General features: G+C 39.4%; 6 protein-coding genes and 3 long non-coding RNA genes across 9 annotated transcripts; 6 read left to right on the top strand and 3 right to left on the bottom strand.

Moving 5' to 3' along the window:
* Positions 1–27,541: 27,541 nt before the first annotated feature.
* Positions 27,542–30,807, top strand: LOC311271371 (uncharacterized protein; the record flags this gene model as incomplete). The annotated part of the gene is made up of 5 exons (XM_084377008.1): positions 27,542–27,605; positions 29,642–29,694; positions 29,904–30,263; positions 30,451–30,512; positions 30,745–30,807. Exons 2-5 carry the CDS (start codon positions 29,649–29,651, stop codon positions 30,805–30,807), a joined length of 531 nt encoding a protein of 176 aa, XP_084233134.1. The 5' UTR covers positions 27,542–27,605; positions 29,642–29,648.
* A 10,376-nt stretch (positions 30,808–41,183) lies between these two features.
* On the bottom strand, positions 41,184–54,863 carry LOC311271370 (NLR family CARD domain-containing protein 3-like; the record flags this gene model as incomplete). Its single annotated transcript, XM_084377007.1, has 8 exons — positions 41,184–41,770; positions 42,360–42,533; positions 42,980–43,153; positions 45,069–45,242; positions 46,916–47,089; positions 48,118–49,960; positions 52,958–53,193; positions 54,796–54,863. 8 exons carry the CDS (start codon positions 54,861–54,863, stop codon positions 41,749–41,751), a joined length of 2,865 nt encoding a protein of 954 aa, XP_084233133.1. The 3' UTR covers positions 41,184–41,748.
* A 21,305-nt stretch (positions 54,864–76,168) lies between these two features.
* LOC311271369 (Fc receptor-like protein 5) lies at positions 76,169–95,942 on the top strand (the record flags this gene model as incomplete). Its single annotated transcript, XM_084377006.1, has 15 exons — positions 76,169–76,457; positions 87,158–87,226; positions 88,274–88,540; positions 88,683–88,961; positions 89,116–89,424; positions 89,949–90,218; positions 90,665–90,907; positions 90,994–91,107; positions 91,230–91,245; positions 91,339–91,412; positions 91,532–91,582; positions 91,751–91,766; positions 91,859–91,932; positions 93,135–93,185; positions 94,649–95,942. The coding sequence occupies 15 exons, from the start codon at positions 76,169–76,171 to the stop codon at positions 94,654–94,656; spliced, it is 2,130 nt and encodes a 709-aa protein (XP_084233132.1). The 3' UTR covers positions 94,657–95,942.
* Positions 95,943–97,075: 1,133 nt separating this feature from the next.
* On the bottom strand, positions 97,076–98,555 carry LOC311271179 (uncharacterized protein). Its single transcript, XM_084376716.1, has 3 exons — positions 98,485–98,555; positions 97,916–98,275; positions 97,076–97,710 (listed from the first exon to the last, which is right to left on the bottom strand). The coding sequence occupies exons 1-3, from the start codon at positions 98,543–98,545 to the stop codon at positions 97,478–97,480; spliced, it is 654 nt and encodes a 217-aa protein (XP_084232842.1). The 5' UTR covers positions 98,546–98,555; the 3' UTR covers positions 97,076–97,477.
* A 7,997-nt stretch (positions 98,556–106,552) lies between these two features.
* On the bottom strand, positions 106,553–108,824 carry LOC311271421 (uncharacterized protein). The gene is made up of 3 exons (XM_084377064.1): positions 108,773–108,824; positions 107,197–107,249; positions 106,553–106,985 (listed from the first exon to the last, which is right to left on the bottom strand). Exons 2-3 carry the CDS (start codon positions 107,240–107,242, stop codon positions 106,609–106,611), a joined length of 423 nt encoding a protein of 140 aa, XP_084233190.1. The 5' UTR covers positions 107,243–107,249; positions 108,773–108,824; the 3' UTR covers positions 106,553–106,608.
* A 618-nt stretch (positions 108,825–109,442) lies between these two features.
* LOC311271581 lies at positions 109,443–110,761 on the top strand. Its single transcript, XR_014624438.1, has 3 exons — positions 109,443–109,856; positions 109,969–110,033; positions 110,142–110,761. It is a non-coding gene; the product is annotated as an uncharacterized lncRNA (long non-coding RNA).
* Positions 110,762–113,256: 2,495 nt separating this feature from the next.
* Positions 113,257–116,621, top strand: LOC311271368 (uncharacterized protein; the record flags this gene model as incomplete). Its single annotated transcript, XM_084377005.1, has 5 exons — positions 113,257–113,530; positions 114,158–114,210; positions 114,865–115,203; positions 115,300–115,368; positions 116,389–116,621. The coding sequence occupies exons 2-5, from the start codon at positions 114,165–114,167 to the stop codon at positions 116,619–116,621; spliced, it is 687 nt and encodes a 228-aa protein (XP_084233131.1). The 5' UTR covers positions 113,257–113,530; positions 114,158–114,164.
* A 21,189-nt stretch (positions 116,622–137,810) lies between these two features.
* On the top strand, positions 137,811–139,669 carry LOC311271591. Its single transcript, XR_014624442.1, has 3 exons — positions 137,811–138,136; positions 139,245–139,337; positions 139,424–139,669. It is a non-coding gene; the product is annotated as an uncharacterized lncRNA (long non-coding RNA).
* A 1,541-nt stretch (positions 139,670–141,210) lies between these two features.
* Positions 141,211–143,759, top strand: LOC311271592. The gene is made up of 3 exons (XR_014624443.1): positions 141,211–141,317; positions 142,648–142,793; positions 143,190–143,759. It is a non-coding gene; the product is annotated as an uncharacterized lncRNA (long non-coding RNA).
* The last annotated feature ends 420 nt before the right edge of the window (positions 143,760–144,179 follow it).

Below are 144,179 nucleotides of genomic sequence, written 5' to 3'. Positions count from 1 at the left end.
GATATGACATTGGAAATAAAACGTGTTTTCTTAAAATAAAGTTGATATTACACGGGGATTTTGGACTCGACAGAAGCACATACTATCGTTACACAGTCTGCCTTGGATGGTTACAACGTTATGGCTAATAATCAGATCTTTCTTCAGAATATCGATTAAACTACATTTGCACTTCCGGGATCTATGAAACAACACCTACAGCGTGACGTCTTTGAAGCTGACAATGCGTGTGTTCGCCACGAAACAGATCCTAATTGACTTTCAGTGAAGGCTGTTTGCGTGGTGATCACACAGAATTCTTATGCGTGCCAGGAGCACGCAATGCGTTATTAAGAGGTCGTGCTTATTTCACGCATTTCTGTGAGATCAGGTTGGTCTGAAGAAATTAACACTGAAGTAGTCAGACGAGTTTGAATAGCTCAGATATGCCACAACATGTATAGATACTTTGACACCACTGATTACATCTCTACAAGGGCTTGTTAACAAAAGCCACACCTGCTCTGTCAACTTCAATGCTTTGCCTCACTTCCTATTTAAACACATGTCATCAGTCAAATTATGCAGTACAATGGAGGGAGAGCTATTGCAACACAGTGGTTGTCTATTTTTTCAGAATCTACTTTGACTGACAGATGACTGCAAAAGCTCCTCTCTGTAAGTAATCATGTTTGTTGAAGTCAGATGGATCAGTCAGCTGTTTGAGGGACATTCTACCAGAAACATCATTTCCACTTGTATAAATCTTGTGTGATAAGATTTTATTGATGAAACTAAACAGAGTCAGTGTTGATATTTACCTCCACCTTCATCTACACAGTTAAACACATTCATTCATCAATATGTAGTCAAACAGTCAGCTGTGAGCTCCTGATGTCCTGTGTGACAGTGATGTGAATGTGGACTGGGATGAGTCGTCGTTGCTCTATAACTGACTCTGTTTTGTCTCTACTGAACTTTACTAACAGCCGCTGGATTTCAACATGTTTGTCTTTTATTCTGCTGCACATTTAGTAAAGTTCAATCTTCAACAAACTTGTTTTGACTTTGTATGTTTCAGCTTTCTTCTTCTTCAGGACGTTTCAACTGGACTCATTCACTTTTTACTATAAAATCATGTCATCAAATATGATGCATTGTTACTGACATCTGACAACAACATGAGCTTGTTTGTGTTTATTTGCAGTTGTTGTCTCTTGACTTTATATGGAGACACTGTTTATATGTGTTTCTAATGTATCAGTGTTACAACATTGACAACATGTCACCATGTTCCAGATACACAACTTTCATCTGTCTGTAGCAGCAGCACTAGTTCTGCAGTGTTTTCATGTGGCAGCTACATGTTGTTGTTTGCTACGGAAGCCCTAAAGGGCCATGCATTCATACATTATATTTTCTCCGTTTTCCCGTGATAACGAGTTAATTTCATTTGTTTTCTCGAGATCTCGAGTTATTATCTCGAAAAAACAACTGCCGTTTTCCCGAGATAACGGGATAATTTTCTCGAGATCTTGAGAAAACAAAACAATAGTGTAGACCAACATGTCTACCTATGTGGTATTTACATACCCCCCTCAGAATCCCCCGACTACAATGAAGATGTTTTTTCCATTCTAGAGGGGAAATAAACCAATTTAAAACTTTGGGAAATGTGCTAGTCTGTGGGGACCTGAACGCTAGAACTGGAGAGAAAGCTGACACTATAAACATCCAGGGAGATCAGCACTTAGGCCTACCTGGAGAAACCTGCTTTCCTCTCCCCGAACTCCCCCCAAGACACAATTTTGATAAAATTAAAACACAAGTGGTACCCAGCTTTTACAGCTCTGCCGCGCGCTGGGTCTGTATATAGTCAATGGTAGGTTACGAGGAGATTCTCTGGGCCGTTACACATTTAGTTCAGCTCTTGGCAGTAGTACGGTAGACTATGCCATAACAGATCTGGACCCAATGTCTCTCAGAGCTTTCAGTCAACCGACTCACACCCCTCTCGGGCCACAGCGAGATCACGGTCTATCTGAAGAGGGCACACGCTAACTGTGAGGCCTCTAAACCCAGTGAACTGTACAACACCACACATTCATACAGATGGAAATCAGACAGCATGGAGAGCTACCAAAAGGAGTTTGAATGCCAAAATCCAATATTCAATCGATTTCCTTTTTTCGGAAATATTTCCCCACAATTATGATGGTGTGGACAAAATCAATGCAATTTTTAATAAATTGGCAACGTTATCAAACTTGAAATCCTCTAATCAAAAACCAAAACAAATACACAATAACAAATGGTTTGACAATGATTGCAAAAATATAAGGAAAACTTTAAGAAAGTTATCAAACGAAAAACATAGAGACCCAAATAACCAAAATATACGCCTTCACTACTATGACACCTTAAAACAATACAAACGCACACTAAGAGCAAAGAAAGACCAACACACCAGAATCCAGCTCTCTGAAATAGAAGAATCTTTAGAGTTCTTGCAGAAGTGGAACACAACAAGATCAATTGGAAATACAAAATGGCAGCATTTGGATGAATGATTTTACTGAATTATACAGCAATATTACAAAGAACAGTGACCAAAACAAAACACACACCAAGTGGAAAACCCTAGAATTAGTAATTACAGTAAAGACAACCAAAACCCTCTAGATGCTTCAATAACAGAGCAAGAACTGACGGAAAGCATCCGATCCCTGAAAGCTAAAAAGGCCTGTGGAATCGACAGCATCTTAAATGAAATTATCAAATATTGTGACTATAAATTCAAATTGGCTATACTCAAACTCTTTAATATAATTCTAGCAGTTGACACTTTTCCTGACATATGGAATAAAGGTTTAATAACACCACTTTATAAAAATGGAGACAAATATGACCCTAATAATTACTGTGGAATCTGTGTAAATAGTAACCTGGGAAAAACCTTTTGCAACATTATGAATAGAAGACTTATCAGTTTTATCAATGACCAAAATCTTTTGAATAAATGCCAAATTGGATTCTTACCACATTTTCGCACAACAGACCACATCTATACCCTCCAAACCCTGACTGAGCAAGAATTATACAAGAAGAAAGGAAAGGCCTATGCATGTTTTGTTGATTTCACAAAGGCCTTTGATTCCATCTGGCACGAGGGCCTTTTCTATAGACTCAACAGTGGCATTGGGGGGAAAACATATGATGTAATTAAATCTATGTACACAAATAGTAAATGCGCAGTTAAAATAGGAGACAAACAAACAGCCTTCTTTTCCCAAGGTCGTGGGGTGAGGCAGGGATGCAATCTTAGTCCAATCCTCTTCATTTTATACATTAATGAATTTGCATGTCAATTAGATCAATCCACAGCACCTGGCCTCAACCTGAATGACACATAAATTAAGGGTCTCCTGTATGCAGATGACTTGGTGTTACTGTCACCAACAAAAGGTCTACAGCAGCACCTCAACCTCCTGCATAAATTCTGTCAGACCTGGGCCCTGACAGTTAACCCAAAGAAAACCAAAATTATGATCTTCCAGAAGCAGTCCAGAAGTCAGGAAAACACACACAATTTCTATTTGGACACCACTAAATTACAGCATACAAAAAACTACACATACCTTGGCCCCCAACATAAGCTCCACAGGAAGCTTCAACTTTGCTGTGAAAGATCTGAGAGACAAAGCAAGGAGAGCTTTCTATGCAATTAGAAGAAATATTAAACTTGATGTTCCAATTAAAATCTGGTGAAAAATTTTCCAATTTGTATTAGAACCCATAATTCTCTATGGCAGTGAAATTTAGGGACCACAATTAAATCATGAATTTGACAAATGGGAAAAAACAATAATAGAATCTTTCCACACAGAGTTCTGTAAGAACATCATGCATGTCCAGAGAAAGACACCAAACAATGCATGTAGAGCAGAACTCGGCCAATACCCCCTCATATTGAAAATACAAAAAAGAGCAATTACATTTACAATCACCTAAAAACTAGTGACCCCCAGACATACCATCACAAAGCCCTAACCTGCCAAGAGCTGAAGCCAGAGAAGAGTCCCCTCAGCCAGCTGGTCCAGAGGCTCTGTCCAGACAACCTAACATGGTCTGGACAGCCTCAGGACCACAACACCAAGCCAATCAGACCAAACCAAATTATCAACCGACAAAAAGAAATCTATATCACATACTGGAAGGAAACAACTAAAACACAGAGTAAATTAAAATGTTATCTGACCCTAAAAAGAAACTTCACATTAGCAAATTATCTGAGCACAGTAAAAGATCCTAAATGAAGAAAAGCCTTGACTATGTTCAGACTCAGTGAACACAGCCTCGCTATAGAGAAGGATGGCCATAGACAGAGCTGGCTGCCAGAGGAGGAGAGACTCTGCTCCCACTGTGACAGACAAGAGGTAGAGTCACCTTATGCCCCAAATACCAGGCTCTGAGAAATCAACATGTTCCCAAAAACAGACACAGAGAAACAAACATACTTACTTGGAGAAATGCCCAAAAGTGAGAACATTGCAGCGAAATACATCACCTCATGTCACAACCTGAGGACAGCCAGTGGAACCTGAGAAACTTAATTGTTTCTTTCTTAATTAGTTATTTACTGTATATATCATATATATACCACCAACATCAACACACACACACACACACACACCACCAACATCAACACACACACACACACACGAACCACGAACATCAACACACACACACACACACATACACTTTCCTTTCTTCTTTTTATTTATTTATTTATTTATTATTCATTATTTATTTATTTATTTATTTATTTATTTATTATTCATTTATTTATTTGTATTATTATTTATTATTATTTATTATTAATTATCTATGCATTCTTTTTCTGTAATCCTTTGCTTTGGCAATATTGTGTAACACATTCATGCCAATAAAGCCTGTTGAATTGAATTTAATTTAATTGAGAGAGAGAGAGAGAGAGAGAGAGAGAGAGAGAGAGAGAGAGAGCGAGAGAGAGCGTCCTGTGAGCTCAAATCTTTAGATTATGAAGCACAAGAATGAGATCAAGTCATATTTAGGCAGAAATAACCTTTCAATAACTGTATTTGTCCTTCAATCAGTTTTTGGCAGGTGAAAACAGACTATTTTCTGATGTAATGGTCCTTTAAAAGAATTCCAAGCTGTTCTGTGAGCTCAAATCACCCATCACATGTCAAATCTAGATTATGAAGCTCATGAAAGGCCCAAATAGGTAAGAATGTGTTGTAGACAGTGTTTCACAAAGTGTTTACAGTTTCTCTCGTCTTTAATGGAATCTGGTGTCTTTTTCCACAGACAACAAGAAGCAGCTTATATTAATTACTGTTAACCGTCATTTTAAAATTTGACATGTTTACCAGAAAATGTCATTTTCTAAATTAAATTTGGTGTAAATGATGAAACCAGTTGAAACAAAAAAGTGAGTTAAACAGCTGCTGGGAGGTAAAAACAAATAAAACTCTTCAGACAGGCTTTGACAGCAATGCGACAAACTGACACTTTTTACAAGGAAACAAACATCTTAATGTTTTGTAATTAATGCGGAATTCACAAGAAAGCATCAATGATGTAGAATAAGTCGCAACAAAAACACATACATTCATGACAACAGATTTAACTTTCTCACGGGAGCTTTTTCAGTTTTTATTCTATAAAACACACCGGCAGGCTGGTGTGATGTCACAAGCTCATGATTTTCTCTGGGAGTAAAACACTCGTCACACAGATCACTGCAGTCTGTCCTCTCATCATGATTTCATCTGCAAATGACTGAAGACTCTCGAACTGACATGTGCAAGTGTTCATTTAAGTTGGACTTGTCATCTGACTATATGAGGGACATTCTAGCAGAAACTTCATTTCCAGTTTTCTAAAAATCTGTTTGTTCTTGACATGTTAAACTATAAATGACACATTAAACTGTCAGCTGTAATAAAAGTGTATTTCAGAATGTTTTTCTAATGAAGATCTTTGATAGAAATATCCTCTCGTGGATAACATGTCTCTGATTGTATGATTAAACTGATTTTGTCATTCCTGTGAGAAATAAAAGCAACTTTTCTGTCAGCTGGTAAACACAGAATAGCTGCCAGGGACTCATACAGTGGTGTTGTTTATGTGATACAAAAGATCCTGAATTTCCATATAACCACTTAAAAGTGTCCAATGATACGTAACAACAGTTTTCTGACAGAACTTAAAAAATATATATATATGTTTCATTTTTTTATTGGGTGCTGCTGTAAAATTCTGGTTAAACTTTACTGAAGTCCATGTTAAACTTCAAGAGAGTCGATGCTCGTGTCTGCAGTCAGTCTTTGTATGTGGAAGGAACATTAGAAAACCTTCACGTCAAACAGTGAGAGTACATCACAAGCAGAGGAAAACACAGACTGTCAATAAACACAGTTCTTTGTGTCCTTCACACCTCAAACACAGATTCTGTACAGAGATGGTTCATGTGAGGAGTGTCCAGGGTCAAACACACTTCTTCTGACAGCTAACAGGAGTGTTTGATATGTCTCAAAGTAATGACCTGAACCAAAAACTGCAGGAAGAGAAGACAAAATATCTGAAGAGTTTCAGCAGCTGTACTTCAACATTTACACCAGATGTATTAAAGAATAAAACATATTGATGATAAACATGTCACATTTTACAAATATAGTTAACAGTAACTAATATAATCTGCTTCTTGTTGTCCGTGGAGAAAGTCACCAGACTCCTTTAAAAAGACGAGAGAAACTGTAAACACTTTGTGAAACACTGTCTACAACACATTCTTAACTATTTGGGCCTTCTAGTAAATTAAACCAGTGTAAGAATAATAGTTCAAATAAAATCATGTAGTTAAATTTAAACATAAAGAAAAGTTCGGATCAAACTTCTTTCCATCAGGAGAAAAGTGGAGTGTTTCCCATCATGCACTGTGTTCTGTGGAGAGAAGAGAAACATCTGCAGCTGTCTTTATGATTTAACTCTGATGATTCAAACACATATCGATATATACGAGAGAAAAGTGGGAAGGAAGCAACATAAACCAACTGTAGTTTCACTCTGAACCTGCGCAGGAAACTTTGAACCAGAACACAGTCAGATAGTCAGCCCATTAAAAGAGTGAAGTCTGGTTAGTCAGCTGCATGTCCTGTCCTGTGTACAAGTCAAATAAAGCAAAGTGAAACCAAGGAAAGCTATGGTATGACAGAAAGACAACCAAGTGATGATGTTATCAATTTGTCCATGCTGTGAGTCATTTTATGATCTCTTCTGAAGATGTGTTAGTGATCTCCAGCTGCATAGTCTTGAGAGATAACATACAAATAAGTGGAGTCACGTCCCTTTCTTGGCAACAGTCATTGGACTGTTGTCTGCTTCTAGTGATCCATGAAATTGCAAAAGATGTTACTGGGCCAAAGTTCATAAGGATTTTTACATTTTATTGCGCAGGCTTCCAGATTCACTTTTAGAGATGGGATTTATGGCTCTTTGAGGGGAGCCGGATCTTGGTGAGCCGATCCTTTCAAAGAGCCGTTCAAAAAACTGGCTCATTTGATTGATTTTTATATTAATTAAGTTTTAATTAATTAACTAATTAAGACTGCTGCAGCCTACGTTTTTGCCTACGCATTCTTTGCCCTATAATAAATGTATTCAAAAGCGTACAAATGTTATTATCATTATTATTTTTTTAAGTGGGAAAAGAGATTTAATGAATATTAAAGTTGCAAAGTAGCCTACAAAAGCTGGCATTAGTTTAGACAAAAAAAAACCTGACACACCGCGGTGAGGGGTGTCTTGTCTTGGGTTTTTTGTCTCGTGAACTTCCTGGTTTTTTTTGAAAAGTAACTCTCCTCTCATTTCAGGTCACTTGCCCTTCCTCATGTGCCACCTGTCTAACGTCACCCCTGATTCCTAATTGTTTCCACCTGTGCTCCCTCACCTGATGTGTCTTATAGTCTGCGTCTCCCTTTGTTCTGTGCCAGAGTGTCTTGTGTTTGTCCAGCACCCCAGCCCTGATCCACAGCCCTGTTCATAGCCACGCATCAAGTTTGTATTTCTTGCTTCCTCTTTAATGAGTGATTTTTTTGTTTGTAATTGTTTTTTCTGAGATTAAAGTTAAAGTTTTATAGCCATTTGTTCGCCTCCGATGGAGTGCCTCCTTTTGTTTCATTAAGTGTTTTCATAAGTCAGTCGTGAGTGTAGTTCTGTTTATAGCCTTTTCCTCCGGTTGCAGTGATTTTCTGTTCATAGTTTTTTATAGCCATTTGCGCCAGAGTAGTTTAGTTGTCAGCCTTTTTCTTTGCCTCCGCAGGAGTGATTTTCTGTTTTATTATCCATTTTCTTTGAGGTCATTTTTCCTCGATTCTGTTTCTGTTCCATTTGTTGTTACTTAGCCTACAGAGTAGATATCCTGTCTCATAGCCAATTTGTTTAATCACTTTATTAAAGTTCAAGTGAAGAAAACCAATTCTTGAATAAAGCCTGCTCCAATTGCTCTTAAATCTGCTTCTGAGTCCTCCTTCCCTGTCCAGGCCTGACAAAAACTTTATTTTCCACTAATCTTAGGGATTGAGATGGATAATTTTCTTTGACTCTGCCACAAGAAGAAACACTGAAGATATTAACAGACAAGAATTCATGAGCCAAATAATAAATAGATAACGTCAGCGCTTGTGTGTGAGTAAGAGCATAATATGTAGATTTATTTGAAAAGGGGGGCCTATGGTAGATTATTATGAATGTTAAAGTAGTAAATAACAAAAGTAAAAGAATGAGATGACAATAACTTTATTACTCCTTAATGGGGAATTCATTTGTGAATCTCTTCATTCTGCAGATTACTGAGGAGAGAGCAGTGCTGCTCCCTTGCTTTCTCTCTTGACATCAGCAGGGTCGTCAGCAGCATTGGCACAACCCGGGCTCTGGGAAGCTGTGGGCCTACAACACTCTCCTGGAGCTCAGTTACTGGCCCTCTCTCCTACCTGCAACACCTCTCGGTCTTTGTTTCGCATTCTGATTCCTTTATTCCACCCTACAACACCACACACACTCCTGTTTTTGGTCTGTCAAATGTGTTTGTAGTGAAGAGGGAGATCTTATCACATTAATTTGGAATCTGGTACTTTATGTACGTATGTTTTTTTTTTTAATGAATTAATGTCATGTGAATGGCTCTGTGAAATGTAGAAACTGAATATGTTCTACAAAAACAAAATATATAATAAATAGAAAAAAATACAAAACATTTCAAGGCTTCTCACACAATGTATTGTGTTATTTATCTTATAGCCGGCTGAGAAATGCCTCAGAGGAGAGGGCTATTTCCAGTTTGTCCTTGAAAGCTTGGAGCTTCACTGTTGCCTCCTCTGGTAAGTGCCCAACCAAGGCTTCCTCCATCATTTTCAATTCACTGTCAAAAAAATAACAACCATTAAAGGTTTTAATTACATGTTGCATTACACATTGAAATATGTCTATCATCAATTCTTTACATATTAATCTTACCATGGTTCATATTTTGGCCCCCTTTTGAACCTGGCTACAGCCTCTGGCACTGTCAGGTTACGTTTTTCAGCCAGGGTGTGAACTGTCACCTAGATAGGATGGTTGACATTGTATTAGGTCACTTCTTTATACTTAATATTTAGTAAGCTAGTAGAGTGGCTGTTTATGGCCTGTTCATCTGTTCAGGGTAATGTGCATTTATTCATTAAGAAACAGTAACTTTTGTGATTGTAGGAAGTACGTGTTTGAATGTAAATTTGAACAATAACTTTAATCAAACTAATGGTACAACACAAATGCTTGTGGACAAGCTCTCAATTACTGATATGGCCCGGTCACCGTCGACCTGGTAATAATAATCAAATTATGCTATTACTCATTTTAAACTGCTGCACTAGACCACACTGAGAATAATGTTTTTGAATGAGCTGGTTAATATTATAGCAGAGTCACAATTTCTAAGTTACATTTCATCACATTGCTGGCTAGTGGCTACTTTACAACACCCACTAGCTTAGATTCATCTACTTGGGTCAACCTTTTAGGATCATTTACAATAAAACGTATGTATACGATGTATGTCACTTATCAAACAGGCAAATAACCCTCTGAAACTTTGCTAACGTTGCCACATTTTGCTGAGTTTAAACAGCAACGGGCCGGCCTTGTTCTGTTTCTCCACTTACATTTAATACTATGGATAAATATAGCACTGACTACAACTATGTTATATTATATTATATTATATTATATTATATACATTTATTTATCAAATAAATTACGCTGACACGTCTGCATACGGTCGGCCAGTCTTCTTTTACTTTTGGTTCACTTCCTGTTTTGTTTTAGGTTTTGGCGGGTCTCAATTTACATCTCGTGTAGTTCAACGTGATTTTCCCGTGTGTAGGGGGCGTGTCGTGTAGTGACGTCACTACACGATAATAATCGAGATGGGTCTGTCTGCGGCCTGCAAGAGAGAGGCGTGTCGAGTAGGGGGCGTGTCGTGTAGTGACGTCACTACACGACACGCCCCCTACTCGCCACGCCTCTCTCTTGCAGGCCGCAGACAGACCCATCTCGATTATTCAGCCTTTCTGGGTGTAGAGGTGTGACGACAAAATGTCAGTGATGTAAACATGTAACAGTGATACATATTGTGTACTTGCACTTGTTGTGCAGCACTTTGGAAAAGCTTGTGTTTGTTAAAATCGTGCTATATAAATAAAGCGGATTGGATTGGATACATTAGAAACACATATAAACAGTGTCTTCATATAAGGAAATGAGAAAACAATTGCAAATAAACAAACAACCTTGAATTTGGCATCATGTGTCTCATAGTTGAACATGTCCTCTACAGACTCAATGTTTAGGTTCAAGATCAAAATGTTTTTGATTTACAAGATGTTTAAAAGTAGATGAAGCTCTATCTGGTATAAAGTCCCTCATACAGCTGACTGATCCCAGTGAGCATTTCACACATCGCTCATCACAACTGGTTCAAAGGTGATAGAAGAGACTTCTTGTACTCAGACTGCAACATGATGATTCACTCTTATTGTCACATTATAGATGATGAAAGTTGTTTTTAACATGAAGAGAAATAAAATAAACCTCAGTGACAGGACACGAACCATCAGTGTTATAACTGATGAACTCAAACATTCAGTTTCTGGAAACCTGTCCTGGAGGCCTTTTGTTAGCAGTAAACTGCCTGTATATTTCCACATTATTAAAATAATTGATGCTTTTTAAACGGTTGAAAAGACAAAAGATCTTAAACTTTAAGTTAATCAACATTGAAATCTTGGTTTGTTTTCACTGGGTTAAATTAAATAAATACATTCAGTTATTTGTGGACGAAGAAATGAGAACAAGTCTTTGTTGGGTGGTATCAAAAATGGGGAACTCAACCAAACGGACTGTCTGTGGTTGTGAGGAGGAAGTAACATGTTTTAACTTGTCAGTGCTGAAAGCTGCACTCATGTACAGATCACACATACACAGACACGATCGTTGACTTGTTTACATCCACTTTAATTAAGTTCAACCAGAATTTGACTGCTGTAACAGATACAAATATTAAATACATATATATAGAGGATGATGTTTATATCAAAGATATTCATTAGAAAAACATTCTCAAATAAACTAATGTGTCTGGTCTGACAGTTTACGAGTGAAACACGTCTTTTATTCCAGCTGAGATGGTTTAATGTGTCATTTATAGTTTAACATGTCTCTATATGAATCAATGTTTAGAGTCAAGAATAATAATAATATCTTTATACAAAATGTTTTTTTTAGAAAAGGAAACTAAGTTTCTGGTAGAATTTGATTTAACAGCTGACAAGTCCAACTTAAATGAACACTTACACATGTCAGGTCCAGAGTCTTCAGTCATTAACAGAAGAAATTATAATGATAGGACAGACTGCAGTGATCTGTGTGACGAGTGTTTGAAGGGAGAAACAGACCAGGAGCTAGAGTGTGTTTAAAGTAGGCCCGCCCCTGTTGGACACTTCACGAGACCTGATAGGCTTCATGTACAAGAGTAACATCAGATCATTTGTTGGTCTGCATGTCAGTTTTAGAAAGAGGTTGTCTGATCTGTATTTTCCAACCAGGCCGGTCTGGACACTCGTGCATTTCGAGTGACTCCCGTTGGTTTCTACAGTTTTTATCACTATGATGTTACTTTATGTTCACTTTAAATCATGCACTGTGTTCTGTGGAGAGAATAGAAACATCTGCAGCTGTCTTCATGATTTAATTCTGATGCTTCAAACACATAAATATATAAGCGAGAGAAAAGTGGGAAGTAAACAACGTAACAGTCAGGTAGTCAAACTAATGTCAATCTGTGTGTTACGAGTATGGCCCCAGTGATTACTGAACTTCAGTGAGACTGACAGATACCAGCATCAATTATCAGTTGTTGATATTGAAGTTTGGTGAAGATCTTGAAAACATTACCTACAAGTTATAAAACCAACAGGACCGATTCCATCTTCATATCACATAAACGTTGTTCTCTCACATTCAAAATGCCCACATGGATGAGTGTTATCTATGATCTCATCACCAACAGACTTCAGGGAACCTTTGAGCTTGTTATGCTATAACACCTGTTGGTACAAGAGCAGCTGTTATCTTTGAGGGCGGGGAATTTCACAATAGCTTCACGCTTTACATGGGCTACTCATGGCTGATAACTATCCCAGTCAGGGAAAACATGTGGTCTCACTTCGCAAACAGACTGGTCTGACGACCTGACTGTGTTCTGGTTTAGAGTGAAACTACAGGTTAAGTCGTTTCCTCTCCAGCTTCCTCTCATCTTATATATATCGATATGTCTGAATCATCAGAGTTAAATCATAAAGACAGCTGCAGATGTTTCTCTTCTCTCCACAGAACACAGTGCATGATGGGAAACACTCCGCTTTTCTCCTGATGGAAAAAAGTTTGATCTGAACTTTTCTTTATGTTTAAATGTAACTTCATGACTTTATTTGATGTATTCAATGATTACCATGTTAAGTTACCATTACAGCATTAGCGGAAATAACCAGAGGCCCAAATAGTTATGAATGTGTTGTAGACAGTGTTTCACAGAGTTTATACCAGGGGTATTCAACTAAAATTCAAATAGGTCAAGTTAGAGAAAATGTCCTCAAGCAAAGGTCCAGAACATCATAATGTCTAACTTGTGTTATGATTTAGTGTGATATATATATTGAAGCAGCCTGGTAGTTGTATCAACGTCTGCATGTAACCAACAACTGACTGTCAAATCAAAGAAAGAACAATTTCGACAATATTTATTGTCACTTCACATTTAATTATACAGATATATAATACTGTAGATGTGTATTATTTTCTTCTCTCTTTAAAGAAGAGAAGGGCTGCATTTAAAAATAAAATAGTGAAAATAAATAAAATAGCTATTTAAAAATTGTGCATCTTAAAATAAAGTACTTCATTTTTTAAAGAATAAAATATAAAAAGAGGAGTTTTACAACAGATAGATCTCAGTACATCTTAACAATTGAACAGTTTTACAGTTTCTCTTTCTCTTATATCTTCCTGTTGTTCAGTGAGTTAATTGAGCTCTAGCTTGTCCTGCCAGGATTTTGAATCTGGGCTGGAGTGGTGTCAGGGCCATTCTCATACACATGTGCAGGTGCTCATTGGTGAGCCTGGAACAATATTTAGTTTTAATTATGTTCATTGTGGGGAAAGCTGCCTCGCAGCTGTATGTGGAGCCAAACATGGTCAAGATGTACAGGGCTATTTCCTCAGACCTGGGAAAGCTGTCTCAGAGACCATTTGGAGCCAGAAAGTGGCGGGGCCAGTTCTTCCAAACTGCTCTTTCAGGGCCACATCTGCTTGGAGATCAATGAGTTGCATCTGGAGAGGCCCAGCATTTGCCCACTTGAAGTGCTGTGTGACTTCCTTTGAGAACCCACTGACATCTGTGAGGAGAAATGGGTTCTGAATGAACATGGTGAGCTGCTGTCCGAAGCTGTGAGTACTGAAAGTGAATAAAGTTTGATTTATTAAATTTCACGTCGACTTGACGAAGTGTGCAATAAGTTTGAATAGCTTTAGTCAAGTATAATAAGCTTGTGACAGTGTGTTGCAGCTGCGTTAGCCTGTTTGTTTAGCTAACTGTTTAATATCACCATGTGGACATTTCAGGCAAAACTCTCTTATTTATCCTGTAGACATATTGTGTCAATATCACAACCAACAGGTGGGATCAATCATACAGGTGGTTGTGGTCACTTATAATGAACCCCAGCTGTGTATACTGACAGTGAATGTGACAGGATATACACTGAAGAGGCCGTTTTCACAAGACGTCCTTGTGCCAAGTATTAAAAAGTCACATTTGATTATTGTCCTCGTCTTTCTTTAAGGTCTAACTGTGATTTTAGCTCAATCATTTGTTTAATGTTTGTGCTGTGAATCCAAACCGAGCCCAACTGTGTGTCTTATTTTAACTGTTGACTTAATGAATACTATAATTAATTTGTATAATTAGCTAATTCTGTTAATGATACAAATGGCAAGTCTAGGCAACCAGGGACAAAGTATTATTTGGATGGAATAAACCTTTAAAATTATACATAATGAGTCACAAAGTATTATTTGGATGGATGAACCTTCCTGCCTCTAACATAAAGTATTACAGTGTGGTTTAATAAAGCTCAGCCTCCTCTACTGCAGGAACGTAGTATTGTCTGCTGGGATGGAGGAGGAGACTGAGCGGGCTCGGGGCGCCCTCTGCTGGTCAAAGTTCTCCAGGACCAGGTAGGAGCAGGGTCACACAGATGGAGGTGAACTTTAAACTCTGAACAAACCATCCATGAAGTGAGAGATCATTGATGGAAAGCAGATTAAAGACAGTGAGAGTTGTTCTGCTTGAGACAGGCTGAAACACTACAACTGTCTCAGTAATAAAACAGAGCTGTGCAGTGGGTTAGTGGAGCTGTCTGTGAGGAATTACATAGAAAATGTCACTAACAAAGTATTCTGTGCTATTTTAATAATTAGCTGACAAAAGATGTGAATAACTGATATTTATTAGCTACAAATGATCCACAAAGTTCATTCATTTAAAATAATCACATTATATTCAGCCTAGTTGTTGGTTTGTTGGACATCTTACAGCTGAACTGTCAGGGGTCTGTTTATGAGGAAGTCCAATATTCAGTTCAGAGTGTTAATTAGTCATAAACAAAGTTAAATTAGATAAACTGAGAGTTTACGTTTTCATTCTTCTTGACTTCAGACTTCATTATATTTCATTATTTGGCAGTTTGTCCTGAAGATATTTTGAAGTGAACTGGGTGCATCTTTATGATTTTATCTTCTCTTCCTGCAGTTTTTGGTTCAGGTCATTATTTTGAGATTATTGCGATCAAACACTCCTGTCAGCTGTCAGAAGAGGTGTGTTTGACCCTGGACACTCCTCACATGAACCATCTCTGTACAGAATCTGTGTGTTTGAGGTCTGAAGGACAGAAAGAAGCGATGCTGCCTGCCGACCTGCTGGACTTCATTAGAGATCAAGTACAACAACAACTGAGAAATGATTATCTTCATAAGAAATGCAGCTGTCCTTCTGGATCAGACACATTCACCAACTTCATTATTACACATGATTAAAACATTCAGATGTCAAATGTAAAATGAGTTAGAAAAAGTTGGACAGTAAAAATGTTTATTTTAGCATCATATGAAAGTCACATTTCATGTTTAAACACAAAGTTAGTTAGAACAATCAAAACAACGTCTCATATGTAAATAGATTTATTTACAGTACGTACACATTATAAACAGAACTTTAGGAGACGGTGTCCATCAGAAGGCACAGAGTGAAAACTCTCCATACAGTGATTTACTGAACCAGCTGTGACATTTAGAGATCTGACTGGAGGATGTTGAATGGACAAACACAAATCAAACAGCAGCACTTTATTTCAGTTTAAACTGCAGCATTACAACAAGAAAAGGTAAAAGTTTCACGATATAACATGACAAAACACATATAACACAAAGTGCATAGAGGGATCATGTATAACAATATCAAAGAAAAATATCTCTTTACAGATTTCTAATGTTTTCAGTGGTTCAGTTCATTTAATGTTTTAACGCGTGTGAGATCATATCCGCTGTGTTTCAGCCTCTGTTCACCGGTTAACAGTCAGTGGTAGAATGGATTGGAAGGTTTTAATGATCACTTTAAATCACTTCAGGGTTCAGCTCCCAGCTGCTGAGTCTCTGCTCCCTTCAGGAGCTCAGTCAGGACTCTGCTGGCTGTTTGACTTCATGTTTTTTTCATGAAAGACTTTCATTTATTGTAGCACAATTACTGCCAACATGTTTTACCTCTAAGTATTTATTGTTATCGTTCGCAGGTTTTATTACTTTCTGTATGTTAATGACTTGGTTTTTTTTCCTCCATCAATATGTTTTTATATTGGTTTTAAAAAACACTGTATATTATTATTATTATTAGTAGTAGTAGTAGTAGTAGTAGTAGTAGTAGTAGTAGTAGTAGTAGTAGTATCCTTGTCTGGACTCCAGCAGGATGTAATGATCTCTGTTCTGATGCGTCATGTACACTGATAGGAAGTTGTAGTAGCTCACAGGAAGTTTATTCTTCTCCATTACATGAAAAAAAATAATTAAAAAAAACTGTTGTTACGTGTCTCTTCTGTTCTGACATCCTGTAAACTGTCAAACTGTTCTGACTGTCTTTCCAGATTTGATCTTCAGCTGTAACTCTCACACATTGAGCTTTAACCTTTCCTTGCTGTGGCTTAAAGTAAAGATGTGTTGTGGTCAGCAGAGGGCGCTCTTTCACCAGTATAGAAATCCTCACCTGGCTGCAGGTGACAGCTGTGATCATATAGACTAGGGCCAGATTTGACTATGACAATGTCCCCTAGAGCCATGAACCATAAAAGTTACATATAACACAAATGTTTTCTGTTTTTTTTTTTGTTTTTTTTGTTGTTTTTTACATTAAAATGTAATGAAATGAAGGCCATTCAGGTGTGACAATCCTAAAAGCAATTCTGCCTTTCTTTCATATCTCAAGACTCCAATAACAAAGAACAAACTGTCTGGAAATCCAAAAACTTCCATGAAGCGGATCAATATCACTACATCAGGCTCATTTTAAACATGACATATTCTGTTAACATTTAAGTTCATAACATGACACTTGTTCCGTCTTTCACACAAGATCATTCAACAAGTAAGCCTTTGTGTCACATCTATAGGTAGATAATACCAACAGTTACAGACACATCTTCAAATGATAAATACAATAATCATAGGGGGAAGAGAAGGGCAACATGTCCTTTTCGATAGCTGCAGAACCCTGAAAAGTGTTTCTTGAACTCCATTGTAAGAGATGCGATGGCTGCAGCACACTTCTTTGTTTGCACACTGATATTGTCCTGTGGAAAACTGTCCATGACCTCACGCAAAGCTGGAAAATGTGCGGTCCGTTACAGGTGCCTTTGGAAAAGTTGCATCTTGGTTCCAAAGGCCTTTATGTGCATGTAGCTGGCTCACCACTGCGTCTTGGCCTTGGAGGCTCACGTGCAGCGCATTCAGATGCTTTGTTGTGTCAACCAGAAAAGACAAATCTGCCAGTCATACAGTTTCTGCCAGTTCTTGCATTGGTTGTCCCTTTTGAGTCAAAATCAGTAAGTGATCCATACTAACAGTATAACTACAGTAACTATCAGATGACTCTGTCCCCTGTCCTCCAGTTGTCTCTTACTATCTGATGATATATCTTCAGAGCAAGTGTTACGAGCAAGGAAATATTATTCTCGGGACAAATGTTCTCCACCATTAGCACAACAAAGTCTTTAATACACTCACCCTCCATTAAAGGTTTGCTATGTTTAGTGATGGACAGACACTTTGTAGCTTTGGAGATGTTTTCATTGGACTCACCTGCCGCCAGAAGAACCGGTGTTGTGAGTCCGAGGCAGCGATGAGTTGATTGACCTTTTCAGCACGGTGTTAGCTTGTTGTATGAATTAGCATGTTTTGTTTGTTTGTGTCTCTTTACATTGAATTCCTTAAATAAGGCAACAGTCTCTTGACACAAGTGTTTCTGTTTTCAGTCCATCTCTGCTGGAAGGGGCGGCCTCGTTATCAACTTTCCTCTTTTCACTTCCAGTCCTCCTGGCAGAAATTAGGGTCAAGGGTCACAGCATGGTTCACACTGATAAACAGAGTCACAGAGTGGTGCTGCCACCATGTGGTGAAGACAGGAACTGCATTTTGAACCTGTAAGCTTGATCCATTCTGTTACAAAGTGCTGGCAGGTCATAAATAATAACATTTAAGACATAGACACTTTGGACACCTACCATCAGGTTGTTGAAATGTGACTGAAGGTCACAAAGACGTTCACGTTGTGATTTATCTGGGAGATTTGATTTAAATGTGACTTTTGACTCAGTTTGTCTCACATTACTTGAGTATTTCAGTACATCAGTGTCACACATGAAGATGTCTGACCTGATTAATTCACAAATCCTGAATAAAAGTCTAGATTTTTCAGCTCTAACTTGTTTATTGAACCTTTGAATGGTTTGTTGAATGTAAAGGCTGTTTTAGGTCATTCTTTAAGTCCTTATCTTCAGTGTTGTTCTTATATTGATCTCTATACTACAAAATCTGTGTCGTGCTGAGTTTGCTGCTGTCATGGGCAGATCTAGGTAGAAAGGAAAGCCTTGCCACCCCTGCTGCCACCCCAGTTCGCAGCAACGAATTCAAAGAAAAGTTATGGCCAATTTGACATTTACGAGCGCGACTCTCCAATGTCTGACTGCAGTGAATGTAGCGCGAGATAACGCCAGAGCGGCAAGAGACAGCTTTGTTTGGAAAACTGAGTGGCGCGAAGCGAGGGGTATATACGTAGATATACGTCTGCCACAGAAACACATAGACGCCTCATTGAGCGGGTTGGTCCGCTGCTGCGATACGTCGCCGTCATATTGGAGGAGGCAGCTCCGCCCCGTGAACTAATACAAGTCAATGGAGTGAACTTTATAAAGCTCCTTCTACAAAGTGCTGTAAGTTAATGTCTCTCATCTACACATTCACACACATACGAATATATTTGAGAAACAGACAGGAACCAAAAATAAGTCTGTAACGTTCTCTGATGATTATAAACATTAACTAATATGTTTAATAAACAGGTAGGCAAACCTGCGCTGCTGCTGACCGCTGCTGCTTTGCTGCTCTGGTTCCTTTTTGGTGTATTTTGTTTGGCTTCCAATTTTCACTCTTTAGTCAGTTATTTGTTGTTTTACGTCGTCCTAAGAATCTAAACCATGTTTATTTTGTACTGTATTTTGTCAATATTAATTTGGTTGGTTGGATTTCGTTATTGTCTTTATTGAGGTCTTTGTGTTGTGTTCTTTTTCTTCCAGACTTGTGTTAATTTTCTTTGTTTATTTGACTGGTGCTGTGGTCCCAGGCAGCAGTTCACTCCTCTGGTGGTGGGTTTCTTCACACTCCTGATTGGTTTGCTGTGTCACGGGTGATTTTGTTTGGTTGTGGACCCCCGTCCCTCGTTTTGATCCCTGCTGCCGTGGTAAGCCCAGTCCTGTCTTTACTCTTGTTTGGTTTCCCTTAATTGTGTTATTGCTTTTGGTTTAACTTTGTTTGGTTATTTAATAAATCATTTTTGCACTGAAAACGTTCACTGCCCCAGTGAAATCTTTTATCGAACCTGTGTCCTGCGTGCTACTATCAAGTGAAAGACCATATAGTAAAACAGTAACATCTTACTTTAATAATTTCCTGGGGGTGAAATTCCCCTGGGTGGCGTTGTCATGGCAACTTATTGAACCACTCTGCCACACGACGTATGTATTTTTATAATGTTTTTATGAGTGTTTACAGCTGCCAATGTATGCAACTCTGTTACTGTGATGATACATGACGGTTAAATGCTGAATATGTGTCTATGATAACCAGATCCTGTAAATGTGACATCTGTCTACCATACTGTCAACTTAAATATGGACAACTAACTGCATAATATATGAATCAGAATCAGAAATACTTTATTAATCCCGACGGGAAATTGCTTGCGTTACAGCTGCTCCCATTCAAAGTCAAGAATATGCAGAAAAAAAGTAGTAGTAATGATAATAATAATAATAATAATAATAATAATAATAATAATAAACTATATATATGGTGCATATTTATAAAAGTAGCCTACTGCAACTTTACTTTTTTTTTTACCATGAAATGTTATTTTATACAATATCATATTTTGTAATGTTCTGTCATGGAGTTTATCACTTCACTGCTAAAAGAAAAGAAAGCAGGCTCACTGCCAGTTGCAGTTTCTTATCTTGATTTGCGGACTTCCTTAATTGTTTGTCTTCATGATTGTTATTATCAGTACTTAGATTATCAAAAATCACTGTATTTATAAAAACGACATTGGTGCTTTTTATTCCCACAGACATCACATTTACATGTCAGGATCTGGTTATCATAGACACAGATTCAGTATTTAACCATCATGTATCATCACAGTAACAGAGTTACACACATTGGCAGCTGTAAGCACTCATAAAAACTCACTTCATTGAGACTGTGTCTGCCCCCCGACCACCTAAATTAATTAAATTAATCAAATCAAAAGTCCACAGAAGAGGAGTTGTGCATGAAAATCTAATAAAAATTAACAGCAACTCTGCAATCTCAAAACAAGACAAGAGAATTAAATGCGGACTCCTAAATATCAGATCCCTGTCATCGAAAGCTGTACTAGTAAATGACTTAATTTCAGATTGTAATATTGATTTATTCTGTCTTACTGAAACTTGGCTGCATCCTGAAGAATATGTCAGCCTGAATGAATCCACTCCACCCAGTCACATTAATACTCACATTCCTCGAGGCTCCGGCCGAGGAGGTGGTGTTGCAGCTATTTATGACTTAAGTCTGTCAATCATTCCTAAACCTAAATTAAATTATAACTCATTTGAAAGCCTTGTTCTGAGTCTTTCACATCCAACGTGGAAAACTTTACAGCCAGTTCTATTTGTTGTAGTGTATCGAGCACCTGGTCCTTACTCAGAATTTTTATCTGAATTCTCTGAGTTTTTATCAAGTCTAGTCCTCAAATCAGATAAAGTAATTATTGTAGGTGATTTTAATATTCATGTGGATGTCGTTAATGATAGCCTTAGTACTGCATTTATCTCATTATTAGAATCTATTGGCTTCTCTCAGTGTGTACATAAACCAACTCACTGTTTTGACCACACCCTTGACCTTGTTCTAGCTTATGGTATCGAGATTGAAAATCTAACAGTTTCTCCACAGAATCCTCTTTTATCAGACCATCACTTAATAACTTTTGAAGTTCTATTACTGGACTACACACCATTAGGCAAAAACTCCTTCACTAGATGTCTATCTGATAGTGCTGTAGCTAAATTTAAGGAAATTATACCGCTGGCACTAAACTCAATGCCATGTCTCAATATAATAGAGGACTCCTCCACTAACCTCAGTTCCTCACAAATCGATCATCTTGTTGATAGCACTGCAGGCTCATTGCGAACAACACTGGACTCTATTGCCCCCCTGAAAAGGAAACCTATAAAGCACAGGAGGTTAGCACCCTGGTATAACTCGGATACCCGCAAATTGAAGCAAACATCACGGAAATTTGAAAGGAAATGGCGTTCCACCAACTTGGAAGAATCCCGCTTAGCCTGGAAAGATAGCCTTAAAACATATAGGAAGGCCCTCCGCAATGCCAGAGCAAGCTATTACTCGTCATTAATAGAGGAAAACAAAAACAACACCAGGTTTCTTTTCAGCACTGTAGCCAGGCTGACAGAAAGTCACAGCTCTACTGAACCATGTATTCCTACAACGCTCAGTGGTAATGACTTCATGAGCTTCTTCAATGATAAAATTTTAACTATTAGAGACAAAATCCATCATCGCTTGCCCTCAACTGGCACTATTGTATCTTTAAACACAGGAACCTCAGAAACAGTTCTAAATTCTGACTTATATTTAGACTGCTTCTCTCCCATTGACCTCCACCAACTAACTTCGATGGTTTCTTCATCTAGACCAACAACTTGTCTCCTAGACCCCATCCCAACTAGGCTGCTGAAAGAAACTTTACCTTTAATTAGCACATCTTTACTAGAAATGATCAACCTGTCTCTATTAACAGGATACATACCACAATCCTTTAAACTAGCTGTAATTAGACCGCTCCTTAAAAAGCCTAATCTTGATCCAGAAACTTTAGCCAACTATAGACCTATATCCAACCTCCCTTTCCTCTCCAAGATCCTTGAGAAAGCAGTCGCCAACCAGCTATGTGACTTTCTTCATAAAAATAGTTTATATGAGGATTTTCAATCAGGTTTTAGAGCACATCATAGCACAGAGACGGCACTGGTGAAAGTTACAAATGACCTCCTAATCGCTTCTGACAAAGGACTTGTCTCTGTCCTGGTCTTACTAGATCTTAGTGCTGCATTTGATACCATTGATCATCACATTCTACTACAGAGACTGGAACACTTAATTGGCATTAAAGGACCCGCATTAAACTGGTTTAAGTCCTATTTATCGGATCGATTTCAGTTTGTACATGTTAATGATGAGTCATCCCTGTATACCAAGGTTAGTCATGGTGTTCCTCAAGGCTCCGTGCTTGGACCCATACTATTCACCTTATATATGCTCCCTCTAGGAAATATAATTCGGAAACACTCCATAAACTTTCATTGTTATGCAGATGATACACAGTTATACCTATCAATAAAGCCAAATGAAACTAATCAGCTTACTAAACTCCATGCATGTCTCAAGGACATCAAGACCTGGATGACCTGCAATTTTCTGCTGTTAAACTCAGATAAAACCGAAGTTATAGTACTTGGTCCTAAACACCTTAGAGATGCATTATCTAATGATATAGCGAGTTTGGATGGCACTAACTTGGCCTCCAGCACCACCGTCAGGAATCTGGGAGTTATCTTTGATCAAGATATGTCCTTCAACTCCCACATAAAACAAATTTCAAGGTCTGCATTTTTTCATCTACGTAACATTGCAAAAATCAGGCCCATCCTGTCTCAAAAAGACGCAGAAAAGCTAGTCCATGCATTTGTTACTTCCAGACTGGACTATTGTAATTCTCTATTATCAGGCTGCCCTAACAAGTCTCTAAAGAGTCTCCAGCTGGTCCAGAATGCTGCAGCACGTGTACTGACAGGAACTAAGAAAAGAGATCATATTACTCCTGTACTGGCCTCTCTGCACTGGCTCCCTGTAAAATCAAGAATAGAGTTTAAAATCCTTCTCCTCACTTACAAAGCTGTTAATGGTCAGGCACCATCATATCTCCAGGAGCTCATATTACCCTATCACCCAACTAGAGCATTACGCTCCCAGAACGCAGGATTACTTGTAGTTCCTAAAGTCTCCAAAAGTAGAATGGGAGCCAGAGCCTTCAGTTATCAAGCTCCTCTTCTGTGGAACCATCTTCCTGTTTTGGTCCGGGAGGCGGACACCCTCTCTACCTTTAAGAGTAGACTTAAGACCTTCCTCTTCGATAGAGCTTATAGTTAGGGCTGGTCCAGGACAGGCCCAGGCCTGTCCTGGACCAGCTCTTAGTTATGCTGCTATAGGCCTAGTCCGGGGGACAATGACACACTGAGCTTCTCTCTCCTCCCCTCTCCTCTCCTCTCCATCTGTATACATTATGCCTGTATACATGCCCCATCTCTGCATGTCACTGACTTGCTTCTTCCCCGGAGTCCTTGTGCTTTCTAGTCCTACAGGCTCCCTTGGATCCTGGCCGCGCCCGGGTCGTGGATCGTGGATGCGCCCACTGCTATGGCCCTGCCTGATCGTGGATGCGCCCACTGCTATGGCCCTGCCTGATCGTGGATGCGCCTACTGCTATGGCCCTGCCTGATCGTGGATGCACCTACTGCCATGACCCTGCCTGACACCCACCACTACTGTCGCTAATATTAGTCACATCTCTGTTACATACGTTCCACTACTATTATCGTACTGCATTGCTACATACCATCCTTGCCATTGATCATTACTACTGTTATCACTAGTAATCACATTTCCATGTGCATTTCATCATTATTGCTGTAATACATCTTTGTGTACTTTCACTCCTGTCAACCATCGCTTATAATTGAATACATTGTGATCTCGTTGATCTGCTCTGTACATGCGACATCTATTGCACGTCTGTCCGTCCTGGGAGAGGGATCCCTCCTCTGTGGCTCTCCCTGAGGTTTCTTCCGCATTTTTTCCCTGTTAAAAGGGCCTTTTTTGGGGCAAGTTTTTCCTCACTCGAATCGAGGGTCGAAGGACAGAGGGTGTCGTCTCTGTACAGATTGTAAAGCCCTCTGAGGCAAACTGTGATTTGTGAATTTGGGCTATACAAATAAAATTTGATTTGATTTGATTTGATAAAAACATTATAAAAATACATACGTCGGTTTGCCTACCTGTTTATTAAACATATGAGGAGTAGTTAATGTTTATAATCATCAGTATGTTACAGACTTGTTTTTGGTTCCTGTCTGTTTCTCAAATAGATTCGTATGTGTGTGAATGTGTAAATGAGAGACATTAACTCACAGCACTTTGTAGGAGCTTTTTAAAGTTCACTCCATTGACGTCTATGTATATATGTCTTTGGTCTGCCATATGTTGCCACCCCTCAAAAATTTCTGTCCCCCTCTCGCCACCCCATAAACATTTTTCTAGATCTGCCCCTGTGTTTGAGAAAACGGGCCCTGTTTTCAAAATGGTGCTTAAGCAATCGAAAAAAACTGTAACATGTCTCTATATGAATCAATGTTTAGAGTCAAGAATAACATCTTTATACAAAATGTTTTTGGAAAAGGAAACTAAGTTTCTGGTAGAATATAACTCCTCAGCTGACAAATACAACTTAAATGAACACTTACACATGTCAGGTCCAGAGTCTTCAGTCAGTAACAGATGAAGACAGGATGAGAGGACAGACTGCAGTGATCTGTGTGACGAGTGTTTGAAGGTGCTGGAGTGTTTTAAAGGAAGCCCGCCCCTGTTGAATCCTCCCTGAGACCTGATAGACTTCATGTACGAGAGTAACATCAGATTATTTGTTGGTCTGCATGTCAGTTTTAGAAAGAGGTTGTCTGATCTGTATTTTCCAACCACAAAGGTCTGGACATTCGTGTATTTCCTATATACGAGTATCGTATATATTTTCCTGGATTTACATTATGTTCACTTTAAATCATGCACTGTGTTCTGTGGAGAGAAGAGAAACATCTGCAGCTGTCTTTATGATTTAATTCTGATGCTTCAAACACATATCGATATATATACGAGAGAAAAGTGGGAAGGAAACAACTTAACAGTCAGGTAGTCAAACTAATGTCAATCTGTGTGTTATGAGATGTGTTACATGATGACTTTAAAGGAAACATATGCTGAATATCCCCCCCAGTGATTACTGAACTTCAGTGAGACTGACAGATCCCAGCATCAATTATCAGTTGGTGATATTGTTGTTTGGTGATGATGTGAGGACCACGAAAAAATCCCCGGGTGGCGGCCTACAAGTTTGTACATGTTTGATATCTATGATCTCATAAACAACAGAATTCAGTCAACCGCTGAGCTTATAACACCTGTCAGTACAAGAGCAGATGTTATCTTTTTCATCTTATCTTACCTGGCATTGCACAAAGGTGTAGTGAATATTTCGGCTGGGGAAAATCAAGTATCAACTATTGGCGCAAAAATGGGATTTTTCATTATACAACGTAAACAATGCAGATGAATTATACTTCACGCATGGACCAATTGAATACGTCAAATAAAATCATGTAGTTACATTTAAACATGAAGAAAAGTTCAGATCAAACTTCTTTCCATCAGGAGAAAAGTGGAGTGTTTCCCATCATGCACTGTGTTCTGTGGAAAGAAGAGAAACATCTGCAGCTGTCTTTATGATTTAATTTTGATGATTCAAACACATATCGATATATACGAGAGAAAAGTGGGAAGGAAACAACTTAACAGTCAGGTAGTCAAACTAATGTCAGTCTGTGTGTTATGAGATGTGTTACATGATGACTTTAAAGGAAACATATGCTGAATATCCCCCCCAGTGATTACTGAACTTCAGTGAGACTGACAGATCCCAGCATCAATTATCAGTTGGTGATATTGTTGTTTGGTGATGATGTGAGGACCACGAAAAAATCCCCGGGTGGCGGCCTACAAGTTTGTACATGTTTGATATCTATGATCTCATAAACAACAGAATTCAGTCAACCGCTGAGCTTATAGCACCTGTCAGTACAAGAGCAGATGTTATCTTTTTCATCTTATCTTACCTGGAATTGCATGAAGAAAAGTTCAGATCAAACTTCTTTTCATCAGGAGAAAAGTGGAGTGTTTCCCATCATGCACTGTGTTCTGTGGAGAGAAGAGAAACATCTGCAGCTGTCTTTATGATTTAATTTTGATGATTCAAACACATATCGATATGTACGAGAGAAAAGTGGAGAGGAAACGACTTAAACTGTAGTTTCACTCTGAACCAGAACATAGTCAGGAAGAAGTTTGCAAAGTGAGACTATGCTGTGCATGTGTTTTCCCTAACTGAGATATTCATCATAGTTTTATGCAAACATGAATAGCCTATCCTGTGTGAAGCATGAAGCCAGTGTGGAGTTCCCCTGCCCCCAAAAGCTCAACGGTTGCCTGAAGTTGGTGATGAGATCATAGATAACACTCGTCGATGCGGGCATTTTGAATGTGAGAGAGCAAAGTTTATGTGATATGAAGATGGAAATGGTGCTGTTGGTTTTATAACTTGTAGGTAATGTTTTCAAGATCTTCACCAAACATCAATTTCAACAACTGATAAGTGATACTGGTATCTGTCAGTCTCACTGAAGTTCAGTAATCACTGGGGGGATACTCAGCATTTGTTTCCTTTAAAGTTATCATGTCACACATCTCATAACACACAGATTGACATTAGTTTGACTACCTGACTGTTAAGTTGTTTCCTTCCCACTTTTCTCTCGTATATATCAATATGTGTTTGAGTCATCAGAATTAAATCATAAAGACAGCTGCAGATGTTTCTCTTCTCTCCACAGAACACAGTGCATGAGTTAAAGTGAACATAAGGTAACATCATAGTGATAAAAACTGTAGAAATACACCTGGAAATGCACGAGTGTCCAGACCTGTGTGATTGGAGAATACAGATCAGACAACCTCTTTCTGAAACTGACATGCAGACCAACAAATAATCTGATGTTACTCTCGTACATGAAGCCTATCAGGTCTCAGGAAGTGTCCAACAGGGGCGGGCCTACTTTAAACACACTCCAGCACCTTCAAACACTCCCACAGATCACTGCAGTCTGTCCTCTCATCATGATTTCATCTGTTAATGACTGAAGACTCTGGACCTGACATGTGTAAGTGTTCATTTAAGTTGTATTTGTCAGCTGTTAAATCAAATTCTACCAGAAACTTAGTTTCCTTTTCTAAAAACATTTTGTATAAAGATGTTATTCTTGACTCTAAACATTGATTCATATAGAGACATTTGGTTGAGTCCCCCATTTTTGATACCACACAACAAAGACTTGTTACACAAATGACCGAAGACTCACAAACTCATATGTATTTATTTAATTAACCCAGTGAAAACAAACCTGGATTTCAACGTTGATTAACTGAAAGTTTAAAGTGTAACTAAACCCCTAGGTTTTGGCTGAGGTGCATCTGGGCTTCAAATTCGAAAGATGCCTTGATTGTGGGCGGGGCTCCAGGAGCAGTTAAGACACGTTCAGTCACTCTGTGCAGCCTCCACCAGAGCCCCTCCCACAGCACTACACTCACACATGCAAAAACACACACAGAGGGGCGGGCGAACAGTGGTGAGTCATGATATAAGCTGCCTCCAAAACTCATCGGCCTCCATCTCAGCCAATAGCAAAATTAGATTGTAATAGCCGGGTTTCAACCCACAGAGGGCAGTCACTCTTACATTTTTACAACAAAATACACCAAATTGAAATACTTTGACTAAAATGTCAAGAGTTGGACCAGAACACATCAACAACACTACTTCATACCCAAATACATTTGTTTTCAGCAGAAAAAAGTTGTTTGGGGGTTTAGTTACACTTTAAGATCTTTTGTATTTTCAACCATTTAAAAAGCATCAATTATTTTAATAATGTGTAAATATACAGGCAGTTTACTGCTAACAAAAAACCTCCAGGACAGGTTTCCAGAAACTGAAATGTTTGAGTTCATCAGTTATAACACCAATGGTTGATGTTTATTTTATTTTCTCTTCACGTTAAAAACAATTTTCATCATCTATAATGTGACAATAAGAGTGAATCATCATGTTGCAGTCTGAGTACAAGAAGTCTCTTCTTTCACTTTTGAACCAGTTGTGATGAGTGACGTGTGAAATGCTCACTGGGATCAGTCAGCTGTATGAGGGACTTTATACCAGAAACAGCTTCATTTCTATAGAACACAATAGAAGCACAATAAAAAGATGAAGTACACAATATGTATTACTGTTATATGTTTACATCACTGACATTATGTCGTCACACCTCTACACCCAGAAAGGCTGAATAATCCACTTCCTTGTTTTGTCGCACAGTTTACTAAACTGAGGCAACAGATTACTAAACTGAGGGAACAGATTACTAAACTGAGGGAACAGATTGCTAAACTGTGCGCACAGTTTACACAGATTGCTAAACTGTGCCCTCAGTTTAGTAAACTGAGGGAACAGCTGCTAAACTGTGCACACAGTTTGGCAATCTGTGCCCTCAGTTTAGTAAACTGTGCGCACAGTTTGGCAATCTGTTCCCTCAGTTTAGTAATCTGTTCCCTCAGTTTAGTAAACTGTGCGCACAGTTTAGCAATCTGTTCCCTCAGTTTAGTAATCTGTTCCCTCAGTTTAGTAAACTGTGCGCAGTTTGGCAATCTGTTCCCTCAGTTTAGTAAACTGTGCGCACAGTTTAGCAATCTGTGCCCTCAGTTTAGTAAACTGTGCGCACAGTTTAGCAATCTGTTCCCTCAGTTTAGTAATCTGTTCCCTCAGTTTAGTAAACTGTGCGCACAGTTTAGTAATCTGTTCCCTCAGTTTAGTACATGACTTTTTTTTCTTCTCGACTGACACCAGGGGGGCTCCGTAGTTACACCAAACAGTTGCTGATGTGTTTTTACTGAGTCACCATCAAAGCTGTTGGACTGAACTCTTCATCGTCACAGTTGAACCACTGGTGCCATCTTGTGTCAGAAGTACAATACAGCAGCTTAACGTTAGCATCAAGACTGTCCAGTCAGGAAGTCCTTGTGTGTAATGAGCAGGATAATAAAGACAAAGGAGTATTGTAAAGACTAAAGACAGACTGTAGATGTTTGTTTGTGAGGACTGAACTGTGATCACATGACTCTTCACCTCTGTCTCCTCTCACAGGGAGAAGATGATCTGCAGGATCCTGCTGCTCATCAGCCTCAACTGTGTCTGTGGTTAGTTTCCAGCTTCACTTTATTACACTGTGATTCAGTGAATCAGTTAAAGTAGCCACATGTGAGCAAACAGTTGATGTTGATGAGCCTCTGCAGCTCTGAGACGTCACTAAACTGTCCACAGAAACATGTAGATGGAGTTTAAAGGCTGCCATGTTAAAGTTGTCAGTGTGTCTGCTCCTCACTTTCCCTCTCTGTCTCCTCAACAGGAACATTTGTAGTGAATGTGACACAGACCTCCTATCAGGCAGAGGAGAACCACAATATCACACTGGAATGGATGTTCCCAACCACAACTGACACTTCCCCCAACTCCCTTTTTATCCACTGTGAGATGATAACTGATCACAAAGTCTCAGTCCTGTTTCATCTACATGAAGGTGTTGAGGTCCCAGAGTCTCGGGATCAACAGTTTGTAGGACGAGTCCAGTGGGACAAAGACGTCCTCAGAGACGGACGATTCAGACTTCATGTGTCCAGACTCAGGACTGAGGACTCAGGCCGGTACCTGTGTGATGTGAGGACAAACTATGGTGTGGACTTTGGTGAATGTCAGCTCAACGTCTCTGGTAAGTTGGTTGAGTAGAAGTCAGTAGAACTTTATTAACAGGTTCAATTCAGCAGCTTTTTTGGATCAATAAGAACCTGAAGAAAAGTATTGAGGACGACCACAATCCACAATCCTTCACTTCATTCTCACAGTATCTGAGAAATATGTCACAACTTCAGCTGTTCTGTTGTTTGGTCTCTTTACAGTAGCGAGGGATTGGCCTCAACCTGAGAGACCCAACACAGACACACCTGAGAGACCGAACAGGGTCAGTTGGGGAAGGATCACCCTCTACTGTCTTCTGGGACTAACAGCAGCAGTGGTAGTTGTGTTGTTTGTTCGTTACCATTTATTTATTCACTGTCAATCTGATGAGTCCAGTGGAGGATTTAGGATCAGGAATCAGGATCAGGATCTGGTTCTTTGAGACAATCAGGGAACCAGGGAGGAGAGGGGAGAGTTCCAGGATGTGATTTGTGCTAATCAAGCTCTGTTTTAAGGCTGCTCCTGGCAAATGTCCCGTTGCAGGAAAAGGAAATGGACAAATGGCTCAGGCTGGTTAAACAATGTTAAATCAGGGACTATTGTGTTCCCACAGAGACCTGTCTCCACCACAACATCCTGGATCAGGTTGTTGCACTGAACAGGTGGACAGAGTGTGATGGAGAGTTGTGTTGGTTGTTTGTTACATTTTATTTATTGACTGTCTGTCTGATGAGTCCAGTGGAGGAATTAGGAAAAGTTCCAGCTCAGCAGGATCAGAGGAAACAGTTTAATCAACAACTTAATGAGACGGTTTAGAGTCAGAGGGAACAACTGATGAACAACAATAATGGAGTTGATGGAGGAAACGTTGTTCTTCACCTTTATGTTGTCCATTATTTTGACAGAACGTCTCATCAAACTCTGTCACTTATTAGACAGATCTGAAATCTGCTCTGTGTCACTTGAAATAATGCTGAGAAATATGTCGACCTCGTACACCATGTGTATGTTACAACTGTATATACAGTACTGTGCAAAAGTTTTAGGCAGGTGTGAAAAAATGCTGTAAACTAAGAATGCTTTTAAAAATATAAATAATTGTTTATTTTTATCAATTCACAAAATGCAAAGTGTGCGAACAAAAGAAAAATCTAAATCAGATCAATATTTGGTGTTACTACCTTTGCCTTCAAACCAGCATCAATTCTTCTAGGTACACTTGCACAAAGTCAGGGATTTCGTAGGATTATAGTCAGGTGTATGATCAACCAATTATACCAAACAGGTGCTAATGATCATCAATTTCTCATGTAGGTTGAAACACAGTCATTAACTGAAACAAACAGCTGTGGAGGACGCTTAAAACTGGGTGAGGAACAGTTACAGTTTTTCTCAATTGCTAAAATACAATTTCTGAAACCTTTGTTCCATTTTCTGAAAACATTAAACACAAAACCTCAGCTTCAAGCACTATTTACAAAACCTCTGACTCCCTGGCAAAATGAAACTTTCGCCTCAAAACAGATTTACCTGTGCTCAAAACCAAACACTGCTCTCAAATCATAAACAAAGCGATCAAAATGATATACACTATCAAGCAGTCAGTAAACAATACACCAAAAAATAGAAAACACGTTGTTCAAAACATATAGTTCTCAGGGAGAAGTACATTTTTAATCTCAAAACAAATTTCATATTTTTCCGTCATTGTCTTTTGATGAATGAAAACATGTTCTATCATAGTAGCTCAAAATTCATCAGAAATTATACTCTGCTTTGCTCTTTGCAATTTTTTTTGTTCTTCCTCCTTCTTGTATCCTTATTTTTACAGTACTGTACCCTGCACCTCACAAACGTGTCCTTTGTTTCTGTGATACTCTTATTCTTGTTCTTTGTTGATATGAACCTGCAACCAGTCAACATCTATTGAGCAGTCGGTACTGTAAACACATGGAAAGCACAATGTTCAGGGCCAGACAATTTGTTTCTTCCATCCATTCTTACTTTCTCCGTCCCGCCTTCAACAACCTGTTTGCTCTCTGAACTGGCTTATATTGGTTGTGTCACATGATTTGAAACAAGTGAAATCAATTTTGAGTGGTTGTGTTGAATCAATGACATGTGTTCTCTATTTGTATTTGATTGTTGACACTTGTGTTTACCAGTATGGGTGACATGTGCATTAGAGTGCAGAATGTGTTTAGAGTTCTGCTGAAAAGTCTAAGTGAGATCTGCAAATTGTGTTTTACCATGTGAAATGGTTTAAGGTATTGACAACAGACTTGGCTAAATGAGTTCAGGCAACTGCAAACTTTGTTCAGCCAATGGGTTTTAGTGTTTTAGCAATTGAGAAAAACTGTAATGAGGGATGAGATGAGGATGAGGAACCTGCTGCTGCTGAAACTGAGCTGGATACAACAAGCCAAACATCACCACGGCGGGTGCTCTCTCTAAGACCACAACCAGACCTACACAACCTGCGGTCTGTCCATTCGCCCACCTGCTTCGTTGTCCAACCAGCCGGCAGGTCACCGGTGCTAGCAGCAGTAGCAGCTACAGTAACGTTACCTCAGCACCTGCTACGTCTTCGGAGCACTCGGCCTCAACTTCAGTTGTTCTTCTGGGGAGTCACTGGGTGGGAGAGGACCCTCTGTTCTGGTAGCGAGTGGGCCCACTGTGCTAGCTGCACCGGCATCGTCTTTCGGTGCCTCTTCATCTCTGAGTGCCGCCTTTTTGGATGTGAGCCCAAAGTGTGAGAGTGATACACTCTGGTATTGGCTTTCGCTTGCTAGCCATGTTTAGTATGACTTCTCAACGTCACATCGTTCTTCTGTTTGGTGCACATGGCTAATTTGCATACGTGCGCAGGACCGGCTGCTCCGCTTGGCAACAAATACAACATATGTGTGAATAAATGTTTTGGATTCTGAATACTGGACATGGTGAGCCTAAACACATTTTAGTGACCATTAGTGACAATAAAATATTAAATATTATATATAAATATGTAATATTATTTTTTTTTGTCAAAATTTGAGACCCCCTTCAAATATTGCTTTTGAGGCTTTCAGGGGGTCTCATGGGTTAATCAGGGGGTTGAGCCCCCCTGATTAACCACACTGAGTATCAGCCCACTTTTTCCATATGTTGTAGTTTGAATGCCACCACTATTCAACGGAGTCAAGTGTGACAGCAAAGCATATTTTCCTTGTTATTTATCACATTGTAGCAATGTGTGGGGAAAAAAACTGCACTGCTATGAACTGTTAGGGGACTTCTAGGCATTCTGTAGTATGCAGACCACTAGTGTCTGGGTTCTTACTAATAAGTTAAAAGACTAATAAGAAACTTCCATACCGAGCCATCTTGTTGCTTCTGATAGTACAACCCTTGAGGACCTTGAGAAGTCAAATGCACCTTTGCTTGTGTAAGTTTAACACTAATAAAATACACACAAACAGACACGGACTCAGAGTTTGTCTTTCTTTGCAAAGGGGAAGTACAGGTGTCAGCACTGTGAGTCTGATCAGCAGTCTTCCAACGAGCTCTCCCCCGTGCATAACTTTTTATTCACAGACAACTGGGCATGATCGTATATCATTGGTGTAACACAGAGCACAGAGAACAACTTGTTGAGTAACTTGTTGCTAGGTGAAAGTGGCAGATATGTAAATGTCCTGTGGTCAAGCTCTCCACAGATTTCAGCATAACAGAATTGCACAAGATTTAGCTAATCAAAAACTGATAATATATTTATTCACACATAATTCCAACATTTCCCTCCTGTTTATCAGTTTTGAACATGCTGTTTCATCAGAGACTTACTTGTCATGTATCATGCTTTAAGTAAGACCGTCATTATGCTTGTTCAGAGTGATACTTTCTTACTCCCACATGTCACACAGCAGTGCAATCATCCTCATACTCACATCCATTCGTCTCAGCTAGATTAAGTAGCTCATATTGGGCCTCACGTCCTTGTGCTAGTAGCTGCATCTGTACAAAACTTCTAGCAATAATCTTCTCAAACATGGAACGCAGGCAGGGAATAACACATGAAGCAAATAGACAGAACAATACCAGGAGCACCAAAACAGGAGCCAGTGCTTTAAACAGTATTTGCCACCAATTCCCAGAGAAAAATCCTGAGAACCAGTCCATACAAGGGGTCGCTCCTGGGGTATTGTTCAACACATATCGCTGGAGGTCGGTCAGATTTTGCAAAGCTCGGTGAATGTCTCCTCCATCACTGAGTCCATCAGGGATGTAAGTGCAGCATGTCTCTCCCACGATTGCACACACTCCTCCCTGTGAGGCTGTCAATAGGTCCAGCACGATCCGATGTTGCATCACCATGTCACGTATGCTCCTTTGTTCCTTGGCCAGTGAGCGGCCCAGGCTTAGAGTGGTGTTGATGTGTCTCAGCAGGGCATATCTGTTGATTTCAACGTGGTCACGTACGTATCCTAGTCCCACCATTGGGACCAGGCTCTGGCCGAATTTGGCTCCTCCTGACCAGATGCGATATGCCCGGGGGACATCCTTAAGACCGAGGTTCATACTGCGCCTGCTGCGGTGACGGTGATGAGGGTGACTGGTGATGTTTCCAGGAAGATAGAGCACGTGGTCTGATAATGATACGAGTGCGCATGTGCCTCCCCATCCTCGTGGTAGAGACGGATAGGCTCTGTGTCCGCAGAGCCAGTACCAATCAGCTAACACTCATGTACCATTTGGTGTAGGGACCACGCGGGAACAAAAGGTGACGTTCTGGTATTCAGGTGTGGGTATTGACTGTCTCCAGCTCATGTCAGACTTACATTGTTTCAGTCTTTCGGTTCCGTTAGCAGCACAGTTGGCTTTGGTGAGACAGCCCATGCATGCAATTGGATTCAGTGGCGGACAAAAAGAGTATGTGTGGTTACACAGATGGACTGGAAGAGTCCCCACTTTCACAGTTCCATTTCCTTGCACACACTTGTTCAGCTGTCGTGGTTGGAGTCTGTTTAGATAAACTAACCCTGGCAAGGGTTCGCTTATCTGTGGCCATGCTAGTAAGTCTGTGCTCCCCGAGCAGTTTTCAGGTCCTCTGACGGGGGAGTCACTCCAGGTGATGTTCAGCAGTGGATACTGGCATGTGTGTGCAGACATAGCAGTTCGTCCTGTTGTTTAGGTGAGCGGTGGTGTTCATGAAGCTCCACCATTCATTGGTGGCAAATCCATGTGGGTAGTAGGTGTGGCGTGCGTGCTCACCTGACAGCTCCCGTCGTCCGACTGGAGGCTTTTCTTTTTCTTTTCGCAGGAGCCACCACACCAAGAATCCTAATAAGAGTAGTGCAAGAAACATCACACTACACCATAACTCTCTGCACCACATGCGGCATCGTCGTCCTCTCCCTCTCCCTCTCTGTCCACGTCGGCGGCGTCGGGTTGGATCCTCTGGATTGTCCATCTCCATGTTCTGCATCGTACACTCTGGTGACTCCTATTAGAGTAGGGATCAGTTGGTTTCTTCACTGGGTTTGAGACACTCGTGTTTCTATACAACAGAGCCCCTTTGTAGCCCAGACTTCCCCACTACTCCGGTGAGTCAGGGAACGGCTGCAGTTTACAATGGCTGAGGTGGATCCACGTAGTTCTCTCTGCAATCTTGACTGCCGTTGGCGTGGTCAATAACACTTGATATGGTCCGTCCCAGCGTGGACTGGACCAGCACTTCCTCTTTATGACTTTCACGAACACCCAGTCGCCTGGTTTCACCTTCTGGGCATTCTGTGAGAGAGGAAGAGAATCAGAAGGCAGTAAATTTGCATTTGATACTTGTTGCTCTTCAAACAGTTTCCTCATGTGTTCAGCTAACGTTGTTTCTTCGTCAGCTTTCTGTATGTCTGGAGAGAAGGATGGCAGTTTAAAGGCTCTGCCATTCACTATTTCAAATGGTGTTAATCCTTTCTCTGTAGGTGTTATTCGCATGTACAGCTTAACTAAGTCCAGGCATTCTGGCCAGGGACGCTTAGTTTCTTCCATACACTTTCTCAGTCTTGACTTGACTGTACCGTTCGTTCTTTCCACTAGGCCTGCGCTTTGTGGGTGATAAGCACAGTGATTTTTCAGATGTATTTGTAGGTGTTTAGCCATCTGTTGCACTATTTTGTTCACGAAATGGGGACCATTGTCACTGTATAGTGTTTCTGGGATGCCATGTTGTGGCACTATGCTTTTGCATAGAGCTTTTGCTACTGTTAGCGCATCTGCATGTTTGGATGGGAATATTTCTACCCATCTGGAAAACGCATCCACTATCACTAAACAGTACTTGTAAGGCCCACTCTGATTTAGTTCGATGAAATCCATGTGCAGGGTTTGGAACGGGTATTTTGGTGCGGGAAATTGTCCTCGCTTTGGTCTTAGATTGCCCTGTGGGTTGTGTTTTATGCATATCACACATGATCTGCAGAAATTTTTTGAGAAGGTGTTAAAGCCATAAGTAGTAAAGTGTTGATGTACTAGGTCTATCATCCCTCCTGTTGAGACATGGCAAGGCCCATGGCTCAATATTGCTGCAGCTTTAAATAAGCAGGTTTCCATTTTTCCCCCGTGTTGCTGTAACAGTACAGATGTCATAAACCCCTGTCTACAGTCCACTGTTTGAGTGAACGGCTTCTCGTAGTCAGGAAGAGAAAGCACTGTAGCTGACATTAACTCCTTTTTTAATTTTTCGAAGGAGTGTGTGGCTTCCTCAGTCCATTTTACTTTATCTGACATTGACATTGGTTCGGTATAGATGAGGTTCAATAGTGGCTGTGTTTTCTCAGCATATGAAGCTATCCATGCTCGGCAGTAGTTACACAGTCCCAGAAAGGTCATCATTTGTTTTTTGTTTTGTGGTTTTGGGACGTCTGCTATCGCATGTTTTCGTGCTTCCTGTATCTCGCGTCCTTGAGCGCTGAGAGTGTAGCCTAAATATTGAACTCGTTCTTTCACCCACTGCAACTTTTGCTTTTTCACTTTGTTTCCAGTTTTTGAGAGATGTTGCAGCAGGGCGAGAGAGTCTGCAGTGCAGCTGTCTTTGCACGGTGAGGCTACAAGAATGTCATCCACATGCACAATTATTTGGCTTCCTTTTGGTGGATTAAAGGTAGACAAACAGTTATTTATTGCTTGCGTGAATACTGTGGGGCTGTCACAATATCCTTGGGGCAACTTAGTATATGTGTATGACTTTCCTGCATATGTGAAGGCGAACCAGAATTGTGAGTCAGGATGCACAGGTACAGGCCCGTGCAGAGACCTTTGGAGGGGCAGGTGCTCAAGAAAAAAAAAAGGCATAAAAACTATATATATATATATATATATAGCAGGGATCATAGTGATGATGAGAAAAGAAAACACATTAACTAAAGGTATTACCTATGCTGGGATTTGAACCCATACTAGAAGATGAACCTGCCTACTGAGAGAGCTGCTCTACCAGGTGAGCTATACATCAATCATATCATTATGACGTGTCTACCATCTTTAAGAGTTGTCGGCGGTAAAACAGCTGGCCCTAATCAACTTTTATCTTGATCGCGTCAGCAGGACTGCGTCTTCACGCAGCGGTCGCAGTCACCTCGGTCGTTGTGGCATTTGCCCACATCCCCCTATGGCCAGACCGTCACTACTCCTGTTTCATAGCGTAAATGCAATATTGTTGCTGTAACGTGCGATCTGTCGGACTTTGGGCCGAGCCCGTCTCTTGCTGCGGCGGGGGCTGGCAGGGGCACGTCTTGGTGGATGATGTTACCAAGGGGAGCCAGGTCATTTCATTTAGGCTACATAAATTATTATTATTATTATCATTTGTTAAATGTTATTCCTTAAGGGCTACTGACAGGCCTTCACACAAACACACGCACACACGCAAAAAAAATTAAAAAAAAATAGCACTGACAAAAGGGCACTTTGGGCATCAAGGAGCAAAGGGGCAGGTGCTTCAGCACCCTCCGCCCCCTCCCCTCCCCTCTGCACGTGCCTGCACAGGTATAGAGAAAAATGCATTACTCATGGTCGATGACAGTATAAAATTTGTTTCTTGGGTGCAGAGTGTTTAACAGAGTGTGCGGATCCGGCACTAGAGGAGCGCGAGATTGCACAGCTTCGTTTATTTGTCTGAGATCCTGCACCATTCCCCAATTAGTACCGTCTGCCTTTTTCACTGGGAAGATGGGTGTGTTACAGGGTGAGTCGGGACACTCTCTTATCACGCCAGCATCCAGTAAATCTGGTTCTTACCTCACTGGGGGTTTTATTTTGTCTGCTGGTCTTAGTGATTTTGCTTCAGGCAGTTCTCTTGGGACCAGTGAAGGATATATTGGTGGGGTTGATTTTGATGTTTTTGGCCTGGTTATAGGGGGGGTTACTGCTTCTCCCCCCGCCGCCCCTTGTACATCGTCAGCATCGGGAGGTTGATCAGGCCTCCATCTACCTTTAATTACTCCTTCATTATCTTTCTTTCGTACAAACATTGCTTTTGCGTCTTCTTTTCTCTTTTGTTTATTTTTTGTACTATTTGCTTGTCTTTTGTACGCCTGTTCTAGCCATTTCTTGGCATTTGTCAACTCTTCCTCCTTCCTATGTTTTTTTTTTTTTTTTTTTTACTGCAACACTTGCCTCTAATTTACCTACAAGCTCTTTTAATTCCTCTACTTTGAGTCTTCCTGTTACGCTATACTTTTTTCTCCATTTAGGTAAGTATTTTACACTGTGTGGATGTAGTTCCATCATGAACTTTTCATCGCCTTTTATTCCTGAGTTTTCTATCGCTCCGTGAGTACTACAACAGTTTCCCATTTTTATGTTACTGTATCTTTCACTTTTATAGTTTAACTAGAACTCATGGTCTACTTCAACAGTCCACTGATGTATGTTGTTACCGTAGGGTATCAGTCAGTGCTGCTGCTTCAACTCACGAGTTTTACCTGTGCACTTCTAGTATAAACTTTTACCGTGGTCCTTCAGCGCCACTATTCTGCTTAGGGTTATTTCAGCATAACCATGCTCACTTTATACTCACGGTCTATCTGCAGTCCGGTCTGGTGTAGTCTGTCCGGATCCCGTCAATCCAGCACTATACAGTGGGAGGGGAAGTCTATATCACCGGCCGGGCGGAGAATTCGCTCCCCCGGGCTTTCCTTCAGGTCACCTGATGTGATCCTGGCCGTCGACGGGCTTCGGTGTGTCGTCCTCCTTCTGACAGAACTGGGTATGTTGGGATCCGGGTCACGGCACCAAAGAATGTTAGGTTTAACACTAATAAAATACACACAAAAAGACACGGACTCAGAGTTTGTCTTTCTTTGCAAAGGGGAAGTACAGGTGTCAGCACTGTGAGTCTGATCAGCAGTCTTCCAACAAGCTCTCCCCCGTGCATAACTTTTATTCACAGACAACTGGGCGTGATCGTATATCATTGGTGTAACACAGAGCACAGAGAACAACTTGTTGAGTAACTTGTTGCTAGGTGAAAGTGGCAGATATGTAAATGTCCTGTGGTCAAGCTCTCCACAGATTTCAGCATAACAGAATAGCATAAGATTTAGCATAAGATTTAGCTAATCAAAAACTGATACTATATTTATTCACACATAATTCCAACAGTAAGTGATTGCTGGGAGTACTACAACACTCAGAAATCGGTTAACATAAAGGATTTTAAGGGAAAATGCAGAAGAGAGGAAGTGATTATTTCAAGGCTAAGACTCGGACACACAGGATTAAAATCAAGTCTTCATTTAATGGCAAAGTGTGTGTTGGATAAGTTTGATGTTTGTAAGGTTTCTGAAAATGTTGAACATGAAATGTTATGAAATGTAGCAAATATGATGTATAGCGTAATGAATTACGTAGTAGGATATTTGAAGTAGGGCGGAGATGGAGTTTGGAAGGGATTTTAGGGATGTGTGACAAAATGAGGAAATGTTACAAGGCTGTCATTATTTTTCTAAAAGATACATATTTAAATTGTAAGATATAATAACATGTTTGTGTATACATATGTAGTGTAGTGTTGTAGTGGCAATCTAATCTTTTATGCAGAGAAAAAATATTTACAGAAAACCAGCTGTGTTGAATGACTGAACTGAAACCAACGTGTAAATATGAAAGAAAAACGAAAAGACTAACGTTATGATATAACAGAAAGCATCTCGGACGAACACACACACAAACGGACGGTTGAAAAAACTGTGTGGCCTCCGTGATCCTAATTCCCCTCCACCTGTTCACCAGTGACTCCCCTAAATAGACTACGTTACCACCGTGATTCCCTGTCTATGCCCCCTGGTGCGCAGGTGGACGAGCAACACTGCTATTTACATGACTCACCAAAAACATACACAACATAACATATTCACACAAAATTGGCTACAACATATGTGAATGACAACAATTATTAGACATCTGATTATAAACACAATCCAGTAATAGCAGAGCTCTTATATTTTTCTTAATCACTGTTCACTAGGTATAGGTATCTCTCCATAGAGTGATCCGATGTGCTGAGCGCATCACTAGAACTGCATCGCCCTGCCTTCAGGACATTTACACCAGGCGGTGCAGGTCCAGAGCGACCAGGATCATGACGGACATTCACCACCCCAACCATGAACTGTTTGTGAAGCTGCCTTCTGGCAAGCGCCTACGCAGTGTCATGGCCAGGACTGAGCCTCAGGAGGAGCTTCTTCCATCAGGCCATTCAGACAATAAACTCTTATAAACCAACATAACACACACTCAGCACATACCATATATCACACACATGCATACACACCCTGCTACTTTGCACACGGTTCTTTCTGTAAATACTTTTTGTCTTTTTGTTTATAACAATATGTATGTGTGTATATATACATATATATATATATATATATATATATATATATATATATATTATCTTTTCTATTTAAATTGCACAGTTAACGGAGTGGTTGCAATTTCATTTTTACTGCTGCTGTACTTGTACAATTGCATGTGACAAATAAATCTTTGAATCTTGAATAATGTCCTGTTACTTGCCGATGGTGTATGGCAGGTGTGTAGGGATCTCGACTCTGTTGACACTGCAGAGTCACTTTGTGTTCAGGGTATCTGAGTGAATCAAAAACAGAAAACCTGAATCCAGACTCTGGTCCAGGTCCAGGTTCTAGGTGGAGGAGGGGTCTGAGTGTGGAGCAGAAGGAGTGGAAGAGTCAGTGTGTCTGCAGAGACTGTGTAGAAGGACAAAGCAGCAGCAGAGCAGTCCAGATACACTGATGATACTCTGTCACATCCAGAGGAACACAGGGATGATGCTGGACCGGACAGTGGAGCTGATCTGAGAGCAGTTCACACTGACAGTCATCTCCACATGTTGTGATTGGTCTGTCAGTCACTGCTGCCCAGTCAGAGCCTCTCCACCCACCAGCTGATGGTGCTGCTTCAACCTCTCTGGATCATCAGGACACAGCTGATCCTCTCAACACCTCCACCTTTCTCATCACTCACTCTGACAGAGATCGCAAGCTGATGAGAGAAGCAGAGAGACAGCAGAAGTGATAAATGAGTGTTTACAGAGACTCCATCAGCTGTCAGTCAGTGATATAAAGACCAGCAGGACTTCAGTCCTGTTCAGACCACAAGTGGAGCGGCTGTGTAGCGTAGCCAGCTTCCTTTCAGCTCTCATGTTAACGTGTTGGAGTGAAGCTCATAGACCTGCGAGCTGTGACAAAGATGGACTGATCAGTTCTTTAGTGTTGAAATGAGAGAACAAAGATTTGATGCTACAACAGTTTGATGGATGAGGACCGCTGTCTCTACACATCCTGTGATGCTGTCAGCTGTGATCCAGCTTTACTTCCTGAAGACATGAACACAACAACAACAGTCGTCTTCACTTCAACTCCAACACACGATCACAACAAGCTTCTGGCTCATCTGATTGGCTGACTGTTCCTCCTCTATCTCTTTCTGTCCAATCCTAAAGCCTGTCACAGTTCTCCTCTCACAGCTTCACTGAGGAAAGCAGGAAATGCTGGATCTTTACTTTGATACTGACTGTGTTTATAACAATACTGCTGAAACCAGCATGGACTGACTCCAACTCTCTACTGACCTCAGAGTCTCCAGTCTACAGCGTGGACTCTCCACAAGTTCAGACAGCAGCTTCACGTCTGAATCCTGCAGGTCGTTTCCTCTCAGGTCCAGCTCTCTCAGATGGGAGGGGTTGGACTTCAGAGCTGAGGCCAGAGAAGCACAGCTGATCTCTGACAAACTGCACTTCTCCAATCTGAATAAAGAATAAATGATGTAACTTCACAATTTAAATATTCAGTCAGTATAAACGTCACAAAGCTTCATTAAAATGTTGTAAAAAGACAATTTGTTATTGTCTGATAGTTAAAATAGAGATTATTTAACTTTTCATTGTAGTATGTATTTTTCTCATCACTTTAAAAACACATTTTAAAAAACACGATTTGGAATCTAAGATGAAAATCAATAGTTGAGGATGTTCAGAGTGAATTATTCATGTTGTCATATGAAGGTTTTAAATGTGCAGCTCAACATTGCTCTGCCACAGTCAATGGACTAAACCACAGAAGAAGAAAACAGATGTTAGCATAAAGATACTCAGTGGGGATCAGTATAATATCAGCTTGATGTCTGCAGTTTAGTGTCAACACAACTTTCATATCATTAATCTGAGCACAAAAGTAAAAAATGGTGTCTGACCTCAGAGTCTCCAGTAGACAGTTCGGACTCTCCAGTCCAGCAGAGAGAAGCTTCGCTCCTGAATCCTGCAGCTTGTTGTGACTCAGGTCCAGCTCTCTCAGATGGGAGGGGTTGGACTTCAGAGCTGAGGCCAGAGAAGCACAGCTGATCTCTGACAAACTGCAGTTCCACAATCTGAATGAAGAATAAATGATGTAACTTTAAAAGACAAGTGAAACAGAGCTCTCATTAATATTAATGACAACGTGCTGCTGCATCAATAAAGACGTAGTGATGTCACCTCTTAAACTCTGCCAGCTCCACCAGAGGCTCCATCTATACAAACTCATGTTGTGCAGCCAAATAAAACCCACAGAAACTGATTTAACATTTGATTCTACTATTTAAAGCTCCTGTTATTAAGATAGTTGAATTTTGAGTCTCGTTCCCAACTCTTCAAATACTGACGCTCTGGGATTGTAGGTCGGGTCGGCCGCCATCCCAAAGTGTCAGTATTTGACGGGTTGGGAATGAGATTCAAAAATCAACTATCTCACCAACAGGAGCTTTAAGATAAAAGTCATCCTGAGTTGAAGTTTTTCAGTCAGTACAGACTAAATCATCATCATAAAGGTTTGGAACAAACACATTTGTTGTTGTCTGACAGAGAAGAAAACACAACGTTTCTATTTTGATTTTCAGAAGCAAGAAGGAAAAGTGCAAATCAATGATAGAGAGGTTGATAGAGAATAAAACAGTGTTGAATTTTTGATGTTATATTAGATATGATTTAATATGAAGCAGAACAAGATGCTCAGTGTGAATCAGGACAGAATCTATGTGGTCAAATCCCCTTCAGAGCTGATGACATGAAAAGTAAGATTTAAACAGTTTGGAATAATGTTTTCAAAGTATTAACCACGGTTTAAAATAAGTATTAAAATGGATTTAAACATGTGAGAACAACATGTGTGAAATAATTGCGTCACACTTATAATTCATCAGCAGTGTAATATTTTCATTGTTATTAAAGTTTGTCTTCAGAGTTTCACACATTCAACACGTGCAGTGTGCTGAATCAGAGATGACATTACACTCGTGTCTTTTGTCCAACGTGACTTAAACATCATCCAACCTCCTTTTTTCAAAGATTCAACACTTTATTTTCAGAGATTTAAATCTCTGCGGAGATCTATTTTCACAACCTGCCCCACCCCGCCCCGCCGCTATTAAATACATGTTAAATATGTCATTGAATAAGGCTTTTATTTGGTATGACAAATGTGTTTGAAAACAGCCCTTCGTGTGGCACTTGAAACTGGCAACAACAAATTAAAATATTAATAAAAATAAACATAATCCTTAATGACCCACCACACCCGCCCCGCCCCGCCTCGCCCCGCCAATAAAGTGAACATTTCTTGACCCGACCCAGCCCAACACGCGGGTCGGCCTGTGCATCACTAGGGGCCACACCTTTCTGATGTAAGATTAGAGGGTCTGTGTCCAACAATTTCTGTAACTTTACAAAACTGACAAACAAACATTAACACCTTCCTCACTCTGTGATTAGAGGCTGAGTGGAGGTGAGCTAGAGCCCAGGTTTGAACTTCTCTCTCAGCTCTTTTTTCATTTGTGACACAACTATTTCTGTCACTTTGAAATATGAATTGAGTGAAACACTACGAATGTCTTCCAGGAGAGAACATGTGAGAAGTTACCTCCATATTTAAACCATTGTTGAGCCTCCAGCAGCTCTTCGCTCCACCTTTGGCTGTCTGAAACAGCTATGAACACTTTTAGCTTCACTGATGCACACTGATCCATGCTAAAAGGTGGAGTTAACACACTGCAGACCACTGATTGGTCAGTCGGAACAGCCAGAGTCGTCTCGTCCTCCACGCTCTGAAGTAACATTTCACTTTCTACCTTTTCAGCAGTCTTCTGTCTCGCTGCCTGCAGCCTTTCTCAAGTAAAGCTAGTTTCCTTGTTGTGATAAACAACCACACGTGTGTGCTGTGTGTAGAGAATGTGTGGTCGAGCAAAGGGAGAGAGCAAAAAAATGCAAATTAATTAAATTTTATAGATACACAGAAACACATGAACTGACCCCAGAGTCTCCAGTCGACAGTTTGGACTCTCCAGTCCAGCAGAGAGAAGCTTCACTCCTGAATCCTGCAGCTGGTTTCCACCCAGGTCCAGCTCTCTCAGATGGGAGGGGTTGGACTTCAGAGCTGAGGCCAGAGAAGCACAGCTGATCTCTGACAAACTGCAGTTCCACAATCTGAAAAAAGAATAAATGATGTAACTTTAAAAGACAATGTTCCTGCTTGAAATCATTCAGTGTTTGATAATCTGTTCAGAGCTGAAGAAGGTTCAGAATGTAGACGTTTAGAAAATGAAACTCCAAACACCTGAACCCAACAGGATGCAGGTTCAACACTGTCAAATACACAAAGTGAAACAGAGCTCTCATTAATATTAATGACAACGTGCTGCTGCATCAATAAAGACGTAGTGATGTCACCTCTTAAACTCTGCCAGCTCCACCAGAGGCTCCATCTATACAAACTCATGTTGTGCAGCCAAATAAAACCCACAGAAACTGATTTAACATTTGATTCTACTATTTAAAGCTCCTGTTATTAAGATAGTTGAATTTTGAGTCTCGTTCCCAACTCTTCAAATACTGACGCTCTGGGATTGTAGGTCGGGTCGGCCGCCATCCCAAAGTGTCAGTATTTGACGGGTTGGGAACGAGATTCAAAAATCAACTATCTCACCAACAGGAGCTTTAAGATAAAAGTCATCCTGAGTTGAGTTTTTCAGTCAGTACAGACGTCACATATCATCATAAAGGTTTGGAACAAACACATTTGTTGTTGTCTGACAGAGAAGAAAACACAACGTTTCTATTTTGATTTTCAGAAGCAAGAAGGAAAAGTGCAAATCAATGATAGAGAGGTTGATAGAGAAAAAAACAGTGTTGAATTTTTGATGTTATATTAGATATGATTTAATATGAAGCAGAACAAGATGCTCAGTGTGAATCAGGACAGAATCTATGTGGTCAAATCCCCTTCAGAGCTGATGACATGAAAAGTAAGATTTAAACAGTTTGGAATAATGTTTTCAAAGTATTAACCACGGTTTAAAATAAATATTAAAATGGATTTAAACATGTGAGAACAACAATATGTGTGAAATAATTGTGTCACACTTATAATTCATCAGCAGTGTAATATTTTCATTGTTATTAAAGTTTGTCTTCAGAGTTTCACACATTCAACATGTGCAGTGTGCTGAATCAGAGTTTAGATCACCTTTCTGATGTAAGATTAGAGGGTATGTGTCCAACAATTTCTGTAACTTAACAAAACTGACAAACAAACATAACACCTTCCTCACTCTGTGATTAGAGGCTGAGTGGAGGTGAGCTAGAGCCCAGGTTTGAACTTCTCTCTCAGCTCTTTTTTCATTTGTGACACAACTATTTCTGTCACTTTGAAATATGAACTGAGTGAAACACTACGAATGTCTTCCAGGAGAGAACATGTGAGAAGTTACCTCCATATTTAAACCATTGTTGAGCCTCCAGCAGCTCTTCGCTCCACCTTTGGCTGTCTGAAACAACTATGAACACTTTTAGCTTCACTGATGCACACTGATCCATGCTAAAAGGTGGAGTTAACACACTGCAGACCACTGATTGGTCAGTCGGAACAGCCAGAGTCGTCTCGTCCTCCACGCTCTGAAGTAACATTTCACTTTCTACCTTTTCAGCAGTCTTCTGTCTCGCTGCCTGCAGCCTTTCTCAAGTAAAGCTAGTTTCCTTGTTGTGATAAACAACCACACGTGTGTGCTGTGTGTAGAGAATGTGTGGTCGAGCAAAAGGGAGAGAGCAAAAAAATGCAAATTAATTAAATTTTATAGACACACAGAAACACATGAACTGACCCCAGAGTCTCCAGTTGACAGTTTGGACTCTCCAGTCCAGCAGAGAGAAGCTTCACTCCTGAATCCTGCAGCTGGTTGTCACTCAGGTCCAGCTCTCTCAGATGGGAGGGGTTGGACTTCAGAGCTGAGGCCACAACTTCGCAGTGACTCTCTGAGAGTCCACTGTCATTAAATCTGTGATGACAGATAATAGAACATTAAAAACAATAAACTGTGACACTTTAATGACAAAACAGATACATACATTTTGCATCACAAAGCACAGGTGGTCAGTTGGTCAGCCTGAGTTGGTCAGTCATTGATCACAAGGTTTGTACTTTGAAACTTGAGCTCCTTCTGTCCACGAGGCCCCAGACTTTCCCTGCCTGAGGAGATCAGAGGGGCTGAATCGGTGCCCCATTTTATATCACCCCCCAAAACACACTTGAATAAAGCTGCTTTTAACCCCTGATGTGGATGTTTTTATCTTGATGTTTGATTTTGGTTTGTTTTATTCAATCTGTTGTCTTTATATTTATATTTGTAATTGTCGGGGTAAAACTTGCTTTTTCTTGTGACTCTTTCATTGTTTTGCTGTTTGGTGTGTGTACAGCACTTTGTAACTGCTTTTAAAAGTGTTATTCAAGAAAATAAATAAATAAATGAACCTCCCCGAGTGTCCTTGAGCAACATGAACCGCAAACTGATGTTTAGGACAAAAGTGTCCAAATGACTGTAATGTTAACGTGTCAGATTTGAGTTGATTTATATTCATTAAGCTTTATGTAAATTCACTGTAGGTTGTAACTGCACTCGTATGTGTTTACCTCAGTTATGTGTTTGTGTGGATTTTGTTCTTTGATGCATTTTTTTCTGTCACTCCGTCTGCTTTTCACCTCCCATTAAATCAATTCAACGGCTTCTACTGCATCAATAGTATAATTAGTGCTAAAGATTGAGTTATTATCATTCGATGGGTAATCATTTGTCTCAAGTGGAGTTCACCTGGCTGAAGTAAATGTTTTGGAAAGTAGACGACTACATGTCATTTCATCTCTGAGCTTGGTGATGATAATTGATTCAATAAGCAGGTTTCATACCTGGTCAGGAAAACATGTATCGTGTTGAGGTTTTATATAATGCATGTGTGTAAAGTGTTTGTCTTTAATACTGAAGGCTTCAGCTTTACCGTGATTTTTAATGTTAACCACATCTGGACTTACCGAGCCTTTCTACAGTTCCTCACAGCTGGAATCAGTCTCTGTTTTCCCTGTTGTGATGTGTTGTAGTTCTGTGTGTCCAACTCATCCAGAACCTCCTCTGACATCTGCAGCATGTAGGCCAGAGCTGAGCAGTGGATCTCAGAGAGTTCCTTCTCTGATCCGTTCTCTGACTTCAGGAACTCTTGGATCTCCTGATGGACTGAGTGGTCGTTCATCTCCGTCAGACAGTGGAAGATGTTGATGCTTCTGTCAGGAGAGATCTTATCACTGTTCATCTCCTTCAGGTTGTTGATGGCTCTCTGGATGATTTCTGGACTGTTGTCTGTCTGACCCAGCAGGCCTGCTAAGAGTCTCTGGTTGGACGTCAGAGAGAGGCCATGAAGGAAGCGAACAAACAGGTCCAGGTGGCCATTTCTACTTTTGAGGGATTTCTGCATGGCGCTCCTCAGGAAGTCATCCAGGGAAGAGTCACTGTTTTTATACCTCCGACCACTCAGGAAGTTCTCTTCCTCCTCATCCTGATCATCCTCCTCCTGTCCTCCCAGGAAGTCCTCCTCTGTGTTCCTGTTGGTGTAACAGTGGAACTTGTAGACTGCAGCCAGAAACTCCTGAACGCTCAGATGAACAAAGCAGTAGACCGTTTTCTGGAAGATCACACTCTCTCTTCTGAAGATCTCTGTACAAACTCCTGAGTACACCAAGGCCTCTGTGACATTAAGACCACACCGCTCCAGGTCTTCTTGGTAGAACATGATATTTCCTTCCTCCAGATGTTCAAACGCCAGCCTCCCCAGCTTCAGAAGAACTTCCCTGTCAGCCTCCATCAGCTCCTGTGGACTCGTCTCATGTCCCTCATCGTACTTCTGCTTCTTCCTCTTTGTCTGAACCAGCAGGAAGTGTGAGTACATGTCAGTCAGGGTCTTGGGCAGCTCTCCTCTCTGGTCTGTAGTCAACATGTGGTCCAGAACAGTAGCAGTGATCCAGCAGAAGACTGGGATCAGACACATGATGTGGAGGCTCCTGGAGGTCTCGATGTGTGAGATGACTCTGCTGGACAGATCTTTATCACTGAACCTCCTCCTGAAGTATTCCTCCTTCTGGACGTCTGTGAAGCCTCGTACTTCTATTACCCTGTCAACAAGTGAAGGAGGGATCTGATTGGCTGCTGCAGGTCGGGAAGTTATCCAGATGAGGGCCGAGGGAAGCAGCTTCCCCTCGATGAGGTTTGTCAGCAGCACGCTAACTGATGACTTCTGTGTGACATCAGACACGACCTCTTTGTTCTTGAAATCCAGTGAAAGTCTGCTTTCATCCAGGCCGTCAAAGATGAACAGAAGTTTACAGACAGCGAGCTCTTCTGCTGTCACCTTCTGTAATGTTGGATGGAAAACATGGAGCAGCCTGAGAAGACTGTACTGCTGATCTCTGATCAGGTTCAGCTCCCTGAACGAAAGCAGAACCAGCAGACTGACATCTTGGTTTTTGGAGCCCTCTGCCCAGTCCAGAGTGAACTTCTGCACCGAGAAGGTTTTTCCAACGCCAGCGACGCCGTTCGTCAGAACGACTCTGATGCGTCTCTGTTGGTCAGGTGAGGCTTTAAAGAGGTCGCAGCACTTGATTGGAGTTTCACTGAAGGTCTTCTTCTTGGAAACTGTCTCAAGCTGGCTCACCTCATGTTGGGTAATAACCTCTTCACTCTGTCCCTCTGTGATGTAGAGCTCAGTGTAGATCTTGTTAAGGAGGGTTCCACTTCCTGTTTCATCACCACCTTCAGTCACACGTTCACATCTCCTCCTCAGACTGATCTTATGTTCATGGGAAACCTCCTGCAGACCAACATTCACTGAAAAAAGAGAAAAAAGTGGGAGACAAAAAATACAATTTGACAATCAGCAGTCAGTCAATGGTCTTTTCATTACAAATTAAAAAAACATCAGTATAAGAATATGTTAGTTGTTTTCTTTTTCTTTCTTTCCACCTAACGTAGTGGAGAGGTTTGTGTGTCCCTGTGATCCTCGGAGCTCTGTTGTCGGGGGCATTAGCCCCTGGCGGGGTCTCATAAAGCTAAATAGCCCCAGAGGAGGGGCCAGACTGAGAGTGATTCAAAGAACCTCCAGTTAGGTCCGGAAATATTTGGACAGTGACACAATTTTCATAATTTTGGCCCTGTATGCTACCACAATGGATTTGAAATGAAATAATCAAAATAAAATTGCAGTGCAGAATTTCAGCTTTAATTTGAGGGTATTTACATCAAAATTGGAGGAAGGGTTTAGGATTTGCAAACATTTTCATACATAGTCCCCTCATTTCAAGGGACCTAAAGTAATTGGACAAATTAATATAGTCATAAATAAAACGTTCATTCTTAATATTTTGTTAAGAAGTCCTTTGCAGGCGGTGACTGCCTTAAATCTGGAACCCATGGATATCACCAAACGCTGGGTTTCCTCCTTTGTGATGCTTTGCCAGGCCTTGACTGCAGCTGTCTTCAGTTGTTGTTTTTTTGCAGGTCTTTCTGCCTTAAGTTTTGTCTTAAGCAAGTGGAATGCATGCTCGATCGGATTGAGATCAGGTAACTGACTCGGTCATTGTAGAATATTCCACTCATTTGCCTTGAAAAACTCCTGGGTTGCTTTCGCAATCCAATCAAGTGCCGTCCAATCAACTTTGCTGAATTTGGCTGAATGTGAGCAGACAGAACGTTCCTATAGACTTCAGAATTCATGCGGCTGCTTCCGTCTTCTGTAATATCATCAATAAACACTAGTGACCCAGTGCCATTGGGAGCCATGCATGCCCATGCCATTACACTGCCTCCACCATGTTTTACAGATGATGTGGTGTGCTTCAGATCATGAGCTGTTCCAAGCCTTCTCCATACTTTTCTCTTCTCATCATTCTGGTTCAGGTTGATCTTAGTTTCATCCATCCAAAGAACGCTGTTCCAGAACTGGGCTGGCTTTTTTAGATGTGTTCTGGCAAACCCTAATCTGACCTTTCTATTCTTGAGGCTTATGAATGGTTTGCACCTTGTGGTGAACCCTCTGTATTTGCTCTCGTGAAGTCTTCTCTTTATGGTAGACTTGGATAATGATACGCCTACTTCCTGGAGAGTCTTCTTCACTTCACTGGATGTTGTGAAGGGGTTCTTCTTTACCATGGAAAGGATCCTGCGTTCATCAACCGCTGTTGTCTTCCGTGGTTGTCCGGGCCTTTTTGTATTGCCGAGCTCAAAAGTGCGTTCCTTTTTAGTCAGAATGTACCAAACTGTTGATTTGGCCACCCCTAATGTTTCTGCTATCTCTCTGATGGATTTTTTCTTTTTTCGCAGCCTAAGGATGGCCTGTTTCACTTGCATTGAGAGCTCCTTAGACTGCATGTTGTGGATTTGCAGCAACAGCTTCCAAATGAAAATGCCACACCTGAAATCAACTCCAGACCTTTTACCTGCTTAATTGATGATGAAATAACGAGGGAATCGCCCACGACTGCTCATGAAACAGCTTTTGACTCAATTGTCCAATTACTTTAGGTAAATACCCTCAAATTAAAGCTGAAAGTCTGCACTTCAATTTCATCTCGATTATTTCATTTCAAATCCATTGTGGTAGCGTACAGGGCCAAAATTATGAAAATTGTGTCACTGTCTAAATATTTCCGGACCTAACTGTATATGAATCAGCCTCAAAGGTGCAGCAGCACCTGAACCAGGAAAGGGAAATCAGGGCACCTTTCTGGAACTAAACCTGGGAGTGGAGATCGCTGGTGAATATCTGGTGGATGGTCTTTGACTACATGGAGACGCCACCCTGCGGGCTGACTACCAGCAGGGACAGGCATTGGGGTCAGGTGTGTGCCAGTTTCATGCAAAAGACGGAAGGTGAACTGATCCCTGGCATCCCAGACTGGTCCTCAGGACAGGGAATGTCACATCTCTACCAACTAGATTTAGTTGGGCTCACCTCTATGCACAGCACTGTTTCTTGAACTGAATTCCTTTGTTTGAGGGACAACATCTCAGGTTGGCCCCTGTAAATGACCACCACCTGCACCTCAGCCCGTCCACTACATTCTGCTGCTGCTAACTGCTTGTTATTCCCTCACTACAAGGTGGGACCAGCTACTGCTCAACTAGATCCAGACTGTTTGATGTCCTGGATCCACAATAGTGACACAAACTCCCCAGTGACATCAGAACAGAAGAAACTCGACACAACTTCAGACTGAAAACTCTCCTGTTCGAACTGAAAACTCTCCTGTTCAAACGGCAACTTGGCCCATAAAAACAATCTCTCTCTCGATCTCTTATTGCTTCTAATTGTAGTTCTTGAAACATTTTAGCATAATTGATGAATTTGATCTACTCATGTTGTATACACATGGTTCAATCAGTTATTTTCAGTCACTTTGGATGAAAAGGTCAGCTAAATGAACGTATTGCAATGAAGCAGGTTACATTTTTTGGAGATTCAAGCAGCTGTTTAATGTGCTGAAACTGAGTAGCTAATTAGCTATCTGCTGAAGCCTGAAAATAGATGTTAGCAGTGCACTTTTCCTCACTGGATGTTTGTTTGGTCGCTTGTTCAACAAGTGGATCTGCAGGACGAGGTGTGTGTTTGTAAGTTAGAGGAGGAGGAGATGTTAGCAGGAAAGCTAATGTGGACTGTTGTTTAAAGTGCTGTTTTGTCTCAAGCTGCTGTCTGACACTTCTCCATCTCCATCTATGCATGCAGAGAACAAACAGCTTTCTGATTGGTTAATGTGTGCATAACACATGTATTAAAACAACAAGTTGTATGTTCAGACATGAAGACATCAGACAGATATATAGTCTTACTTTGTACAGTGCTGGTCAGACTGGCTGTCTGCAGTCCAGCTCTTGTTCTGGATCTTTTCCCACACTGGGGACAGGAGGAGTGTCCTGGTGAAGCAGACTGGAACCAGTATGATGTGATGCACTGTCTGCAGAACCAGTGTCCACAGGTGGTAGAGACTGGATCCTTCTGGACGCCCTGACAGGAAACACAGCAGGACGGCTGCTCCGCCACAGAAACATGCCTCCTCTTCTTCTCTCTGTGAAGACATTTCTTTAGAACTAATACCATTTGTTGATTGTTTCTAAAAACATCAAGATTTGGTCGAGACTGTTGAGAAGCTCAGATCAGCTGACAGAGGACAGTAAAACTGTCTTTACTTTCTGACTGAATTCAGCATTCAGTCTGGAATAAAAATGGCTACTTGTGTTATTTCAACTCTTCTGTTTAGTCAGTTTGAACCTGGAGTTAAAAGTGTTCTCAATAACTGTGGTAGACCACTATGACACGACTTTTTAACTATGACACTTTTTAACTATTACACAACTTTTTAACTATGAGATGACTTTTTAACTATAAAATCATTTTTAACTATGAAATGAAGGCATACATGTATTTCAAAACTTCCCCAAAGAAAAACAAACCAACAAACCAAGAAAAGAAAAAAGCACCAGCAGGGCTGGACCCAAATAGTCAACTATTCTGATATTGGTTCGTTTGGTAGGATTTGGTTTTCAATTTTGTGATTCATTTTTGTTGTGTTCTTCATAAATATAGACTATCAATAAAGTCGATCCACAAACTAGCTTATCAATATGCACAACAGGTGCACACCGATGAGGTTTCCCATACGTTCATGTATTTGTGGTAGACCGACACCCTCTCACTCACGTACACATGACGTAGTGTTTCCCACACATTTACTTCGGCGGGCCAACTAGGTATATTAACGGCCACTAAAGTATATCTGATGACCCATTTTAGCATTTTGTAAGTGTGAGAGAACAACAGCATTCGTAACGGTTTAACAAGTGGACAATCTCCTCTCGCTCTATCCCTCCTGTACCTCTACCTGCTCTGCACAGAAAAGAGAGAGAGACGTTCTCCAGAAATACCGTCAGCAGTTTGTGGCTATTAAATCCAGATTAAGATCATCTCAGTTTGAAACAGTATCTGCAGGAATAGTTCTTTGTTACGACCCATCCAGGGGTGACTGGGACGCAACATGAATAAGCCCCATTCTCCCCAAAACCCAAGCAGCCACCAGGATTAAAGAAGTTGAATAAAGAATTTATTATTCCAACAGAACTGTGAGTTAATGAATTATCTCAGGATGGACTCAGGCCAACATAACAAACAAAAAGAAATCTACCTCCGGAAATCAGCTGACCTGTCGGGAAACAAAACAGAACTCAAAGACAAAAGCTAACCTCCCTGACTGGCCAAACACAGGAGAAAACAAATCAACAGAAATGGCAGTCCACCCCTACAAACGCAAAAGTACAAAGATGCCCTGGTGTGGCTGGTTGGATCTATGAGGAGCGTGTGGACTTCGTCTCTCTCTGCCTCTCTCTCTCTGCCTCTCTCCGACGCCATCTCGGTCTTTTATAGCCTCGGCCAGATCCGGCAACCAATTAGCGCTCAGAGGAGGAGGAGTCCAGTCAGTAGGCGCTGCATTCAGGGAGGACAGAAGAGCACACACACACACGCACCTGTATACGTCACAACATTACGACAGTAGTCGTAACATCTTTAACAGAACATTTTGTCTTCATGCTCAAAGCACATGTCTCTGAGTTTTCTTCATCTCTCCAAAATGGTCAAGCAACCGAAATTCCACTACAAGTATCAGTTGTCTTACTTTGAGTCTGATGGTCCAGGTTCAACACTGAAGTCTGGAGGATGATCATTGGACTGGTCACTCTTCATAGACAGAGAGCTGGATACTGGAGACTCTGCTCTGTCCTCCTCCTCCTCCTCCTCCTTCACACAAACACTCATCTTCTGCTCTGAAGTCAGTCTGAGAAGTGAAACAGTAGCTGTGAGGTCAGGACAAAAGAATCAGGTAACACACACTCTCTCTCCCCTTCACACACACATTATGCAGTATAATAAAAGCAGCCAGAAGTCCAACTGGTCAGTTTTCTTCAGACCTGTGCTTGTTTTCTTGGGTTACTGTAGGTTTAAAGAGTAATATTCAGCCAATCAGGACTTTGTGTCCACAGATGAATCAAACTGTTGAGTTCACTCCAACATTTCTTTCCTGCACAGTCCACAGGGAGAAAACTGACTCACAGTAAGTAAAGTCACAGTAAATAATCAAATCAATCAATCACTGTGTGTTTCACGCAGATGCACACAAAAGCTCCTCCTTTGCTCCTCCCCTGAGTGGGACAGAGAACAGGAGGGGGAAAAAAGTTACATGGGGAGGAGGGAAGGGGAAGCACATCCTATGTTTCATCCACTATATATGAGGAGTTGATAAAGCAAATGGGCGACAAAGTGAAAGCTACCATAGCTGCAGAGATACAGCATGCCAAGTACTTCTCTGTGATTGTGGACTCCACTCCTGATCTGTCACATATTGACCAACTGACCTTCATTTTTCTGATTTGTGAATGAAGAAGAAAAAATAATAGAGCGATTTGTTGGATTTGAGCCAATTGAGAATCACACAGGGGAGAGCTTGGCCAATACTGTAATGGCTATGCTTGACAGTTTAGGCCTAGATCTTGCAAACTGCAGAGGCCAAGCATATGATAATGCAAGTAACATGTCTGGACGTTATAATGGGCTGCAGGCTCACTTGAAGAACAAGAACCCCTTAATCCATTATAAACCCTGCGCAGCACATTCTCTAAATTTGGTGGGTGTCAACAGTATTGAAGGCAGTTGTCAAGATGCAAGTCATTTCTTTGACCTCATGCAGTCCCTATATGCCTTTTGTGCAGCTTCCACTCAAAGATGGAACAGAATCTTCAATAATGCAGACATCAAGGTAGACATGACATTGAAATCACTATCATCAACACGTTGGAGTTGCCGTGCAGATGCATCTAGGGCACTTTGTAGAAATTATGCACAAAAAAGGGATGTACTTCAGAGCATTTCATCTGATATGGGAGAAAAACGTGAAACACGCAATGAGGCAGCAGCACTGTGCTCAAAATTAGGCAGTCTTGATATGTCGTTCATGGCACAGTTTTGGGACAGTGTCTTAAGCAGATTTAAAGTGACAAGTGAAGCACTGCAAAAGGCTGACCTGGATCTGATGACAGCCATTTGTCTGTTAGAGTCTTTGAGATCATGGGTTGTATCACTGCGAGACCAATTTGACCATTTTGAAAGAGCTGCAAAGAGCGTTTCTGGTGTGTGCCAGTCATATCGTGATGAACTAAAGAGGGTCAAGAGGCGCAAAGCACTTCCGGATGAATCTACAGAGCATGAGGTAACACTGAAAGGCCGGGAGCGATATAAAATAGAAATGTTCAATGTCATCATTGACAAGCTAAGCAGCTGTTTAGCCCACAGAATGGAGGCATACAAGAACATCACTGACAGATTTGGGATTCTGCTGAACTTGGAATCTGATGATTTGCCCACTGTTCGTAAACAGGCTGATGCACTCTGTGCCTTATACCCTTCTGATTTAGATCAGAACCTGGCAGATGAAATCATACAGTTCAGATGCTTTGTGCAGAGTGAACAAGATAAGTCTCCTCCAAAACTGCTGCAGGTGCTCTTGAAACATGGTCTGCAATCAATTTTCCCCAATCAATGTGTTTGTAGCCCTACGTATTTTTCTGACACTGCCAGTCACAAACTGTGAAGGAGAAAGATCGTTTTCACAGATGGCAAGAATTAAGAATGAACTTCGAACAACGCAAACACAACAGCGCCTTTGTGCACTGTCACTGATGGCCATTGAGTCTCAGCTTGTCAGGAACTTTTTTTTTTTTGATGAGATTGTGACTGAGTTTGCAAACAGGAAAGCAAGGAACAAACCTTTCTAAGACAGGGGAGGAGGAGAGATGGAGATGAGGAGGAGAGACAGCTGAGGAGGAGGGAGAGCTGAGGAGGAGAGAGACAGAGCTGAAGAGGAGAGAGACAGGGCTGAGGAGGAGAGAGACAGAGCTGAGGAGGAGAGAGACAGAGCTGAAGAGGAGAGAGACGGAGCTGAGGAGGAGAGACGGAGCTGAGGAGGAGAGACGGAGCTGAGGAGGAGAGACAGAGCTGATGGAGGTACGTGTGTGTGTGCGTGTTTGTATTCGGGGGGCCATCCAAGAATTTGTGCCCAGGGGCCCCTGCCCTCTTGATCCTGGCCTGCTTGTCAGTGAGAACATTCATTAGTCAGGGGCTGAAGAAGATCAGGAAAACTAAAGTTGAAGCAAATTCAAATCTATTTGCACACATCCATGCCATAGGACAATATGAGAGTTTGCAATATCCATAGAAAAGGATGTTTAATCCAATATGGATTACACTGGCCGAGTGTGATGGGAGAAAGGAAGGATAGTGACTTTTGTTCATCCTTTGTATGGAGTATCTCATTATGCGATATAAGGTACATTAGACCGGTAGATACAGGGCCCCCAAATGACTGTTCGCCTGCAGCCCCCAAATGGCTAAGTTCGCCACTGCCTAGAAGTGGCCATACCGTTTTGTATCTTCTTTTTTTTATATAAATATAATATTTTGTTTGGTTTTTATCTTGATATTTTCTTGCTAACCCTAAAGCCTAGTTTATGCTTCTGCGTCGCGGCGACGGCGTAGCTACGTCGTCGACCCTACGCCGTCATTGAGCATTCGAAGTTCTGCGTCGAGGGAACGTGTTGTTCTGCAATTCAGCGCCAAGCCGCTATCAATCAATCAATCAATCAAAACTTTATTTATATAGCACTTTTCATACACTTCGCTGTGCAGCACAAAGTGCTTTACACATAAAAGACAAAACAATTTTAAAGAAAGCCCCTCCCTCCCACCGTCCATAATACACACACACACACACGCACACGCACACACACACACATACATACAAACACACACGCACCTGCAAGGCCGCTAGCCGCTGACCTCCTCGATAATTCTTTCGTCTGCCTGGTCCATTTTTTCCGTGCCGCTCGTACCACAAAAATTTAAAAAATGGCGGTGTGGTTATACTGTTGACCGGAAAAGCAACTGCCGGAAATGACGTTCTGAGCGGACCAATCACAGTCCTTGCCGTTCACGTCTCGATGCGTCGACATGACGCGTAGTCAGGATTTTTTGGAGGCGCACGTCAGGCTACGGCGCAGGGTCCGCATAGGGGTCTGCGTCGACGACGTAGCTACGCCGTCGCCGCGACGCAGAAGCATAAATCAGGCTTAACCCTCCAGTTTACGGAAGAGGATTAGGGCCACATGTGAATTTTTTTTTTGAGTTCTGACTTTAATCTCAGAATTGACTTTAAAGTCAGAACTAAAAAAAAAAATTCACATGTGGCCCTAATCCTCTTCCGTACCAGTTGAACTGGAAACATACAATTTTTAAAAATATTTTTAATTGAGCACATAAATCATATTTACATTATAAAGCCCCAATAGAAAACGTATGTTCACATTGGAAACTATAAAATATATAGGTTACTTCTGGTATACTCGCTTTTAAATTATATTTACCTACATTATATATATAAAATAAAGCCCCAAGAAATAAAGTATATTCACATGGGGAACGAAAAATACGTGCTTCCGGTATGTTCGCTTTTATTTTGAAAAGCTTCGAGGTCTGTAGCCAGACTGTCTTGTCAAACTTTGCACACAGCATCTGTGGACCCTCCCGACAAAAACTTATCAAAACAATTGTGATAGTCCAAAGAACCCCCAAAATATAGAAGAACAATTTCCTGCACATTCTGGTCAAACACAAAGGCTTGCATATCTTCACGAAATACAGTCCCATTAACACACGGACAGTTAAGACATGCATACACAATAATTGCCCAATTGGCCGAGCAAGCGGCACGCCCCGACGCGCGTGGGACTGCCTCAATGACTCAAGTTATCATAAATTATTTCTGATTTTTGTTTGTCTTTGAAACTTTCACAGATGTTAGCAGCTGGACTTTGGGAATCAATCAGGCCATGCACTCAGGTTTTTACGCATATTTCCACTGCGCAGCCATGAAAATCACAAAACAGCATTTTTGTTCTCAAGAAACAGAAAGGTGCATTAAGTCCAGTGTGGGAAGTCTTACCGTTTTGTTCTAACAGCAGCGCTGGCGTGTGTACAACATAAAGATCCGTCTGCGTGTAATCCCACAGTGCAGACGGAGCGATGCGAGCTCTGAATATCCTGCAAGTAAATCCGCGACACGAGGAGGAGGTAATGAGTCGACCTGCAGGGCTGTGTTCGTCAAATCATCACCACAGTGTGTGTGAGCCGTGGTAAACACTGCCTAGTCTTTATAAGCGCAGGCCCCGCCTCGTTGACTTTCCTTGAATTCCTTGCATCCGTATCAGCTCCGATTCTGAGAAACACTCAAACGAAAGTGAAAGTGAGCAGACGAGCCCTCCCTCTTTCTGTTCCTTTGAACAGATCGTCTGATTTGGAGAATTTGAAGCCCCACGTGACTGCAGGAGAAGCATGTGTAGGCTACTATTGTTAGCAGCTGATTGTGATATTTACTTGTTGTTACCTGTTTATTTAGTCACTTATTGTCTCATTTGTACGTTTGCTGAGTTGGTGTAAATGTTGTTGGTGTGGTGGTTTGACTCTGATGACTTGATGCTCCTGATATCAGATACTAACACTGGTTTTCTGTCTTCATGCAGATGCAGAACACACACCAGGAGGGCCGAAGAAGGAAGTGACGGGACACGACTGGAGCAAAGTTGAAATGGTCCTCAGAGTCATTCCCTTTGGAGCTTTCTTAGTCGCTAATCTTATAGTTCTCCTCATTGCAGCTCAAAGATTTCTGGCAGCTGTCATTCGTCAATGTAATAATAGTAAAAAAGATGAAAATCACAATAAACCTGCTCATAGCGACAACTGCAGTTATGTGTAAGGATAGTTGGTTCTGGTTCAGTTCTGTGAGCTGCTAATACACAGGAGCAGCTCTACAATGTTTAAGTTACGAGACGACGTGACTAACGACACTGTTGGCTGTGTCGGATTTATGATGACGTATTTTTCACAGTCTGATATTTCATTAGTTTGATGACAAACTGAGATTTTATTGACTTAAAAATAATCTTTTAAATTGACAAACATCATCTGTGTGATTCATGACACAAACAGGATCAATAAATGATTAGTCTCACTTCAAAGCTGAAGGGGCGTGGCTTCAGCTCTACAGATACATATTTGTGATTGATATTTATATTTATATATTAACATTTATTACATATAATCAAACATCCCGACAGAACAAACATCAGTCTAACTTTGATCCAAACATGTTTTCATGTGTAATAATGAAGTTGGTGAATGTGTTTGATCCAGGAGAAGGACTGCATTTCTTATGAAGATAATCATTTCTCAGTTTTTGTTGTACTTGATCTCTGATAAAGTCCAGCAGGTCAGCAGGCAGCATCGCTTCTTTGTGTCCTTCAGACCTCAAACACACAGATTCTGTACAGAGATGGTTCATGTGAGGAGTGTCCAGGGTCAAACACACCTCTTTTGACAGCTGACAGGAGTGTTTGATCGCAATAATCTCAAAATAATGACCTGAACCAAAAACTGCAGGAAGAGAAGATAAAATCATAAAGATGCACCCAGTTCACTTCAAAATATCTTCCAGACAAACTGCCAAATAATGAAATATAATGAAGTCTGAAGTCAAGAAGAATGACAACGTAAACTCTCAGTTTATCTCATTTAACTTTGTTTATGACTAATTAACACTCTGAACTGAACATTGGACTTCCTCATAAACAGACCCCTGACAGTTCAGCTGTAAGATGTCCAACAAACCAACATGGTGCGGGCGCCATCTGCTGGCGGAGACTAGGCAGCACAATCTCAAATAATGGGGCACCTTTCATTATTATCAGGTCTGGTGCCAAAATGTAGTTCTTTGGGAAAACATGTTTCTTTTCATATCTTAAATGTAAATACCAGCCTACATAATAATAGTAATAATACATAATATTCGATATACATTCTTGTCTCATCTTGTGAATAAAATAATGGTAATACGTTTACATTTTCATGAGCCCTCACAACTTCACACACAACTTACTGAGGTTCAGCTCCCACTGAACTCGAAACCTGTGTAATTAGGGCCAGCTGAACTGGAACAGTGAAGTGAAATCAAGACATTGGGCTTCTAACTATATTAAAACAGAAACAGCTTCATGCAGGTTCATGCATTTGATAGACATTCCTATTTTTAACTTGTCAAATGTCTTCTTTTTTACTGTAAGTCCATCATTTTATCCATGCTGCCTATATATTTTTTTTTTTATTCTACCATAGCATTTCCCCAAGAGAGTGTGACAAACAGTAAAGACACATGTTAATTTTTTGTACACTCAATTATATCAGCTACATTAAGGAGATCAGAGACTGAAGTGATGTCTGTGCCATTGACACTTGAACACGCTTTATTCCTATCTTTCAAAAGCAGACACAGACTCTGAACTGACACAGTCTAGGCTACATGTCTTTCCTCAAAACAAAGAGGAGCACTCTTAGCTCGGGCTTCACTCAACATAACAGAAACAAAAATACCATATACACCTCTGTATAGAAACCTACTGTATATGATTAATCCAAAGATAAGTCTGTACAATGCATGAGCCATGTACATTTGTAGGGGTCATTTGTAATGGGTTAGAGCAGGGGTCTCAAACTCAAATGAGCCGGGGGCCACTGCTGGCACTGTCATCTCAGTGGGGGCCACTTCAGTGTTCGAGCATCAAAATAAAAGCACAAATATTTCTGAAAATGTGGTTTATTTTTCAAATATTGTATGATAATAATACAAAACTATTCAATTAACAGTGAGTGCAAATGTTTTTTTCCCTCATTCTTAACTAATGGAAGCCTTTCATGAACTAACTGACAGCACTTCTGTTCATACTGTCTTCATATTAAATACACAAAAAGAACTCTAGCTTTGTATGCACATTTTAACAGTCAGTGCAATTATTTTTTTCCCTTAAATAACCTATTTTACATTTCACTCAACAGACAAATCATTCCTGAGTCCATTTGCGTTGCAGGCTATATCACGGTCAGTCCCTAAATGTAAACAAGCTGGTGGATGCTAATGTGCTAACATCTAGGTGACCAACGTCCTCTTTTGCCCCCCAGACATGTCCACTTTTTACACCCTGTCCGGGGTGTCCGGGCGGGTTTTATCAATTCATGAAAATGTCCGGGAAGGGTTTCATTGTTTTTCATGGGACCATTAAACATACTTGACTGGCACTTTGCACAGAATAAAACCCGCTATGGCGGCGCTCTTGTCCCTGCATACGGGTCCCTGTCGCTCCAGAGGGGAGGGCTGGCCGGCCGTAACCTCCTGCGTCTTCTTCTTCTTCTTCTTCTTCTTCTTTTGAGTTTGATTGACGGCTGGCGTGACCAATCACAAGCGGCCTTTAACCACGCCCACAGTGGAATTTCAGCCAATCACTGGCGACCTCTAGCCACGCCTATAATCGAATTCCAGCCGATCACAAATCGACCTTTAGTCCCCCCCCCTTTCTGCAGGCTGCAGACGGGTATGCTTCGATGTAGGGGGGGCGTGGGCCGGAAGTGGCCCTCGGGCAGGGAGTTTGAGACCCCTGGGTTAGACACATTGTAATTAAGAGTTTAATTAAGTGTTTATTCATATGAACATGGACTCCATACATGTAGCAGTGTTTCTGTCTTAAACAGCCAGGGGAGGCATATCTTGGCAAGTTCAGCTTTGACGTACACCCCCTCACCCGACACACACATTTGATTTTTTATCAACTTTGACTTGGTTGAGCAAACACTCATTCAGTAGTAGCCTACACATTTGAAAATCTGATTGCAGAACAAATTGATCAAAAACAGAAAAAGGTTGCCTTTAGAAATGTGAAGAATGTTATTCTCTCATAATCTCTCAAATCTACAAAATCAGTAAAATATGGCCGCCCGAAATAAATATATACTTATATTATCACACGTTAAACCGACAAAGAACAAGTCGATACTTTCGAGCCGCATTTTGCCGTAGAAATCACTAAAATGAATGATCCGTACTTCCGCATTTGTCGTGCGCGTTCCCGCAAGCGGTATGCAGAACCCGGCGTGCAGGCACTTCTCGGCCTAACACCTGCAGAAACCAAATATAGCGCCAGCTTTGAATGCGGAGTAACAATGTCGGATTCACAGGTAAAGTTATTACAATGCACGTTGAAACTAGCGTAAATCTTGTAAGTCATTACAATGTCCACAGCTAAGCTCCATAGCCAAGCTAGCATAACGTCATTAGCATGTTACAGCTACATTACGTTACAGCTAGGTAATAAGTTACTATTTATCAACAGCTAAGTTAGCCACTTCTAAAAGTTATTGAGGGCCAAGAGACTAACAGATGCTGCCGTCAGCTTTAATCACAACGATCGCTTCCACATCGTGGCTGAAAAATAAACCTTCATGAGCCTCGGACCAGCTGTGTGTGTCCCAGCTGTTGTCTGAGTAGCACCAGACCGCAATACAAACGTGCCCGTAAACCGTAATCTCTTGCTTATGACAGATAAGACACACAAATACACACATCGTAATGCGTTTATGATAATCCATCATATTGATTTAGCAAAGGCTTCGTTGAAAACAAACGGACAAGACCGGGAGGAGGGTTAGCAAAACAGTTGAGTAGTGACCGTGCGAGAGGTTGTTATGGAGAAATAAATCCGGCTTTGCATTGGGGTTTCATTCAACCATTCATTCATCTTACTTGCATTACTTGCTTCTTCATTTAGCTGCCACGAGCAAATAAATAGGCTGATTTGGTGTAAACATGATAGCAATTTTAGCTTACAATGCTAACATAGAGGCTAACGTCTCCGTCGAACAAGTAAACAAGTGTAAAAAAACAGAAAAAAACCAACGGCAGCTTTCACAGTCATAAGCCAGCATCGGCATAAAAGTTATCTGTGTCACAACATCCACAATAAAGACGAAAGATTACCTGCTCAGGGCCAAACAAACCTCTTGCTTGTAGTTTCAAATGCGGAAGTGGGTTGGGATGAGACGTGACCAGGAGCAGGAGAGTCCGCATGGCTGCTATTGGTCAATTTCTTTGCAGTTTTACAGGCGCTAGAGAGAATGGATTTCTTTGGTCCCTTTTGCTCTTCACATTGTGTAGGTCATACTATTGGGCCATAACCACCATCTAAATAAGTTAATAATAATGATCAATCTTTCAAATCATAGACCATAGCTTTAATCAATGACCCAAACAGGTAAAACTCCTGCGTTCCTGAGTCAAAACAAAGAGGGTTTCTTTTATAAGAGCTGAAATCTAAAAGGCAAAAGACTAACTAAACCACCACAGCCACACAAACACTATTAACATGAAATAATAAACTCTATATTGATATTAAAACACATCGCTAGAACAACTGCTAACAACTGTTAACTTGTACAGGTGAAGATAGATGGTGTGAATATTGAAAGAGTGTATGTAAATACATTTCTGGGTGTGATAATAGAGCATAACATCTGCTGGAAACCTTACATAAAACATGTTCAATCTAAAGTGTCAGGAAGCATCTCAGTCCTGTGTGAGACAAAGCTCGTACTGGATCACAAACCACTGCACATTCTCTACTATTCACTGGTCTGACCATATTTAAATGACTATGTGGAGGTCTGAGGGGTAACACCTACAAAAGCTCACTGCAACCACTTTTCACACTTCAAAAATGAGCCAGTTCATAAAGTCAGATATTATCATCACAGCAACTTATTGTTTTTAAATTCACGTTGATACTTGATCCCAAGTTCATCAACCTGGTTGAATATCAAACTGCACAAGTAATGTATAAAGCAAGAAACAAACTACTAGCAGGTAATATTCAGACACTGTTTCTTTGATAGAGAGGGGGGTTATATTTTGAGGGAGAAGTTGAGTTTCAAGATGTGAGCTGTTCAGACGACTATAAAAAGTAAGTGCATTTCAATCTGCGGTGTAAAACTGTGGAATTGTTCGAGCATGGAGCTAAAGCAAAGTTCAACAATGATCCAGTTCAAAACAAGGTACAAGGAGATGATTTTCAAAAGGTCCAGGGTTGAGGGAGGGCTTTAAAAATCACCAGGTGTTTTTTTTGCAAAAGCACCAACCCTGCAAAACACAATATATGCTTTGCACTGTGTTTGAAATTCTCCAACACACTTATTGCAAAACACTACACACTGTTTTGACATAAGACACATTGTTCAAAAAGGAAATCTAATGCAATCATTGGGAAAACACATCTATTTAAAATACAAAACACAACTAAAATAGGAAAAGCACATAGATTCACACACATGAAAACATTTAAAATCTCATTGTAGACCAATCAGTCTAAGCCATAGCACTACAAATACACCTGATGTGAGCTCAGCTCCTTTGTGCCAACTTTGGAAACATGGAGGCAGAAAGAGAAAGAGGGAGAGTAAGAGCAGTAGCAGGACAGGGAAGAGGACGAAGAAGGGGAGCAGGCAACAGAAGGAGACAAATATCTGATGCAGGGGTGCAGATCCGATGTCAGGATTGGGAGGGACACAAAAGTGATTTTTTTTTTTTTTTGCCGGTACGCAGCTCATACCATGCCACCATAAATCACAACTTCGTAGAGGCTCGCCATATCATTCAAAAAGTACTGCATTTCTTTTTAGATGTGAATCCAAAACACACACACACACAGACACACACACACACAGACACACACATACTCATTATAGTATTGTGTGTAAATGTATATGTGATAGTCCTGTGTTTTCAATTACACTCACTATTCACTGTACATTAGCTGCATGTTTCTGTTTTTAAGAGATTCCTGGAACTTTTTTACTGTGTTTCCATTTTGTTTTCATGTGTCTAGATCAACTGTAGTGGATCAATCTTTCACAAAAAAAAAATCTGTATGAGTCTTTTAAAGTCAAAAACCATCCTGAATACAGCTGTGTTTTGCATAAAGCACATTTGTGTGTTGTTGCTGCTAGGAAAGAGTAATTCAAATGTGCATGTGTTTAACGTTTTGATGCTAAAAACAGTTTTGAAATGGGATTGTTAGGTTTTGTTTCAAGAGTTTCATTTTGCCGTATAAGTTAGGAGTTTATCTTCATGTGCTGTGTCTTACTCAACCTTTGTGTTAAGTTATGACACAGTGAGCCAAAGTCTGCAACATGTGTCAAAGCATTCGGCAAAAACTGTAATAAAAAATTATAAGAATAGGGGTAAGACCATAAAAGGAATTAAAAATAATTAAACAAGCTCAGTTAAAAGCTTGATTAAAAAGGTGGGTCTTGAGCCTCTTTTTAAAAATAAATAAATAAATCTATATTTAGATGAGACGTTGTTTTAATTGTTGTGTAAGTCTTTTAATATCAGACACCCAGAAGATGTTAAGACCTCAAAGAGTTTATCAGCAACAAAGTTCATAATAATAAACTTTATTAACACTCAGTTTCAAACTGTCTTTCAGGCCACATTAATGAAAAGAATATTAAAAGACAGACAAGAGATGAATTTATGTGGTTTAATTGTTTCAGTTTCTCACAAGTCACATAATGAAAAAAACAAATAGTAACATTATAAATTACATCATAAGAAATGTTTAGGTACTTTAAGACATTTATTAACTTCATATAAATCTGATATGAAAAGCATTTAAGGTTAACAGTTAAATATAAAAAAACACTTAAAACACTTAATACAATGACTTTAAAGTGAGGAGTGCTCTCTGCTGACCTTTATCAGATTTACTAATGTTTTCAGTGGTTCACAGTTCTTCAGTTCATTTAATGTTTTAACGTGTAATTTCTGTTTTGATCTGCTGAATGTTCTCTGCTCTAAAGTTCACCTGATTCTTCTTTACATCCTGCAGGAGGCCAGTACAGGATATACAGGATATACTGTAGGTGTTCATGTCATATCTTATTAAGGCCTAATTCATCACATAGAGCTATAAATGAAAAAGGTAACAACATAAAGTGCACAGAGTCGTTACACATGGTGTACGAGGTCGACATGTTTCAGTAAAGTGAACACAGCAGATTTCAGATCTGTCTAATAAGTGACAGAGTTTGATGAGACGTCCTGTCAAAATAATGGACAACATAAAGGTGAAGAACAACGTTTCCTCCATCAACTCCATTATTGTTGTTCAGTTGTTCCCTCTGACTCTAAAGTGTCTCATTAAGTTGTAGATCAAACTGATGCTGCTGAGCTGGAACTTTTCCTAAATCCTCCACTGGACTCATCAGACAGACAGTGAATAAATAAAAGGTAACAAACAAACAACACAACTACCACTGCTGCTGTCAGTCCACAGTAGAGGCCGATCCTTCCACGTCTTGCTGTGTTGGGTCTCTCAGGTGTGTCTGTGCTGGGTCTCTCAGGTTCGGGCCAATCCCTCGCTGCTGTAAAGAGACCAAACAACAGAACAGCTGAAGTTGTGACATATTTCTCAGATACTGTGAGAATGAAGTGAAGGATTGTGGATTGTGGTCGTCCTCAATACTTTTCTTCAGGTTCTTATTGATCCAAAAAAGCTGCTGAATTGAACCTGATAATAAAGTTCTACTGACTTCTACTCAACCAACTTACCAGAGACGTTGAGCCGACATTCACTGGCATTCAAAATGTTATTCCTCCACACTTTGCAGCGATACCGGCCTGAGTCCTCTGTCCTGAGTCTGGACACATGAAGTCTGAGTCGTCCATCTCTGAGGATGTCTTTGTCCAACTGGACTCGTCCTGCAAACTGTTGATCCCGAGACTCTGGGACCTCAACACCTTCATGTAGACGAAACAGGACTGAGACTTTGTGATCAGTTATCATCTCACAGTGGATAAAAAGGGAGTTGGGGGAAGTGTCAGTTGTGGTTGGGAACATCCATTCCAGTGTGATGTTGTGGTTCTCCTCTGCCTGATAGGAGGTCTGTGTCACATTCACTACAAATGTTCCTGTTGAGGAGACAGAGAGGGAAAGTGAGGAGCAGACACACTGACAACTTTAACATGGCAGCCTTTAAACATCTACACATGTTTCTGTGGACAGTTTAGTGACGTCTCAGAGCTGCAGAGGCTCATCAACATCAACTGTTTGCTCACATGTGGCTACTTTAACTGATTCATTGAATCACAGTGTAATAAAGTGAAGCTGGAAACTAACCACAGACACAGTTGAGGCTGATGAGCAGCAGGATCCTGCAGATCATCTTCTCCCTGTGAGAGGAGACAGAGGTGAAGAGTCATGTGATCACAGTTCAGTCCTCACAAACACCACAACAAACATCTACAGTCTGTCTTTAGTCTTTACAATACTCCTTTGTCTTTATTATCCTGCTCATTACACACAAGGACTTCCTGACTGGACACAGTCCTGATGCTAACACTAAGCTGCTGTATTGTACTTCTGACACAAGATGGCGCCAGTGGTTAAACTGTCCAGCCAGCTTCAAACAACAACATCTGCTGCCACATGAAAACCCTGCAGAACTAATGCTGCTGCTACAGACAGATGAAAGTTGTGTATCTGGAACATGGTGACATGTTGTCAATGTTGTAACACTGATACATTAGAAACACATATAAACAGTGTCTCCATATAAAGTCAAGAAACAACAACTGCAAATAAACACAAACAAGCTCATGTTGTTGTCAGATGTCAGTAACAATGCATCATATTTGATGACATGATTTTATAGTAAAAAGTGAATGAGTCCAGTTGAAACGTCCTGAAGAAGAAGAAAGGTGAAACATACAAAGTCAAAACAAGTTTGTTGAGGATTGAACTTTACTAAATGTGCAGCAGAATAAAAGACAAACATGTTGAGATCCAGCGGCTGTTAGTAAAGTTCAGCAGAGACAAAACAGAGTCAGTTATAGAGCAACGGCGACTCATCCCAATCCACATTCACATCATTGTCACACAGGACATCAGGAGCTCACAGCTGACTGTTTGACTACATATTGATGAATGAATGTGTTTAACTGTGTAGATGAAGGTGGAGGTAAACATCAACACTGACTCTGTTTAGTTTCATCAAGAAAATCTTCTCACACACAAGATTTATACAAGTGGAAATGATGTTTCTGGTAGAAAGTCCCTCAAACAGCTGACTGACTCATCTGACTTCAACAAACATGATTACTTACAGAGAGGAGCTGCTGAAGTCTTCAAACAATTTGGAGCCAGAGAGAAATACACATAGTATTTCAGAAATACAGCCTGTAATTTCACTTCCTCTACTTCTCTACCAGAATTACCATCACACAAAAAGAAAATCTTAAAACATCAGCATTTAAAGCAAAGTTCTACAATTAGGTTTTCTCACACTTCCCTCAGGATTTCAGGACTTCCCCATTTAGTCTGATCCAACACATCAGTGTGTTCTAGTCTGAGTTTCTTGGGCACATTCAGCCTCTGAGTGAAACCACAGTTTATGTTGTTTGTTTCCCACCTTCCTCTCATTTATATTGATTGTATTTGAATCATCAGAATTAAATCATAAAGACAGCTGCAGATGTTTCTCGTCTCTCCACAGAACACAGTGCATGATGGGAAACACTCCACTTTTCTCCTGATGGAAAGAAGTTTGATCGGAACTTTTCTTTATGTTTAAATGTAACTACATGATTTTATTTGACGTATTCAATGATTAACATGTTAATAAAAACAGCCTCTCTCATATTAATGAATTTATTTACAGTATGTTCACATTTTAAACAGAACATCAGGTAAAGGCAGTGCATTGTAACAATGTTCATCAGAAGACAAAGATGAAGATAAAATAAATAAAGACATCACTTCCTGTGTGTCCTGTAACATCATACAACACATGAGAACAAGCTGATCAGTTCAGCTGAAGCTTCATGACATCCTGCAGGAGTCCAGTACAGGAGAGATGAGATATGAATCATGATGTCAGATTTTATTATGGATAAATACATCATGTAGAGAAATGCAAAATATACACTACCAGTCAAAAGTTTTAGAACACACAATTTTTCCAGTTTTTTATTGAACTTTATGCAGTTTAATGTCTCATTGAACTCTGAAATGAAAGCACAGAACAAAAAAACAACTGAAGTTAAAATAGAAATCATGGCATCAATTTATAAACCAAAATGTAATCTAAACTTCTGTCTCATCAAAGTCGCCTCCTTTGGCAGATATAACAGCTGAACACAGTCTTAGGGAGCCTGGTGAGCACTCTGTCCCAGCGCCCCCCTCCATCTTTAATCACAGTATATGTTGTATAATGTTATCGCCCTTTTAGTTGTCTTGGTGTGTTTAATACATTTAAGATATAGTGAATGTTATTAACATATTGTGTTAAACAAATAAATCTGTATTGTTTTGGTAATCCTTTTGTCTCCGTCTATAATTCCCAGTCACATTTATCATTAAGCATCTGTGGCAGTTCCAGTGGTTTGAGTTGGTCATTGTAACAGTGTATAACTGTACGTTATTTTAAACCAAAGTTTGGGCCTTGTGACGGCCCTGGCCACAAAACTTCTTTCCATCAGGAGAAAAGTGGAGTGTTTCCCATCATGCACTGTGTTCTGTGGAGAGAAGACAAAGCATCTGCAGCTGTCTTTATGATTTAATTCTGATGATTCAAACACATATCGATATATATGAGAGAAAAGTGGGAAGCAAACAACTTAACAGTCACGTAGTCAAACTAATGCCAATATGTTTGTTACAAAATGTGTTACATGATGACTTTAAGGAAGCATGCTGAGTATCCCCCCAGTGATGACTGAACTTCAGTGAGACTGATAGATCCAAGCATCAATGATCAGTTGTTGATATTGATATTTGGTGATGATATGAGAACCTTAAAAATATTCCTGGTTGGCAGCCTACAAGTTTTAAACAGACAAGACTGTTTCCATCTTTATATGACATAAATGTTGTTCTCCAAAAATCTGTCACTTAATATCAGCTGATCATTGAATTTGTTGAACTGTAACACATGACTAACTTCCCCTACTAAACTCTTCACTGCCACAAAGAGTACACAAAACAGGATTTGGGGCTTCTGTGGTTTCATATCGCACAAAGACTGGTCTGACTACTGGTTCTGGTTCAAAGTTTCCTGCGCAGCTCCAGAGTGAAACTACAGCGTAAGCTGTTTCCTTCCCCAGCTTCTATCGTATATATCGATATGTGTTTGAATCATCAGAGTTAAATCATAAAGACAGCTGCAGATGTTTCTCTTCTCTCCACAGAACACAGTGCATGATGGGAAACACTCCACTTTTCTCCTGATGGACAGAAGTTTGATCTGAACTTTTCTTTATGTTTAAATGTAACTACATGATTTTATCTGACCTCTTAAATGATTAACATGTTAAGTTACCATTGTATCGAAATAACCAGAGGCCCAAATAGTTATGAATGTGTTGTAGACAGTGTTTCACAGAGTTTATACAGTGGAGTCTTACAGTTTTTCTCAATTGCTAAAACACTAGAACCCATTGGCTGAACAAAGTTCGCAGTTGCCTGAACTCATTTAGCTAATTGTGCAGTCTGTTGTCAATACCTTAAACCATTTCACATGGTAGAACACAATTTGCAGATCTCACTTTGACTTTTCAGCAGAACTCTAAACACATTCTCAAAACACATTCTGCACTCTAATGCACATGTCACCCATACTGGTGAACACAAGTGTCAACAATCAAATACAAATAGAGAACACATGTCATTGATTAAACATAACCACTCAAAATTGATTTCACTTGTTTCAAATCATGTGACACAACCAATATAAGCCAGTTCAGAGAGCAAATGGGTTGTTGAAAGTGGGATGGAGAAAGTAAGAATGGATGGAAGAAACAAATTGTCTGGCCCTGAACATTGTGCTTTCCATGTGTTTACAGTACCGACTGCTCAATAGATTAGATTAGATTAGAATAGTTTTCATTCATCAAAAGACAATGATGGAAAAATATGAAATTTGTTTTTAGATTAAAAATGTACTTCTCCCTGAGAACTATGTTTTGAACAACGTGTTTTCTATTTTTTGGTGTATTGTTTACTGACTGCTTGATAGTGTATATCATTTTGAACGCTTTGTTTATGATTTGAGAGCAGTGTTTGGTTTTGAGCACAGGTAAATCTGTTTTGAGGCGAAAGTTTCATTTTGCACGAGGAGTCAGAGGTTTTGTAAATAGTGCTTGAAGCTGAGGTTTGTGTTTAATGTTTTCAGAAAATGGAGCAAGGTTTCAGAAATTGTGTTTTAGCAATTGAGAAAAACTGTAATACTTTATGTTAGAGGCATGAAGGTTCATCCATCCAAATAATACTTTGTCTTGCAATTCACCCTGGTTGCCAAGACTTGCCATTTGTATAATTAACAGAATTAGCTAATTATATTTACTCTAAAATATTATTCGGTGTGATATAAATAAAATTAACCTGACTAGATGTCAACCAGATATTTTACAAGGATGAGACTGGGGGCAGATTAAATACTGTACACACACATCCAAAAATCAATTAGCAAAAAAACCCAAAACAAAACGATAGAAATAAATAACAATACTAAAGAACAAACACATAAAAGAAAACAATATGAATAGAAGTTTTAAGTCTGTTGAATCCAATCCTCTATTTTCCATCAGGCCTCAATGACTCTGAAAGAGAGAGAGAAAACCAAAGAGGATTTTGGGGTAAACAGGCAGGTTCAGTTGAGGATTATTTAAAATATATAAAAATGGTGTTGGAAACAATAAGTAATATAAGCTGCTGCTTGTGGTCCGTGGAGACAGTCACCAGACTCCATTTAAAAAACACAGTTTTAAGCATTGTAGCGTTAAGAGAAACTTTATACACTTGGTGAAAGGCCGTCTGCTGCACATCACTAACTATTTGGGCCTGTTTGATAATTCAGCACATTTAATAGTGGTAAAAAATTAACACGGTAATCAATGACTACGTCAAATAAAATCATGTAGTTACATTCAAACATAAAGAAAAGTTCAGATCAAACTTCTTCCCATTCGTAGAAAAGTGGAGTGTTTCCCATCATGCACTGTGTTCTGTGGAGAGAAGAGAAACATCTGCAGCTGTCTTTATGATTTAATTCTGATGATTCAAACACATATCGATATATATGAGAGAAAAGTGGGAAGATAACAACTTAAACTGTGATTTTACTCGCTGCGCAGGAAACTTTGAACCAGAACACAGTCTGATAGTAATCTGCTTATTGTGACAGAGCAACGGTATTGTACAGGGTATATTCCCTTGTTTTCGGTCTGATAACAGTCTACCTACCTGTCTGCTTGGCTATCTCACTGCGATAGAGCAACAGGATGAGTGAGATTAGACGCGCACACACATACTCTAAATTCTTATCTGATCTTATCTTATCTGGATTTTCGTTACATGTCAGGTTTCCTTGACAATATAAGTTGCGACACGTATCCGTTCGTTTTGTATGTGAGAGAGGTACGTCTAAACAATACAAAGTTGTTATTGTTATTATAACTTGTAGACCGCTGCCGAGTGTTTTCAAGGACTCCAGATCATCACCAAACTTCAATAACAACTGATAATTGATGCTGGTATCTGTCAGTCTCACTGAAGTTCAGTTCATGCAGTTCATGCTGTACATTTGCGTGCAAGAGCTCGTAACACACAGATTTTAACTGGTTTGAGGTTTTTTTTAGATGTTTTACACCATTAAAAGAATACAACTTAAACGGTGTTGTTTAGTTAAAATGAACATAAAGTAACATCATAGTGATAGAAACTCTAGACACCAAAGGGAGTCACTTGAATACACCCGGAAATACACGAGTGTCCAGACCTGCGTGGTTGAAAAATACAGATCGGACAACCTCTTTCTAAAACTGACATGCAGACCAACAAATGATCTGATGTTACTCTCGCACATGAAGCCTATCAGGTCTCAGGGAGGGTTCAACAGGGACGGGCACACTATAAACAGTCCAGCTCCTGGTCTGTTTCTCACTTCAAACACTGGTCCCACAGATCACTGCAGTCTGTCCTCTCATCATGATTTCTTCTGTTACTGACTGAAGACTCTGGACCTGACATGTGTAAGTGTTCATTTAAGTTGTACTTGTCAGCTGAGGAGTTAAATTCTACCAGAAACTTAGTTTCCTTCTCTAAAAACATTTTGTATAAAGATATTATTATTATTCTTGACTCTAAACATTGATTCATATAGAGACATGTTAAACTATAAATGACACATTAAACCATCTCAGCTGGAATAAAAGACGTGTTTCACTCCTAAACTGAGAATGTTTTTCTAATGAATATCTTTGATATAAACATCATCCTCTATATATATGTATTTAATATTTGTATCTGTTACAGCTGTCAAATTCTGGTTAAACTTAATTCAAGTGGATGTAAACAAGTCAATGATCGTGTCTGTGTATGTGTGATCTGTGCATGAGTGCAGCTTTCAGCACTGACGAGTTGAGTTAAAACATGCTACTTCCTCCTCACAGTCAGTGAGTTCATCACTTTTGATCCCACATGACAAAGACTTGTTCTCATTTCTTCGTCCACAAATAACCGAAGACTCAAAAACTCATAATTGTATTTATTTAATTTAACCCAGTGAAAACAAACCAGGATTTCAAAGTTGATTAACTGAAAGTCTAAGTCTAATAATGTGGAAATATACAGGCAGTCTACTGCTAACAAAAAGCCTCCAGGACATTGTAATAGGGTTTTTTGTACATGAATATAATACAAGATGCTGACTGAGAGCTTCACAGCTTTGACTACTATCACATCACCATCACATGAAACACTGAACTGATTCATTCAAGGTTTCCAGAAACTGAAGTGTTTGAGTTCATCAGTTATAACACTGATGGTTTGTGTCCTGTCACTGAGGTTTATTTTATTTCTCTTCACGTTAAAAACAACTTTCATCATCTATAATGTGACAATAAGAGTGAATCATCATGTTGCAGTCTGAGTACAAGAAGTCTCTTCTATCACTTTTGAACCAGTTGTGATGAGCGATGTGAGAAATGCTCACTGGGATCAGTCAGCTGTATGATGAACTTTATACCAGAAACAGCTTCATTTCTACTTTTAAACATCTTGTGAAACAAAAACATTTTGATCTTGAATCTAAACACTGAGTCTGTAGAGGACATGTTCAACTATGAGACCCATGTTTTCTCATTTCTTTATATGAAGACACTGTTTATGTGTTTCTAATGTATCAGTGTTACATGTTTACATCACTGACATTATGTCGTCACACCTCTACACCCAGAAAGGCTGAATAATCCACTTCCTGGTTTGTCTTCAGGACACCATGCAGCACTTGTTCTGTGTTGTTCTCCACCAGATAGCATTGTTGTTGCTTCCTCAGATGTTTTTATTATGAAGATAAATGATTTTCTGTTCTTTCATTTTAATCTGTTGAACCAAACAGCTGCTGATGTGTTTTCACTGAGTCACCATCAAAGCTGTTGGACTGAACTCTTCATCTTCACAGTTTAACCACTGGCGCCATCTTGTGTCAGAAGTACAATACAGCAGCTTAGCGTTAGCATCAAGACTGTGTCCAGTCAGGAAGTCCTTGTGTGTGATGAGCAGGATAATAAAGACAAAGGAGTATTGTAAAGACTAAAGACAGACTGTAGATGTTTGTTGTGGTACATGTGAGGACTGAACTGTGATCACATGACTCTTCACCTCTGTCTCCTCTCACAGGGAGAAGATGATCTGCAGGACCCTGCTGCTCATCAGCCTCAACTGTGTCTGTGGTTAGTTTCCAGCTTCACTTTATTACACTGTGATTCAATGAATCAGTTAAAGTAGCCACATGTGAGCAAACAGTTGATGTTGATGAGCCTCTGCAGCTCTGAGACGTCACTAAACTGTCCACAGAAACATGTAGATGGAGTTTAAAGGCTGCCATGTTAAAGTTGTCAGTGTGTCTGCTTCTCACTTTCCCTCTCTGTCTCCTCAACAGGAACATTTGTAGTGAATGTGACACAGACCTCCTATCAAGCAGAGGAGAACCACAACATCACACTGGAATGGATGTTCCCAACCACGACTGACACTTCCCCCAACTCCCTTTTTATCCACTGTGAGGTGATAACTGATCTCAAAGTCTCAGTCCTGTTTCATATATATGGAGGTGTTGAGCTCCCAGAGTCTCAGGATCAACAGTTTGTAGGACGAGTCCAGTTGGACAAAGACATCCTCAGAGACGGACGACTCAGACTTCATGTGTCCAGACTCAGGACTGAGGACTCAGGCCGGTATCGCTGCAAAGTGTTGAGGAATAACATTTTAAATGCAAGTGATTGCTGGCTCAGCGTCTCTGGTAAGTTGGTTGAGTAGAAGTCAGTAGAACTTTATTAACACGTTCAATTCAGCAGCATTTTGGATCAATAAGATCCTGAAGAAAAGTATTGAGGACGACCACAATCCACAATCCTTCACTTCATTCTCACAGTATCTGAGAAATATGTCACAACTTCAGCTGTTCTGTTGTTTGGTCTCTTTACAGCAGCGAGGGATTGGCCCGAACCTGAAAGACCCAACACAGCAAGTCAAGGAAGGATCGGCCTCTACTGTGAACTGGGACTGACAGTAGCAGTGGTAGTTGTGTTGTTTGTTTGTTAACTTTTATTTATTCACCGTCTGTCTGATTTGTCCAGTGGAGGATTTAGTAAAAGTTCCAGCTCAGCAGCATCAGTTTGATCTACAACTTAATGAGACACTTTAGAGACAGAGGGAACAACTGATGAACAACAATAATGGAGTTGATGGAGGAAACGTTGTTCTTCACCTTTATGTTGTCCATTATTTTGACAGGACGTCTCATCAAACTCTGTCACTTATTAGACAGATCTGAAATCTGCTGTGTTCACTTTGTGAACCTCTTACGCCATGTGTAACGACTCTGTGCACTTTATGTTGTTACCTTTTTCATTTATAGCTCTATGTGATGAATTAGGCCTAATAAGATATGACATGAACACTGACAGTATATCCTGTATATCCTGTACTGGCCTCCTGCAGGATGTAAAGAAGAATCAGGTGAACTTTAGAGCAGAGAACATTCAGCAGTTCAAAACAGAAATAACACGTTAAAACATTAAATGAAGTGAAGAACTGTGAACCACTGCAAACATTAGAAATCTGTAAAGAGATATTTTTCACTAATATTGTGATACATGATCCCTCTATATGCACGTTGTGTTATGTGTGTTTTGTTATGTTCACTTTTTCCGTTTGTGTTTTTTGTTTTTTATCAAGATTTTTTTTACCGTCCAGATTTTATAAACAGATTTAACTTTCTGTCGTGGAGCTTTAACCTTTTCTTGTTGTAATGCTGCAGTTTAAACTGAAATGAAGCGCTGCTGTTTGATTTGTGTTCATCCATTCAACATCCTCCACTGTCAGATCTCTAAATGTCACAGCTGGTTCAGTAAATCACTGTATGGAGAGTTTTCACTCTGTGCCTTCTGATGGACATCGTCTCCTAATGTTCTGTTTATAATGTGTACATACTGTAAATAAATCTATTTATATATGAGAGATGTTGTTTTGATTGTTCTGTAAGTCTTTTAATATCAGACACCCAGAAGATGTCAAGACCTCAAAGAGTTTATCAGCAACAAAGTTCATAATAATAAACTTTATTAACACTCAGAAACAGTTTCAAACTGACTTCCAGGCCACATTAATGAAAAGAATATTAAAAAGACAGACAAGAGACGAATTTATGTGTTTTTATTGCTTCAGTTTCTCACAAGTCACTTAATGAGAAACACAAACGCGAACATATTATATATAAATATAAATCTGATATGAACTGTGTTTCACAGCATTTAAAGAGTTAATGAAAAACAAAGTACGGTCCTCACGTTTTAATTTTTATACCTTTTGTTCACGTATTTATTTTTCTTTGTTTGTATTGTTTTCGAATTCTCTCAAACTGAACTGAATATTTTATCTTCTGCAAAACACTTCTGACTCTGTGAAGCACTTTCTAACTTTGTGTTTAAACATGAAATGAGACTGTTTCATACGATGCTAAAATAAACATTTTTACTGTCCAACTCCTGTGTGTCTCGTGAAAATCCCTCTTTATTCTTAATATTTGATAAATGTTGTTTTTCTTAAAACATCCTCAGTCTTGAGGGACTTTTTCCAACTCATTTTAACATTTGACATCTGAATGTTTTAATCATATGTAATAATGAAGTGGTGAATGTGTGTGATCCAGGAGAAGAACTGCATTTCTTATGAAGATAATCATTCCTCAGTTTTTGTTGTACTTGATCTCTCATAAAGTCCAGCAGGTCAGCAGGCAGCATCGCTTCTTTGTGTCCTTCAGACCTCAAACACACAGATTCTGTACAGAGATGGTTCATGTGAGGAGTGTCCAGGGTCAAACACACTCTTTTGACAGCTGACAGGAGTGTTTGATCACAATAATCTCAAAATAATGACCTGAACCAAAAACTACAGGAAGAGAAGACAAAATCATAAAGATGCACCCAGTTCACTTCAAAATATCTTCAGGACAAACTGCCAAACAATGAAATATAATGAAGTCTGAAGTCAAGAAGAATGACAACGTAAACTCTCAGTTTATCTAATTTATCTTTGTTTATGACTAATTAACACTCTGAACTGAACATTGGACTTCCTCATAAACAGACCCCGGACAGTTCAGCTGTAAGATGTCCAACAAACCAAAAGCTAGGCTGAATATAATGTGATTATTTAAATTAATGAACTTTGTGGATCATTTGTAGCTAATAAATATCAGTTATTCACATCTTTTGTCAGCTAATTATTAAAATAGCACAGAATACTTTGTTAGTGACATTTTCTATGTAGTTCCTCACAGACAGCTCCACTAACCCACTGCACAGCTCTGTTTTATTACTGATACAGCTGTAGTGTTTCAGCCTGTCTCAAGCAGAACAACTCTCACTGTCTTTAATCTGCTTTCCATCAATGATCTCTCACTTCATGGATGGTTTGTTCAGAGTTTAAAGTTCACCTCCATCTGTGTGACCCTGCTCCTACCTGGTCCTGGAGAACTTTGACCAGCAGAGGGCGCCCCGAGCCCGCTCAGTCTCCTCCTCCATCCCAGCAGACAATAGTAGTTCCTGCAGTCGAGGAGGCTGAGCTGTATTACACCACACTGTAATACTTTATGTTAGAGGCAGGAAGGTTTATCCATCCAAATAATACTTTGTGACTCATTATGTATAATTTTAAAGGTTTATTCCGTCCAAATAATATTTTGTCTTGCAATTCACCCTGGTTGCCAAGACTTGCCATTTGTACAATTAACAGAATTAGCTAATTATACGAATTTATTATAGTATTCATTAAGTCAACAGTTAAAATAAGAAACACAGTTGGGCTCGGTTTGGATTCACAACACAAACATTAAACAAATGATTGAGCTAAAATTACAGAATGCATGCATTCATACATTTTATTTCCTCCGTTTTCCCGTGATAACGAGTTAATTTCATTTGTTTTCTCGAGATCTCGAGTTAATATCTCGAAATAACAACTGCCGTTTTCCCGAGATAATAAGATAATTAATTAGAGATCTTGAGAAAACCAAACTATATTAAATCATTGCAGGAAACATCATTCAGTGTAGCAATGTCAGAGGAGCAGGAACATATCGATCACCATGTCACATATCTTTTCAATCAAGGCCTGACACAGGCTGAAATAGCATTATGCCTTGCTATTACAGATAATATACACATAAGTGTGTCTCGATAATCTCAGGCCTATCATATCACAGTCATTATCTCGAGATCTCAAATTAATTATATCGTTATCTCAGGAAAACAAAGCTTCGTTATCTCGAGATCTCGAGAAAATTATCCTGTTATCTCGGGAAAACGGCAGTTGTTATTTCGATATAATAACTTGAGATCTCGAGAAAACAAATGAAATTAACTCGTTATCATGGGAAAACGGAGGAAATAAAATGTATGAATGCATGGCCCTTTAGGGCTTCCGTATAAAGCACAGGTTACCATTAACCCTTATTATGACAGTTGTATGCTCTCCCTGCTGGAGCCTGCTGGTAACTACTACTGTTGATGTCACAATGGCATTTTGATCATAAAACATGAGAAAACACAAACGCACTGTACTCTAACTGCTGTAACTGACACTGAACACTTTGACCATAAAGTATTGTGTAACAAGAAAATGCTCATATATCAGAATACTAATAATAATACGTATGAGGTAATAAAATGACATGCTGATAATACCCAGAACTCCATCTGTGACACTAAGGGCAGATTGGCGCTATGTTTGACATATTCCTCGCCAAAAGAAACATGACAGTCATGTTACATAACTTGATAACATATAATAGATGCATGTTGTGTTTGGAGTGCAGAGACAAATGAAAACTCCACTGGAGTACCATGGATGCTGTTCATCTTAGAGTATGAGTAGTGGTGCAGTTTAGGCCCTTATGGCCAAAATGTGTATTATAGAAAGGCACACTACTATTCTTTTGGTTCTATATGTGACCATATCCAGTGCTAAATCAAGAAGTGGAGTATTTAAGTTTTTCAGACCACTGTTCACTGACTATAAAAGTAAGACCTGATGGTGTAGCAGTGAGCTGTGCAGGGAGTCTTCTTCTTCTTAAAGGATGGTAATACAGTGTACTGGTGTGATTTTACCAGGTAGCAATGATAGGGACATGTGATTTAAGTTAATACAGAGACAGGTCAATGAAATGTCTTTAACTTTATTTTGAATTAACATTATCAGGTAGATGAGTAAGTCAGTCAATGTACTTGATAGACCCCAGTCACTGTGCAGTTGAAATGAAAGCTTCCTCCACAGATCACCACAGGGGGAGCCAAACCACACTAACTGATACTGACATAACACAACACGTGCTCCTTTTTACCTCTGGGCGGCTGTAGTAAAGTCCCAGGATGCCAAGTCACGGTTACCTGTGAGCCTCATTCTCAAAAAGTTGTAGTACTCTTTAAGTAATAATAATCTGATTCTAATCTTTTCATGTTCTTTTGCAGCTGAAAATGGCACCCTGCTTTACTCGACTCAATTTCTACCACAAGAGAGAGAAAAAAAAAACACTTCTAGGGTGTGAATGATGACACTGTCTAATTCTTGTTATCACAGCATCACGTCTTTATGTGTGAAACTGAACTGGAAGCATATTTCAGTCATGCTGATGAGTACTGGCTTTACGTGTTCCTTCTCTGGCTAAGATATGCCACAGTTTATTTTATCTTTACATCTTTTATTTCTTTATCTTCCATCTTACAAGGCTGCAGCTCACAGGACAGGTTAGGTCTTAAAGATTAAAAGCTATGAAACATTGATAGCTAATATAAAACTTGGCCATTTTAGATTAATATCTGAAGACACCTGACTGACAGTGTTTTCTAATTTGTCTAATTTGATTCTTTAACTGAATAAAACACCACTTTGATAACTTAAGTCAAACAAGAAACAGCTGTTTTACTCTGGTCAGTATTTGCTGATGTAGTATTTTAAAGAAAATTGTATGGGTGACATAGTATACACATAACACAGGCCCACAACAAAACACAGGCAGTGTGGATGCACGAACTGTCAGCATTTACTGCATAAAATGCACAAATGTACCTGCAATAAAATGTTGTATGTTAGTATATGGTCACACAATTTAAAGGCAGTACTGTAGAGGAGAGTGTCTCCCCACTCCAGCACAGAATCTTTACATGGTCTCACTTATAGGGGGTTTTGTCACAACTTCACCCACAGGAAGTGACTGAGCAGGGAGAAAAACAGAAGTGAACATGAAGAGAGCAGAAAGCTGTGCCCTCTGTTCCATTAGTAGTACTCTGGCTCTGACTTTACAAGGTACAAAAAAATGAAGAGGACCAATGTTAAATTTCAAATCTGATGCACCATGAGAAAATATTAATAAAGAACAGTCATGGAAAACCCCCTTAAATTTAAAAGACAGTGGCATCACATAGGTCTGCTTTACGTAGAGACAAACATAAGTTTTAAAAAACTTCAAACATACAACAAGGAACATTTAACTGGTGATGAAACTCTATATGACCTACATAAGCAAACAAGAGCATCAGTGAGAAGACTGACTGTTTCTGAATAGTAGCTAGTTATTCTGAATGCAGCACAACTCAAACTGGATCAGAAATTAAATTTGTCTCTCACCATTCACGACTGTACATTTTATTTCTGTAATAAGGTCCCATGAGGTCAACCAGAAGGGGCCTGACTTCTTTTTTTCTTTGACATCATGAGTTACTGAGCGTACATTGATGAGGGAAAATGGCATTTAATTGATTTTAGCATAAGCCTGCATCATAACAAAATGTGACAAAGGTGGAGGTACCTAAATACTTTCTGACTGCACTGTGGTTATACACAGCACACACCCTCACTGAAATACAGGCACTGTGTATACAAGAACTGTTGGCCGGCATAACATGTACAGATTAGCTAACTAAAATGTTATTGTGATGTTATATGATTAGATCTAATGATCTTATGTTTCTTGGATGTGAGCTAAGGATGAGAAACAAACCTTTGTAAGGGAGATGAGCTCATGATTTATTTTCAGTGGACAGGAAATGTAAACATGTCAAAGTGTGCTGCGGTCAACACCACTGCAGTTGTTTGAGCTTTGTGTGAAAGGGAAGCAAGAACAGAGTCAGACAGACACTCCAGAAGAAGCTGATGCAAGTCTCTGCTCTCACATTTCTAAGAAATGTAACTTCTCTGTTCTCTCTGCTGCATTTATTAATACACAGTAGGAAGTTTGATCAGAGTGTCAGTGTCGGTGCTGGATGTGAAGATGGGTCAAGCTCTGCTCGGTGTGCTCGGGTTATTCTGTGAGTACATCTGTGACTTTCTATGTGATTTTCAGTATTTATATCAATGTAGTAGTTGTGTAGGCATGACCTTTCTTGCTGATTTGTCTTGGTTCAGATTGAAGGATTATGTATATTACTCAACTAGTTACTTACGCACTAGTTTTTGCACACATACCTGGACAATGCATGTACAGTATATGATCTTAGGTATTATGTATATAGCTGTGGAATTACATTTATTGCTTATTTTACTCAGCCTCTATATATATTGAAGAGTTTTTTAAAATGTGTTTCCCACCTCTGTAGCTCTGTAGCAGAATATCATCACAGAAATGTGTGATACTGTTGATTGATAGTTTTTCTAATAGTTGCCACTGATGAAACTGAATGTTGTATTTGATTCTGGTCTAATGAAGTTTTAATCTTTTATTGTAGTGCTGAATACACTCCTGTACGGACATGCTGAAGGTGACTAGTTATCTTTTCTATATTTACTGATTGTGTGTCCTATATGTCACCTACTGTATCACTCTTGATCACTTGTTTTTGCATCTGTGTTATTCCAGTGCACATTAAGAAATGACTGGATTAGTGGTCAATTGTAAAGGCCAGCTATTTGGAAAACATAGCTCTGCATGATACCACTGCAGTGTTCCCCACACATTGACTAATTCATGGCGGTGCGCCACAGAATCAACACCGACCGCCACATATTGCGTTTCGTTTTTTGTTGTTTTGTTTTTTTAATGCTACTTAAAAACACAGTGTATTCATTCAGCTGCATTTCCTTTCCCTGCTCTTCCTCCGTCTCTCTGTCACTCACACGTCTCACACACACAGCCCCTCCCCTCCGTGCACACCGTGTGTGTCTCCATGAAAACAAGACACAAGAAAGCAAGAATATTATACAAAAAAAGTCACCAAAATGTTAAGTTTTACTACAAAAGAGTCCACTTGTTCACAGGTTAAACGTAAAGAAAAGAACAAAACAATAAACCTCACTATTTATGGGGAAGTGCAGAATGTCTGTTTTGGTTTTGTATCTAAGGTCCAACAGACACTTGCCTTCCAAAAACTGATGAGTTTTTGCCTTGACAAGCCTTCACTGCAGTCTGGATCAAAGAAAAAAAGAAAAAAGGGGCTGGTGCAGTAAAAGAGGACAGAGAAGAGAAGCAGCGGTAAAATAAAACAATCATTTAATTCTTCTTATTATTATTATTATTATTATTATGGCCCAACACCGTTTATAGTTGCGGTAATTAATTGCAAAAATGGGGGGGGAAGTGATTTAACTACTTGGATTACGATGCAAATATGAAAGACGTTAAACTATCAGTCACTGCAGGATGTATTTAAACCACTAGTTTAATTATTATGTGTTATAATTATGTATTTACTTCTCCAAACACTTTGGTCTCAGAGTTTTTGTATACATATTTATGTTGGGAGAGCTGACGCTGATCCTGATATGAAACTGTAAATTTACCAGAGTCTGTCATGTATCTTATCATCTTAACAGGATATTCTGAAATAGGACGGCCCTCTGAAGAATGTGAAGAACCAACAGGTGATACAGTCACTTACAACAGTCTGTCACTCACTCACTCACTCACTCATTTTGGGCAGTGACATGGTGTGTTTGCTGCCACATGCTATGTGTCTTGGTATGACCTCTGGGAGCTGCAACAGTTGGAAGTCGCCAAATGCTTCACAAACAGATGGGTGACAAATTATTAACCAAACTAAAGTGTCTGAAATAATCAAAGTAATCGTAAACTACAAACCTCCAGAACAGTTTCAATGCTCTTTGCCATCATTTCTGTACGTCTTTAAACTTTATTACTCTATAGTCTCTATGTATGAGTAATAAAATCACTCTTAACTGTATCCAGCAGCTCTGTAAAGTTATTGTTACTATCACCAAGTTTAGCAGCAACAGTATGACTTATTTATAAGCCATGTTGATATAATCATGTTTTGCAGTGTGTATGTATGATGTATGAACATAACCTCAATCTTATTTTCAGATCCTGAAACTTTAAACCTTTACTAGCTTAATCTGTCATTTTTTTTGACAGTTTCTCTTTCACACAGCTCAGTACACATTGTAATCTGAGGTGATTTGCTTTAAGAAGCCGTCTCATTTTAATGAAAAAAAATTATGATTGTTTTAAATGCTGCACCAAGAATCTAAATAATATGTCTCAAATGAGCCATCTGTCCACTTACTAGCTTCTCTGAGCTTTCAGTTGCATTGCACTGTCTTCATCCAATAGAGTTTTTCTCTTGGTTTTTCAGTAAATGCTACGTGAAGTATTCAAACTACTCAAACAAGTGCATAACAACAAGTCAATATTTCATCTGCCTTCAATTAACCAATCAATTAACTGAATGGCATGGCAAATAAATGAAACTTGAGCAAATCAAGAAACACATTCACAGATGTGACACCAGGGGAACTAAAGACCATGTATCAAATATCTTGATCAGTTTCCAGTGATGTTGGCAAGCAAATTTTAGCTTTCACAAACTGACTTCATGATTTTATTATTCCAGATATTGGGTACACGTACTATCAGCCTTTATGGTGTCAAAATTGTTCAACAAATCACTTAATTGAAACAAAAAGGGTTTTCATTGAGTCATTGAGTTATGTAAAAAATTAAAAACATTTTGGATGGCATATCCATGACAGTAATTCCCTTGTTTTATTGTTTTTCTAAATCAAACAGCACGTAGAAGTACGGCCATACTGACAGCAGACAGGACAATCATACCATTGGGGGGCAGTGTGACACTGACATGTCATGTGGAGGATCCTGCTGGCCGCACATATCAGTGGATCACAGAGACCACAGGGTCTTTTGGAATAGCTTCACGTCTTTCTGAAATTGATCATAAATCAAACAGAGTTGTCTCACAAGGAGGCAAATACTCCTGCAGAGGACTGAATGGTATACGATATGATGACACACCTGAAAGTAATGCAGTCATCATTGAGAAGACTGGTGAGTTTAGTATTTTCTAATGGAATAAACAACCTACAGTCTTTATGTTCATAAACAATGCCCAACGTGTGAAGGGAAAGTCATTGTTAGTCATGTTAGTACCTCTCACTCATCTGAAAAAGAAAAAGAAAAGTGTTTAAATATCCTTCATCATGTCAAGAATGGGCTACTGGTTTGACCTCCTTCAGTCTGTTAACAGAAACAAAGATTTGAGGATGCTTCCTTTATGCTGTTCAGTTTTATTTATCAATATCTGGAATTGGGAGATTGTTCATAAGAAAGTTTACGCGATATTGCTACTAATACTGTAATTGTGAACAAGACCAAGTGGAGGTGGCTGGGAAACAATCAGCATGTTGTGCTGGGAGTTAAACATTAATGTTATTAATGCCAAATCGCTACAGGTTTTTATTTATCCATATGTTAAAATCCTAATGATAAAAAGGTGTTGATATGTTCATACAGGCCTTTTACCAAACCTTTTAATAAAAAATATAGAATCCAGCCTGCATGATAAACTAGACATTAGACAAAAGACTAACAAAGAGGGAGGGATAATGAAAATGTTCTTCCACATTGCTGTGGTCAAAACTAGTGTCTGAACTAAATGCGTCCTGTGGAAGGTTATTGACTGATAAAGCTAAACATATTATGTTTGATGTAGATTTAACTTTTTGTAATTTTACGGAAGCCCTGAGGGGCAAGTGAGAATTTTCTTTTCTAGTGCTCCATTTTCTAAGTTCTAACATATGTTTTTGTTTTCAATTTTACTTCCACGTTGTCATAAACATTCAAACCAGCAGTGTTACTCACGTTCTTGCACTTCTGTATTTGTGCATCACATTTCTTTCAAAGTGAAGATTATACAGCTCATTTAAAGTTGTTTTTATTCATATATATTTTTAAAGTAAATCTTCAGTATGTACTGATTGTGCAGAATGCTTCTGATCAATACATGTTTTCAGTCTTTTCAGTCTCTAGTCTAGTGTCTGAACTAAATGATTTGATTTTCGAAATGTTTGCAGCAGAACAGAACAACATGCATTTACATAATTAATACAGTGATTATAACAGAAGATAGTGGCATTTTATCTGTTCAGTGTTTAATCCTGTTTGAATCCTAACTGTGTATTTTTTGTCTACAGTTTCCAACAGGGCCACTTTGACCCTTCAACCCAACTGGATATTCAGTGGTGACATGATCACCCTCAGATGTGAGATCAAGGATGGAGGAGACACTGAGTGGAAGTATGAATGGTCACCAGACAACTTAAACTCACCTACAACATACAATGAATCCAGGATTATCAGTGCCGCTGAGGCTCACAATGGAAAATACAGGTGTAAAGGAAGAGATACGAGAGACTCGTATTCCTCAACAGAGTGGAGTGACGCATTCAAATTGACAGTATCATGTAAGTTGGACTATCTGTCATTCATTCTGAAAATGTCATGTTTTAATGTTTTCAACAATCTAAATTAAACAGCAGGAAACATTTCGCTTCAACGATAATGAAGTCTCTTAAATGAACTGAATGATTTAAAAAGAGAAAAAAATTGCATTGGAACAAAATAATGTAAAAGCAGCCAGTAATCAGAGCAGAGTACTGTAGTTTTTCCATCACAATCATTTACAGGGAACAATCTCAAATAACTTACAGGCTGGAATGATGCTGCACTTTAACACAAACTGGTTGAGTTAACTCAGGTTAATTAGCAGTCAGGTTAGTTTAGATTAATCATTTGAGTCGTCTACATTGTCTGTAAGTGATAGTGTCAATGGTTGTCTGTGTTATGTGTTCACTCTGTGATGGACTGACAGTCTGTCCAGGATGTAACCTCGCCCTCATCAAATGTGAAAAGGGGTAATCACCCTGTGACCCTGCAAAGGATGAGACGCTACAGATAATTGATAATTAAACTGTTGTCTTTTAACAATGAAAAACCACAGTGAAAGTGTTCAACTTGGCTCTTTAACACTTAAACACAAGGTTTTGCCTTCACAAATGTAACATTCAGTAATGCAACTTAGAAATTAAATAAAGAAACCCAGGAAAAGAGAGCGAGACATGGCATGCAAGAGAGGTTGTTAAACTAAAATGTCTCCAGTGTTTATATAAAATAATTAAGTGTTAATATTAATGCAAATTTAAGTCTTAAAGTTCAATTATTTCTTACCTGTGTGGGCTGAACTATATAAACTGGACTTAATCACAGTGACATTAATTTCCTTTTTTATGTCTTTGTTCTAAATCAAACAGCAAACAGACCAAAGGCTGAACTGAGGGCTGATGACAGAGACATTCCTGTAGGGGGCAGTGTGACCCTGACCTGCTCTGTGAAACGATCATCATCTGGTTGGAAATACTTCTGGTACAGAGGAGAGAAAACCTCTGAACCTCTGACCACTCAACTCTCAGCTGGACCAATCAGAGTGTCAGAGGAAGGAGTCTACTGGTGCAGAGGAGGAAAAGGAGAGCCAGTTAACTACACAGAGTACAGTGATCCAATCAGTATCAACAAAAAGGGTGAGTTTAACATTTGTCTTGGAATCAGAATTTTTAATCATATTTTGTATTTATATTTGTTGATTGATAAGAAAAAAGACATGATGTGTATTTAACATGTTGTCATTTAGTTTCCTTCCTGTGAATTCTTGAACATGAACAGGTCCAAACAAGGCTGTTGTGACTCTGCAGCCAAACTGGTCTAAAATATACTTTGGAGAGAGGATCACTCTCAGATGTGAGATCAAAGATGGAGGAGACACTGAGTGGGAGTATGAATGGAGAACAACCAGCTTAGAAAAACCTTCAAATCAGAGTGAACACAGTATTACATCTGTTTCTGCATCCCACAGAGGAGACTACAGGTGTAAGGGCAGAAAGAAACATACGCAGCTTTCTTCAACAGATTGGAGTGATCCCATCACACTGACAGTATCAGACAGTAAGTCACATCACATTTCTTTCAAAGTGAAGATTAAACAAGGCTGTTTTTGTTCATATATATTTTTAAAGTAAATCTTCAGTATGTATGATTGTGCAGAATGTATCTGATCCACTATCAATACATGTTTTCATTTAAAAAAATCATTTTCCAGCACCACCCCGGCCTGTCCTCACTGTGTCTCCATCATGGCTGAGTGCTGGAGCCTCAGTAACTCTGAACTGTGGTGTTGGAGATCCATCTGCAGGATGGAGGTTCTACTGGTATAAGACTGTTCCTGATCAATCAGTCAACTTTCAATACTATAGCACTGAGCTGCTACCCGGCAGCAGCAGTGGGACTGAACAGGATTCCTACATTGTTCATGGACAGACACACACAGCACGGTATATGTGCAGAGCTGGAAGAGGAGATCCAGTGTTTTACACTTATTGCCGTGACCTTAAGTATGTCTGGTCTGCAGGTCAGTGTGTTTCTCTCTCTTAAGAAACAGATGTTATATCAGCTCTGTTCATCATGTTTCTAAATGATGATAAACATACAGTATCTTGAAAAAAAAAGAAAATGAATTTACTGTGGTCTTATGATCTTTTCTCTCACTAGCGTCAGGCTAAACTTCATGCTTTCCACTCTACTGGGTGGAATTGACTTGTTTCCTTCTGTCCTCTGTAACATAGTCTGTAACATAAAACACAAACAGAGAGATACAATATATTGGCTAAAACTCTGCTCTCATTTGCAAAAAGTACTTTTAGTCTGAATACTTAAGCTCTTCTTGTGCTTACAGCAGCTGTAGTCACTTGGTTGTCTATCATTTAAAATGTACTCAAAAAAAGGTAGCAAGAGGTCAAAGTAGAAATCAGAATTTTGCCAAAATACTTTGTTGCAATAAAAACAAAACTAAGCTAAGGACTATTTGAATTGAGGCATTTTATATCTGAAGATCTCTGTGCTCTGTTTGACCTCTTATCACATGTTGTTTTTCAGATATTCACTCATCAGCGTCTCTCACAGTGAGTCCTGACAGAGCTCAACACTTCACCTCTGACTCTGTCTCACTGAGCTGTGAGGGAAACTCTGCTGAGTGGACAGTGAGGAGGTCATCAGCTAAGGACAGATACTGGTCACACTGCACCAACTGGGGGACAATGAATGGATCAACATGCAACATAAACACTTACTGGCGCAGTGATACAGTGTTCTGGTGTGAGTTTGGATCAGGAGAGTTCAGCAGCGCAGTCAACATCACTGTACAGGGTATGATTTCATTACATTTTGTTTTTCTTTGACTGACAGTTCTGCCCAACACTCTGCTTCATGATAGCTCCAGTAATTAATCATTTTCGCTTAATAAACAAAGTTAAGAATTTAATTACACTGTGATTTTTTTAACCATGTATAGATATAGAATATAGATTTGTGGCTGATCTGTTCTTCAGTTATTAGGTCCATGATCACCATTTAAAGTCCAGTGTGAAGGATTTAGTGATATTTAGCTGTGAGGTTTCAGATTGAACCAACTGAAAGGGTTCTTGAACAGTAAGACACAAACGTTAGATTTTATGATCACTGTTACATCAATGAGAAAAGTCAAAGAAAAAAAACGTATGTGTCTTTTCTCATCACTCTACATCGACTCATTCTCAAGTTCCTCGACCAGCTGATCTCTGACTGAAACCTCATATTCTTTGACTGTTTAACAGATGGAGATATGATCCTGCTGAGCCCGGCCCGTCCTGTGACTGAAGGAGATTCTGTTAGTCTGAGCTGCAAATTAAGAAATCAAACATTTGGCTCCATTGTGTTTTTCTATCACAATGAGAAACTCATTCAAAGTGACAGCAGATGGGAGTTAAATATCTCTGCAGTGTCAAAGTCAGATGAAGGATTCTACAAGTGTCAACACTCAGGACAAGAGTCAGCACAGAGCTGGATGTCAGTTCAGGGTGAGTAGGATTAAAATAATTGCAACATTTTCTTTTTTTGACTGGGAAAGAAATTCAGATGAATATTGTTTTCCTATTTATTCCAGCTGTGTCCAGGCCTGAAAACTCTTCATTTCCTGTACTGTTGGTTGTTGGGCTGGTTTGTGGAGTCGTTCTTGTTGTTCCTCTACTCGTTTTGTTTTGCTACAGAGCGTCCAAGGGTGAGACCTTCTTCTTCTATTATTTCATGTTTTATAATTATTCAAATACACACACATACTCTGATCTCATGAGATAGAATAGCAGTATAACAACCATCTAACAACAAGTGTCTCTTTCACAGATTCATGCTTCGTCAGGTAGGTGCAACACTCTCTCATCTCATTCTGAACGTAACATCAACACATTTTTATGTTCCTATTTAAATGTTCTGTATCTGATACGTGTTGTAGACCAGTCCAGTCTGAGAGCGCCAACGCAGATCGTGTGGACTACGAGAATGATCATTACTCCGCTCTGCACCATGGTAAGCAGTTAAACTAATCTTTATTTTTTACATATTCTATTTTAAGTAATCTAAAAAAGTATTAGTTTGTTTAATAAGTATTGTTAATTAACCTTGGCTTGATTTTCATTTCTCTGTAGGTGATGTTTGTCTTTATGAAACAATCAGAGGCCGTCAAGAAGCTGAACATGGTACAGTTTATACCTTTTTATTCACCACAGAGCTGTTAGAAATACTAGAAGAGGACAATTTAATTTAACTCTAAATGACTTATTGACAATCCTTGAGTATATTTATTTGTCCGAAATGACATATGTTAGACTGAGTAACACATCTAACAGCAAATGTCTTTTTCACAGATTCATGCTTGGCCAGGTAGGTGCAACACTCTCTCATCTCATTTCAACGTAACATCAACACATTTTTATGTTCCTATTTAAATGATCTGTATCTGATACGTGTTGTAGACCAGTCCAGTCTGAGAGTGCCAACGCAGATCGTCTGGACTACGAGAATGATCATTACTCCGCTCTTCTCCACGGTAAGCAGTTAAACTAATATTATACAGTGGGGTCCAAAAGTCTGAGACCATTGAAAATCTCTAATATTGTCACGTGAACCTGGAAATAATCAGAAAGTGCTCAGCATCAAATCATTTCCAGACTCAAGGTTTCTAAAGGGGCAGTGCATGTAACAATATAAACTCTAAAACACTGGAAACTGGATCAGTTGTATCCATAGACAGACCCAAAGTGAGCACACTGTGGGAGAAAGATGTCGTACATACCCAGTATAAAGGTTAGGCCCGATAATGTGTGGATGAGGGCACAGTGACGTCTGATCTATGAGTTTATATGTCTCATGGTCTTTGCAAACTTAGCAGTTTGAAGCTGCTGTAGAAATGTCTACAAAACGGATCTCTGACAAACCAAGGCTGTTGTTTATGAGAACTCATAGGATGGCCTTCGATCTATCTGCTGTAGTAGACTGACTGTCTTCTACGCATCTTCTTTGTATTCCTCACTAAGTCAGAGGTGAGAAGCTCTGCAGTAACTTCCCACTAATTTATTGTTAAACAGATAACCATGTATGGGAGGGCTGCTTCCTGAGCTTAGAGGATATAACCTGAAACTAGAGAAGGTTTGGGAGGATTAAGTTGGTAATGCACTGTGCAGACAGTTGTGCTGTTATTTTGTTCCTCCATGATCATGTTTGTATAAACTACTTCAACGTAAGTCATCGGTGTCTCTAAATTTTCTTCATCTCTCCTGAAATTCCACAACACGCACCATCAGAAGATCAATAAATCAAGCTTCCTTCCCTGAAAGATAGAAAAGCAACTTCATCACAGATACAGAATTTGATAAATACAAACACAAGAATCTAATCAGGTGAAGTCTGTCAAAGGAAAGCTGTCTTGTAGTTGTCTCGAGGACGATTAGTCGTTCCTAAACCACTTCTTAGTTGGTGAAGCGAAATGAAAGACTGGAGAGGGTTTAGAAATACCAGAATTCTTCAACGAATCAACTTTTAACTCCAAGTGTTAAGCTGATATTATCATTTGCAATAAAAAATATTATTACATTCAAAATAAATGCAAAATAGAAATGTTGCGTGGTCTCAGTCTTTTTGAGCCTATAAACACATTTTAAATGATCAAAAAAACCTGAGGTCTCACATGATTTTGTTGTTTACAGTTAAAGTGATTAAACTAACCTCGGCTTGATTTTCATTTCTCTGTAGGTGATGTTTGTCTCTATGAAACAATCAGAGGCCGTCAAGAAGCTGAACATGGTACAGTTTATACCTTTTTATTCGCCATGGAGCTGTTAGAAATACAAGAAGACAATTAACTATAAATGATTTACTGACAATCCTTTAACTTTAAAAAATATTTACATTTCTAATTATTCCAATAATCTCACATATTCTTTTATTGATCGTAAAAACACTAAGAGTGAGTTCTTTATTGGGAGAGAGAGAGAGAGAAAGTGAGAGAAAGCTCGAAGAGCCCTACATGCAATTAAGAGAAAATTTTGTAATTTCCAGATTCCAGTCAAAATTTGTCTTAAAATATTTGATAGTGTCATCCAGCCCATTGCACTGTACAGTAGTGAAGTCTGGGGTCCACTCAGTCATCAGAGCTATACCCGCTGGAACAAACATTCAACAGAGTCTTCACATGCAGAATTCTGCAGACACATTTTACACGCACACAGAAACACACCAACAAATGCATGTAGAGCAGAATTAGGCAGATACCCACTGATAATTAACATTCAAAAGAGAACGCTCAACTTTTTTAACCACCTGAAGTCCAGCCCCCGAGACACCCTCCACTCCAAAGCCCTCCAAACTCAAGAGCTGAGCCCAGAAAAGAGTCCCCTATGTCAGCTGGTACTGAGGCTAACTGCCCCCTCTCAGACAGTCTGACCAGCCTCACAACAACACTGCTCTCCAAACACCAATCAGAGTAAAACAAAGTATAACACAATGTAAAGAAACCTACCTGGAACATTGGAAAGAAGAAACTAAAAGCCAAAGTAGATCAGGATGTTATCTAGCCCTAAAAAGAGATGATGAATCAGCAGAATATCTCTCTGCTGTCAGAGATAGAAAGCAGAGACAGATGCTCACCAAGTACAGGCTCAGTGACCGCAAACTGACAATCCAAACAGGAAGACACAAACAATCATGGCAACCAAAAGAAAACAGCATGTGGTCACTGCTCGACAGGTGAGGTTGAGACAGAGATGCACTTTCTGCTACAATGGAAAACATTCAATGAAACCAGGAACATTTATTTCAACAAGTTCAACTCTGTAATCTCAGAGTTCAAAGAGCTGAGACAGGGCACATCAGCTGCCCAATATGTGTCAACATGCCACAACCTGACACACAAACACACACTGTGTATACTGTATGTATAATTAATGTAAATCAATCTTGGTGTTGTGTTTGTGTTGTTATTTGTTGTGTTCCGTCCAGGTGTTTGGACAGATGCTTTGGCAAAATTGTTGTTAAACTGTCATGCCAATAAAGCCCCTTTGAATTGAATTGAATTGAATTGAATTGAATTGTGAGAGGGGAGGGAGAGAGAGGGAGAGAGGGGGGTCAAGGGGTAGGGAGAGAAAGAGAAAGAGAGAGGTGAGGATAGGGAGAGAGGGGGAGAGAAAGAGAGGGGGGGGGAGAGTCAGGACAGAGTGTCCTGACATCCACCTCAATCTCTTTTTTGTTTACTTTGCTTTTTCTTTCAGATCAATAAAGAAATCTGTATCAACTAAACTAATGGAACGGACGACAACATGAAAAACTACATCTGTGTACTTTCACATCTTTTATGTGATCATTGTGTGCAGCTGTGCTGTCCAAATAACAAACAGTATTTTGTAAAGTTAATCTAATAGCAGCTCATTTTAAATACATGTATCATATGGATTTAATCTTCTGTTGTATTTGGTATAAAGAGTTTAGATTATCACATATAATAATTGAAATGTTTTGTTGTTTACGTCCAGTATGTTCTGACACCTTTGTCGTTGTTTGTTGTTGCCTCGACACTCGGTACGAGTGCAATTTTAAAGTCAGCATCTTTTGTAGTTTCTGATTAAAAAGAGTTAAACATTTAATGTATTTTATGTGGGAAGAAAAATCCTGATACACATACAAGCTTTCTTCTGTTATTTTAAAAACAGCTTGATATTCTCTATATTTTATGTTTGTATATATATGTGTGTATTTTTAAAAGTTTTTTGGTTTTTTTGCATCAATAAACTTGTTCCAGCAATAAGCTGTCAGCAGTGTTCCTTGTAGATTCAGAGGGAACAAAGGGAATATAACTGTAGTTACTTCAATTTGAAAAGTCTCTTCATATCTGTGTCACTACTCACTCTTCATAATGTGTATCATTGTCAAGCCCGTTCAGACATATGTTGTACTTCATGTCAATCATCTTGTCTCAACATGATGCTTAATACTGTGGACTTGTTTTATATCTCATTTACATTTCTTTATGTTTTTTACTAAACTGGCACCAGAAGTAGTTTCAAAATCAAAGTCAGGGGACTAAATGAAACCATTTTTGGTGGTTTGAACATTGTTTGGAACATTTAAGATAATATTAGCACAAAACTCAACAAAGTAAATGAAAAAGGTCTTGTCATTTTAGACTTTTTAATGTAGAAATGTAACATACATTTTTGTTATTATATCTTTGACATGCATTATACTATTACATCACCCAGTTGTTTTGGCTCTTTGGAGCGATAAGAAGGCAGCAACACGTTGTACTTCAGGTGTTCTTTGTGGAACAGATGAAAGAAAAACGACACCAAATAAAAGTTCTGACCTCATTTTACATTAAATTCAGTTTAAAGAGTATGAAGCACTCACATACAGGATGTACAGGCCTACACAGTATAATCATACAACAACAGAACACACACAAATGAACACAATGAAATGTTAGTGAGTAAATGATATGATTAGATGTAGTGGTCTTATGTCTCGTGGATGTGTTATAATGACTTATTCTTGCTGTCATTTTTTATTTTTAGTACAGAAGTCCTGAGGGGCAAGGGGGGATTTTTTTTCTGGTGCTATTTTTTCTAAGTTCTGAGTTTGATGAGACGTCCTGTCAAAATAATGGACAACATGCAGGTGAAGAACATTTCCTCCATCAACTCACTGCAATACACTGCCTCTAATGTTTCTTTTTATAATGTGTACATACTGTAAATAAATCTATATTTATAAGAGAAACGTTGTTTTGATTGTTCTGTAAGTCTTTTAATATCAGACACCCAGAAGATGTCAAGACCTCAAAGAGTTTATCAGCAACAAAGTTCATAATAAACTTTATAAACACTCAGAAAGAGTTTCAAACTGACTTCCAGGCCACATTAATGATTAGAATATAAAAAAAAGACAAGACATTAATTTATGTGTTTTTATTGTATCCATTTAACACAAGTCACATAATGAAAACTACAAATGGTAACATATAATATATAAATAATAAAGTAGTGAATCTGATATGAAATGTGTTCTACAGCATTTAAAGAGTTGATGAAAAAAGTTCAATATGAAAATCAAATCACTTGGCAATTAATGAAATCACTTACAACAGACGAAAATATGAAGACACAACTGTTTGAGACTTTAACTTGTGGAAAACAAAATCCACTTAATACAATGACTTTAAAGTGAAGGGTGCCTTCTGCTGACCTTTACCTTTAACACCAGCATTAACAGATCACAGCTTTTCTTTCAAGCACACATACAGAGACAGAATGACAATCAGTAACAGACAGTAAATAACAAACACAAATCAAATAGCAGCACTTCATTTCAGTTTAAACTTAACATTACAACAAGAAAAGGTTAAAGCTCCACAAGAGAAAGTTAAATCTGATTATAAAATCTGGACAGACAATCAAAACAGAAAGATTCAAAGAAAACTTGATAGTAGACAAAAACAACACAAACAGAAAAAGTGAACATAATAAAATACATAAAACAAAATACATAAAATAAACAGTATATAAAGGGGTATCATGTTTCATATAGTATATTTTCATATATGAAGAACAATATCTTTATATCTCAAAATGTGCTTTCTTACAAATACAACCTTTAAATGATGCCATGCTAATAAAAACAAATTTTCTCATATAAATAGATTTATTAAGATAACATAGATAAAGACATCACTTCATGTGTGTACTGTAACATCATACAACAAGCAGATCAGTTCAGCTGAAGCTTCATGACATCCTGCAGGAGTCCAGTACAGGAGAGATGGGATATGAATCATAATGTCATATTTTATTATGGATAAATGCATCATGTAGAGAAATGAAAAGTATAAATGTGACATATATACAGCTGTAACTACTAGTGGTTGGAACTCATCACATGGAGCTTGGGGAAAAAAATCACAGAGTCGTTACACATGGTGTACGAGGTCGACATGTTTTAAAAATGTACTTATTGTAAGTCACTTTGGACAAAAGCGTCTGCTAAATGCCCTAAATGTAAATGTAATGTTGCTGAACAACATGAAAGCAGGATGCGTTTTAACTGTCTCATTTACACTGTTGATCAAACTGTTTCCTCTGATCCTGCTGAGCTGGAACTTTTCTAAATCCTCTGCTGGACTTTTGTTTCTTAGACTGACAGTGAATGAATAACAACACAACGACCACTGCTGCTGTCAGTCCCAGTCCACAGTAGAGGCCGATCCTTTCCCGACTGACCTTGTTCGGTCTCTCAGGTGTGTCTGTGTTGGATCTCTCAGGTTCGGGCCAATCACTCACTGCTGTAAAGAGACCAAACATCAGAACAGCTGAAGTTGTGACATATTTCTCAGATACTGTGAGAATGAAGTGAAGGATTGTGGATTGTGGTCGTCCTCAATACTTTTCTTCATATCATATCATCATATCAGGATCTTATTGATCCAAAAAAGCTGCTGAATTGAACCTGTTAATAAAGTTCTACTGACTTCTACTCAACCAACTTACCAGAGACGTTGAGCCGACATTCACCAAAGTCCACACCATAGTTTGTCCTCACATCACACAGGTACCGGCCTGAGTCCTCAGTCCTGAGTCTGGACACATGAAGTCCGAGTTGTCTGTCTCTGAGGACGTCTTTGTCCAACTGGACTTGTCCTACAAACTGTTGATCCCGAGACTCTGGGAGCTCAACACCTTCATGTAGACGAAACAGGACTGAGACTTTGTGATCAGTTCTCATCTCACAGTGGATAAAAAGGGAGTTGGGGGAAGTGTCAGTTGTGCTTGGGAACATCCATTCCAGTGTGATGTTGTGGTTCTCCTCTGCCTGATAGGAGGTCTGTGTCACATTCACTACAAATGTTCCTGTTGAGGAGACAGAGAGGGAAAGTGAGGAGCAGACACACTGACAACTTTAACATGGCAGCCTTTAAACTTCATCTACATGTTTCTGTGGACAGTTTAGTGACGTCTCAGAGCTGCAGAGGCTCATCAACATCAACTGTTTGCTCACATGTGGCTACTTTAACTGATTCATTGAATCACAGTGTAATAAAGTGAAGCTGGAAACTAACCACAGACACAGTTGAGGCTGATGAGCAGCAGAATCCTGCAGATCATCATATTTGATGACATGATTTTATAGTAAAAAGTGAATGAGTCCAGTTAAAACGTCCTGAAGAAGAAGAAGAAAGCTGAAACATACAAAGTCAAATAAGTTTGTTGAGGATTGAACTTTACTAAATGTGCAGCAGAATAAAAGACAAACATGCTGAAATCCAGCAGCTGTTAGTAAAGTTCAGTAGAGACAAAACAGAGTCAGTTATAGACCAACGACGACTCATCCCAATCCACATTCACATCACTGTCACACAGGACATCAGGAGCTCACAGCTGACTGTTTGACTACATATTGATGAATGAATGTGTTTAACTGTGTAGATGAAGGTGGAGGTAAAAATCAACACTGACTCCGTTTAGTTCTGGTAGAATATCCCTCATACAGCTAACTGACTCAACTGACTTCAACAAACATGATTACTTACAGAGATGAGCTGCTGAAGTCTTTGGTCATTTGAGGAAGAATTTGTGAAGAGCTAGCAAATTAAAGTCATCTGGGTTAGGGGCGTTTTCTCTATCAGAGATGACAGATAATGATATAAGAAGCAACCAGCACTTTATCTGCTTCTGCCAGAAGACATCAGCTTTCGACAGGGGACAGGGACTCCTAGAGGTATTTGCAGACTTTAACACAACATGTAACCACATAGTTAGAAGCTCAACAGTAATGTTTGGCATATTCTACAGAGGACATGTTCAACTATGAGACACATGATGCCAAATTCAAGGTTGTTTGTGTTTATTTGCAGTTGTTTTCTTATTTCTTTATATGTAGACACTGTTTATATGTGTTTCTAATGTATCAGTGTTACATGTTTACATCATTGACATGTCACAACTCTACACCGCAGGAACCATGCAGCACTTGTTCTGTGTTGTTCTCCACCAGATGGCGCTGTTGTTGTTTCCTGAGATGTCCACATACTTTTGGCACTATAGTGTTTTATTATGAAGATAAATGATTTTCTGTTCTTTCATTTTAATCTGTTGAACCAAACAGCTGCTAGTGTGTTTTTACCGAGTCACCATCAAAGCTGTTGGACTGAACTCTTCACCTTCACAGTTTAACCACTGACGCCATCTTGTGTCAGAAGTACAATACAGCAGGTGTTTTTTTAATGTAATTAAAATTTGGCCCATTCATTCTTATGGGGAAATTTTCAACTTTTGTTCAGCTAGTAGTTCTACTACTACTACTACTACTACTACTACTGCTACTACCACTGCTACTACTACTACTACTGCTACTACTACTACTACTACTACTACTACTACTGCTGCTACTACCACTGCTACTGCTACTACTACTACTGCTACTACTACTACTACTACTACTGCTACTACCACTGCTACTACTACTACTACTACTACTACTACTTCTGCTACATAGGTCACGAACAGTGGGCCACGTCCCGAGTCCGGACCCAGACGCCGTTCTATACGGACCTGGACCTAAATTAAATGTATTTAAAAATCTGACGAGGCGCTTTTGTTTTGACAGGCGCAGCTTTTCTAGACTTTACGGTACTGGTTTAGCGGATCAGGAAATCCACTGACCAATTGCATGCGAGTTAAGCCATCCTACGTGATGCTACTCAGCCAATCAAATCTGTGCCAGGCGATTAACATTGCGACTCTGAATACAGACAGATGAAAGAGGAGTGGCAGACGGAAAGACGAGTGAGTGATACAGGGAGAGAAAACAGAGAGAGATGAGTGAGCAAGCCACAAAGAAAAGTGAAATGTTAACATGTGCTAGCCCAGCTGGATGAAGCCATTTATAAGGTACCATGTGTAGGCTTAGCTGTAGATTAGAGCCCACTGATGTGTCTGACAATGCTCAGCTGTTAATTTATGTAAGGTTCTTCAACAAAGACAAGAAAGAGTTCTGTGAAAACCTGCAGGTGTAACTCCCCTTCAGACCAGTACAAGAGGAGAGGACATCTACCTGGCCATTAAGGAGATGTTAACAAAGCGAGGAATAGAGTCAAAACAAGTGGTTTTAGTAACCACAGATGGAGCTCCTGCCATGATAGGGAGAGAGAAAGAAGCTGTGGCAAGAATGAAAGAGGACAATCCTGAGCTCATCTCTTACCACTGTATAATTCATCAATCTGTCCCGTCTAGCCCTCTACATCTTGACCATGTTTGGCTCCACAAAAATCCTGGCAGGACAAGCTAGAGCTCAATTCACTCACTGAACAACAGAAAGATAAGAGAAACTGTAAAACTGTTCAATAGTTAAGATGTGATGAGATCTATCTGTTGTAAAACTCCTTTATTTTATTTTTCAAAAATGTACTGTATGTATGTCAAGTACTTTATGCACAATTTTTAAATAGCTATTTTAATCATTTTCACTATTTTATTTTTAAATGCAGCCCTTCTCTTCCTTAAAGAGAGAAGAAAATAATACATATCTACAGTATTATATATCTGTATAACTAAATGTGAAGTGACAATAAATATTGTCGAAATTGTTCTTTCTTTGATTTGACAGTCAGTTGTTGGTTACATGCAGACGTTGATACAACTACCAGGCTGCTTCAATATATATATCACACTAAATCATAACACAAGTTAGACATTATGATGTTCTGGACCTTTGCTTGAGGACATTTTCTCTAACTGGACCTATTTGAATTTTAGTTGAATACCCCTGGTATAAACTCTGTGAAACACTGTCTACAATCCATTCATAACTATTTGGGCCTCTGGTTATTTCGGCTACAATGGTAACTTAACATGGTAATCATTGAATACATCAAATAAAATCATGTAGTCACATTTAAACATAAAGAAAAGTTGAGATCAAACTTGTTTCCATCAGCAGAAAAGTGGAGTGTTTCCCATCATGCACTGTGTTCTGTGGAGAGAAGAGACACATCTGCAGCTGTCTTTATGATTTAATTCTGATGATTCAGACATATCGATATATACGATGGGAGGAAGCTGGGAAGGAAACAAATTAAACTGTAGTTTTACTCTGAAGCTGCGCTGTAAACTTAGACCACAACACAGTCAGCTTTTCAGACCTGTTTGGTTGCAAAGTCAAACAAATTTGAATGTGTATCAGACCCGCTCTAAATGTAAACTGTCATCGTGTAATGATAAACATCCGTGCCACCTACAATCTGATAGCTGTCTTTGTTTAGGAAACAACATTTGTTCTTGCACGTGGACGTTGTAATGTACTGTGAACACAAGTCATCCGAGAACGTTTAGTGATAACATCATATATAAACAGTCATCCATGCAGGCGTTTTGTATGTGAGAGGGGAACATTCACACGTACAAAGATGGAAACGGTCCTGTCACATCATACAACACATGACAACAAGCAGACCAGTTCAGCTGAAGCTCCATGACATCCAGCAGGAGTCCAGTACAGGAGAGATGAGATATGAATCATGATGTCAGATTTTATTATGGATAAATACATCATGTAGAGAAATGAGAAGTATAAATGTAACATACAGTACTGTGCAAAAGTTTTAGGCAGATGTGAAAAATGTAAACTAAGAATGCTTTCAAAAATGGAAGTGTTAATAGTTAATTTGCATCAATTAACAAATGCAGTCAATGAACAGAAGAGAAATCTAAATCAAATCAATATTTGGTGTGACCACCCTTTGCCTTCAAAACAGCATCAATTCTTCTCGGTACACTTGCCCACAGTTTTTGAAGGAACTCGGCTGGTAGGTTGATCCACACATCTTGGAGAACTAACCGCAGATCTTCTGTGGATGTAGGCTTCCTCAAATCCTTCTGTCTCTTCATGTAATCACAGACAGACTCGATGATGTCCACCATGCTTCCCTGTTGCCAGCAGACACTCATTATTGTACCGCTCTCCAGCCCTTCAGCGAACAAAATGCCCTCTGCTACAGCCAAATATTTCAGATTTTGACTCATCATTCCAGAGCACCTGCTGCCGTTTCTTCGGCACCCCAGTTCCTATGTTTTTGTGCATAGTTGAGTCGCTTGGCCATGTTTCCATGTCAGTGGCTTTTTGGCTGCAACTCTTCCATGAAGACGACTTCTGGCCGGACTTCTCCGGACAGTAGATGGGTGTACTGATGGCACTGCTGGACATCTTCCGATTTCTAAGGGAAATAAGCTTGATGTGTTTTTCATCTGCTGCACTAAGTTTCCCTGGCCGACCACTGCGTCTACGATTCTCAACGTCGCCTGTTTCTTTGTGCTCCTTCAAAAGAGCTTGAACAGCACATCTTGAAACCCCAGTCTGCTTTGAAATCTTTGTCTGGGAGAGATCTTGCTGATGCAGTATAACTACCTTGTGTCTTGTTGTCATGGTGTATGGCCTGTGACATGAAACTGTCTTCCACAACCTCACCTCAATAGCAGAGTTTAACTGTTCCTCACCCAGTTTTAAGCGTCCTGCACAGCTGTTTCTGTTTCAGTTAATGACTGTGTTTCAACCTACATGTGAAATTGATGATCATTAGCACCTGTTTGGTATAATTGGTTGATCTGACTATAATCCTACAAAATCCCTGACTTTGTGCAAGTGTACCTAGAAGAATTGATGCTGGTTTGAAGGCAAAGGTAGTAACACCAAATATTGATCTGATTTAGAAATTTTTTTTTTGTTCGCTCACTTTGCATTTTGTAAATTGATAAAAATAAACAATTATTATTTATATTTTTGAAAGCATTCTTAGTTTACGGCATTTTTTCACACCTGCCTAAAACTTTTGCAGAATACTGTATATACAGTTGTAACATACACATGGTGTACAAGGTTGACATATTTCTCAGCATTATTTCAGTAAAATGAACACAGAGCAGATTTCAGATCCATCTAATAAGTGACAGAGTTTGATGAGACGTCCTGTCAAAATTATGGACAACATGAAGGTGAAGAACAACGTTTCCTCCATCAACTCCACTATTGTTGTTAACCAGTTGTTCCCTCTGACTCTGTCCCATTAAAGCAACACTAGGTAGCTTTTTGACCTTAAAATAATATTTCTTAACTCACTAACTTACTTAAACTGACTAAAACTCTATGAACGTCTTGTCTTGAAAAGTTGCAGATTCCTTAGTTCATGCAGATAGTCAACGTAATTGTTGAACAGTGTGATCGGGAGGTAACGTTAGCATGCTACTTAGCTACTGTTGTACCGAGTTGGTTGTAGTTATTACACCAAACACAACGTCAGCTTGCACATTTTCATGTAGTGACTGTAAACAATGACTAACTTACTAAAACACTATGAACGTCTTGTCTTGAAAAGTTGCGGATTCCTTAGTTCATGCAGATAATCAACGAAATTGTTGAACAGTGTGATCGGGATCGGGAGGTAACGTTAGCATGCTACTTACTGTTGTCATACCGAGTTGGTTGTAGTTATTACTCCGAACACGTCAACTTGCGATTGTACTTAGTAACTCCCGAAAACGTAGTTATATTTTCAAGCGTTACTAAACACATTCACACCCAAGCGTCGTGTTTTGGAAGTAACTTAGACGGTGCAATCACTATAACCAACTCGGTATGAGAATAATTCTAGCATGCTAATGTGCTGTGCAGCCTATATGCTTACAAACTACCAACTGCTATCTCTGAATCTAGCTTGTTGTTGGCACTCGGTTGAGGTTTTTTCAGACGATTTCGTGATTCGCCGGCTCTGTCAACAAATTCACGTGTATCCATTTTCCCCAGGGATGCTCATACAGCGACAGTATTTACGACTCTAGTAACAGATAATTGCGCCTCTCAACCAGCCGGGGGTAGTAATGAGTCCAAACTACCTAGTGTTGCTTTAAGTTGTTGATCAAACTGCTTCCTCTGATCCTGCTGAGCTGGAACTTTTCCTAGATCCTCCACTAGACTCATCAGACAGACAGTGAATAAATAAAATGTAGCAAACAACCAACACAACTCTCCATCACACTCTGTCCACCTGTCCAGTCCAACAACCTGATCCAGGATGTTGTGGTGGAGACAGGTCTCTGTGGGCACATAGTCCCCGATTTAACGTTGTTTAACCAGCCTGAGCCATTTGTCCATTTCCTATCCCTGCAACGGTACATTTGCCTGGAGCAGCCTTAAAACAGAGCTTGATTAGCATGAATCACATCCTGGAACTCTCCCCTCTCCTCCCTGGTTCCCCGATTGCCTCAAAGAACCAGGGGCCAGTTGTTCAAAACATTTAATCTGGATGAAAATTATCCGGATTTGGAAATCCCATTTTTTGCTATTCAGGATCAGGTAATCCGTTTTACTCTTATACCGGTTTTTCAAAGCAACATTGGATTGGATCACCCTGATCCAGATACACAGTTTTCAAGATTACAAAATCCGGATTACTAGTGCTCTGAATGGGACAGCGTATCACAATGTGGGCTACCAGCTATGTAAAGAACAACAGGTAGAAGAGCCAACATGAACAACATGAACATCGCTACCAGGCGCAATGTCCCTCTCTGTGATGATGTTTATGATGCACCCGAGCCTGTTGAAGAACCAGACCAACCTCTGGCGTTCTGCCAGAATGAGGGACTGACTGGACGTGTAGTAAGGGATGCAATTGTTAGAGAAATTATTTTTGATCATCTCTGATGATTGTTTCTTTGAAATTAATATACAGTGATGAATGACAGATAAATGTAATATATTATTTTTGTTTGTTATTGACATCTGTTGGGGGATTGTTTCATGGGGACAAGATCCCCTCATTTTTATTTTTATTTTTATTTTACTTTTACTTTACTATACTGAAAGGCTTATTTGGTAGCCTATGTCTACTTTATCTACTTTATCACTGTAACAGTTAAACAAGTCAAGTGCAAAATATAAAAAAAAAAGTGTAAATGATACAAATGTATTATTTGACCAATTTGACCAAATTGACCAAAGTTTTACTACATTTTCTTCCTGAAATCCACCTTGAAATCCTACCCCCTGTTGGGATCAGGATGATCCTGTTTTTTGGGATCAAAGTTATCCAAATCCTACTGAAATGTTTTGAACAACACAAACTGAAGGTTTGATCCAGATTACAACTAGGATTGGATTCTGTGATCTAATCCGATTTCAGAATCCTTCTTTCCCTTTTGAACAACCCATTTTCAAGATTTGATCCAATCCGATAACCAAAATCAGATCAGATTACCTTTGAACAACTGGCCCCATTTGTTTGTTTCTTTGAAATTAATATACAGTGATGAATGACAGATAAATGTAATATATTATTTTTGTTTGTTATTGAAATCTGTTGGGGGATTGTTTCATGGGGACAAGATCATTTTTATTTTTATTTTATGTTTACTATACTGAGGCTCAATTGGTAGCCTATGTCTACTTTATCTACTTTATCACTGTAACGGTTAAACAAGTCAAGTGCAAAATATAAATAAAAGTGTATATACACTAAATGATACAAATGTATTATTCGACCAATTTTGAAGTTTTACTACATTTTCTTCCTGAAATCCACCTTGAAATCCTACCCCCTGTTGGGATCAGGATGATCCTGTTTTTTGGGATCAACGTTATCCAAATCCTACTGAAATGTTTTGAACAACACAAACTGAAGGTTTGATCCAGATTACAACTAGGATTCTGTGATCTAATCTGATTTCAAAATCCTTCTTTCCCTTTTGAACAACCCATTTTCAAGATTTGATCCAATCCGATAACCAAAATCCGATTAGATTACCTTTGAACAACTGGCCCATGATCCTGATCCTGATCCCTAATCCTAAATCCTCCCCTGGACTGACAGTGAATAAATAAAAGGTAACAAACAAACAACACAACGACTGCTGCTGCTGTCAGTCCCAGTCCAGAGTAGAGGCCGATCCTTCCTCGACTTGCTGTGATGGGTCTCTCAGGTGTGTCTATGTTGAGTCTCTCAGGTTCTGGCCAATCCCTCGCTGCTGTAAAGAGACCAAACATCAGAACAGCTGAAGTTGTGACATATTTCTCAGATACTGTGAGAATGAAGTGAAGGATTGTGGATTGTGGTCGTCCTCAATACTTTTCTTCAGGTTCTTATTGATCCAAAAAAGCTGCTGAATTGAACCTGTTAATAGAGTTCTACTGACTTCTACTCAACCAGCTTACCAGAGACGTTGAGCCGACATTCACCAAAGTCCACACCATAGTTTGTCCTCACATCACACAGGTACCGGCCTGAGTCCTCAGTCTTGAGTCTGGACACATGAAGTCTGAGTCGTCCGTCTCTGAGGACGTCTTTGTCCAACTGGACTCGTCCTACAAACTGTTGATCCCGAGACTCTGGGACCTCAACACCTTCACGTAGACGAAACAGGACTGAGACTTTGTGATCAGTTATCATCTCACAGTGGATAAAAAGGGAGTTGGGGGAAGTGTCAGTTGTGGTTGGGAACATCCATTCCAGTGTGATGTTGTGGTTCTCCTCTGCCTGATAGGAGGTCTGTGTCACATTCACTACAAATGTTCCTGTTGAAGAGACAGAGAGGGAAAGTGAGGAGCAGACACACTGACAACTTTAACATGGCAGCCTTTAAACTCCATCTACACATGTTTCTGTGGACAGTTTAGTGACGTCTCAGAGCTGCAGAGGCTCATCAACATCAACTGTTTGCTCACATGTGGCTACTTTAACTGATTCATTGAATCACAGTGTAATAAAGTGAAGCTGGAAACTAACCACAGACACAGTTGAGGCTGATGAGCAGCAGGATCCTGCAGATCATCTTCTCCCTGTGAGAGGAGACAGAGGTGAAGAGTCATGTGATCACAGTTCAGTCCTCACATGTACCACAACAAACATCTACAGTCTGTTAACGTTTATAATAACCAGAAAACGTTACATACGTTGTTTTTGGTACCTGTCTGTTTCCCAAATATATTTGTACGTGTGTGTGTGTGAATGGGTAAACGAGAGGCATTAACTTATAGCACTTTGTAGAGGGTCACTTTATAAAGTGCACTCCATTGACTTGTATTAGTTTACGGGGCAGATCTGCCACATCCAATATGGTAGCAATGTCAACATACGATTCAGCGCTCAGTGAGGCACCTATGTATATATGTCTGTGGTCCTGACGACAAACCAGGATATGGATTATTCAGTCTTTCTGGGTGTAGAGGTGTGATGACATACTTTCAGTGATATAAACATGTAACACTGATACATTAGAAACACATATAAACAGTGTCTTCATAAAGAAATGAGAGAACAACTGCAAATAAACACAAACAACCTTGAATTTGGCATCATGGGTCTCATAGTTGAACATGTCCTCTACAGACTCAGTGTTTAGATTAAAGATCAAAATGTTTTTGTTTGACAAGATGTTTAAAAGTAGAAATGAAGCTGTTTCTGGTATAAAGTCCCTCATACAGCTGACTGATCCCAGTGAGCATTTCTCACATCGCTCATCACAACTGGTTCAAAAGTGATAGAAGAGACTTCTTGTACTCAGGCTGCAACATGATGATTCACTCTTATTGTCACATTATAGATGATGAAAGTTGTTTTTAACGTGAAGAGAAATAAAATAAACCTCAGTGACAGGACACAAACCATCAGTGTTATAACTGATAAACTCAAACACTTCAGTTTCTGGAAACCTTGGATGAATCAGTTCAGTGTTTCATGTGATGGTGATGTGATAGTAGTCAAAGCTGTGAAGCTCTCAGTCAGCGTCTTATTTTACATTCATGTACAAAAGATCCCATTACGATGTCCTGGAGGCTTTTTGTTAGCAGTAGACTGCCTGTATATTTCCACGTTATTAGACTTAGACTTTCAGTTAATCAACTTTGAAATCCTGGTTTGTTTTCACTGGGTTAAATTAAATAAATACATTTATGAGTTTGTGAGTCTTCTGCACTCATGTACATATCACACATACACAGACACGATCATCAACTCGTTTATATCCACTTTAATGAAGTTTAACCAGAATTTGACAGCTGTAACAGATACAAATATTAAATACATATATATAGAGGATGATGTTTATATCAAAGATATTCATTAGAAAAACATTCTCAGATAAACTAATGTGTCTGGTCTGACAGTTTAGGAGTGAAACACGTCTTTTATTCCAGCTGAGATGGTTTAATGTGTCATTTATAGTTTAACATGTCTCTATATGAATCAATGTTTGGAGTCAAGAATAACATCGTTATACAAAATGTTTTTTTGGAAAAGGAAACTAAGTTTCTGGTAGAATTTATATCCTCAGCTGACAAATATAACTTAAATAAACACTTACACATGTCAGGTCCAGAGTCTTCAGTCAGTAACAGATGAAATCGTGATCAGAGGACAGACTGCAGTGATCTGTGTGACGAGTGTTTGAGGTGCTGGAGTGTTTTAAAGAAGTCCCGCCCCTGATGGAACTATACTGACTCTCCGGAATCTCCAACCACACATGTTTCTCTTCCCTCCACAGAAACATCTGCAGCTGTCTTTATGATTTAACTCTGATGATTCAAGCACATATCGATATATACGAGAGGAAGCTGGGAAGCAAACAACTGAACAGTCAGGTAGACAAACCAGTGTGGATCTGTGTGTTACGAGCTCTTGCTCGCAAAGGAAACACATGCTGAGTATCCCTAACCTCCAGTGATGACTGCACTTCAGTGAGACTGACAGATACCAGCATCAATTGTCAGTTGTTGATATAGATGCTTGGTGAGGATCTTGAAAATATTCTCGGGCAGCGGCTTACAAGTTATAAAACCAACAGGACCATTTCAATCTTCATATCGCATAAACGTTGTTCTCTCACATTCAAAGTACCCGTATCGGATGAATGTTATCTACAATATTGTCACCAGCTGACTTCAGGTAACGGTTGAGCTAATTATAGAAAACACCTGCTGGTAGAAGAAGAATAGGTGTTACCGTCGCAGAAAGGGAATGTTCCATAAGTCTCACACTGTGTAAACATGTATTGCCACAGTACTATTTTGGCTATCTACGTCAGCGTTAACGCATCAACGTACAACGGAAGTTTCCATTTCGTCAAACAGACCGGTGTGACTATCTCACTGTGTTCTGCTTCAAAGTTTCCTGCGCAGCTTCAGAGTGAAACCACAGTTTAAGTTGTTTCCTCTCCACTTTTCTCTCGTTTACATCGATATGTGTTTGAAGCATCAGAGTTAAATCATCAAGTTTCATCTGAACTTTTCTTTATGTTTATGTAGCCGCCAGAGGACACACGGAGGTACACGACATTAGTTATTTGTTGAGTGTGTCAAGTGGTGGAGCCGTTTTCCCTGTGTTAAACTGCGTAAGGGCCCAGTGTGTGTACGGAGACGCGGAGCGTGGGCTGAGCTGGTGAACAGGAGGTATGTGTAGCTGTGTCCACGGTCCACTCTGCATGGCGTGTGTGTGTGTGTGTGTGCGTGCGCGTGCGCGCGTTAATGCTGACCATACTGCCTTTTTGTGTGATTAAAGCAGTTGCGGGGGGAAGCGAGCCAACAAGCATCGGTCCAGATCAGCGTGTGGACACCTGTAGTAGTTCGGTAACATAATTTTATCGTATTTTATGTGGTGTTTGCATTGTAACTTGTATGTTGCTCACTTGCTTGCTACAGGATGGTTGTTTGAACAGTATGCGTTTTGTGTTGAAGGTGCACGAGGAGCAGCGGGATATGGCCTGACTGCTGTTCCTTTTCCTCTTTCTGATTAGTTTGATTGACGGGTTCAGTTGAGGAGCCACCGCAGAGCGGGATTGCGCTCTTAGGTAAGGCCTCGTGTTGAGACATGCGGAGCTGCTCGGCTGGACCGTCATTCATTTTGTTTGTTTCATTGTTTTGTTTGTTTCGTTGTTTTGTTTGTTTGTTTGTTTGTTTGTTTGTTTGTTTTCGCCACTCTCCCATCTATTTTGGTAAGGTTAACAGTCGGCTTTTTTTGCTCCAAGCATATTCGGCCTGCCTTAAAACCGAGGGGCTCAGAGGTTGTTTGCTGTGGACACGGGCAGGAATGATATTCGAGTGTGTGCAGTGGATTGTGGTTACTCTACAAGAGGTGCTGTGTTATGAGAACTGCCAGGTGTGTGTGTGTATAACACCATAAGTCACTGTTTATTTTTTTCCCCTCTCTCACTCGCAGTAGCCTAAGTCCGAGGGAGCCAGGCCGGCTGTAACCAAGTTTTATAGAGGAGATGTTTTAAGTCATTGTTGCTCACAACATCATTTTTACGTGTGCCAATAAATAACTTAAATAAAGAAACAAGTGTTTTAAAACTTGATATTGGAGTGATGGCTCTTCTCTTAAAACCAGGGTAACATTTAAATGATTTTATCTGACGTATTCAATGATTACCATGTTAAGTTACCATTACAGCATTAGCTGAAATAACCAGATAGTTTTGAATGTGTTGCAGACAGTGTTTCACACAGTTTATACAGTGGAGTCTTAATGGAGTCTGGTGACTTTCTCCACGGACCACGAGAAGCAGTTTATTGTAGTTAGTTTACTGTATTTGTAAAATGTGACATGTTTTCAATATCACAACCAACAGGTGGGATTAATCATACAGGTGGTTGTGGTCACTTATAATGAACCCCAGCTGTGTATACTTTTTTTTTTTTTTCCCCGAACTTTTTATTAGTTTCCATCAGAAAACATAAAAGACAAGAGCAGAAAAGAGCTCAACAACAACAAGGCAATATATATATATATACATATATGTACATACACACATACACATAGCCTACACACACACACACACACATATATATATATATATATATATATATATATATATATATATATATACAAAACACAGGACACAGCAAAAAAAGTAAAAAATTTAAAAAAAACAGCTGTGTATACTGACAGTGAATATGACAGGATATACACTGAAGAGGCCTTTTTCACAAGACATCCTTGTGCCAAGTATTAAAAAGTCACATTTGATTATGGTCCTCGTCTTTCTTTAAGGTCTAACTGTGATTTTAGCTCAATCATGTGTTTAATGTTTGTGTTGTGAATCCAAACCGAGCCCAACTGTGTTTCTTATTTTAACTTTTGACTTAATGAATATTATAATTAATTCGTATAATTAGCTAATTCTGTTAATTATACAAATGGCAAGTCTAGGCAACCAGGGACAAAGTATTATTTGAATGGAATAAACCTTTAAAATTATACATAATGAGTCACAAAGTATTATTTGGATGGATGAACCTTCCTGCCTCTAACATAAAGTATTACAGTGTGGTGTAATAGAGCTCAGCCTCCTCTACTGCAGGAACGTAGTATTGTCTGCTGGGATGGAGGAGGAGACTGAGCGGGCTCGGGGCGCCCTCTGCTGGTCAAAGTTCTCCAGGACCAGGTAGGAGCAGGGTCACACAGATGGAGGTGAACTTTTAACTCTGAACAAACCATCCATGAAGTGAGAGATCATTGATGGAAAGCAGATTAAAGACAGTGAGAGTTGTTCTGCTTGAGACAGGCTGAAACACTACAACTGTCTCAGTAATAAAACAGCTGTGCAGTGGGTTAGTGGAGCTGTCTGTGAGGAATTACATAGAAAATGTCACTAACAAAGTTTTCTGTGCTTCTTCAAACAGTGTTCTTTATTTTCCTCTGAGGACAGCTTCTTTATTCACTTGTGGTAAACAAACATATCTCTGAGTTTGTGTCATGACGTCACTGTAAACAGCCAATCAAGCTGATCCAACTTTACTTTCACTTTCACCAAAATAAACAACACTGCAGCCTCATGACGAGCTGAGCTGATACATAACAACTCCTCCTCCTCACTTCAGACACTTGTTGCTGTAAAGAGAAGCAGTTCTTCAGTCCAGCTCACAATTAAATACTTCAGCTGACACAAAGTGGGACAGCTCGCTCTCATACAAACACGTAAGTAACTAAAACATGTTGTGTGGTTTAGTTTGTGTTTTTGTGTTTCCTCCACTGTTTGACTGACGCACATCAGTTTATTCAACTAGTTTGATGTCAGAGGGAAAAACCTCCTCCAGGATTTAATATTCAGAGTTCAGAGAGTTAATGACTGACAGGAAACTGCGCACATTCAGCAGAGGACAAGAACAAAACAACAAGGAAGTGCAGCTTCAACGTGATGATTGTCCCTTTAACTACTCAACTAACATATTCACTGTCTTCTCAATTTTATTTATTTCTATTTATCATTTATTTCTTTATTTCATCAGTGTCATAAAAACATAAATAACACTTGTTTATCTCAGTCAAAAGTGTTTATGAATCTTTAACACTGAAGCTTTTCAGTACATATGTTCAATACATGAGAAAAACAGGCTCACTGATACATCACCGACAGCCATTATCTTAATCACAAATAATGTTTTTTTCAATGTAATGAGTCATTTTCACATTATTGATATAAATAGACAATATCCCAGACTCCCTTAGCAAATCACATGATTTTAAGGGTTGTTGCATCTTAAGGAGAAACATAAAAACTTTGGATTATAATTTTGGAATATAACTCTAACTCTGGAGAAAAGGCTGTTTATTTGACAGTTGTTGTTATTTCCGTGTAATAGTTATGTTTAAAACTGAAAATGTCACCAGAAATGAGCATAACGAGCCTTAAAAGCTAATTCAGTATAATTTGTGTGTAACTGTAAACTCAACATGAACTGAGTGTCCACAGCGCAGCTCTGTGTTTTCTTCTTCTGTGTTTGAACAAATCTTCATCAGTCACTTCCTCCTTCAGCCACCATCATCATCATCATCATCAACACTGTTTGAGCAGATGATACAAACCACTGATTCACATGTGGATTTCTTAGTGTTCATATGGAAAGTTGATCAAAGTGTCTGTAGAAATATGCAGAAATATGACACTTGAGACCAAATGAAAATCAACAACTGTTTCCTTTCAGGTCAGAATCAGACTGATGTGATGAATCCAGGAAGTTGCTCAGCAGGAAAACTGTCTTCATCTTCTTGTTCATGAGCTTGTGGAGGTGTTCATGGTTCCTGGGAGCAGCTGACAGACGACACACCTGTAACACACAAACAGGTGGGATTTTATTTTAACACTGCAATAACTGTACACTGAGATTATATGAAACAAGACACTGTACTCTAATGTTAACAGGTGCTTTTAAATCTAGCAGCTAACAGTATGAGCAGTATAACAACAAGCACGTTAGGACGACATTGAGTTTAATAAGGGAGGACCAAGACTGCCAAAATAAAAAATAAAAAAGTGGCTCAATAAATAAATGAATATGCCATCAAATACACCAAAATAACTAACAATAGACGTAGAAAATCATTCATTTATGAAACTTTTTTAAAAATGTTCTCATTTAGTATTTATTGTTGTTAAACATTTAAAGATTAAATGTATTGTCTTCCAGCAGATCTATTAAATTGGAATCGTGATAACTTATGAGTGAGATAAAGTGTGAGAACTGAAACATTATAAGTTAATACGTTTTATTTACTTACACTTATAATAAATGCACTTAAAAGTACTTTTGGGTCTATTAAACTTCAGAGAGTGTGTGTTATATCCCACGTCCCGATGGATCAAGTGACAGATCATAAAACCAGTTCATTATAAAGTCTTTATTATTAAAACCTGTCCTGTTTGATGAAGTCAAATCTTCTTCCTCTAATAAAACTGTCTCCTCTCTGACAGGAAGAAGATGATCTTGATGGCTCTGCTCGTCGTTCTGACCTCCTCTGTCTGTGGTCAGTCGTCCTGCAACTCACATTTAATGATATTAATAGTCGACCGATAATATTCCTTGATCCATTAATCGACTGATTCTTGCAGTTCTATTGGCTGGTTTAATGTTAAGGACCTTGATACCATGGTCTGGGTGAATTCTTCATTCTGATTGGCTGCAGGGTGTCAATGAACCCCTGATGAACTGACACATATGAAACTACTCCAGTAGCTCCAGTGAACGTTTCCATCGTAGAAGAACCTCAAGTGAAGATTTGATTGTTCCAGCTATTAGTCAAACCCTCAGGTGTTGCCAGGAGGTTATTGTTTATGAAAAACTTAATGTTGTCATCGCAGAATGCCTGAAAATATGAATAAATGGTCTTATTTTTATCTTTGGCACGTGACCCTGGTATAAGCAGGATAAGGCCCTTCAAAGTGTCCGTTCTGGCCTCCTGATAATGGACAGCTCATCGTTGTCCCTCACTTGACTCCTGGTGGACACGATGAAGACACACAGTCAAATCTAAATCTGAATCGCTGCATTAGTTCAGACTGAACACTCATGTGGCTCCAGGATCTCTCAGTTCCTTGATAAAAGTGTTTCAGGCTGAAATGAGGTAAAGTTTGACGTAACTCCACATGATGTCTCTCTTTGCCCTCTCTCTTGTCTGCAGGGATGTTTGCTGCGACCTTCTATCAGGCAGAGGAGGACGATAACATCACCATCAGATGGGACAGTCGCACCATAACTGACATGTCTCTCACCGACATGACTTGTTTTCTGCAGTCAAAGCATCTGAAGCTTTTCTATCAAATGATTAACGGCGTTGAGGTCCCAGAGTCTCAGGATCAACAGTTTGCAGGACGAGTCCAGTGTGACAAAGACGCCCTCAGAGACGGACGGATCAGACTTCATGTGTCCAGAGTCAGGGCTGAAGACTCTGGAAACTACTGGTGTGATCTAGCTGATAACTACAACAAGATGACGAGGAGATGGGCACTGGAGACCACAGGTAAGCTGAACTCTGCTGTAGTGCAGGATGGAAACATGTTACTGCCACACGGGGTCAGACATCAGAATCTAACAGCCTCCTGATTTACACCCACAGAACATTTAGTCCTGAATGTGACCTCTCATGGAGAGAACAGCGGTGTCTTCAGACCAGCGTCAGCTGAAGGTAGGTCACCGTCGTTACTCATAGAGAAATAATGCATCAAAGGAAACAAATCTGATTTTAAAGACCCGAGCAACAAACTCTCCTGGCTGCACCTGATTGGACGGACACCACTCATCGGTTGTCTGCTGCGGGATTTCAAAACGGACCAACATGGCGGCTCGTTTGGAAACTTCCTCTTATATTATAAAAGCAGCTCAGTGAAATGTGTTTCTGAAGACATTTAAGCCATGCAGGTGCCAAATCTGTCTTCATTTCAACCCACAAAGGTTAGTTTTTATAGATTTTTAGGAGTTAGGCATCTCCTTTAAAATATAACAGGAAGTTCACCAACAAGCTGCCATGTTGTAGGAGGAGTAACTGGCTGTGAGTTGCGTAGCAGCACAACGTTCTGAGCCTGATGCCTGTCTCCATTTTCAGTCCTGTCGTTCAAATTGAAATGTCTGAAATGTATTTAAAGGTGCAATATGGAGGAATTAAATTCATACCCAAACCAATAGGGGGCAGAATATCCCTCAAGTAACCGCTAACTGCTGCTAACTGTAGCTGTTGTTGGCTCATCCACTCAGTTAGTGAAGTGTTTGAGGCACCGGGGGAGTGTTGGTGTTAACGACGCCAGAACAGGAACTTTGGACCGTGATGGGCCGTTGCTAGCTGGTTTTGACATCAATGTGATTGTGGAGTCTCATCTCCAGGTCGTCTAATAATGACGCCTTTGGTTGGAGCTCAGGTCAGACGTCAACACAAAACGTTGATATTTGATGACCTGGAGATGAGACTCAACATCAACCATCTTTCTCCAGGAAGTTACATTTGTTTATTACATACATGTGGTGTAACTTCTGTTATGTGACTAGCAGCTGGTTGTGATATTTACTTGTTATTACCTGTTTATTTAGTCACTTATTGTCTCATTTGTACGTTTGCTGAGTTAGTGTGAATGTTGTTGATGTGGTGGTTTGACTCTGATGACTTGATGCTCCTGATATCAGATACTAACACTGGTTTTCTGTCTTCATGCAGATGCAGAACACACACCAGGAGGGCCGAAGAAGGAAGTGACGGGACACGATTGGAGCAAAGTTGAAATGGTCCTCAGAGTCATTCCCTTTGGAGCTTTCTTAGTCGCTAATCTAATAGTTCTCCTCATTGCAGCTCAAAGATGTCTGGCAGCTGTCATTCGTCAATGTAATAATAGTAAAAAAGATGAAAATCACAATAAACCTGCTCATATTGACAACTGCAGTTATGTGTAAGGATAGTTGGTTCTGGTTCAGTTCTGTGAGCTGCTAATACACAGGAGCAGCTCTACAATGTTAAGTTACGAGACGAAGTCACTAACGACACCGTTGCTGTGTCGTCTTTATGATGACGTATTTTCACAGTCTGATATTTCATTAGTTTGATGACAAACTGAGATTTTATTGACTTAAAAATAATCGTTTAAATATACAAACATCATCTGTGTGATTCATGACACAAACGGGATCAATAAATGATTAGTCTCACTTCAAAGCTGAAGGGGCGTGGCTTCAGCTCTACAGATACACAACATATATCTTGATATTTATATTTATATATTAAGATTTATTACATATCATTTTTATTTTTTTTAATTTTGCCTTTATTTAACCAGGTCGGTCCCGTTGAGACACAATGGTCTCTTTTTCAATCAAACATCCCAACAGAACAAACGTCAGTCTAACTTTAATCCAAACATGTTTTCATGTGTATTAATGAAGTTGGTGGATGTGTGTGATCCAGGAGAAGGACTGCATTTCTTATGAAGATAATCATTCCTCAGTTTGTGTTGTACTTGATCTCTAATAAAGTCCAGCAGGTCAGCAGGCAGCATCGCTTCTTTGTGTCCTTCAGACCTCAAACACACAGATCCTGTACAGAGATGGTTCATGTGAGGAGTGTCCAGGGTCAAACACACTCTTTTGACAGCTGACAGGAGTGTTTGATTGCAATAATCTCAAAATAATGACCTGAACCAAAAACTGCAGGAAGAGAAGATAAAATCATAAAGATGCACCCAGTTCACTTCAAAATATCTTCAGGACAAACTGCCAAATAATGAAACATAATGAAGTCTGAAGTCAAGAAGAATGACAACGTAAACTCTCAGTTTATCTCATTTAACTTTGTTTATGACTAATTAGCACTCTGAACTGAACATTGGACTTCCTCATAAACAGAGCCCAGACAGTTCAGCTGTAAGATGTCCAACAAACCAACAACTAGGCTGAATATAATGTGATTATTTAAATTAATGAACTTTGTGGATCATTTGTAGCTAATAAATATCAGTTATTCATATCTTTTGTCAGCTAATTATTAAAATAGCACAGAAAACTTTGTTAGTGACATTTTCTATGTATTTCCTCACAGACAGCTCCACTAACCCACTGCACGGCTCTGTTTTATTACTGAGACAGTTGTAGTGTTTCAGCCTGTCTCAAGCAGAACAACTCTCACTGTCTTTAATCTGCTTTCCATCAATGATCTCTCACTTCATGGATGGTTTGTTCAGAGTTTAAAGTTCACCTCCATCTGTGTGACCCTGCTCCTACCTGGTCCTGGAGAACTTTGACCAGCAGAGGGCGCCCCGAGCCCGCTCAGTCTCCTCCTCCATCCCAGCAGACAATACTACGTTCCTGCAGTAGAGGAGGCTGAGCTGTATTAAACCACACTGTAATACTTTATGTTAGAGGCAGGAAGGTTCATCCATCCAAATACTACTTTGTCCCTGGTTGCCTAGACTTGCCATTTGTATAATTAACAGAATTCGCTAATTATACGAATTAATTATAGTATTCATTAAGTCAACAGTTAAAATAAGACTCCTCGGTTTGGATTCACAACACAAACATTAAACAAATGATTGAGCTAAAATCACAGTTAGACCTTAAAGAAAGACGAGGACAATAATCAAATGTGACTTTTTAATACTTGGCACAAGGACGTCTTGTGAAAACGGCCTCTTCAGTGTATATCCTGTCATATTCACTGTCAGTATACACAGCTGGGGTTCATTATAAGTGACCACAACCACCTGTATGATTGATCCCACCTGTTGGTTGTGATATTGATCATCTCTGTCAAAGCCTGTCTGCTTCTGTGTGTGAAGAGTCTGTTACCTCCAGCAGCTGTACCTCAACATTTACACCACATGTATTAAAGAATAAAACATGCTGACGGGAAACATGTCACATTTTACAAATACAGTAAACTAACTACAATAAACTGCTTCTCGTGGTCCGTGGAGAAAGTCACCAGACTCCATTAAGACTCCGCTATATAAACTCTGTGAAACACTGTCTACAACACATTCATAACTATTTGGGCCCTCTGGTTATTTCAGCTAATGCTATAATGGTAACTTAACATGGTAATCATTGAATACGTCAGATAAAATCATTTAAACATAAAGAAAAGTTGAGATCAAACTTCTCTCCATCAGGAGAAAAGTGGAGTGTTTCCCATCATGCACTGTGTTCTGTGAAGAGAAGAGAAACATCTGCAGCTGTCTTTATGATTTAACTCTGATGATTCAAACACATATCGATATAAACGAGAGGAAGCTGGAGGCATACCAGCATTAATAACTGTGGTTTCACTTTGAACCTGCACAGGAAACTTTACACCAGAACACAGTCAAGTCGTCAGACTAGAAAAACAGCAAAGTCACTGTTTTCTTAAACACTGTTGCAGTGATGCAATGCAGAGACACACTTTAAGAAGAAATGCAGCTTTGCCAGCAAGTCAGATGAAGTTGCAAGATCATCTCCTGTGATAAGATACTTACACTGTATGTCTACGTACATTCCATTGTCTCAGAGCAAAGTTTCCTTGGCTTGCAGTCAATTACATTTGACTGGTGTTAAGCTGCCGTCCCTGAGAGTTCTTGAGGCCTGAATATCCCCGGCAAAATCAATAACTTCTAGGCGGAGTTGAGCACCTTTGCTGTAGGGGTGGGCAATACTGCAAATTTTGGTATCGATCCCATACCAAGTAATTACAGGGCCACCAACATACTAATTATGCAAAAATTAAAGTTGTACTTTATTTTAATTATAAGAAGTGTACTTTATTGTAAGTGTATTGTAAATTGTTTTAAAGTGTACTTTTAAAAAGTATACTTTATTTCAAAGCACTTATAGTAGTAGATTAGTATTCTTATTAAAAGTGTACTTATTTTTGAATCATCTGTAGTATACGGTTAATATACTTTATTAAAGTGCACTTAATTTGCACTTCTTTGGAAGTGAACCTAGGTACACTTATTAAAAGTGTACTTCACTGTAGGTCTGTTTTAAAGGATAACTACTGTTTTTTACAACCTGAACCTTATTTCTAGCAAAATATATGGTCATATACTCACCCAGATAACTTTGGTGTCATTTGGAGTCGTTCGGACAAAATTAGATCCAGTGTAGCGCCGGTATATCCATATAATGCGAGTGACGGGGCATCGACACACAGCCTCTATAACGCATTATCTGCCACGAAACTAGTTCATTTCACCAATATTTTGTCATGAAACGCTAGAGTCATTCCCCTCTGAGTCCGGGCTCATCTGTTATCAACATCCGGGGTCAAACTAGCAGTAGCAGCTACAGGTAAACAAGTCGGGCTGTCGCGGGTGCGCGCGCAGCTCAGAGATGACATCTTCCAGGTCAGAGGTAGTAGGTCAACCTACAGACCCCGGATGTGAAAGGAGTCTGGTAACTTTCTCCACGGACCACAAGAAGCAGATTATAGTTACTGTTAACTATATTTGTAAAATGTGACATGTTTATCATCAATGTGTTTTACTGTTTAATACATCTGCTGTAAATATTGAGGTACAGCTGCTGAAACTCTTCAGATATTTTGTCTTCTCTTCCTGCAGTTTTTGGTTCAGGTCATTACTTTGAGATATTATTGCGATCAAACACTCCTGTTAGCTGTCAGAAGAAGTGTGTTTGACCCTGGACACTCCTCACATGAACCATCTCTTTACAGAATCTGTGTGTTTGAGGTCTGAAGGACACAAAGAAGCGATGCTGCCTGCTGACCTGCTGGACTTTATTAGAGATCAAGTACAACACAAACTGAGAAATGATTATCTTCATAAGAAATGCAGTCCTCCTCCTGGATCAGACACATTAACCAACTTCATTATTACACATGATTAAAACATTCAGATGTCAAATGTTAAAATAAGCTGGAAAAAGTTCCTTAAGACAGGATGTTTAAAGAAAAATAACATTTATCAAATATTAAGAAGAAAGAGGGATTTTCACGAGACACACAGGAGTTGGACAGTAAAAATGTTTATTTTAGCATCGTATGAAACAGTCCCCTTTTTATGTTTAAACACAAAGTTAGTTAAAACAATCAAAACAACATCTCTCATATATAAATAGATTTATTTAGAGTATGTACACATTATAAACAGAACATAAGCAGACGATGTCCATCAGAAGGCACAGAGTGAAAACTCGATTTACTGAACCAGCTGTGACATTTAGAGATCTGACAGTGGAGGATGTTGAATGGACAAACACAAGTCAAACAGCAGCGCTTCATTTCAGTTTAAACTGCAGCATTACAACAAGCAAAAAGGTCAAAGCTCCACGACAGAAAGTTAAATCTGTTTATAAAATCTGGACAGTAAAAAAAAATCTTGATAAAAAACAAAAACCACAAACAGAAAAAGTGAACATAACAAAACACATATAACACAAAGTGCATATAGAGGGATCATGTATCACAATATTAAAGAAAAATATCTCTTTACAGATTTCTAATGTTTTCAGTGGTTCACACTTCATTTAATGTTTTAACGTGTAATTTCTGTTTTGATCTGCTGAATGTTCTCTGCTCTAAAGTTCACCTGATTCTTCTTTACATCCTGCAGGAGGCCAGTACAGGATATACAGGATATACTGTCAGTGTTCATGTCATATCTTATTATGGCCTAATTCATCACATAGAGCTATAAATGAAAAAGGTAACAACATAAAGTGCACAGAGTCGTTAAACATGGTGTACGAGGTCGACATGTTTCAGTAAAGTGACCACAGAGCAGATTTCAGATCTGTCTAATAAGTGACAGAGTTTGATGAGACGTCCTGTCAAAATAATGGACAACAGAAAGGTGAAGAACAACGAATAAACAAAAGGTAACAACCAACCAACACAACTCTCCATCACACTCTGTCCACCTGTACAGTGCAACAACCCGATCCAGGATGTTGTGGTGGAGACAGGTCTCTGTGGGCACACAATAGTCCCCAATTTAACGTTGTTTAACCAGCCTGAGTCCCATTTGTCCATTTCCTTTTCCTGCAACGGGACATTAGCCTGGAGCAGCCTCAAAACAGAGCTTGATTAGCATGAATCACATCCTGGAACTCTCCCCTCTCCTCCCTGGTTCCCTGATCGTCTCACAGTCTGCTGCTCTGTTCAGATCTGTCCATCGTATAAAATTGTTTCATTCAGTTTTGTTGATCAAACTGTTTCCTCAGATCCTCCACCAGAGTCTGAGCAGAAATGTTGTTTCTTAGACAGACAGTGAATAAATAAAATGTAACAAACAACCAACACAGCTACCACTGCTGCTGTCAGTCCCAGTCCACAGTAGAGGCCGATCCTTCCTCGTCTTGCTGTGTTGGGTCTCTCAGGTTCGGGCCAACCCCTCGCTGCTGTAACGAGACCAAACAACAGAACAGCTGAGAAAGCTGCTGAATTGAACCTGTTAATAAAGTTCTACTGACTTCTACTCAACCAACTTACCAGAGACGTTGAGCCAACAATCACTGGAGTTCAAAATGTTATTCCTCAACACTTTACAGCGATACCGGCCTGAGTCCTCAGTCCTGAGTCTGGACACATGAAATCTTAGTCGTCCATCTCTGAGGACGTCTTTGTCCCACTTGACTCGTCCTACAAACTGTTGATCCCGAGACTTTCGGACCTCAACACCTTCATGTAGATGAAACAGGACTGAGACTTTGTGATCAGTTATCATCTCACAGAAGATAAAAATGGAGTTGGGGGAAGTGTCAGTCGTGGTTGGGAACATCCATTCCAGTGTGATGTTGTGGTTCTCCTCTGCCTGATAGGAGGTCTGTGTCACATTCACTACAAATGTTCCTGTTGAGGAGACAGAGAGGGAAAGTGAGGAGCAGACACACTGACAACTTTAACATGGCAGCCTTTAAACTCCATCTACATGTTTCTGTGGACAGTTTAGTGACGTCTCAGAGCTGCAGAGGCTCTTCAACATCAACTGTTTGCTCACATGTGGCTACTTTAACTGATTCATTGAATCACAGTGTAATAAAGTGAAGCTGGAAACTAACCACAGACACAGTTGAGGCTGATGAGCAGCAGGATCCTGCAGATCATCTTCTCCCTGTGAGAGGAGACAGAGGTGAAGAGTCATGTGATCACAGTTCAGTCCTCACATGTACCACAACAAACATCTACAGTCTGTCTTTAGTCTTCACAATACTCCTTTGTCTTTATCATCCTGCTCATTACACACAAGGACTTCCTGACTGGACACAGTCTTGATGCTAATGCTAAGCTGCTGTATTGTACTTCTGACACAAGATGGCGCCAGTAGTTAAACTGTCCAGCCAGCTTCAAACATCAACATGTAGCTGCCACATGAAAACACTGCAGAACTAGTGCTGCTGCTACAGACAGATGAAAGTTGTGTATCTGGAACATGGTGACATGTTGTCGATGTTGTAACACTGATACATTAGAAACACATATAAACAGTGTCTCCATATAAAGTCAAGAGACAGCAACTGCAAATAAACACAAACAAGCTCATGTTGTTGTCAGATGTCAGTAACAATGCATCATATTTGATGACATGATTTTATAGTAAAAAGTGAATGAGTCCAGTTGAAACGTCCTGAAGAAGAAGAAAGCTGAAACATACAAAGTCAAAACAAGTTTGTTGAGGATTGAACTTTACTAAATGTGCAGCAGAATAAAAGACAAACATGTTGAAATCCAGCGGCTGTTAGTAAAGTTCAGCAGAGACAAAACAGAGTCAGTTATAGAGCAACGGCGACTCATCCCAGTCCACATTCACATCACTGTCACACAGGACATCAGGAGCTCACAGCTGACTGTTTGACTACATATTGATGAATGAATGTGTTTAACTGTGTAGATCAGGGATCAGCAACCTTTACTATCAAAAGAGTCATTTTTGTCCCTGTCCTTCGCCAAAAATCTGTCTGGAGCCGCAAAACATGTTTGTGTCTTATAATGAAGGTAACACAGCCTAGAAAGTCTAAATTAGCCTATCAAGATTATTAATAGGCCTGAATGAGCATTAATTTTATATTTTTACATGATGTGGCAACTCTGCAGTGGGCAGAGTTACAGAGTTACGCTTACAGGATTAGGTACTTGAACCTTGAATTTCCATTTCAATGATGTCATGTTTTGGTGCATTTATGAAGTAAAAGAACTAACCTACAATAAATAGAAATAGAGTAGCAACACAGAACTATATATGCAGACCTACTTAAATCCTCGTTGTGTTTGTGAAAATGTACAAAATAAAAGTAGCCTCATTGGATAATAAATAAAACACGTAGCAGCAACCTAGATTTAAAAACAGAACAATTTGAAAAAATAAAAATGAAAACACAGGACAGTTTTAATTTTATTTTCACTGTCAGAGAATGCAAGAAACAGTGACAGTGAAAAGAAAATATATATTATTCATCAGAGACAAAACAGAGTCAGTTATAGACCAACGACGACTCATCCCAGTCCACATTCACATCACTGTCACACAGGACATCAGGAGCTCACAGCTGACTGTTTGACTACATATTGATGAATGAATGTGTTTAACTGTGTAGATGAAGGTGGAGGTAAATATCAACACTGACTCTGTTTAGTTTCATCAATAAAATCTTCCCACACACAAGATTTATACAAGTGGAAATGATGTTTCTGGTAGAATGTCCCTCAAACAGCTGACTGACTCATCTGACTTCAACTAACATGATTACTTACAGAGAGGAGCTGCTGAAGTCCTTGGACAGTCAAGGTACAGATCTTGAAGAAAACAACAACCACTGTGTTTCAACAGCTCTCCTGCCAACTTCACTGTATTACTCTGAACTACCTGCTTGAGAGCACCTTTTAATAGCAGGGAGTATTACTATCAGCAGGTGTGGTTTAGCAGACAGACTTATCTGAGTTCCAGGCAGCTCACTATCTGATGTTGGATTTGTGCCAAGATTCAAACTAGTCTGACTTTATTGTGTTTCTTTTCTCTCCACAGAACACAGTGCATGATGGGAAACATTCCACTTTTCTCCTGATGGAAAGAAGGTTGATCTGAACTTTTCTTTATGTTTGAATGTAACTACATGATTTTATTTGACCTACTATTTTTTTTACCACTAGTCGACTTTACGAGAAGGCCCCAATAGGTAAGAATGTGTTGTAGACAGTGTTTCACAAAGTGTTTACAGTCTCTCTCGTCTTTTTAATGCAGTCTGGTGACTTTCTCCACGGACAACAAGAAGCAGCTTATATTAGTTACTGTTGACTGTAATTTAACAATTTGACATGTTTACCAGAAAATGTCATTTTCTCAATTAAATGTTGTGTAAATGATGAAACCAGTTGAAATTAAAAAGTGAGTTAAACAGCTGCTGGGAGGTAAAAGAAAACAAAACTCTTCATACAGGCTTTGACAGCGATGAGGCGACAAACTGACACTTTTTACAAGGAAACAAACATCTTAATGTTTTGTTTTTAATGCAGAATTTACAAGAAAGCATCACTGAAGTAGAATAAGTCACAGTTGTTTCACAAAGTTTGTTAAGTTTCTCCTCATGCACCAACTCTTAAAATCACGTGATTTGTTAAGGGAGTCTGGTAGCCTACACTGCCGTTACTGGTGACTTCATTACGTGGTCCATGTTAATGACTGTCAGCCACAAATTAAAGGAATCAGGTGAGTACTGCAGGTGGACTGGGTGTCAGCTCCTCTGCTGTGATATTTATGAGCAACAAATGATCCACAAAGTTCATTAATTTAAAACAATCACATTATATTCAGCCTAGTTTTTGGTTTGACTTGTGAGAAACTGAAGCAATTAAAACACAAACATTCATGACAACAGATTTAACTTTCTCACAGCAACTTTTTCAGTTTTTATTCTATAAAACACACCGGCAGGCTGGTGTGATGTCACAAGCTCAGATGATTTTCTCTGGGAGTAAAACACTCGCCACACAGATCACTGCAGTCTGTCCTCTCATCATGATTTCATCTGCAAATGACTGAAGACTCTCGACCTGACATGTGCAAGTGTTCATTTAAGTTGGACTTGTCATCAGACTATATGAGGGACATTCTAGCAGAAACTTCATTTCCAGTTTTCTAAAATTCTGTTTGTTCTTGACATATTGAACTATAAATGACACATTAAACTATGTCAGCTGTAATAAAAGTGTATTTGAGAATGTTTTTCTAATGAAGATCTTTGATAGAAATATCCTCTCATGGATCACATGTCTCTGATTGTATGATTAAACTGGTTTTGTCATTCCTGTGAGAAATAAAAGCAACTTTTCTGTCAGCTGGTAAACACAGAATAGCTGCCAGGGACTCACACAGTTTATGTGATACAAAAGCTCCTGAATTTCCATATAACCACTTAAAAGTGTCCAATGATACGTAACAACAGTTTTCTGACAGAACTTGTACTTCAGCAGCGTTCACCCTCAGAAAATATGTTTCATATTTTTATTGGGTGCTGCTGTAAAATTCTGGTTAAACTTTACTGAAGTCGATGTTAAACTTCAAGAGAGTCGATGCTCGTGTCTGCAGTCAGTCTTTGTATGTGGAAGGAACATTAGAAAGCCTTCACATCAAACAGTGAGAGTACATCACAAGCAGAGGAAAACACAGACTGTCAATAAAGACAGTTCTTTGTGTCCTTCACACCTCAAACACAGATTCTGTACAGAGATGGTTCATGTGAGGAGTGTCCAGGGTCAAACACACTTCTTTTGACAGCTAACAGGAGTGTTTGATCACAATAATATCTCAAAGTAATGACCTGAACCAAAAACTGCACGAAGAGAAGACAAAATATCAGCAGCTGTACCTCAACATCACACCAGATGTATTAAAGATAAAATGTATTGATGATAAATATGCCCCTTTTTACAAATATAGTTAACAGTAACTAATATGATCTGCTTCTTGTGGTTTGTGGAGAAAGTCACCAGACTCCTTTCAAATGACAAGAGGAACTTTATAAACCTTGTGAAACGCTGTCTACAACACATTCTTAACTATTCGGGCCTTCCTGTTAATTCAGCTAACGTTACAGTGAGAAAAATTAATAGGTCAGATAAAATCATGTAGTTACATTTAAACAAGAAAAGTTCAGTGTGTTTCCCATCGTGCACTGTGTTCTGTGGAGAGAAGAGAAACATCTGCAGCTGTCTTTATGATTTAATTCTGAGGATTCAAACACATATCGATATACACCAGAGGAAGCTGGATGTATTCCAGCATAAATAACTGTGGTTTCTCTTTGAACCTGCACAGGACACTTCACACCAGGACACAATCAGACTATAAGAAGAGTAAAGTCCTTTTTTCGCGGCACTTACTACCATATAATATTTTACAATATTATTATCTTGAAGGCTGAACAGAGTTATCTGCAACCCTGATAGTGCTTTTATGGATTCTGTTGTCATTATAATATTCACCCACTCAGCAACTTCCCTCTTTTCAGAGTGAAGTAAATTGAGCAGACTGTCAATAACATTTGAAATATATGAGGCTGCCACCATTTAGAGTTCTTGAGGCAAACACAACATACTTACAGGCAGAGTGGAGTCCCTTTGTTGGCACCAGTCTTTGTGCTTGTAATCTCCTTCTATTAATCTGCAAACATCTCACATATGTAACTGGACGAGGCCTCATACGTTTTGATCCGAGAGTTCCCAGAGCCATCTCGACATGCTGACACAAGTACACTGTCACACTTGTCATATGAGGGTGTCAGATACCTTTATGAAGCAACTATATTTGTCTTGTGGAACAATTCCACAGTCCGGCTGTTCTGACTATCTGACTGTGTTCTGGTTCAAAGTTTCCTGCACAGGTTCAGAGTGAAACTACAGTTGGTTTATATTGTTTGCTTCCCAGCTTCCTCTAGTATGATGGGTCAGTGGAGCTGTCTGTGAGGAATTAATAGAAAATGTAACCAACAAAGTATTCTGTGCTATTTTAATAATTAGCTGACAAAAGATATGAATAACTGATATTTATTAGCTACAAATGATCCACAAAGTTCATTAATTTAAAATAATCACATTATATTCAGCCTAGTTGTTGGTTTGTTGGACATCTTACAGCTGAACTGTCTGGGGTCTGTTTATGAGGAAGTCCAATATTCAGTTCAGAGTGTTGATTAGTCATAAACAAAGTTAAATTAGATAAACTGAGAGATTACGTTGTCATTCTTCTTGACTTCAGACTTCATTATATTTCATTATTTGGCAGTTTGTCCTGAAGATATTTTGAAGTGAACTGGGTGCATCTTTATGATTTTGTCTTTTCTTCCTGCAGTTTTTGGTTCAGGTCATTATTTTGAGATTATTGTGATCAAACACTCCTGTTAGCTGTCAAAAGAGGTGTGTTTGACCCTGGACACTAGAAAAAATAACATTTATCAAATATTAAGAAAAAAGAGGGATTTTCACGAGACACCACATTTCATGTTCAAACAGTTAAACAAGTTAGAAAGTGCTTCACAGAGTCAGAAGTGTTTTTCAGAAGATAAAATATTCAGTTTGGTTTGAGAGAGAATATAAAAACAATACAAACAAAGACAAATAAATATGTGAACAAAAGGTAAATGAAAAGTTAAAATGTGAAGTTTTAGAGTTGTCGTGTCGGGTTGTGGTTCAACGTGAGGATCATACTGTGTTTTTTCATTCACTCTTTAAATGCTGTTATATTTATATATAATATGTTCGCATTTGTGTTTCTCATTATGTGACTTGTGACAAACTGAAGCAATAAAAACACATAAATTTGTCTCTTGTGTTTCTTTTAATATTCTATTTATTAATGTGGCCTGAAAGTCAGTTTATAACTGTTTCCGAGGTTTTATGAAGTTTATTACAGTTTTTCTCAATTGCTAAAACACAATTTCTGAAACCTTGCTCCATTTTCTGAAAACAAACACAAATCTCAGCTTCGAGCACTATTTACAAAACCTCTGACTCCTCGTGCAAAATGAAACTTTCGCCTCAAAACAGATTTACCTGTGCTCAAAACCAAACACTGCTCTCAAATCATAAACAAAGTGTTCAAAATGATATACACTATCAGTCAGTAAACAATACACCAAAAAATAGAAAACACGTTGTTCAAAACATATAGTTCTCAGGGAGAAGTACATTTTTAATCTCAAAACAAATTTCATATTTTTCCATCATTGTCTTTTGATGAATGAAAACACGTTCTATCATAGTAGCTCAAAATTCATCAGAAATTATACTCTGCTTTGCATTTTTTTTGTTCTTCCTCCTCTTTTTACAATACTGTACCCTGCATCTCACAAACTTGTCCTTTGTTTCTGTGATACTGTAATTCTTGTTCTTTGTTGATATGAACCTGCAACCAGTCAAAGTCTATTGAGCAGTCAGTACTGTAAACAAATGGAAAGCACAATGTTCAGGGCCAGACAATTTGTTTCTTCCATCCATTCTTAGACTTTCTCCGTCCCACCTTCAACAACCTGTTTGCTCTCTGAACTGGCTTATATTGGTTGTGTCACATGATTTGAAACAAGTGAAATCAATTTTGAGTGGTTGTGTTTACAGTTTTTTTCAATTGTTTACACGCAATTTTGAAAACCGGGTTCTTTTTTTCAAAATATAATCACAATTATCCAAACACCACACTCAATTTGCATAATTCCTAGATTGTTTGCAAAATGACACACTTCAGTCAAAACATATACACATATTTGTGAAAATGCTATTAGTTTTCATTTAACCAACACAGTCCTCAATGATCAGACACTATTGCAGCCAGTTTCACACTGCTGTGATAAATGCAGTTTTTCTCAATTGCTAAAACCCATTGGCTGAACAAAGTTCGCAGTTGCCTGAACTCATTTAGCTAATTGTGCAGTCTGTTGTCAATACCTTAAACCATTTCACATGGTAAAACACAATTTGCAGATCTCACTTAGACTTTTCAGCAGAACTCTTAACACATTCTGTACTCTAATGCACATGTCACCCATACTGGTTAACACAAGTGGCAGCAATCAAATACAAATAGAGAACACATGTCATTGATTAAACACAACCACTCAAAATTGGTTTCACTTGTTTCAAATCATGTGACACAACCAATATAAGCCAGTTCAGAGAGCAAACAGGTTGTTGAAGGTGGGACGGAGAAAGTAAGAATGGATGGAAGAAACAATGTGAGAGGACGAGGACGAGTGCGTATGCGAGGTGGGCGACGAGTAGGAAGAGGAGGAGGGCAAGAAAGAGGAAGAGGAGGACAAAGAGGAAGAGGAAGACAAAGAGTGGAAATATCAGATGAAATTCGAGCAACAGTCATTGACCATGTTCTTGTCCATGGACTGACAATGAGGGAAGCAGGACTTAGAGTGCAACCCAATTTACTGTACTACACTATATGCAACTGTTTCAATAGACATGTGTAAAGTTCATCACTGTATGTATTGTACTGCATGAATATTTTTTGTAACTGCACATCTACTTTTTGTAGAATTGCAAGGCTGCCACATGCAGGTGGAAGGACAGCTATATTCACTCGGGAGCAAGAGGCCGTTATAGTTGGCATGGTCCTTCAAAATAATCTAATACAACTCAGTGAAATCCAGGAACGAGTGATACAAGACAACACACACTTCCAGGGAATCGACAGTGTGAGCATTTCCACAATTGACCGTGTACTCCAGCGTAACATGATGCGAATGAAACAAGTATACAGAGTACCTTTTGAGCGCAACTCACCAAGGGTGATAGAACTGCAGGCTCAGTATGTGTAAGTAAGTTTACATTCAGACACATCTATGTTATCCAGATTGTCTACAGTACTGCCACATACTATGTGAATGATATTACTCTTCAGTACATATAATGTATGTGAATCAGAAGTGCATACAGTAGGCCTAATTGTACTCTACAGTATAGCACTGTCTCTGTACAACTTACAAAATTTGTATTTCTACACAGACAATATTTGACTTGGAATCCTTGGACAGACCCCATGAGTTCATCTTTTTCGATGAAGCAGGCTTCAATCTGACAAAGAGGAGAAGGAGAGGCCGAAACATAATTGGACAGCGGGCCATTGTTGATGTCCCTGGTCAACGAGGTGGTAATGTCACAATCTGTGCTGCTATCAGCAACCATGGTGTTCTACATTACCATGTTACACTCGGGCCATATAACACCCAGCACCTTCTACGATTTCTTGCCAATCTAAGAGATATTTTATTTGAGCAGCAGATTCAAGAGCAGCAGGGTCAAGAGCTAAATGAGAATCCCATTCCCACCTATGTGATAGTGTGGGACAATGTCAGTTTCCACCGAGCTGCTCAGGTAAGGGAATGGTTTAACATCAATGGGCAGTTTACGAACTTGTACCTCCCTCCATACTCGTCCTTTCCTGAATCCGACTGAGGAGTTTTTCTCCTCTTGGAGATGGAAAGTATATGATAGACACCCCTACACCAGAGTAAGTCTGCTGCAAGCCATGGCTTTAGCCTGTGGTGATATAGGTGAGGAACCATGTCAGGGCTGGATACGGCACACAAGAGGCTTCTTCCCCCGTTGCCTCAGGAGGGAAAATATTGCTTGTGATGTCGACGAAGTGCTCTGGCCTGACCCATCCCAAAGACAAGAAGAAGCACATTGATCACATGCTTACTCCTTTGATTTTTTTGTATTGTATACTGTAGTACAGTGCATTGTAGGCTGTATACTGTACAATAAACAAATTGTCTGGCCCTGAACATTGTGCTTTCCATTTGTTTACAGTACTGACTGCTCAATAGATGTTGACTGGTTGCAGGTTCATATCAACAAAGAACAAGAATTACAGTATCACAGAAACAAAGGACAAGTTTGTGAGATGCAGGGTACAGTATTGTAAAAATAGGGGTACAAGGAGGAGGAAGAACAAAAACAATTGCAAAGAGCAAAGCAGAGTATAATCTGATGAATTTTGAGCTACTATGATAGAACATGTTTTCATTCATCAAAAATATGAAATTTGTTTTAGATTAAAAATGTACTTCTCCCTGAGAACTATATGTTTTGAACAACGTGTTTTCTATTTTTTGGTGTATTGTTTACTGACTGCTTGATAGTGTGTATCATTTTGAACGCTTTGTTTATGATTTGAGAGCAGTGTTTGGTTTTGAGCACAGGTAAATCTGTTTTGAGGCGAAAGTTTCATTTTGCACGAGGAGTCAGAGGTTTTGTAAATAGTGCTTGAGGCTGAGGTTTTGTGTTTAATGTTTTCAGAAAATGGAGCAAGGTTTCAGAAATTGTGTTTTAGCAATTGAGAAAAACTGTAAAAAACACATTTGTAAAAAAAAAAACTAATTTTAGGAAATAGCATGTGCTAGATTTTGTTATGTAAGGGATCATTTAGATGTCAAAAAAAATAGTGACAAACCCACAACATTCTTCATGATTAGTTTGAGATATAGGGAGGATGTACACAAATAGGCCTACTATAAACTTACCAAGCACTGCACAACACTGATGCTGCAGACTGAATATTTCAAGTATTTATTTCAATACTTACAGTATTTCTTACCATAATCAACCAACAATGAAATCAATGAAACAAATAAAATCTGTAGACAAATAAAAATTACTGCATTAAGTACATGCACTTTGACTCTGAAGAAAAACTACTGTAAAAGCAACAAGAATACTGTAACTATTCATCATCTCTCCGTCTGGCTGGATCAGGCCATAAGATTTCATCCACATCACAGGCTATGTCTTCATTGGCAAGGCACCGTTGGAAGAATCGCCTCGTGTGACGAATCCACCCCTGCACAGAAGCTGCTTCGATATGATCACAGGCCTGCTCCATGGCCTAATGAGGGGCAAATGGTCATAGGACCGCAGGTCGTATACCTTCCACCGCCATGCTGAAAAAAACTCTTCTATTGGATTCAGGAAGGGGGAGTATAGGGGAAGGTATAAGACTTCAAATTCAGGGTGCTCATGGAACCAATTCTGGACCAGAGCAGCCCGATGGAATGAGACATTGTCCCAAACGACAATGTACCGCATCTGGTCCACTTGGTTTAATGCTGTGACAGTCTCATGCAATTTGTCAAGAAATGCAAGTATTAGATTTGCATTATAGGGTCCCAGATTTGCATGGTGGTGGAGGACCCCATTTTGTGTAATAGCAGTGCAAAGGGTAATGTTACCCCCTCGCTGCCCTGACACATTGGTGATTGCCCTGTGTCCAATTACATTTCTCCCTCTTCTTCTTGTTTTCGCAAGGTTAAATCCAGCCTCAGCCACATATATAAATTCATGTTGAATTTCTTCAGCATCCATTTGCAAGACTCTCTGAAACACAGTAAAAGACTATAGGATACTATTCAATATCTATTGCACAGTATTTTTTTGTGCCAGAACATTATGAGCAGTGCACAATACCACACCATAGTAAGATAAACAATACATACCTCCACATACTCATTGCGCAGATGTTTCACTCTCTCTGAATTTCTGTCAAATGGTACCCGATACAGTTGCTTCATGTACTGTATATTTGATTTTTCTTGAGGATTCGACCTAATGTTGACAGAGATACTTGTTGGATGTTATTGAAAATATGGTCATCATTCATGATATTGGCTTGGATTTCTCGCAGCCTGATACAATTATTGGTCAAAACCATGTTCACAATGGCGGCCTCTTGTGCACGAGTGAACATGGGGCCCCTTCCACCTTGGTGTCCTCGACCCTCAATCCTATGTAAAAAAAAATATATAAAAAAAACACACATGCAGCCTACTGTCAAATGTCACAGTAAACAATATTGAGGATAAGTACAGCAAGCTTCAGTTTCAATGTACTGTGTGGTTAGCTTACCTGTTTTCTCGATGAAATGTCTGAATTACTGACGCAACAGTATTTCTGCTGAGATTTGGTTGAACTCTTTGTCCAGCTTCCATCAGTGTCAGTCCATGGTTGATAACATGGTCAATAAGTGTTGCACGGATTTCTTGAGTCAAACTTGGTCCCCGTCTTCTTTGTTCAGGTTCTATCAACTCTTCAAGTCCTTCTCTACCTCTTCCTCTACCTTTATCTCCTCTTTGAGCTCCCCCTCTCATTCTTCTTCTTCTTCTTCTTATTCTTCTTCTTCTTCTTCTTCTAGCTCCTTCCATTTTTGTTGATGACAGGTGAACTCACCTGCTGCCTTTTATAGCACACCTGAGTGCTGCGTTTTCAAATTAGCACATGTGTGCTTCCACACCTGGTGGATGTGATTATCCAATTCGTTCATTAGTGTGGTCATTGGCAATCCAGGGCTTTGTAATGACAAGGAAGTAACCTCACAATCCTTATCTGTGTCTAAGGTGTGAAAATGTGTGTAGAGTTTTACAAATCACTGTGTGTAATGTTTTGCAAAAAAGGGTGAAGCAGACATTGTGTGTAATGTTGTGCCAATTTGTGGAGGTGTTTTGCCCCTTGGTGTAGAATTTCACAAATTGTGTGGAAATTTTTATTTTAGTGTGTAAACAATCGTAAAAAACTGTAATCAATGACATATGTTCTCTTTTTGTATTTGATTGTTGACATTTGTGTTCACCAGTATGGGTGACATGTGCATTAGAGTGCAGGATGTGTTTTGAGAATGAGAATGTGTTTAGAGTTCTGCTGAAAAGTCTAAGTGAGATCGGCAAATTGTGTTTTACCATGTGAAATGGTTTAAGGTATTAACAACAGACTACACAATTAGCTAAATGAGTATGTTATAAGTATGAGTATGTCGGCTATAAGTTAATTTAGTTGGTTTCTTATTCTGTCAACATGTTTGTTCAAAGAACTCCCAAAGAGCAATGCAACAGCAGCCTACAGTAAGTCTATAAGGACGACTGAAATACACAATAAGTACAGAGCCTACATAACATTATGTGACTTAAATAACATAAACAACGACTGACGACTCACAATTGTTCCTTTCCACATTCTTACAGTTTTTGCCGAATGCTTTCACACATGTTGCAGACTTTGGCTCACCGTGTCATAACTTAACACACAGGCTGAGTAAGACACAGCACATGAAAATAAACTCCTAACTTATACGGCAAAATGAAACTCTTGAAACAAAACCTAACAATCCCATTTCAAAACTGTTTTTAGCATCAAAACGTTAAACACATGCACCTTTGAATTACTCTTTCCTAGCAGCAACAACACACAGATGTGCTTTATGCAAAACACAGCTGTATTAAGTACTATGGATGGTTTTTGACTTTAAAAGACTCATACTGATTTTTTTTGGTGAAAGATTGATCCACTACAGTTGATCTAGACACATGAAAACAAAATGGAAACGCTTCAGAATTTTTTTTGGTTTTTCAGGTTTTTGCAAAAGTAAAAAAAAAACAAAAAAAACCCACAAAGACATGGTACAACTAGAATGTTCAACAAAACATAGTGTTGTAAGGGAATGACTGGAAGACATTTAGGCTACGGATCCTATCTCCTGTTGGCATTTGGCCACATCACCTCATCCACATCACAGGCAATGTACCAAGCAACGGGGGAAATATCGTCTTGCATGCCGTATCCAGCCCTGTATGGACCTAACCTCAATGTCGCCCCATGCCTCTTCCATGGCTTGTAGAAGAGGCATGCGGGCATGTGGCTGACGGTCATAAACTTTCCAGCGTCATGCTGAAAAGAAGTCCTCAATTGGATTCAAAAATGGGGTGTATGGTGGCAAGTTGAGTGCAATAAATCTATTATGGTTGGTGAACCAGTCCCGGACCAGAGCCGCCCGATGGAAACTGACATTATCCCAGATGACAGCAAACTGGGGCTGCTCTGGCCTGTCCTGGACTGTTGTGTCATGAAGTGTGTCCAGAAAGCAAATAATGAGGGCTGTGTTGTAGGGACCGAGGATGGAGAGGTGATGCAGGACTCCCTAAATACTGATGGCAGCACACAAGGTGATATTTCCCCCGCGCTGACCAGGGACATGTAGGCCTACTATGGCCCTTTGCCCAATAATGTTTCGCCCAGGCATCTGGTTTTTGCCAGGTTGAACCCAGCCTCATCCACCAAAATCAACTTGTGTTGCTGTGCGTTTGAACAATGTGCAATACTGTCTGCCTCCATGTTTCCAAAGTTGGCACAAAGGAGCTGAGCTCACATCCGGTGTATTTTTAGTGCTATAGCTTAGACTGATTGGTCTACAATGAAATTTTAAATGTTTTCATGTGTGTGAATCTGTGTGCTTTTCCAATTTTAGTTGTGTTTTGTATTTTAAATAGATGTGTTTTCCCAATGATTGAATGAGATTTCCTTTTTGAACAATGTGTCTTATGTAAAAAACAGTGTGTAGTGTTTTGCAAGAAGTGTGTTGGAGAATTTCAAACACAGTGCAAAGCATATATTGTGTTTGCAGGGTTGGTGCTTTTGTTTAGTGCATGGTCACCAAAGTTAGAGGTTGTGATGCTTTGGGCATAGCAACCACTTTTAGTGTTTAAGCATTAGGCAAAAACTGTAAGTTGGACTTGTCATCTGACTATATGAGAGACATTCTAGCAGAAACTTTGTTTCCAATTTTCAAAAAATCTGTTTGTTCTTGACATGTTAAACTATAAATGACACATTAAACTATGTCAGCTGTAATAAAAGTGTATTTGAGAATGTTTTTCTAATGAATATCTTTGATAGAAATATCCTCTCATGGATCACATGTCTCTGATTGTATGATTAAACTGGTTTTGTCATTCCTGTGAGAAATAAAAGCAACTTTTCTGTCAGCTGGTAAACACAGAATAGCTGCCAGGGACTCACACAGTTTATGTGATACAAAAGCTCCTGAATTTCCATATAACCACTTAAAAGTGTCCAATGATACGTAACAACAGTTTTCTGACAGAACTTGTACTTCAGCAGCGTTCACCCTCAGAAAATATCTTTCATATTTTTATTGGGTGCTGCTGTAAAATTCTGGTTAAACTTTATGGAAGTCCATGTTAAACGTCAAGAGAGTCGATGTTCGTGTCTGCAGTCAGTCTTTGTATGTGGAAGGAACATTAGAAAGCCTTCACATCAAACAGTGAGAGTACATCACAAGCAGAGGAAAACACAGACGGTCAATAAAGACAGTTGTTTGTGTCCTTCAGACCTCAAACACACAGATTCTGTAGGAGATGGTTCATGTGAGGAGTGTCCAGGGTCAAACACACTTCTTCTGACAGCTAACAGGAGAGTTTGATCACAATAATATCTCAAAGTAATGACCTGAACCAAAAACTGCAGGAAGAGAAGACAAAATATGTGAAGAGTTTCAGCAGCTGTACTTTTACATTTACATCAGATGTATTAAATAATAAAACATATTGATGATAAATATGTCACATTTTACAAATACAGTTAACAGTAACTAATATAATCTGCTTCTTGTGGTTTGTGGAGAAAGTCACCAGACTCCTTTAAAATGACAAGAGGAACTTTATAAACCTTGTGAAACAGTCTACAACACATTCTTAACTATTTGGGCCTTCTTGTTTAGTGTTACAGTGAGAAAAATTAATAGGTCAAATAAAATCATGTAGTCATTTAAACATAAAGAAAAGTTCAGATCAAACTTCTTTCCATCAGGAGAAAAGTGGAGTGTTTCCCATCATGCACTGTGTTCTGTGGAGAGAAGAGAAACATCTGCAGCTGTCTTTATGATTTAACTCTGATGATTCAGACACATATCGATATATATGAGAGGAAACTGGAGGTATACCAGCATAAATAACTGTGGTTTCACTTTGAAACTGCACAACAAACTTTACACCAGAACACAGTCAAGTAGTTGGCCTAGATAAGAGGAAAATCTTATCTGTGTTAAGTTATAAATCTTATCATGATTGTGAAGTTCCTTAATAAACCTTATCACTTTCAGCTGTGATATCCTTAATGGTGCAATCCTGATGATTGATGCACATCATTGATATCAAGATGGACCTTCGAATTCAAACAATGTGACAAACATCTAGCTTTGTGTGTAGTAAACTTTGAACCAGAACCAGAGCCGGCCCGAGGAATAAGCGAACTAAGCGGCTGCTTGGGGCCCCCTAGTGGCCAGGGGCCCCCAAGCAGCCGCCGAGAAAAAAAAAAAAAAAAAAAATCAATTTAATTTTTTTAATTTTTTTATACCCATTAAATAAATTAAAAAGTGACCGAAATGAATGAATGAATGAATAATTCAAGACAAGATGATTCAGATTTCATGATCAATATACCTGCTGTGTCTGCCAGCATTTGAGTCATGCGCAGACACCTGGCTGGCGTGAATAGCCAATTCGCACGCATAGACACCGCATTAAGTTCAGTCGCGCTCGGTAATGTTAAGCCATGTCACAAAAAAGGACATATCCCTCTGGTGCCGAAAAGAGAAAGAAGAAAAGGACCGAGGAGGAGAAAAAAGAGCAAGACAAAGGTATGTTTGCATGGTTATTTACAGTATGTTTTGTGCTCACTTGAGGTAACAGCTCTAGCTATGACAGCGGTTAGCTAGCTAGCTAGTTAACGTCGTCATGACCTTATAAGCGGCTTATATGAGATCGTGGCGTTAACTAGCCAGCTAGCTTCTAATAAGCCATCACCAGAGCTACATCCCTGTCGCCATCAACAGTGAAATGTCTCCCATTAATATACATTTATCTAGGTGTATTTAAGATGTCAAGGATATTGGGAGTGTTTAGGATGTCCAATCAAGCATCATGTACCTATGTGCTAGCTAGCTCTAGCTGGTCTTATGTTGTAAACTAAAGTTAGCTGATTGAGGTGGACTTTAGCACTAGCTACATGAAAACGTAGCTGAAGCAGGCAAATTTACCACATCTCCTCCGAGGGATTGTAGTCTGATTTCATACCGGAAAGCGTTGAGAGTTAGTTTAATACTGTTTTATAATGTGATAGTGGAAGGTCTGAATCAGACTTAAACCGACATCTCGACTCGTATTCGTCGCGACGACTACGTGCAGAGATGTCGGTCAAGTGGAGGAATCACCGAAGGTGAACTCAAGCGCGCTAGCCAGCAGGCTTAAAGCCCAGGCTCCCACCGCACTGACTAGAGCAACTCTTAAGGCATCAGTAAGTCCGACACGCACAGCTATGCTATGGTAGCTGCCTGGCATCTGTTACATTATGTAACAGATGCCAGCTACCATAGCTATGTAACTTACAGCAAAGATGAAGCACTATTGTGCGCTCTGCTCTAAGATATTTGGTTAAAGTACAGTTATAATGTAACATGTTAATGAGAGATGGCGTATTGGTCTTTATGAGAAAATACCATGTTTGGTGGGTATTTTTTTTTTTATTCCAATTTTATTAATATGGCGAGTGATATCATATAGCGGTGCTACCCTTATAATTATTAGGCTGCAGTAGATCACCATGTTAAGTGTTCCCCATACTGCAATTATGCCTCATTTGAAAATGAATCATCAGGTGTGGAATTGCTTGTTGATGAATGTAAGTAATGATAGCAAAATAAATTCATTCTTCTATCAACTATGCACTTATGCAATGTTATTTTTCAGGAACACTTTTGAAGTACTTTGGAGCACAACCAACAAGACCTGCCCCTGATGTCTCATCAAGTGTCAGTGCCTCCACAGCTGATGATACAGCAGGTGAGGTTTTTCTGTTAATGCTTGCCTGTTAATATGACATGACACATTTAACATAGCCTCTTATTTTTTTTGGTTTATCATTGCAGGTTCATCCACTACAGAGTTACAGGCACCTGAAAGTGAGGAGCAGTTAACAGCACCTGAAAGTGAGGAGCAGTTAAGTAAGTTTAAGTATTTATTTTGGAACATTTTATTTTTTATTATATTAATGTTTGTCTATTTCGGTTTTATTTTGTAGTTGAAGATTGCTCATTTAATGCACATTTGCAGATCTGTTCAAAGTTTGAAAAAAAAAGTCATTAAACTGATTTACTTGTTTACAACAAATTCAATCTCTGCTGTTGTATTTTGTTATTTTTCAATTCAAGCTCAGCAAACCACACTTAGTGCTTCATTTTTAATATGAAAGTTTAAAATAAATGTGTGATTTTAGTACCCTCTGAGGTTAAAAGGTGACTGGTTTGGTCTTAATAACAACTATATTAATACAGGGGTCTACCAAGCCCAGGGGGCTCAGGTCTAGAGGGGCATGGAGCCCCAAAACATTTGTTGCATGTGAGCAAGGATGGATTACTGAATGAGCCTACCGGGCCCAAGAGGTCAAGGGGCCCTGAAGCACAAGTCGTTGCGTGAGGTCACTACCTCAATAAGTCAAAAAGCAAAACAAATTTAGGTATTGCCCTTCTCCAGCTGGCCCTCCCAAAACTGCACCAGAATACAGGAAATCACATCTACCAAATTCAAAATTTTCTGGGGGAGGACCCCCAGACCCCCCTTTACCCACTTGCACCCACTTTCGTACAAATAAGGTGTGTGTGTGTGTGTGGGGGGGTCCTTATGTGTCTGTGCTCAGGAGGAAAGTAGTTCATAATTCATCACTGTATTAATACAATTTATTATATAACATTATAGTTTGACATTTGTGTCAAAAATTGTCACGCACAGGTGACTCTGCGGTGGTGGGGGGGGCCCCCAAATCAAATTCTGCTTAGGGCCCCCAAAAGGCTTGGGCCGGCACTGACCAGAACATAAAGTAGTCAGAACAGTCTGACTGTGGAATTGTTCCAAAAGACACGTTTGGCTACCCTGTAAGGGAACCTCATACTTACGCTTGTAAAGTATGAAAGTATGCATGTCAGTATGCTTAAGTGGCTGTGGAAACTCGCACATCAAAACGTATGAACCCTTAGCAACACTTGTCCAGTAACATATGTGGGAAGTTCACAGATTAACAGAAGGAGATAACAAGCAAAAAAGTGGTGTCAACAAAGTAACTTCACTCTGCCTAGAAGTATGTTGTCTTTGCCAGGAATGTTCAGGCCTCAAGAGCTCTCAGGGGCAGCAGCCTAATATGTTTCAACCCTGTTGACAGGGACTGGGATGGAGGAGGAGACTGAGCGGGCTCGGGGCGCCCTCTGCTGGTCAAGGTTCTCCAGGACCAGGTAGGAGCAGGGTCACACAGATGCAGGTGAACTTTAAACTCTGAACAAACCATCCATGAAGTGAGAGATCATTGATGGAAAGCAGATTAAAGACAGTGAGAGTTGTTCTGCTTGAGACAGGCTGAAACACTACAACTGTCTCAGTAAACAGAGCTGTGCAGTGGGTTAGTGGAGCTGTCTGTGAGGAATTACATAGAAAATGTCACTAACAAAGTTTTCTGTGCTTCTTCAAACAGTGTTCTTTATTTTCCTCTGAGAACAGCTTCTTTATTCCCTTGTAGAAAAACAAACATCTCTGAGTTTGTGTCATGACTTCACTGTAAACAGCCAGTCCAGCTGATCCAACTTTACTTTCACTTTCACCGAAATAAACAACACTGCAGCCTCATGACGAGCTGAGCTGATACAACAACACATAACAACAACTCCTCCTCACTTCAGACACTTGTTGCTGTAAAGAGAAGCAGTTCTTCAGTCCAGCTCACAATTAAATACTTCAGCTGACACAAAGTGGGACAGCTCGCTCTCATACAAACACGTAAGTAACTAAAACATGTTGTGTGGTTTAGTTTGTGTTTTTGTGTTTCCTCCACTGTTTGACTGACGCACATCAGTTTATTCAACTAGTTTGATGTCAGAGGGAAAAACCTCCTCCAGGATTTAATATTCAGAGTTCAGAGGGTTAATGACTGACAGGAAACTGCGCACATTCAGCAGAGGACAAGAACAAAACAACAAGGAAGTGCAGCTTCAACGTGATGATTGGCTCCCTTTAACTACTCAACTAACATATTCACCATCTTCACATTTTTATTTATGTCTATTTATCATGTATTTCTTTATTTCATCAGTGTCATAAAAACATAAATAACACTTGTTTATCTCAGTCAAAAGTGTTTATGGATCATGAATCTTTAACACTGAAGCTTTTCATTACATTTGTTCAATACATGAGAAAAAAAGGGTTCAGGGTCACTGATACATCACCGACAGCCATAATCTTAATCATAAATAATGAATTTTTCAATGTAATGAGTCATTTTCACATTATTGATATAAAAAGACAATATCCCAGACTCCCTTAGCAAATCACGTGATTTCAAGAGTTGTTGCATCTTCAGGAGAAACATAACAAACTTTGTGAAGAAGACTTTGGAGTGGAGAAAGTCACCAGACTCCCTTACAAAATGCCCCAATTTTAAGACTTGGTCATTAGAAGGAACTGTATTTACATTGTGAAACGCTGTCTACAACACATTCTTATCTATTTGGCCATCTTGCTCATTCAGCAAACGTTTAACATGAATATATTTTTTTATTTTTGTAAAAAAATTATCCATTTGTCCTGGTTCACCTGCTCCACTAGGATCCTGTGTATCTCACCTCAACGTTTGTTAGGGTTGGGCTTACTTTTAGAGACGCCCACAAAGCTCAGATTATAACTCTAACTCTGGAGAAAGGGTTGTTTATTTGACAATTGTTGTTATTTCAGTGTAATAATTATGTTTAAACAGAAAAATGTCACCAGAAATGACCATAACAAGCCTTAAGAGCTAATTAAGTATAATATGTGTGTAACTGTAAACTCATGTAAATGCTGACAACATGAACTGAGTGTCCACAGCACAGCTCTGTGTGTGTTTTCTTCTTCTGTGTTTGAACAAATCTTCATCAGTCTCTTCCTCCTTCAGCCTGAAAATCATCCTCATCATCCTCATCATTAACACTGTTTGAACAGATGATACAAACCACTGATTCACATGTGGTTTTCTTAGTGTTCATATGGAAGGTTGATCAAAGTGTCTGTAGAAATATGCAGAAATATGACACTTAAGACCAAATGAAAATAAACAACTGTTTCCTTTCAGGTCAGAATCAGACTGATGTGATGAATCCAGGAAGTTGCTCAGCAGGAAAACTGTCTTCATCTTCTTGTTCATGGGCTTGTGGAGGCGTTCATGGTTCCTGGGAGCAGCTGACAGACGACACAGCTGTAACACAAACACACAAACAGGTGGGATTTTATTTTAACACTACAATAACTGTACACTGAGATTATATGAAAGAAGACACTGTACTCTAATGTAAACAGGTGCTTTTAAATCTAGCAGCTAACAGTATGAACAGTATAACAACAAGCACTTAAGGACGACATTGAGTTTATTAATGGAGGACCAAGACTACCAAAATAAAAAATAAAAAAGTTTTTTTACTTACACTTATAATCCGTCACTTGATCCATCGGGACGTGGGATATAACACACACTCTCTGAAGTTTAATAGACCCAAAAGTACTTTTAAGTGCTTTTATTATAAAACCAGTTTATGATAAAGTCTTTATTATTAAAACCTGTCCTGTTTGATGAAGTCAAATCTTCTTCCTCTAATAAAACTGTCTCCTCTCTGACAGGAAGAAGAGGATCTTGATCGCTCTGCTGATCATTCTGACCTCCTCTGTCTGTGGTCAGTCGTCCTGCAACTCACAATTAATGATCTTAATGGTCGACCGATAATATTCCTTGATCGATTAATCGACTGATTCTTGCAGTTCTATTGGTTGGTTTAATGTTGTAGCGGCCCCTTGGATTTATTCAAGACGCAGAGAGTTTCAAACGGATGTCGATTTATTTCTTTCTCTCAACGAGCACAATGCACCATACACCGTGGAAACTACAGAATAAAACAGAAGAAATACAAAATGCTTCTTTGTAGTTTCACAAATAATTCACACATAAATCATGTCCACATATTAATCATTTTTACACCTGATACAAATCATTTTAACCAACTCATAACGATGAAATATGAAATATGTTTTTAAGCTATTATGACAAGTGTATCACATGCTTCTCTTAAATGAAATACAATATATTGTAATTGTTCACAGAAATATATATTGCTTTTATCCTGCTGACATGTGCAAATAACTCATAAACAAATGAAGTAATGACATTCTCCTTTTTCTTAACAAAATGTCATGTGGTACCCAGGTGAAAAAGTATTACACTTAATTATATTAAAAATATATTTGTACCATACAAAGTTTATTACAAATTATTATAAATATACTTTTTGTGCTTAATTTGTAGTATACTTTTAGAAAGTGTACTTTAAAATATATGTGATTAAGTAACTAAAATTAAACATACTAATTATGCAATAATAATTTACTTATAAGAAGTGTACTTTATTGTAAGTGTATTGTAAATTGTTTTAAAGTGTACTTTCAAAAAGTATACTTTATTTCAAAGCACTTATAGTAGTAGATTAGTATCAGGAGCAGCTGCGTCAGACGGTCCGACTTAAATGACACTGAATGATGCTTTTGACCTCCGAGATGTAGAATGTGTAGGCTAAAGAAGAGAAACGCACATTTCAGCACCACTGATCTGTTTGTTGA

Source organism: Pagrus pagrus (assembly GCF_965226575.1).
Source record: "Pagrus pagrus genome assembly, chromosome: 16".
NCBI lineage: Eukaryota > Metazoa > Chordata > Actinopteri > Spariformes > Sparidae > Pagrus > Pagrus pagrus.
The sequence above is the reverse complement of the archived record's forward strand: the minus strand, read 5'-3'. Positions and strand labels throughout refer to the sequence as shown.

Coding starts and splice junctions, on each gene's coding strand:
- LOC311271179 (XM_084376716.1), bottom strand. CDS start 98,545: ATGTCATCAAATATGATGATCTGCAGGATTCTGCTGCTCATCAGCCTC. Junction 98,276..98,484: donor CAGCCTCAACTGTGTCTGTG/GTTAGTTTCCAG, acceptor TCTCCTCAACAG/GAACATTTGTAGTGAATGTG. Junction 97,711..97,915: donor ATGTCGGCTCAACGTCTCTG/GTAAGTTGGTTG, acceptor GTCTCTTTACAG/CAGTGAGTGATTGGCCCGAA.
- LOC311271421 (XM_084377064.1), bottom strand. CDS start 107,242: ATGATCTGCAGGATCCTGCTGCTCATCAGCCTCAACTGTGTCTGTG. Junction 106,986..107,196: donor CAGCCTCAACTGTGTCTGTG/GTTAGTTTCCAG, acceptor TCTCTTCAACAG/GAACATTTGTAGTGAATGTG.